The sequence below is a fragment of the Ctenopharyngodon idella genome, chromosome 24 (genome assembly GCF_019924925.1).
Source record: "Ctenopharyngodon idella isolate HZGC_01 chromosome 24, HZGC01, whole genome shotgun sequence".
Taxonomy (NCBI): Eukaryota; Metazoa; Chordata; class Actinopteri; order Cypriniformes; family Xenocyprididae; genus Ctenopharyngodon; species Ctenopharyngodon idella.
Genome location: NC_067243.1, coordinates 3,437,544 through 3,581,722, shown reverse-complemented (window position 1 = coordinate 3,581,722; position 144,179 = coordinate 3,437,544). Strand labels below are relative to the sequence as shown.

At 40.8% G+C, this 144,179-nt stretch overlaps 3 protein-coding genes, 5 long non-coding RNA genes and 2 gene segments (V, D, J or C); 6 read left to right on the top strand and 4 right to left on the bottom strand.

Moving 5' to 3' along the window:
- Positions 1-28,924, bottom strand: part of LOC127507833 (uncharacterized) — a 35,653-nt gene extending 6,729 nt beyond the window's left edge. Inside the window, exon 1 of the long non-coding RNA XR_007928466.1 lies at positions 28,825-28,924. This is a non-coding gene — a long non-coding RNA (uncharacterized LOC127507833). The remainder of the gene's footprint in view (positions 1-28,824) is intronic.
- LOC127507822 (uncharacterized) lies at positions 3,339-9,342 on the top strand. The gene has a single exon (XM_051885273.1). It carries the CDS (start codon positions 4,667-4,669, stop codon positions 5,489-5,491), a length of 825 nt encoding a protein of 274 aa, XP_051741233.1. The 5' UTR covers positions 3,339-4,666; the 3' UTR covers positions 5,492-9,342.
- Positions 28,925-31,387: 2,463 nt separating the features above from the next.
- LOC127507699 (immunoglobulin lambda constant 7-like) lies at positions 31,388-33,988 on the top strand. The segment is given in 3 exon segments: positions 31,388-31,411; positions 32,064-32,112; positions 33,494-33,988. Coding segments are annotated over 3 exon segments (390 nt in total).
- Positions 33,989-53,704: 19,716 nt separating this feature from the next.
- On the top strand, positions 53,705-135,998 carry LOC127507698 (immunoglobulin lambda constant 7-like). The segment is given in 3 exon segments: positions 53,705-53,740; positions 53,848-53,896; positions 135,504-135,998. Coding segments are annotated over 3 exon segments (402 nt in total).
- Positions 69,410-69,864, bottom strand: LOC127507835 (uncharacterized). The gene is made up of 2 exons (XR_007928468.1): positions 69,697-69,864; positions 69,410-69,561 (listed from the first exon to the last, which is right to left on the bottom strand). It is a non-coding gene; the product is annotated as an uncharacterized LOC127507835 (long non-coding RNA).
- LOC127507825 (uncharacterized) lies at positions 71,461-72,950 on the top strand. The gene is made up of 2 exons (XR_007928457.1): positions 71,461-71,684; positions 72,791-72,950. It is a non-coding gene; the product is annotated as an uncharacterized LOC127507825 (long non-coding RNA).
- Positions 73,079-75,078, bottom strand: LOC127507834 (uncharacterized). Its single transcript, XR_007928467.1, has 2 exons — positions 74,369-75,078; positions 73,079-74,282 (listed from the first exon to the last, which is right to left on the bottom strand). It is a non-coding gene; the product is annotated as an uncharacterized LOC127507834 (long non-coding RNA).
- LOC127507823 (uncharacterized) lies at positions 84,973-90,003 on the top strand. Its single transcript, XM_051885274.1, has one exon. The coding sequence runs from the start codon at positions 85,328-85,330 to the stop codon at positions 86,150-86,152; it is 825 nt and encodes a 274-aa protein (XP_051741234.1). The 5' UTR covers positions 84,973-85,327; the 3' UTR covers positions 86,153-90,003.
- On the bottom strand, positions 131,007-134,114 carry LOC127507829 (uncharacterized). Its single transcript, XR_007928460.1, has 2 exons — positions 131,571-134,114; positions 131,007-131,471 (listed from the first exon to the last, which is right to left on the bottom strand). It is a non-coding gene; the product is annotated as an uncharacterized LOC127507829 (long non-coding RNA).
- Positions 135,999-138,799: 2,801 nt separating the features above from the next.
- LOC127507820 (uncharacterized) lies at positions 138,800-143,857 on the top strand. Of its 6 annotated transcripts, none has more exons than XM_051885267.1 (4): positions 138,800-139,311; positions 139,417-139,542; positions 139,874-142,600; positions 142,799-143,857. In XM_051885267.1, the coding sequence occupies exon 3, from the start codon at positions 140,885-140,887 to the stop codon at positions 141,959-141,961; it is 1,077 nt and encodes a 358-aa protein (XP_051741227.1). In that variant the 5' UTR covers positions 138,800-139,311; positions 139,417-139,542; positions 139,874-140,884; the 3' UTR covers positions 141,962-142,600; positions 142,799-143,857. The 6 variants fall into 6 exon arrangements, with proteins under 6 accessions (XP_051741227.1, XP_051741226.1, XP_051741228.1 ...); XM_051885266.1 differs by having other exon boundaries at positions 139,417-140,032; positions 140,272-142,600; XM_051885268.1 differs by having other exon boundaries at positions 139,417-140,537; positions 140,653-142,600.
- The last annotated feature ends 322 nt before the right edge of the window (positions 143,858-144,179 follow it).

The window sequence follows — 144,179 nt, the reverse complement described above, 5'->3', positions numbered from 1 at the left end:
ATCTTTTATAGATTGAGATTTTGGCCAAACGTATTTTACAACAGGAAAAACTGAGCGCTCATAACCTATTGATGATGACTTAGCCTAATGTGATGCCGTCGTTTTAATGACAGACAAATCACACATTTGCACACATTCGATGGTCAAAAACCCGGCGTAACTGCATTTGAGTTTGACACAAAGCGAGTGATCCTCGTCAGCTAGGTAAAATATATTTCTAAGAAATTTCTTATTTGATTTATGATGGCTATCTGCTAATACACTTAATTTATTAACATTTAACCATATTATATATGGTCACACAGTATGGTTAATGTTTAAGATGTTAATATGCATTATTAGGGGGGTGCCCTTTTTCAGTTTCAGCACATGCCCCTTAAAAAGTCTGTGCACGGCCCTGGGGTAAAGCCCATAGACACTTGTTCAGTTGTTCTCAATGAATCTGGGTTCACTTTATCATCGCCCTCTACAGGTGAACCATTGAAATTTCGAACTGTTTTGAAACATTTCAAAACAGTGATGACGTAATGAAGACTCGTTTACTGAAATCACGTGACCTTGGTAGTTTGATACACGCTCCGAATCACTGATTCGAAACAAAAGATTCATAAAGCTTCGGAGCTTCATGAAGCAGTGTTTCGAATTCGCCATCACTACCTGTATCCCATTGTGCTATCGGTGGGTATGACTGCAACAAACTCGTGCCTATAAAGCATTCTATTTGCCGTGATATCCTGATGGATTCTCCCTCTCGTTCTATGCCGTGATTGTTTGCTGCCGTCTTCAAGCTATTAAAAGGAGCTGCTGTTTATACAGCCGCGCAGACTAAATTATCGCCATTTATTAACGGGGACTGCTGGTCTGATTTTTACGTGCCGTTCTAGTGCCCTGCTTCATGTTTTGGTTTGTTTGGGAGGCCTGAATAGCTCTTTCATTTATAGGAAGAGATTAAACTGGCCTCTGTTTCTCTTCTTTTTCTTTTCTGAGTTAAATCATTTAACCTTTTTGTTTTTCTTTGTTAATTTTGTGGAAGTTTTGTTTAATTGAACTGATTTGATTTTCTTTTCTGTAAAAGCATTTAAGTTCTGTGGTTGTATTTGCATGTGCTCAATCTATTAATGCAACTCAAATTGTGTGATCAGCTCCTGATGGAACAATTTCAGGAGATCAACCATCTGATTCTAAGGTTACATTGTTGCTTCTCCTTACTTCTGTCTGTCCTTGATACCATTTACGTGAGGAGTTGCTTCATTAGTGATGTCCATACTGCCGTTTCTGCCAAGTCCATTTTTATAGTTATTTATTTTCTTTTCGATTTATTGCAGGAGCTGAGGTCCCACGGGTGGATTGGTCTCCCTCCTTGTGGTGGTGGTTCTCTTTCATCGTGTGCGGTGTACACTTTGAGGGTTTGATAGTGTGATTAGAGTGCACGGGTGCAGGGACGTGCACAGACATTTTGGGGGGCAGGGGCTCAAGTGGAAAAAAGGGCACTTCTCATAAATATATTAAGACAATTTTGACTTCCTTACCAATTTATTTTAATTCCCTTACACTTACTTACGCAATTGTTTTATACTCCACAGGTTTCTACAAAATAATCAGTTCACACAGAGACCATGGTCTTCTTTAGTATTCACTAGGTTTATCACAAGAGAAGTCAACAGCAACTATTTTCAAGTAGCTATATATTTAGAATAAATGACTGCACCAAGGAGAGGGACATTGTTTCACTAATAATTTGTTTATTTTGCACAAATCGATAAATCGTTTTAATTATTTTGGTGTTATTGGAATACTTCTTTCATGTAGTGGACAATTTTAAGATTGTGGTCCATTTTTGCTTCCATGTCTTTTACTCTAATGGGAAGAAACCTTAACTTTGACCCTACACATTTAGATGGAGTTTGTTTTAAGCCTACTACCCTCCATCTGTTTGCATCTGTAGATTTCTTCTAAATTAACCAAAACAAGCTAATCTGCATATTTAAACACATCAAGAGTTTTTTTTTTTTTTTTTCCCTGAAATGTTTTAAATACATTACATATTATAACAAATGCCTGCAGAGGGCGCCAAACGGCTGCTGATTTTTGTTGTTACACAGCACAGCACGATCAAAGCCAACCACCATAATTAAAAATATATTATTAGTTAAATAATAATATTCGGACACTTTTTTTTTTTTATAGAAATGCTACAGCCGCTGTAATTTCTTCAACAAGAATATGACATCAAACATGCACACTCAGAGTGAGGGTTTAAACTTTTATTGATGTATTATCCTGTGTAAGCGTAGATTTAAGAATAGCATTATGTAATGCGGTATTATGATTTTTAAATAGTTTTAATTGGAATAATGCGGTTCATGGATGCTCGTCCGTGGAATTCTCCTCTTCTGGTATTGACAGCCCTACAGATATAACTTTACCATGGTTCAAAACGCAATGCATAGCACATTAAAATAATTCACATGTTTGAGAACATACATAGGCTACCTGAAAGAAATGCACGGGATGGATCCATCTAGGGCTTTTTTCTTTTTCGCTTCTCATCGCCAGACAGCAGTTGCACTTTCCCGGGCATAGTTGTCACAAGTTTTCAGCCAGCAGCAAACACGAGGTGGGGCGTGGCGCACATGGGTGCGGGAATGAATGGCGTGTCGAGGAGGGAGGGCATCTGAACTCGACAAAGCCGACCTGATATAGTATTTATTTATTTATTTTCAGCAGCCTAAATATATTTGTTTGACATGGAAGCTGTGCGCAAACAGGAATATATGTTCATTTATTTAAAAAAAAAAATCTCTCGAGGAAGAAAAAGGGCAGGGGCTCAAGCCCCTTTTATGTCTATGTGTGCACGTGCCTGCACGGGTGTGTGTGTGTGCGCGTGGAAGTGTGCTCTTGTGAAACCAAACTCTACATTGATTCCTGCCGTTGGGAGCCTCAGCCCTGCTGGTATCATTCCGTTTTGTTTTACATATCCACATATAATTGCTACTTAAGTTGGTTTGTTTGTTTTATCTTTTTCTTTGTGTAATTTGTTTTCTTTTGTTTGAAGTGGGGTTTCAAGTGTTTTTTTTGTGATTCAGTGTTTTAAATTATTCTTGTATTAATAAACATTTTGTATTTTTATACTCTCTTAAAACAAATATTTTGAAAACAACACAACATGTGTTATTTGTTCTGAGTGTGCTCAGGGACAACAAATGTTGAGTTAAACTGTGTGTTACTAAGAAATTGTTTAATATGTGTTAATATTAAATTTATTACAAATGTTAGAACAATAAACAATTTGTGTACATTAATTATGAAATCTCACAGGAAACAATTGTCACATACTGTTTATTTGTTTTCCTTTTTAACATGGAATTAATGCACTCAAATGTTACTGACTATAAACTTGTGAAATAAGCATTTCAAGACATCATACATTATAAAAACAATTTATCAAATATTATAAAACTCATATCTGTTAAGCAGTCAAATAAAACGTCAAATATGTATGAAACAGTTTCCAACATATAAAGTACCACATTTTCTGAACTTATTCTCAAGTGTACCAACATTTCATTTTCATACAGAAAAAATACATTTAATTAACCTAAAAACTGTATTCAAAGAAATAACCATTACACAATTACTGTTTATGTATTCACCTATAGGTGATCATGTTAACAAAACAATTCATTGTCAAATCTGGTCAAAACACAATGTGTTCAACAGTTTCAACCACCAACATGTTTAAAACAAAATTTTGTATTTAGGAGTTACATATTGCTGATCACAAAATGATACAATATTTAAAGGTCTGTAATCTATTAAGTCACCAGGCAGCTTTGCCATGTCAAAATCTTTGGTTCTGATGACATTGAAGGAAAAAAGGTGTTCATCAAAATATTTAACTCTTAAAACTCTCAGGAACATAAGCGCACATTCTCTTTCACTTTGGGGAATAATGTGTATAACTTCACCAAATAATGGTTCTCCCCTTTCATCTGCTTTTAAAGTCAGAACGCATTCTGTCCTGTATGTTGTCCCCAAAAAACTGATAGTATTAGCCACATGGACTGAACTGGTATAAGTGAGAGTCTCAAAATGAGAGTCTGTCCTAAGTTTGTCAAGCAATTTGTCACCTTTATACAAAGATGCAATCACAACTGGGAAAGCATTTGGCACAGTCATTTCAAAATTGAGTGGTGAGCTCAATTTCCAGTGGTACATTTGCTGAATCTGATGTTTATGAGCCAGCGTTTTTGAAATATTTCGAAAGTTGCATACTACTTGGGCATGTCGCTTAAGAGGGTGATGTTTGGCTTCAAACCTCATAAACCACAACTTGGAAAGAGGTCCAAATAAAGTCATAATACTCGAATAATGTGTCATATAATGATGTTTAGGAATTAGATTCCTACCAGGATAAAGAAGCTTGAACTGTGTATGTTGATCTATTATTAGTTATTTAAGATAAGCTGCAAGCCCTTTTGACACAACAGGTGCAAAAATGATGCCACATATTTCACGCAACAACAGGAAAAGATGCCAATGTGGGCTCTTTGGATCAATTAAATCACCCAACAGAAAAGGCAAGACTAGTAGTAAACACCACATCTGTGATGCAGTCTGCAGGTAGCAATCCTCTCCCAGCATTGCTACCTGTTCCATTTGCCACATGTTTACCATAGCTCTCTCTGTCAGCGACGAGGGATTTACATGTCATAAATGTAGGGAAATAGTCAGGCTGACAGAGAGAATCTCAGAATTAGAGACACGCATCCAAACTTTAATCGAGGATAGTAAGAATGCAAGGGCTTCAGATACTGTTTTGGATGCGACTAGCTTAGTGAACTCTGTACATTGTTCGGTTCCGGCTGTAGAGCCCGCGCAGCAGGGCACTTGGGTAACGGTGAGGCGGCCTAGCCGCGGAAAACACCACTCTTCCGTTCCAATAAGAACATCAAACAGGTTCTCCCCACTCAGTGATACACCCACTGAGAATCCTGTTGAAAGTGCCCTAGTTATTGGCGATTCTATTACACGGAACGTGAAAATAGAGACACCAGCCACCATAGTCACATGTTTGCCGGGAGCCAGAGCACCTGACATCAAAGCAAATTTAAAAGTGCTGGCTAATGCTAATCGTAAATACTCTAAGATTATTATTCACGTCGGCACTAATGATGTTCGACTTCGCCAGTCGGAGATCACTAAAATTAACATTAAAGAGGTGTGTGAACTCGCAAGTACAATGTCAGGAGAAGTAATTTGCTCTGGCCCCCTTCCTGTTCGTCGGAGTGATGAGATAGTTAGCAGATTATCATCACTCAATGGCTGGCTGTCTAAGTGGTGTCCGCAAAATAATATAGGTTTCATAGATAATTGGAAAAGTTTTTGGGGCAGACCTGACCTGTTAAAAAGAGATGGTATTCATCCCTCCCGGGATGGTGCTGCTCTTCTCTCTAGTAATATGGCACATAGTCTTAGAACTGAAACATGACAAACTGGGGCCCAGGTCAGAAAGCAGACAGACTGGCTAAACCGACCGTCTGCTAGCTGCCTCACGTTACAGAAGTCAGAAAATTCAGATAACTCTCAACACATAGAAACTCTTACACCTAGATATTTTCAAATAGAGACTGTGTCTGTACCCCGAATTAGTAAAAACAAAAAACTTCCAAACCCATTTAATGGTAAAAATTTAATTGATGTTCAACAAATAAAAAATAGAGATAATAATGCTAAACAAATGATAAAACTCGGGTTGTTAAATATTAGATCCCTTTCTTCAAAATCACTTATTGTTAATGATATTATCAAAGATAATAATCTAGATGTGCTGTGTTTGACAGAAACTTGGCTAAAACCGGACGATTACATTACTTTAAATGAGTCTAGTCCTCAAGGTTATGATTATCGACACAATGCCCGTCAGAAAGGCAAAGGGGGAGGTGTTGCTGTAATCTATAGTAATATTTACAGTATTAGTCAGAAGTCTTTCAAATATAATTCCTTCGAAACTATGGTACTTTACGTAACATTATGTAAGTTGACATTTGTGCTGGCTACTGTATACAGGCCACCAGGACACAATACAGACTTTATCAAAGAATTTGCTGACTTTCTATCAGAGTTAGTACTAGCTGCAGATAAAGTCCTTGTTGTTGGTGATTTTAATATTCATGTAGATAATAAAAAAGACACATTAGGATTGGCATTTGCAGATATTCTAAACTCTATTGGTGTTAGACAACATGTGTCAGGACCCACTCATTGTCGTAATCATACTTTAGATCTAATATTGTCACATGGAATCGATATTGATGCTGTTGAAATTCTGCAGCAGAGTGACGACATCTCAGATCATTATCTAGTCTCGTGTATACTACATTTAGTCAAGGCGGCTAAACTGCCTCCATGCCATAAATATGGTAGAACCATCACTTCTACCACTAAAGATTGCTTTATAAATAATCTTCCTGATCATTTTCATCGCCTTAGCATACCAGACAGCTTAGAAGACCTCGATGTTGCAACAGAAACTATTGCCTCTGTCTTTTCCAGCACATTAGACTCAGTTGCTCCTTTGCGTTTAAAAAAGATTAAGGAAATTAATCCAATGCCATGGTACAATGACCACACTCGGGCCCTAAAGCTAGCAGCCAGAAAAATGGAGCGCAGCTGGAAGAAATCAAAACTAGAAGTATTTCGTATTTCGTGGAGAGAGAGAATGATTGAGTACAGAAAGGCCTTAAAATCTGCTAGATCTGCCTATTTTTCTAAACTCTTAGAAGAAAATAAACACAACCCTAGGTATTTATTTGATACAGTGGCTAAATTAACAAGAAATAAAGCTTCAACTTCTGATGTTTCCAAAGAGCACAGCAGTAATGACTTTATGAACTTCTTTACTTGCAAGATTGATAATATTAGAGAAAAAATAATAACCATGCAACCGTCTACTACAGTATCGTGTCAGATAGTGCATTGTAGTGTCCCTGAGGAAAAATTCAATTCATTTACTGCTTTAGGAGAGGAAGAATTGTCTAAACTTGTTAAATCATCAAAATCAACAACATGTATGTTAGACCCTATACCGACTAAGCTATTGAAAGAAATGCTTCCAGAGGTCATAGACCCTCTTCTCAATATCGTCAATTCATCTTTATCATTAGGATACGTACCAAAAACTTTTAAGCTGGCTATTATTAAACCTCTTATTAAAAAACCACAACTTGATCCTAGAGAATTAGTCAATTACAGGCCGATCTCAAATCTCACTTTTCTGTCAAAAATACTAGAAAAGGCAGTATCATCACAGCTATGTTCCTTTTTAGAAAGAAATGGTATCTGTGAGGATTTCCAGTCAGGATTTAGACCGTACCATAGTACTGAGACTGCTCTCATTAGAGTTACTAATGATTTGCTCTTATCATCAGATCGTGGTTGTATCTCTCTATTAGTGTTACTGGATCTTAGTGCAGCATTTGACACTATTGATCACAATATTCTTTTAAATAGACTCGAAAATTATGTTGGCATTAGTGGAATTGCATTGTCATGGTTCAAATCATACTTATCTGACCGTTATCAGTTTGTAGTAGTAAACGAAGACATGTCATATCGATCACAAGTTCAATATGGAGTACCACAAGGCTCAGTACTAGGACCGTTACTGTTCACTCTGTACATGCTACCCTTGGGAGATATCATTAGGAAGCATGGCGTTAGTTTTCACTGTTACGCTGATGATACTCAGCTCTATATTTCTTCGCGCCCTGGCGAAACTTACCAATTCACAAAATTAACGGAATGCATAGCTGATATAAAAAATTGGATGACCAGTAATTTCCTACTACTAAATTCAGAAAAAACAAAGATTCTAATTTTTGGACCAAAAACTTCTTCACGTAATAACCTAGAATATTGTCTAACACTTGATGGCTGCTCTGTTAAGTCTTCGTCGTCAGTTAGGAACCTGGGTGTGCTCTTTGATACCAATCTTTCATTTGAAGGCCATGTTACTAGCATCTGTAAAACCGCATTCTTCCATCTTAAAAATATATCTAAACTACGACATATGCTCTCAATGAAAAATGCAGAACAGTTAGTTCATGCGTTCATGACCTCAAGGCTAGATTACTGTAACGCTCTACTGGGTGGTTGTTCTGCTCGCCTGATAAATAAACTACAGCTCGTACAAAATGCAGCAGCTAGAGTTCTTACTAGAACCAGGAAGTATGACCATATTAGCCCAGTTCTGTCAACACTGCATTGGCTTCCTGTTAAACATCGTATAGATTTTAAAATCTTGCTAATTACTTACAAAGCACTAAATGGTTTAGCTCCCCAGTACCTGAGCGAGCTCCTAATTCATTATAGTCCTTCACGTCTATTGCGATCTCAGAATTCAGGCCAGCTGATAATACCTAGAATATCAAAATCAACTGCAGGTGGTAGATCCTTCTCCTATTTGGCACCTAAACTCTGGAACAATCTTCCTAGCATTGTTCGGGAAGCAGACACACTCTGTCAGTTTAAATCTAGACTAAAAACGCATCTCTTTAACCTGGCATACACATAACACATTACCAATTTATATTTCCAAATCCGTTAAAGGATTATTAGGCTGCATAAATTAGGTCAGCCGGAACCGGGAACACTTCCTATAACACCTGATGTACTCGTTACATCAGAAGAAGAATGGCATCTACGCTAATATTAGTCTTTCTGTTTATCCCGAGGTTCACCGTAGTCAACCGGATCCGGGCCATATCCAGGTGAGACCAAGGACCTGCACCTTGACACGACCACAACGCAGCCCTGAAGTATCAGCAGAGATTGAGTCAACTAGATCATCCCCTGTGAAGGCCTCATCGACACGACAGCCACGACACAGTTCCTCAACAACCGTCCATACCGGCGTGATGAATACGATCCTCAATTGGATGGAACTGAAATAAATACTTTTAATGTTGCGATCCTATTGGACTTATGATAGCAACCTGAATTGTAACAAAGCACTGTTGGCCAGAGGAGAACTGGCACCCCGACTAAGCCTGGTTTCTCCCAAGGTTTTTTTCTCCATTTTAACACCAATTTGCCACTTGTCTGCCACCTGATGTCACCTGATGGAGTTTGGGTTCCTTGCCGCTGTCGCCTCTGGCTTGCTTAGTTGGGGACACTTGACTTGACATTTGATATTCAACAGTGCTTTTGATCTGCCTGCATTGACACTATTCTTTAAGAGCTGCTGTGCAGCCAAACAATGTACCAGTTATCAATGTAAAGCTGCTTTGACACAATCTACATTGTAAAAAGCGCTATATAAATAAAGGTGACTTGACTTGACTTGACTTAATAGCATTTCAGATGTCCTAAGATTTATAATTGCACTAGGTTTATTTTTTTTGATTTTCATAGCCATAGTCAAACACTGCTATTCTTTAATTTAATAGTTCCAGAGAAAAAACATTTCTCCTCATAAATGAAATGCCGCAGCAACAATTTCACCTCAAGAGGTGCGACTCCTTCAAGCACATCATGCATGATGTCCACGCCAATATTCTCAGTGACATGAAAATACTGTAGGCTATTTAGGCATGAGTTATGCTTGACACCGGTTGCACTTGCATCATTGAGTTGAGATGTAGGTCACATGCAAAAGAAGAATTTAAAACAAAATTTATTTGATCATGAATTAGGCTTGCTACGGTAGTCGGTGTTACCGGTGTTACCTGTGTTTAGTCGCAAAACACTGGAGGTAAGTAAACACAGGTATGTGTCAACGAGACCAGACAGTGACTGAGTGATCTGGCGTGTCTTTTATGTGGCTGTGGTGATGAGTGTGAATGAGCGTCAGGTGTATCTTGTCAGTACTCAGGGGAGGAAGTGCGATGTGATTGGGTGAGTGTAGAGCCTGGCGTGTCTGTGACACGCGGCACCGAGGTAAATTTTTTTTTTTCCACTTTAACGCGTTAAAAATATTTGCATTTAATGCAATTAACGTAGTATCTGTTTTCTGTATTATATAATCAAGCTCTTATTCATGCTAATGCTTTTAAACCATTCAAGCGCGACAAGGCAAAAGAGAACGCGCTGTCTTGTGAATGTTCTGCCTATGTGACACACACACACACGCACACGCGCACACACACACACACACACAACGCGTGCGCGCCAGTATCGAGTTCTCTTCTGCTCTTAATGAACCATAACACACACGAATTATGCCAAAATGTCCGTTTTGTCGAGTGTTTTTCAGTAAGAGTAACCCACCATTCAAGCAATTGCAGTTAATTTGAAAGTAAAAGTCGGCCTTTCCGTAACAAAACATCGAAAGCTGAGCCAAACAGCTGATAATAGCTGCACAGGGCTGATCATAGCTGTACCAGATGGATAGCTGAAAAAAAAAAAATTAAATAAAAGTTGCAGAATTGGCTCTAACACAAACATTGACAAACATAAAAATATATGACACTATATATATATATATATATATAAAACACTGGTACTTTAGACTGTTAAAGTTATTTATTGAATTAACCTTATTACTGTTCTATTTATAACTGTTTTATTAAATGTTTAATTTATTTAAATACAATGTAATTTAAATTTAATTTAATTTAAACAAATACACCTTACATCTTATAAACAACCACATATACTCACAATCCATGTTTCTCAACGAGGTCACTGACAGCATCTTTAACAAGAAACTTTCTAGAGGAAATAGAAAGTGTCTTTGTCTCTTCGCGTTCCCATTCAGTCGGTCACGTTCGACGTATGTCGGACAGACCGACGAATAGGAATCTCGCTAGAGAGGCCAATCTACTTCGAGTGTAACTACAACGAGCCAATGCACATTGGCATGCAATCATATGCATCAGCTGCTCGCCTCGCAGCGCGGGTATATAACGAGCAGGAGGTGCGTTGCATCTTCAGCTTTTCGCTTCGGAGCCGAACAGTGTTTGTTCCTGTTCTCTGCAAGCAAGTGTCTGCTAGAAGACGAGTCAAGCTTTTTGGTTGAACTTCTCTTTTTTTTCGAGTGCGGGCGAACAGCACAGCAGCGGGGTCGAAGTCCTCTCTTTATTTTCTGTTTTTTGTTTCGTTTGCCATTATAGAGCAAATAGCTGTTTTGACAGCGTCAGAAGGCTGTTCTCACGGCCGGTACGGTGCGCTTCGAGCGCTGAAAGCCGTTTTTACGGCTGGTAAGAGTGAGCGCCTTCAAAGAGAGAAAGAGCACACGACAGGCTGCACACAATCCCTGTCTGTGTTGCGGCGGCCGTTCCCCTGCGTGCTTCAGCACTCTAAAAGAGTAAAGTCCCTAAAAGAGCTTACACAAATAGAGCTTGCGTCTTTTTAAAGATGACATTCTATTTGTGTGTTTCTGGATGCGGTCGTTTCCTGTCCTCACTGACGGCCACGATCACTGTTTCACATGTCTGGGCGCGTGCTGAAACGATGTTCGTGGGTGGTTCATGTTTTCGTATGAGAACATGATCACGTCGACACGCCGGTCGTGACTCTTCTTTCTCCGGGAAGCTTGAGTCCCCTCTGTTGTTGGCCAGCTGCCGCTTGTGTGTAAAAGCACAGCCGCGGGTCTGCCCGACACTCTGGGAGACCGCGGAGATCAGCGAGAGCAAACCTCTCGCTCCTCTGCGTGTCGTGTGCCGTCGAGCTGTCGGGCTGCAGCGCGGGTTGTCACGGCAACCCAGCGCTCGCTCGGCGCTCTAGATGCGCGGTCTCCTTGCCTAATCTCCATTGTAGCGCCCTCTCTGGTGCACCAGAAGAGGTCTACTTTGGTGAAATGGCTTGGGTGTCTTGAGGTTGAGGGGTTCCTTCGGGGAACCAACCCCCTAGGGCCCCTCCCACTAGCGCATTACCTGCTGTGCAGCTTCTGGATTGGATTGCTGGTCCTTTTCATAGGGGAACCTAGCATTCCATTTAGGGCTCCAGCTGAGGGTCAGATGTCGATTGCAGCATCGGAGAGAGGGCTGTTATGCTCTGGAAATGAGGGTGACGCTGCCCACTGTAATGGTGTGTGCTTATGCTGACTCAGATTCAGAGTTTACAGCCATGCTTTCCCGGGTGTTCCGGATGTGCATGAAAAACTTGGCAGTATGGAGCTATATTGGTGCCATAAATATGGAATGCCAAAAGTGCCAAAATCTGCATAAGTTTTTACTCTCTCACTACCCTTATGGGTGGGGTGGCTGTTCACAGACCACACCCACCCTGCATGTGAGGCCAAGGCACTCTTTATGCATGAGGGTAGTTCTGAGCCGGGGTTGAGCTGCGCTTGTTGACTAACCGTGATCAAAGTCACGGCGCAGGCCTTCGGCCAGACGATGTCCACCTCAGTGGTCCTGAAGCGCCCCCCTGGCTTACCTTGCTGAGGTGCAAGAGGTCGTCAAGCTAAACGCTTTCTCGACACTCCCATCTCACAAGGTGGCCTTTTCGGTGACACTGTCGGGGACTGAGCCCAGCAGTTCTCCTCAGTTAGTGGCAGACCGGGGAGCCTCCCCCGACAAACCATTGAGTTCCTCGTGGGCCCTCAGTCTGCTCGTCGCCAAGGGTGTCGTCCCCTGCAGAATAAAAAAAAAAAAAAAACTCCGGCCCAGTCTGCTCTACTGTGTCCGCTGCAGGAAGATGACACCTCCCGTCTCTGCTACTGTTTAAGTGGTTAGTGAAAAATCACCCCTGAGACGGGTGACCCAGAGACGGGTGGGGCTGCCCCCCCCCCCCCGGAGGAGGGCCGGGTGGTAAATCCTGTTGGTTGGGTTTGTTTCTGTTCTCCCGCTGGTCCAACAGCCAGCGGTACCCAAATTTTCAAAAAGAGAGCAGTTCCTCCATCTCTGGGTCTGAAGAGGGCTCGGAGAGCAGTGGGAGGAGAAAAGCTTCACCACTCTCATCCCCCTCTTCCTTCGCCAGAGGGCAGCAGCGTGCAGTCGAGAAGGCAGCAAAGCCTCTCCTGCGCCCCCTGCCCAACCGTGGAACCAGGTAGGTGTTGCACAGCACACTCTGACCCCGCTTCGGGCCGCCTCGCAGAGAGAGCCTCCCGAGCTGCGTCCCTGTGTTTCACCTCGCTGCCTCACTGCGGGTACGCCTGCGGTCCCTTTGATCCCGCCTGTACGGTCTCTGTGAGCCTGGTTAGCGCTCCCCAGTCCGTCTCGCTGGCTCATTCCGACCATCGGGTTCGGCTATGCGATTCAGTTCGCCCGGCGTCCCCCCCAAGTTCAGGGGTGTCCACCTCACTGCAGTGAAGGCTGTCGATGCCCGTGTCTTGCGTGCGGAGATCGCGGTCCTACTGGCGAAGGACACGATGGAGCCGGTCCCTCCAGCCGATATGAGGTCAGGGTTCTACAGTCCCTACTTCATTGTACCCAAGAAAAGCGGTGGGTTACGACCGATCCTGGATCTGCGAGTTTTGAATCGGAGCCTTCACAAGCTACCGTTCAAAATGCTCACGCAGAAATGCATTTTCGAGTGCATCCGTCCCCAGGATTGGTTTGCAGCGATCGACCTGAAGGACGCGTACTTTCATGTTCGATTCTTCCGCGACACAGGCCATTCCTGCGTTTTTGCGTTCGAAGGTCGAGCATATCAGTACAGAGTCTTACCCTTCGGGCTGGCCCTGTCTCCCCGCGTCTTCACGAAGGTCGTGGAGGGAGCCCTTGTTCCCATGAGAGAACAGGGTGTTCGCATCCTTAACTATCTCGACGACTGGCTCATTCTGGCACAGTCCCGGGATCAGTGGTGCGAACACAGGGATTTGGTGCTCAGACACCTCAGCCAGTTGGGTCTTCAGGTCAACTGGGAAAAGAGCAAACTCGCCCCGGTGCAGAGGATCTCTTTTCTCGGTATGGAGTTGGATTCGGTCGAACAGATAGCATGCCTCACAGAGGAACGTGCTCAGTCGGTGTTGAACTGCCTGAATACGTTCAACAGCAGGACAGCGGTTCCACTGAAATTTTTTCAGAGGCTCCTGGGGCATATGGCAGCCGCAGCGGCAGTAACCCCGCTCGGTCTGCTTCATATGAGACCGCTTCAACACTGGCTCCACGGCCGGGTCCCGAGATGGGCGTGGCAACGCGGCACGTTCCGGGTGGCAATCACTCAGGAGTGCCGCCAAACCTTCAGCCCTTGGTCGGACCCCTTGTTTCTTCGGGCTGGAGTACCCCTAGAGCAGGTGTCCCGGCATGCTGTGGTATTCACAGATGCCTCTGCCACAGGCTGGGGTGCCACGTACAACGGGCATGCAGTGTCAGGGGTTGGACGGGCCCCCATCTGCATTGGCACATCAACTGCCTCGAGTTGCTAGCGGTACGCCTTGCCCTGAGCCGCCTCAAAGGGCCGCTACGGGGCAAGCATGTACTGGTCCGGACGGACAACACTGCGACCGTTGCGTACATCAACCGTCAAGGTGGTCTACGCTCCCGTCGCATGTCGCAACTCGCCCCCCATCTCCTCCTCTGGAGTCAGAAGCATCTGAGGTCGCTTCGTGCCATTTATATTCCCGGTGTGCTCAACCGTGTGGCCGACGAGCTATCACGAGCTGCGCGGCCAGGAGAGTGGCGACTCCACCCCCAGGTGGTCCAGCTGATTTGGAGAGAGTTCGGAGAGGCTCAGGTAGACCTGTTTGCCTCACCAGAAACCTCCCATTGCCGGTTGTTTTATTCCCTGTCCGGGGAACACTCGGAACAGACGCACTGGCGCTCAGCTGGCCCCGGGGCCTTCGCAAATATGCGTTTCCCCCAGTGAGCCTACTTGCACAGACCCTGTGCAAAGTCAGGGAGGACGAGGAGCAGGTTCTGCTAGTTGCGCCCTATTGGCCCAACCGGACCTGGTTCCCAGAACTCACTCCTCGCGACAGCCCCTCCCTGGCCCATTCCTCTGAGGAAGGACCTTCTTTCTCAGAGACGGGGCACTCTCTGGCACCCGCGTCCAGACCTCTGGAAACTCCCCCTCCACCCTCAAAGTCCATACTGCTGCTATCTCCGCATATCATGACCACATAGATGGCAAATCTGTTGGTCAGCACGACCTGGTCGTCAGGTTCCTTAGGGGGGCGAGGCGGTTAAATCCTCCTCGTCCTCCCTCCATACCCTCTTGGGACCTTGCTCTGGTGCTGAGAGCACTTCAGATTGCTCCCTTTGAGCCCTTGCAATCAGCAGACTTAAAGATTCTGTCTATGAAGACTTTGCTGCTGGTTGCATTGTCCTCCATCAAGAGGGTAGGGGACCTGCAGTCTTTTTCGGTCGACGAATCGTGCCTGGAGTTCGTGCCGGGTGACGGCCATGTGGTACTGAGACCCCGGCCTGGCTATGTGCCCAAGGTTCCTACCACTCCCTTCAGGGACCAGGTAGTGAGCCTGCAAGCGCTGCCCTCGGAGGAGGCAGACCCAGCCCTGGCTTTGCTCTGTCCAGTTCGCGCTTTGCGACTGTACATAGACAGAACTCAAAGCTTCAGGACCTCAGACCAGCTCTTTGTCTGTTACGGAGGCCAGCAGAAGGGAAAGGCTGTCTCCAAGCAGAGGATGGCCCACTGGATAGTGGATGCCATCGCCCTGGCTTACCAAGCTCAGGGCGTGCCCTGCCCGCTCAGGTTGCATGCGCACTCCACGAGAGGCGTCGCATCTTCCTGGGCGCTGGCTCGTGGCGCCTCGCTAACAGACATCTGTAGAGCTGCGGGCTGGGCGACACCTAACACGTTCGCTAGATTCTATAGCCTTCGTGTCGAGCCGGTCTCCTCCCGTGTTCTCACCTCAGGTCAGAGGCACGGAGAGGCCCCGGCTTAGTGTCGGCTTGCTGCGCTTACATGCGCTTTTTTCTCCAGAGAGTCCCTACAAGGCAGACCCTGTTGAGTCCTCCGATCTCCCTTCGGCAGCCGACGTGGCAGAGCGTCTGGCGCTAGGCCTATACTCCGTTGTATCCTTGAGAACCGGGTTCAGGCTGGGTACCATATGTGTGACCCTACTGGGATCCCATATGTCTAGTTCCACGGTTGCTCCTAAACGAAGCCCGTGTCTTTCCCTCTGGGAGAACCCACCTCTCATCGAGTTGGAGTCACCCCAGTTCTTCCATATGTAGTACAGCCTACGGGTTAGTCCATATGTACTTCTCCACTTAACTCCTTCGGGAAGGATGTGGCTTCCGCAGCGTTCCTTTCCCAGCGGAAGGGTACGCTTTCCCAGCGTTATCCAATAGTCTCACTGAATGGGTTTTGGGGAACAGCAGTGATCGACACTCTCTGTGTTAGCCCTGTCCCACCGTCCGTAGGCAAGGGGGTTCAGGTGGCTTACAACAGAGCGCTGGAAGAGGGCAGCCCCTGTGGCGCTTTGGTAGGGATTCCTATTCGTCGGTCTGTCCGACGTACGTCGAACGTGACCGACTGAATGGGAACGTCTCGGTTACAAAGGTAACCCTCGTTCCCTGAAGGAGGGAACGGAGACGTACGTCCCGTCGCCACAGTCGCTGTACCCCGCTGATGCTGCCGCCTATCCGGTTCGGCTCCTCAGCGAAAACCTGAAGATGCAACGCACCTGCTGCTCGTTATATACCCGCGCTGCGAGGCGAGCAGCTGATGCATATGATTGCATGCCAATGTGCATTGGCTCGTTGTAGTTACACTCGAAGTAGATTGGCCTCTCTAGCGAGATTCCTATTCGTCGGTCTGTCCGACGAACGTCTCCGTTCCCTCCTTCAGGGAACGAGGGTTACCTTTGTAACCGAGACGTTCTCTCAGGATTGTAGGGGCTTTTTCTTCAAGCAGTGTTAGCAATCTAGTTGTGGTGCCAGTCCGAGTTACATCTGTTGAATGACACTAAGAAATGACAAAAACATTTATCTAAATGTTTACTTTGACCACTAGTAATATAGAGAGTGAAATACATTAATGGTTTACCTGTAATGGTTGAACACTTCCTTCTAATAAATCCTGGGTGTTGCTTGCAATATAATGTATTTGAAATTTGTCAAGCTCCCGCACTCCTGCATTCACATCAGTGTCAATGAATTCTTGAAAATCTGTGTCAAATCTCAGTATTCGATCAAGAGATACTTGTTGAGACAGCTCAGTTTTGGTTGAGGCAATCGGTTCTCCGACACTTCCAACTGTGAATAGTTTTCTCCATATTTCCTTTCCGTCTATGAAGACAGTTGCAAGCACTCTGTGTAAAATTGTTAGAGTAACTGTAATTTGTTCCTCGACATCCATCATCTAAAAAAAAGAAAAAAAAAGTATCCATATATACACCGCACAATGAGAAAACTAACAGTGTATAACAATAAAAATGTACATTTTAAATAGTCAGTGACTCGTCAGGCAACGTAGCACAAAATGGCGCGCAAGGTTGATTACGTTATGTTTGCGTTGTTGAATATGAAACATTCCAATTGTGAAGGGACGGTAAGGTTCATGAGTTCATACTCAACGTTCAATACAAATATGTCTTTCACTCAATATGTATTATTAACAATTCTGCCAACACAGCTATACAAAAAACGCGCCAAATGCACTAACGTTAACTAGCGGGCCTATAGACGACATTTAGTTAACAGGCGAGCCGTGTATTTGAATTGGGGTACAAAACATGGAGACAACATAATAAAAAATACAACAACTTCTTGGACAGCTAACACAAAACAATCTTAAGCAAGGTGGGGAAAAAGTTACTATTATAGAAGTATTTTAATTATTTTTACTCACTTGAGGCAGAAAGCCGCTTTATCTAACATGGCTGACGGGGCGACAGTCAAAAAAGAACGTCACTGCGCACAGTGCGCAGGTGCGCAGAAGTTCACAGCATGCCGAAATCCAGTATTTTCATCCCGCGCGCCCAAATTCTTATTTTATATTGGCAACATGATAAACTACATACATACAGTAAATATCGATATAAGCAAAAACAAAAAACAAAAAAAAAAAAACATTTTATTTATATGTACTGCTTAAATGTGTTTAACACAATCAGTTAAGCACAATATTTACACACAATGTGTCTGTAGTAACACAAAATGTGTTACGAATTGTTTAACACATATTTTGTGTAAATTTTTAACACATCATTGCAGTTGAAAAAAAAGAGTACAACCAAATTGAGAGTACAACCAAAGCATTTGTACCCAAAGTGCTCACAATTGTACCCCAACCGTACCCTTTTTTCTGACAGTGTAGGAACGAACCCCGATGTTTTTTCAAATGTGTTGGCGCTGACTGCAAACGGACATTTTGTACGTACGCAGCTTTTAAAGCTCATTTCTATCGGGTTCACAATGAGTCTGCACCCCCTGTTACTGCTGGAGAACTTTGTTACAGATTTTAAATGTGCCATTTCGCTGTGTGATCAACAATTTCACACAGTTAAAGAACTTATATGCCACTTAAAAGAGCATATAGTGGAGGGGCGACCTGTGGCATGTCCAGTAACAGGTTGTAAAAATACGTTCACTGTGAAATCATCGTTTACTGCACATATGATCAGGAAGCATCGAGCATGTTCGGTTGATAGCATAAGTGACGTTTACAGGGAAACTATTTCTCCGTCATCTACTGTCATCGCATGTGAAGATGCTTCCCAGAGCTCAAATGATGCAACAACAAATGAAAGCATTGAATTGCCACAGAATTTCAATGAGTCCTTTCTTAGGAATGTATGTTTACTGTACCTAAAATTGCAAGGGCAGCTCCTCCTTCCAGCTTCAACAATACAGACAATTTTTGAAGAGATGCAAAATGTACATGAGTTAGGACAAGATTACACTTTAAGTAAACTGCGGTCACTTTTAAAAAATGATATGTCTCTTACAGATGATGTTGTCAGTAAAGTCTCTTTCTCTTTCTGTCATAAGGGACCAATGAGAATATATTCAAGAGCTCAGACATTCAAAAAAATGTTCCATTACATAGAGCCTCAGAAAGTAACATTAGGAAATGATGAAAATATGCAACAAAGGTTTGCATACTACATACCTGTAAAGCAAACATTAAGTAACTTACTGGAATCAGAATTTTGGAAGAATTCAGTGTCACAACCATCTTGTGAAACAGACTCAGATGATTTTAGTGACATAAGTGATGGCAAAAGCTTCAAGTCCAACCAGTTCTTCATTGAAAATCCAGAATGCCTGAAACTAATTCTCTACCAGGATGCTTTTGAAATTGTAAATCCCCTCTGCTCTGCTAAGAAAAAGCACAAAGTTGTGGCAGTCTATCTTTCTGTAGCTAATTTACCCATTCATGTTCGGTCCAATACTGATCACATGTCCCTTGTCTTATTGTGTTTAGAGAATGACTTGAAACAATTTGGATGTGCTGAGGTTTTCTCTGAGATGTTAGTGGATTTAAAAGATTTGGAGGAAAACGGAATAACTGTAGGTGGTGAAACAGTCAAAGGAGCTTTGTATTGTATTGCCGGTGATAATTTAGGTTCACACAGCATTGGTGGGTTTACTGAAAATTTCAGTCGTTCTAAGTACTTTTGCAGAAATCGCGCGAAACGAGTTTCAAAATGATGACCCAAATGTTTGTGGTCCACAGCGCACCCCTGACAATTACAATTCTGCGGTTTGTGATCTACAAACTGAAGACAACAAAGGCATAAAGGTAAACTCTGTTTTCAATACTCTGAAATCTTTTCATGTTTGCCAGCCTGGTCTCCCACCTTGTTTAGGCCATGACATATTTGAGGGTGTTTTGTCCTATGATGTTGCATTGTACTTGAAGTATTTAATTAAGAGAAAGCAATGGCTTACATATTCAATTTTGAACCGGCGCATCAAGCAGTTCAAGTACAAAGGAGCTGATGCTCTCACAAAGCCATGTGTTGTCAATTTTGAGGTGCCCAAGCTTTCAGGGCAAGCCATTCAGAATTGGAATTTCTTAAGATTGCTTCCTGTATTAATTGGTGACAAAGTGCAAAATCCAGAAGATGATGTGTGGCAGTTAACTCTCCAGCTTAAAGATATTGTTAATATGATTTGTGCGCAAAAGTTTTCATCAGCACAGGTAGCCTATCTTGACATTCTAATCCAAGAATATTTGGAATCAAGAAAGTCTTTATTTCCTGAGAGTCCACTAAAACCAAAACATCATTTTTTGCGTCACTATCCAGCACTAATTTTTAAATTAGGGCCCTTGATTCGATTATGGACGATCCGTTTCGAAAGCAAACACAGCTACTTCAAGAGATGTGCCAGGCATTTGAAAAACTTCAAAAACATCTGCCTAACTTTATCTGAAAACATCAGATGTTTCAGGCATATATTTCAGCTGGGCCAGGATGCAGTCAGCTTCTGCAGGTCAAAGACAGTTGCACTTTTTACCCCAACCTTTACAGTGACGCAATTAAACATGCAGTGAGAGAGTTGAGCTTTTCAGAAATCAATACTAGTGTGTCCACAGACATAGTGTATAAAGGTACATCATATAAAAAGATTAAAAAACATTAAAAAAATTAATGTTCTAAAAACATATTTAAATCAGTTCATGTGAGTACAGTGGTTCAATATTAATATTATAAAGCCACGAGAATATTTTTGGTGTGCCAAAAAAAACAAAATAACGACTTATATAGTGATGGCCGATTTCAAAACACTGCTTCAGGAAGCTTCAGAGCGTTATGAATCAGTGTGTCGAATCTGGAGTTCGGAGCACCAAAGTCACGTGATTTCAGCAGTTTGGCGGTTTGACACGCGATCCGAATCATGATTCCACACGCTGATTCATAACGCTCCGAATCTTCCTGAAGCAGTGTTTTGAAATCGCCCATCACTATATAAGTCCTTATTTTGTTTTTTTTGGCGCACCAAAAATATTCTCGTTGCTTTATAATATTAATATTGAACCACTGTACTCACATGAACTGATTTAAATATGTTTTTAGTACCTTTATGGATCTTGAGAGAGGAAATGTCATTGCTGGCTATGTAGGCCTCACTGAGCCGTTGGATTTCAACAAAAATATCTTAATTTGTGTTCCGAAGATTAACGAAGGTCTTACGGGTGTAAAACGGCACGAGGGTGAGTAATTAATGACAGAATTTTCATTTTTGGGTGAACTAACCCTTTAAAGGTTTAAAGGGTTAGTTCACCCAAAAATTTAAATTCTGTCATTAATTAATCACCCTCATGTTGTTTCAAACCTTAATACTTTCTTTCATCTTCAGAACACATGCTGTATGTATTATTATTATTATTATTATTATTATTATTATTATTATTAAGTAGGCTACATACAAAAATAATAATAATAATAATAAATAAAAATAATGTTATTAACCATTATTTTTTTCCAATCAAACCAGTTTCGGAACGTTTATAATACAAAAGGAACGCTGGAACAGAAACGTTAAAATACCGATTCTGCTCGGAGTGGAACGATTGAAATTTTTTTTTCGTTTTTAAGCCCTGATTGCATCTTTCTCATGGGCATTTAATAATTTTTAACTTTTCAGTCTGAGTTAAATCTCTTTTTTGGCTCATTTTAACTTTAAAATAAAACACACCTAACAATTATGCACACCTGAATGTAAGGCGTTTTTCACTTCCAGCCTTCATGAACAATTATATATCACTTATAAATGATTAAATACAAAATTAATAGTAGTAAAATTTTACTCTTTGTTTTTAAGGCTTTAAATGGACTAGCTCCTTCCTATCTTATGGACCTTTTGAGTACCAAACACTCCAGCTAGACAGCTAAGATCGTCCAATCAGAATCTCTTACTGGTCCCTAGATCTAGGCTGAAGACAAAAGGTGACCGGCCCTAAGCTGTGGAACAGCCTACCGCTCTCTATTAGATTAATCTCTTCAAAATCGCTTTTCAAAGTAAAACTAAAAACCTGTCTCTTTGAGAAGGCATATAATCAATGAGTTCAAATGAGCTTTGCCTAACCATTAATGGCAGTATTTGTCTTTTATCTGTCTTATTGACATTTTATTTTGTTTTTCTTTCTGTTTTTGCTTTTTTATTGATATTGTTCAGCACAATGGTCAACCACCGTTGTTTTATTGTGCTTTATAAATAAATTGAGTTTGAGATAGTTATTAAGATTGATGTGGTTTGGAATGGGTAAAATGTGCTTGGAAAAAATACATGATCAGAAAATCAACTTGCCTAATAATTCTGCACATGGTGTATGTGAATCATTACATATCAGAAATTACTAATTGCAAATTAGGCCTTATAATTAACATGGTTACTTACATGTTGTGTCATTACTGTCCTCTGTTTGCAAAATCTCTGCCCTGAAATTGCGACTGATTTACCAAAGGACAGTGAATTGTACCAAACAAAAACATAATGCTCTACTGAAACATTCACAAAGTTGAAAATAAATAACCATTTTCCTAGCATTAGGATCCTTTGGAAGGTAATGTTATTTTTAGTCCAGTGATCCTGTATCGGTCTTCTTTTGATGTTAGGTGTCGTTGATCAGATACGTCACAATGAGAACAAGTTATTTTCTGAGATTGGATTCAAATGCTTGTTTTTGGACTAACAAGGAATTTTTTAGTTCTGAAGCCTACATGATTTTTTTTTTTTTTTTTTTTTTTAATGGTACAATGACCTCTTACATTTCAAAAGATCAAGAATATTTAGATTTCTCGAATCATGACCCCTTTAATACTTCAAATATTTGATTATTTATAACTTGAATAAAGAAGATTGTGATGTTATTGTTTCTGTTAATGAAGCTATTTTATAATTGATACAGTTGTCTGTTTTTCTTTCCCAAGGTGTTTTTTCTCCATCAACCCAGAGAAGGGCACCAAAGTGGAGAAGACAAACACATCCCGTCTTCACGTGAACCCAAGAGTCCTTACCTTGATTCAGGAACTTTCAGATCATGAGTGGCGTGATGTTTAAAACTCTGGATATGGTCAGTAGGATTTATGATGTAATGATGTGTGCCACACTACCAGCTTAAAGGTTTGTTTCAGCTCCTATGTTAGGTTCTTTAAGATTAGGAGGCAAGATAATTTTTCAGACAAAATTGTAACAGATGAGTTTGTATACAACTGTTAGAGTTTCAAAGAGAAAAGCATTTTCCTCATTCTTGCCCTCTCTTTCTCTTTTTTTTACACTCTCTCATCTGTTTCCTTTCATCTCTTTCCCTCCATCTTTCCTTTTTCAGTTCCAATAAGATGATCATTAATCTGTCATATGCTCTTATTGTATTGTTTGTAAAATAAGTACACTACATATTACAAACTTGTACAGTTTGTTGAGAAATGACGTTTGTTAACTGCTTTGTTTAATAAATTTTTATTTGTTTAATAAAAGTTTTTGAGTCTTTAATTTCAGTTCAGCAGAAAATGGATGTTTTTATGCAGTTTTATTCTAAAATGTAGTGTAAAGTTGTTTACAATTTTAATGTATTTTTTACTGAATTATTCTAGCAACCACAGCTGCCAGATTTTTTCTGTAAAAACAACAGGTTCCCTTTCATGGGAACTGTCGACGCTACGTCATATGACGTTATAGGAACCTTCTGCGTGATTGCGTCGTGAAGCACTCTTGTATCTAACCAATGATGAGACGAGACGTCAGAGGCGGGTGACGTCACGGACCAGGAAACTATAAAGCATACCCAGAACAAAGAACGCTAGCTTCTGTTGTCTTCAGCAAGCGCTCTGTGTTATCGTGTGTCTTATTTGGTGTTGTTTGTCTTATTACATAAACGAGTCACAATCTCTTCGTCTGAGGACACACCAATCCATATATTTATATAAAAAAGACACGTATTATGGCGAAAAACAGCAGCTGAATGGGAGTTGAGCATGCCCAGGCAGCTCTTGAGGGAGCTGTCTGTGCGCATTGTAAAAAACTCACTCTCAGGACACTGTGTTCCTGTGTTCCCCGCGGATCGGGTCCCGCTTCTGCTGAGGCAGAGCGTAGGCTCCATTCGTGGGGTTCACAATTGGATCTGACAGAGGGGTTAGAGACGGGCGCCGCCCTTTCTCTGCCCTTACCTGCCAGGTTCAGTGCCGTCTCCCAGGTGGAAGCACGCTCTGCGGTTTCTTCCCCCGGGTTGAGGCACCGGTATTTCACATGTCCAGCTCTGAGGAGGTGGATATTGTGATATCGATCTGAGGACTCGCCACCTCATACACATATCGTGTTTCAAAATCACACGTTTATAACAAATCAATAGTGAACAGCAGTTTGAGCAGTGAGCAGTGTTCATTCATAAAAATGTCCCGAAGAGAAGCATGCACTAGCGGGAGTTTTTTAGCTCCACTCCTGTTGGCTTTATTCTCGAGGGAATAAAAGTCTAACGCAAGGCTCGGATCTCGCGCTTGCCGAGGCAGCGCGTGGATTGAGTTTTCATTAAAGAATATATAGCTCGGATCTCGCGTTGCCGAGGCAGCGCGTAGATTAAGTCTGCAAGAGAGAATATACGGCTCGGGTCTCGCGTTTGCCGAGGCTGCGCATAGATCACGTGTCCGTAATTTTATATATATATATATGTATTTATATTTGGAGGGAACTGAGTAGACAGGAGTTTCCCTTTCTCTCTTTCCCTAAAATACCTTGCGAATTATTACGAGCTATAATTCTTTTGTATTCTAAATATATTCAGCCTGTTCAAAAAAATCTGGCTGCATTTAATTTGAGGATTAGATGAAATATTGAATACATTAAAATGCATTAAATTCTGAGGAATTTAAAAGAAAATAAAGGAGACCGTTCTGCCAACCCTGCCACCTCGTGTGCTTCAGGGCGCAGTGGTTTCCAGTGTTCCTTCAAGAAAGAGGAGGGTTGTAGAGCGGTCAGTTCAGATGTTCCCTGCCGGCTCGCCGTTTCAGGGCACTGGTCTGACCGTTCATCCAAAGAAAGTGTCGCCACCCGTGCTCCCCCGCAGAAAGCTTGGGGACAGGGACAGGCGACACAGCTGAAGTCTTTGTGGGGTAACACAGATCTGCGGACTGTAATTATCACCAAGAAGGCTTCGAAGAGGTCCTGATGCCAGTGGCGAGGGACATTGGAGGGCAGCCCCCTCCAGAGAGGGTCGGGTATTAAAATACTTGGTACCCATCCCTTTTTGGCGCCCTCAGGGGGCCGTTCTGCTAACCCTGCCACCCAGTGTGCTTCAGGGCGCAGCGGTCTCCACTGACCCTCCGAGGAGGGCCGGTCATCACTTGATTCGGCTGTTCCTTGCCGGTCCGCCGTTTCAGGGCGCCGAATTAAGTGCTCAAAAAACACCAGAGGCCAGTCTCGAGAGACTGGTTCCCTTAGTAAATTTTCTGGCAGAATGGAAACTTCTCCCAAATATTTCAAAATGGGTGCTGCTCACAATAGAAAAGGGTTACAAATTCGGGTCTCGCCCGCCCCAGTTTATTGGGGTCCTTCCCACAGTGGTGGCCCCCGAGCAGTCTCTGGTAATGGAACAGGAGGTTATGACGCTCTTGCAAAAAGGAGCTATAGAAGGGGTTCTCCTCCCAGCAAGCTGTCAGGGTTTTACAACCAGTGCTTCATTGTTCCAAAGAAGGATGGAGGGTTATCCCACAGATCAGGTCCGAGGACTGGTTTGTTGCGATAGACCTGAAAGATGCTTACATTCATGTATCCATCCATCCTCAACACAGGAAGTTCCTCAGGTTTGCTTTCGGGGACAAAGCTTACCTGTACAGGGTTCTTCCCTTTGGCCTTATCACCCCGCACATTTACGAAGTGCGTGGATGCAGCTCTGGCTCCACTGAGACTCCAGGGCATCCGCGTACTGAACTATATCGACGACTGGTTGATTATAGCTCAAACAGAACATCTGGCAGTTCAACATCGAGATGTTGTTCTGTCACACATGAAGAGGCTTGTGCTGAGGCTCAATGCCAAGAAAAGTGTGCTGGTTCCGGCTCAAATTACCAACTACTTAGGGGTAGTTTGGGACTCCACCACGATGCAGGCACATCTGTCTCCTGCTCGTGTGAGTTCCATTCTTAATGCCGTGAATGGGGTGAAACTAGGCCAGTCACTCACTGTTAAACAGTTTCAAAGACTGTTGGGTCTCATGGCAGCTGCGTCCAACGGGATACCTTTTGGCCTGCTGCACATGAGACCCTTGCAGTGGTGGCTCAGGACCAAGGGGAAATCCTTTTTGCACGATCAAAGTCACGCGGCGATGCCTTCGTGCTCTGGTCGTGTGGAAAAAGCCTTGGTTCCTGTCCCAGGTACCTGTGTTGGTGGTTCCTTGTCGTCGCGTAATGCTTACGACGGATGCTTCCCTCACCGGCTGGGGGGCGATCATGAGTGGTCGCTCAGCTCAGGGTCTCTGGGAGGACCATCAGAGTTCCTGGCACATAAATCGGCTGGAAATGATGGCGGTAATTTCTTGCAGTAAAATACTTCCTCCCAGACCTGAGGGCCCATCACATGTTGGTCCACACGGACAACATGTCGGTGGTCTCATATCAACCATCAGGGGGGTCTGCGGTCTCGCCAACTATGCAATTGGCCCGTTGGATCCTCCTGTGGGCCCATGGGAAGCTCCTCTCACTGAGAGCAGCTTATATCCCAGGGCATCAAAGTGGGAGCAGACTGTGGGCCTGGCCTCTGAGGGGGCCAGGCTCATAGATGCTGGTCTCCCAACTGAGGTTGTGGAGACCATACTCCACTCCAGAGCTCCCTCCACGAGGAAGTTGTATGCATATAAATGAAAACTGTTCTCTACTTGGTGTAGACAAAGCAATGTGGACCCTGTCCACTCTTCTATTAGCCTTGTGCTTCAATTTCTCCAAGACAATTTCTCGGATGTTTTTATCCCCTTCAACCTTGAAGGTTTATGTTGCGACCATTTCGGCCATGCTCCTCTGGGGGATTCCTCGGTAGGTCGAGACCCCCCTTTTTTATACGCTTCCTCCGTGGTACTCTGAGGCTGAGGCCTTCAGTACGTACAAGGACTCCGGCCTGGGACTTGGCCGTGGTATTAGAAGGGTTAGCTGAGGCTCCCTTCGAACCACTAGAGGAAGTTTCAGAGAAACTCCTCACCCTAAATACCATATTTCTACTGGCTATTTCATCTCTTAAAAGAATAGGAGATCTTCAAGCACTTTCAGTTGCTCCTTTGTGTTTGGAATTCGCACCTGGAATGGTCAAAGCGTTCCTGCACACTAGACCAGGCTATGTGCTTAGGTCCCCACCAACGTCCCGGGTCCCATCGTACTTCAGGCCTTCTATCCTCCTACATTTACAACTTCGGATCAGGAGAAACTCAATCTGCTCTGCCCAGTGAGGGCTTTAGATGCATATGTCCACAGAGCTGCCCTGTGGAGTAAAAAAGATCAATTGTTTGTGTGTTACGGATCTCCTAAGAAAGGAGGCCCAGCATCTAAGCAGAGAATGAGCAAGTGGGTGGTCGAGGCTATCTCACTTGCTTATGAGGCGACCGGACAGCCATCTCCATTAGCTGTCCGTGTCCACTCTACTAGGGGTATGGCGGCCTCAAAGGCCTTAATGTCAGGAGTATCCATTAATGACACATGTGATTCAGCTGGATGGTCATCCCAGCACACATTTATTAGGTTTTATAACCTGGATATAGGCTCCACTCCGGGGTCGTCAGTTCTGTCTACAAGATAACAGACAGGTACTTGGTTGTACGGCGTAGTTGGGACAGTGTTCCCATAACGTCATATGACGTAGCGTCGACAGTTCCCATGAAAGGGAACGTCTCGGGTTAATTGTGTAACCCTGGTTCCCTGAATAGGGAACGAGACGCTACGTCGCGTTGCCGTATCCCTGGCATACCTGTGAGCGTCTTGCTTCAGCCATAATCCAGAAGCTAGCGTTCTTTGTTCTGGGTATGCTTTATAGTTTCCTGGTCCGTGACGTCACCCGCCTCTGACGTCTCGTCTCATCATTGGTTAGATACAAGAGTGCTTCACGACGCAATCACGCAGAAGGTTCCCATAACGTCATATGACGTAGCGTCTCGTTCCCTATTCAGGGAACCAGGGTTACACAAGTAACCCGAGACGTTTTCATGGCAGCTAACTTTTTCTGCAGCAGTTTGTTTCTGATATAAAGAAGCGATATCGCCATCTAAAGTCATTTAAGGTACTGTCTTGTGCATTTTGCCTTTACTCACCCAAAACTTGTCAACAAGGACATTAGCAGGTAGTTGCTGATCGCAGATGTTTGATTTATTAGATGAGGAAATGACTGCAGCTGGTGATGAGGCTCAAACCAGCACATACAGTAGACTTTGACTATTTAATTTTACATAACATTTTTTTATTTATCCGCTATATTGACAAGACCGTTTTGAAGGATATTGGTTTACTTATGGCCTTTCTGTGCACTTGAGCTCAACTGAGACTTGAGAGTTTGTAGACATTTAAAAGGTTGTTGTGTCGACCTTGATTTATTGCAACATTGAGGTGTTCAGTTTTATTTTGATTTTAGAAAATAAACTTGATTTCTCATCTTACAAATCAATTGTTTCTTATTTTCACTGGCACGTCTCTCAGGACTAGTGCATCTCTGAGCCTACATTCAGCACGAGTAAAATACTTAAATACTGTTAAAATCAGATATTTTAAGACTTTTACTCAAGTCGTATTGGAATTGGTTACTTGTAACTTGTAGTTTTCGAAATAAGGTATCAGTACTTTTACTCAAGTATGGTTTTCAGGTACTCTTTACACCTCTGGTTAAGACTGTCGGAGCCGCCCTGATTGTGAATCGTAAATATTTTATCATTTTGAAAATGTACAATCAGAAATCATGTTGTGTGGGGGAACCCGAGAACAAATGCGCATACGCTCTGTAGATTATCACGTGAAATAAAGCGACACCCAGTCAAAAAGAGAGCTGACGGAAGACTCACCTCCAGCTGTAACATCTAAAGTACATGTTCACACCGTCTCCACGGCTTCATCCAAACATCATCCCCTTTTTTCAGCAAATTTTCTGTAAAAGTCAGTCTAAACCATTATCGGCATTTCTTGTTGCTGGTCGTCCACCATATTTTTTTAGTCTAAAGTCACATTTGATGTGAGAGATTTTGTGAGATTTCCCATGTTCACAGTCAGGACTCCGGTTGTTTGTGAATTTAATCTGTTTTTGTGTGGTTTGTATCCTGCTCACATCGCGGCACTCCACACACTATAGTGTATGTATTAGGGCTGTCAAGTGATTAAAATGTTTAATCTAATTAATTACATGATGTGGCGATTAATTAATCTAATTAATCGCAATTTAATCACACATCAATTTTGGCTGAGAAATTAACCCCAAAAGTCATTATTGTGTAAAGCATCAAATAGACATTACACAAAGTAGCTTCAGAAAGAAATATTTTATTTGATTCAACATAGAATTTTTTACACATGAACTTTTGGACCATGAGGTTGAGTAAATTATAATTAATGTCATTTTTTGGGGGACTATACCTTTATTTATATATTTTTAATTAATATGGAAATATGAAATTATTTTTTTAATAAAATTAGACTCTAAATAAGAAACTAAAACTGCCAGTAGGTGGCGGCAGTGGCGCTGTTAGGGGGGGTGCAGAGTATGCCAGGCATATGGGCCCAGGACGCTAGGGGGCCCCAAATCACGACTTTGGATTTTTTTTTTTTTGTGTGTGTGTGTGTGTGTGTGTGTGATTTTTTTTTTTTTTTTTCTTCTTACATACACGAAAATGTTAACTAATTATATTGTAGTAAAATACAATTTAAATCTGTGAATTATAGAAAGTAAGAAGTGAACGTGAGCACGCTCTCTCGTCACTTTAAAATACAGCGCATGACGTGTTAACTGCATAAAAAAGAATAGGATAGATGGAAAGAAGTGCCTGTCAGGAAGACAAACGTAAATTTCCACCATTTTCCCTGAAATACATGAAATTAGGCTAAGTGGCTGGTGAACTGGGAGAAGAATAGAGTAAACTTTATTGTTTCATACACATCTGTATCTGATATGAATAAAACACTTAGTCAAATTATAATTAAAAGGATACCTATGCAGCTTCCAAAGGCATCAGTGTATGGATTGGAATTTAAAAAACTATAAAAACTACAAAACTAAAAACTACTTTTTTTATTCTTTTTTTTTTTAAGTAGTATGTCATTTTAATGTCTATGTTTGAAAAAATAAGTCTAATTAAAGGGAAACAACTGCACACTCACTGAAGCATATAGGCTTGTTTATTCACCAACGTTTCAGCTAGTAGCCTTTGTCAAGGTGTCCTCAAATAAACATTATGTGTTTGAAAACACTGAAGAGTTGTGATAGCCTATATGAAGAGCACTAAGCGCGTCTTTTTTTTTTTTTTTTCCCGCCAGCCAAAGCCCGAAAGCATGTTTGAATTATCAGTGACGCACTGAACATTCTAATCTCACCGGTGTGATCGTACGTGTCAAAGGGTTTAAAACAATCGTGTTTCGGGCTGGAGGTGGAATGTTGAAATAATATAAATGTTAATATCTTATTAAACGTCAAAAAAAAAAAAAAAAAAAAAAAGAAGAAGAAGACTATTCATGAAAACTCTTCTTAAAACTCTTCATGGCGGCCCTGGGTGGCGGTAAATGTCTTAATGATTAAGTTGTTCATTCATTCATTTGATTCGTTCAAAAGGCTGATTCATTCACAAGTGAAGTAAATGGTTCTCTTCAGGATTGTCAGACGACACAGACTGATCGGTGGACGACATCAAAGTAGAGATCAAATGGCAGAGCCGCTGTAGTTTGATGTCATACACCGATCGGTCTGTGTAGCGCCGCTTCAAGTCCAACAAGTATTTTATGAATGGTCCGCTGAATCATTGGTTTCACTCGGTTCATTCAAAACGCGGAAATGAAACACAGCTGTGTATTGCACGGAGACGAACAGTTCTGCTTTGTTTTTATAGTTTCACTGGCAAAACTGAACAAAACAGACAATATTGTGTCTAATATAAATCAATATTAACTTCTTATTTACTTGTATAAAATCAGTAGGCTATCGCATTTGCACTCGTTATATTTGTGACAGAAGCAGCACTCGTGTAGTGTGGCGCTCTGTTACTCGTGTGATATTACTCAACTCATACGATCTAAATATGAGACAAAAACTCAAACATGGGCATTTTTGCACCAATATCTTGAATTTTAGGGACTTTCTGACTGCATTCTATAGGCTCTGCATCATATTCGTCATCATCTGTATGAAATGTCAGATGACCTACATAGGTCTGGGGCGGGGCAAGTGCGTTAAATGCGTTAAAAATTGTAACACTTATATTAGGGCTGTTGATTTAACTTTAGCGTTAATTAGATTAATTAGTTACGGTAAAAATTAACGTGTTAAATCAACAGCCCTATATATATATATTTTAACAACAACAGTCATTATAAATGGCAACAGGAAATAAACACTAGATGAACCTCCATCACTAAAGTAAGATCATGAATCATGAGTCTGTTCAGAAAGTATCAGGACTGATTGTGAATCTCTAATCAGAGTTCATGGTGTCACTCCATCTATCATGAAGCCTCATGTGTGTCTGAAATCATCAAATGGAGAAGAAACAGGCTGATAAAGATGGAGACATATTAGAGCTTGTTCAAGAGATTCACAATCAGTCCAGATACTTTTATCACAGACCTTATATAATATTATGAAAACATACCTCATTATTTGAACTCATTTTCACTGAAGATTGAAGTCTGAAGCTGCAGGTTTTTCTGTGAATCATGATGATTGAGCTTCATATGAACAACAGAAGATCATTATGAGAAACTCCACAACATCATCCATGATAAAAGAGGTCAAAGGTCACCTCAGAGGTCACAGATCATCAGATATATTTCTTCAAACAGTGTTATATCAGCACACGACAAGAGAACAAATGAGAAATACAGGATAGAAAGTCAAACTGAATGATCTCTGTTGTAGATGAATAAACTCTTCAACTGCTTGTGAAAAAAATTATAATAACATTTTGTCCAAACTGAATGTTTGAGTGTTGAGAAGATCTGAGTTTCTTCTAATATCAGTGTGTTGAAGTGTTGTTTCTCTCTCTCTGCTGGAGTTTGTGTTCACTCGAGTGGAATAGAGGTTTTTGTACGACCGTTTCATTAGATTGTATCACTGTGGTGGACTTTCGGTGGAGGAACTAAACTGGTGCTCGGTAAGTCTGTTTTTTAATTCCTATTTAAGAAAAAAAAGGTAACACTTTATTTTAAGGTGAAGAAGTTACACGTTACTACATGTACTTATTACAGTAATAACAGTAAATTATGCATAAATACAAGTAACTAACCCTGAACCAAACCCTAACTGTAACTCTATAGTAAGTACATGCAGTTAATTAATATTACTCAGTACTTATTTGAGTAGTACAATGTAACTGTCAGCATACAATAAAGTGTAATAAAGAACAATTTAGAGTTAAAATGATTTAAAGTTGAAACAAGAAAAACATTAATGGCGATTATTATTAGATATTGTGGTAACACTTTACTTGAAGCCTTAAAGCTATTCATAATGTACGTTATAATGCCTTATATGTATCTTTTCATAAATAATTGTGCATTAAAATGTGCATTATAAATGCAAAAATGCAATATAATATTTGCAAATTTGTTATTACATCTGAAAATGGTTGTTTGTCATGAGTTTTAATGCATTGTGTAACAATGTAACAATGAATAGATAAGTATTATAATGTGTTATAATTGCGGTTATAATTATTCATGAGATCAAACACACATTATAATGTATAAAAGAAAGATTAATTAATGCATTAAAATACTTTTAAAATACATTGTGTATGAAGGCTTTAAGTAAAGTGTTACTGATATTGTTTTATAATTATTTAATCGAAAACAATGATATTGTCATGTTTATTCATTCAGAAGAACAGCATTATTCCTTTCAAAAAAAAATCTAAATGCATTTCCATAATGAGTCTCACTGTGAGTTTAATCAGTTTATTACAGGTTTAATTTTCCTTTATTTATTTCTATACTGTGTTCATATGTAGTTCATTTTTATTGTAGATATCATACATGGGGAAAAAAATAGATCTGACATCAGAATGTAAATGTTGCTACTTTCTGTATTTCAGTCAATGATACTGAATCTCTTTTGCTCATGTTGTGCTTATAATTCAGTGCTTTATAATTCAAGTACAATTTGCAAATTGTATTGTTTTCTAGTTCTTATCAGTGATATAATCATCATTTGGCCTGAGCTTTAGTCAGACTTTGAACTTGAGTTACATTTTGAGTTGAATATCTCAAGTAAGTAAAAATGTACTTTATATTGGGATACAAAAACTGCTGGAATTAAAGCAGTCAGTGTCTCAGTATATTGTGTTTCATTTCTGGGGTTTGATTTAAATGTATATAGTGATTGTGTAGTTTGTATATTGTATATTATATGAGCTCTAGTGATGTTGAATGACATGAAGGATCAGATTGTCATGATTTTTGCTGCTGTTGAAATGCTGTGAGTGAAACAGTGTGTTTTCTTTGTGTTTGTGAATGTGTTGTGTTTGTCTCCTGCAGCTGGTCCCACAGTGAAGCCCTCAGTGTCTCTGCTGCCGCCCTCTTCTCTGCAGATCTCTGGAGACTCAGCCGCACTGCTCTGCCTGCTCAGCTCTTACTCTCCACAGGGGGCGCTGGTGAGCTGGACACTGGACGGGTCAGAGGTCACCGAGGGGGTCGTGACCAGCGCAGAGAGCCAGCGGGACGGCCGCTACAGCCGCAGTAGCGTCCTGACCCTCAGCAAAGCACGCTGGGAAAAGGGAGAGGTGTACGTCTGCAGAGTAACACATGATGGAGCTCCTCATGAGGTCTCGTTCCACAAGAGCTCTGAGTGCTGATGTTTCTCTCCTGAAGATGAGCCGTATCTGAGTGTCCTGTGTCAGGCAGGATTCACATGAGTCTAGTGCTGCAGCTGTAGTGATTTACAACTCAATACTGAAAGAGAGCTGGCGTGTCAAAGCACTGTGTGATCTTTCAATCTGCTGTAACATTCAATAAAGCTTCTCAACAAGTTCACTTTGTGTCTGACAACATCATTCAACTAACAGATGAAGATGCAGGTGCTTTTCACAAGCTTGATGTAAATGTCAAATAAAGCTCTTGGGGTTTGAACATGGTCTCTGGAGACAGAGCTGCTCTATTCTGAGAGGATCAGAATCACTCCACCCTGACAATGCAAATGGGCTTTTCAGTCTCACTGTTTGATTGGTCACATGATCTGGACTGGAACACACCAGTTTCACTTCTGCTGAAAATGTGGTGATGAAAATATATATGAAAATGTCATGAAAATCAAATGGGAAGCATCACATCCAGACAGCAGAAGTGACTGAATTCAGTCTGTTCAGTTTGATTGACAGGGATCATATATTACACCTAAAACATGATGATCATATTAAACACTGACTCATTCTCTTCATAAACACAAGATTGATGTTGATTTAGATGATCTAGTGTTATTAGTGTTTGTCTGTGATCAGTGTTGTGTGTGATTGTGTTTATGAGCAGCTGCAGCTGAAAGTCATGTTTGTTGGTTGATGAAGAAGAGCTCTTGATCATGTCATGTTCAGTTCATAGAGCTATAAACACATTCAGAGCAGTGAAGCATGAGCCGCTCATGTAAAACACCCTCTGAATGCAAAAGACAGAAGAGAGATCAGGACGATATACATTCAGAGTCCAATAGTTTTACTGACAGGGTTAAAAGAAAGGCTTTACATCAGCAAAGCACAGTAACAGTAAATATACAGAGTCAGACATACACATTTACACATCATTCTCTACAGGACACAACTGAATGATTCCTGCTGTATCAGTAGTCAATGATCTTGCTGCTCAACATTCAAACACTTGTCTATTGTTTGCTGTAGCAGTGCAGTGTACTTTCAGAAACCCTCCACCTCACATTCTGATTGGGGGTCCCTGATAATATATCCATCAGGAAATGTGGATAAACAGAAAAGGCTGCACCCACTTCAGCCCCTCATTTCATTGAACAGATGTGTCATATATAGATCCAGTGTGAAGTCCAAAAACGTTTTATGTTGCCCTGAGGGCGACACCATGCCATAGAGGAATAAAGAAACAATTCTATAATTGAGTTAACTTCAGCAAAACTTGTATGTAATGTTGTATTTTCAGTGGTTTAATCGGGAACAATTACTGGGACACCATAGGAAGATTTATTGTTTCCCCTTTAAGCATTTGCGCTCATGCTGTATGTCGACGGGGAAGCAGAGGTCGTTTTGTTGTTTCACATTTATCCTGTATTTGCTTTATTGTCTATTTATATCATAATCGCTGTATTTATGATGTTAGAACATTGTTAAGGGTTTCTGTCATAATGTGCATCAGTGATTAGTGAATTTTCCTTTAAAGTGCTGCTTTTAACCATTGAATTTTAGCATCTCATGTGTCTTTCTATGCAGGGATGAGAGAGTAGGCCTTCTGATGTGTGTAAACTAATCTTACCTCACAGTTTATGATTATTAATTATTGATGATTATTAATTATTAATAAATCGGTTGACGAGCATAGTTCCTGCATGTGTGCTGGGTCGGGACTATCCTCGTTCATGTCCGTGGCATGTACAGCAGAGATCCAACAGCATTAAGTTCTTGTTATCAGGGACGACGTGAACCGACAGGCTTTAGATGGGAGTTTCAATCGTTCTGTTGGCACAGATGCAATCACTCGACCTGGGTAACATCAGAGTATTATAATTTAGCAGAGGGACTTCTTTTAAGTTATAAAGCATAGCTTTAATTTACCAATTATGTTTTCAAAAAGAATATTAAAGAATATTACAAAACATGCAGTAGAAGAGTAATAATGCAAACAAATGTTAATAAAAAGGCTTAAATACAAACACTTTTCTCTCTTTGCTGTGGAAGTTCAGTATAAGAGGAAACGTCAGGCATCTTAGGGGGGCACTGCAGTATTGATCTGGTGAAGGAGGAGGCCATCGAGTAAAAAAGGTTGAGAAACACTACACTAGTGTCATCACATCGACACAACGTCAAAGTGACTGACAGATAGAGAACTCAGTTATGTAACAGACACGCCATCTAGTGATGAAGCATGGAAGTGCAATTAAAGTGACTGACTTTCCTGCAGTTCGATTACATTGTAGTGGAAAGTTTTGCAGGACCAAACACCACTAACATTTATATAATATAAAGATTATGTTACATGCTTAGTACATCCAAATAAATAAATAATGTTTCTGAAAGGTTTGATACAATATTGTGTTGTTTGTGATCCTCCATCAGCAGCTGCAGTATCTCTCAGCTGTATCAGTGCATCACTGTGACGTCTGACTGACCGAGGTTTTTGTACCACTCTTTATCACTGTGTGAACACACAGCTACTAGGACAGTGTTCACTCTGACAGTAATAATCTCCTGTATCTTCAGTCTGGACTCCACTGATGGTCAGAGTGAAATCACTGTCAGATCCACTGCCACTGAATCTAGATGGAGTTCCAGTATAACGGCTTGTTGCATAAGATATGAGGAGTTTAGGAGCTTCTCCAGGTTTCTGTAAGTACCAGGCTAAATAATTACCACCATACACTCTACTGCTGGTTTTACAGTTTATTCTGACTTCTTGTCCTGGTTGAACTGCTGTCATTGATGGACTCTGAGTTACAGTGTACTGTCCTCTACACTCTGAGAGAAAGAAGAAGAAGAACAAGAAGAAGAAAATAATAATAATATTACAATTATAAATTCTAAAAAAAAAATAATATAAAATTATAAACAATTAATATTTCAAGAGAATAATTGGAGCTGCATTACACAAACCTTGAGCGATCAGAGTGAGAGTCCAGATGAAGAAGGTGATTTTGTTCATTGTTGTTCTTTTGTCTTGTGTGATGATGAAGATTGTGTTCTGTTCTGCTCTCAGTCATGAAGTGTTAAACTCACAGCACTATAAACACTCTCAGAGCACTGAAGCATGTGTGACAATGCAAAGTGACTTTCTCTATTTAAATCATGTACTCTTGTGCTTTGGAGGAATGTAGCAGTTTTCACAACTCATGAAATATATTTCTTTAAACAGTGTTATATCAGCACATGATAAAAGAATGAATGAGAAATATAGGATATTGTCACAGTTAGCATGTATAAACGATCCAAAAAGAGCAGAATGCACAATGAAGATACCTTTAATGAAACAAACATTACTTCAATAGAAGATGAAGAACAGAGGAGAACTCAGGGTTTAAATACACAGAGGAAGTGAATTAACTGAAACAGAACAGAGCCGTATTTATCAAGCCTCTGAGAATTACTCACAAGAACACTGCTAAGAATTGACACATTATATATATATATATATATATATATATATATATATATATATATATATAATTGTTGTTATATAAAAAATACATTTACAAACAAATTACAAACAACAAATACAATAGAGATACAAATCAAATAAACTTGTTTTTCAGATAGAGCAGGGTTTAACATCTTTTGTTGTTTTATTAACATTAATGACAGACAAATATTTAATTAGGCTACTGTCCCTTTAAGACCGAATCCATGGATGTAATATTTAATATACTGACACATATCCTGTTTTCACCCACCTGTTTACGTCCACTTAAGCCATAACCGACTGTATTTACGTGAGATACTCCATACGATGGACATTTTGACAACTATGTGTGCATTTGACCATTCAGGCTCAATGAGAACTGATCGCGCGCTGTCCGAGAGAACTGGGATCGCGCGCAAGTAAAGAGAGACAGCGCGCGCGAGAGAGAGCGCATCTGGTCTGTGTCTTTCAGCGTGATTCCTACTATCTCGCCTTCACTAATCGATAATAAATTGTGATTGGATGGTAATTTTGTTCAATGATGAATTGATTGGGCTGTCTGTGCGTGACAGAACACTACTACTACTGCTACTCATTCTGTGATCACCCAGTTGTAGGGTCATTCTACATGGCAAGATGTCTTAAAATGTATTTCTTTTTTTTCTTTTTTTTTTCTTTTTTTAACATTTAAACTTAGACCAGATTATTAGATTACCCTTTGACTTTATGAATACACATAAATGACAGCTTAATGATTTATTTATTTATTTTATTATTATTATTATTTATTTATTTTTTTTTTTTTTTGTGCATTTATTTAAAGACCGCATGTACCATGTTTTTGTCACTGGTGTTATCTTACTTCTCTGGCAATTTTAAAGTTTTTTATGAAATATTTCTCAATTTTTTTTTCAGCACATGTAGTCAAGAGTTACAGAAAAATAATGATAATGCAAAAAATAATGTAACCCAGACAGTCCATAAAAAAAAAAAAAAAAATCTTTTTGGCATATTTACCCTTCTAGTAAAACTTTTATATGTGATAAAAAAGAGGCAGAGATAAAAAAATTTTTATTAATTATATTAGTATATTAGTATGCAAATTACTGCAGAAAAATATACCTCAATCCATCAGAGTTTAAAAGGAGAAAAGTGATGATAGATAAGAAGTGGATGAGAAGATAAGAAGTTGAAGATCCAAATTCAGTCTGGGGGACTCGCCATCTTTCTTTTCCATCAGCGCGGCTTGATGAATCCACACCATGCACGTAAATCACAGCAGAAAAACTTCTACACGTACAACAAAAACTGGCCTGTACACACAGGATAACATTTTTAGAAAACTCATTTTTAAATATATATATATATATATATATATATACACACACACAGTATCTCACAAAAGTGAGTACACCCCTCACATTTCAGCAACCATTTTATTATATGTTCTCAAGTGAGTAGTCAATGTGCAGCTTGTATAGCAGTACAGATTTACTGTCCTCTGAAAATAACTCAACATACAGCCATTATTGTCTAAATAACTGGCAACAAAAGTAAGTACACTCTAAGTGAACATGTCAAAACTCTGTCCAAAGTGTCAATATTTTGTGTGAGCATCATTGTTATTTAGCACTGCATTAATCCTCTTGGGCATGGAATTCACCAGAGCTGCACAGGTTGTTGCTGGGATCCTCTTCCACTCCACCATAATGACATTATGGAGCTGCTGGATGTTAGACACATGGCACTTCTCCACCTTCCGCTTGAGGATGCCCCACGGGTGCTCAATAGGGTTCTGGAGATATACTTGGCCACCCCATCACCTTCACCTTCAGCTTCCTCCGCAAGGCAGTTGTCGTCTTGGCAGTGTGTTTGGGGTCATTATCATGCCGTTCAGCCCAGTTTCTGAAGGGAGGGCATCATGTTCTGCTTCAGAATGTCACAGCACATGTTGAGATCCATGTTTCCCTCAATGAACTGTAGCTCCCCAGTACCAGCAGCACTCATGCAGCCCCAGACCATGATGCTACCATCACCATGCTTGCCTGTAGGCAAGACACAGTTTTCTTGGTACTCCTTACCAGGGCGTCGCCACACATGCTGGACACCATCGGGCTGTCTTGTGAGCCAGCTTCAGAAGAGGCTTCCTTCTGGGACGACGGCCATGCAAACCGTCTTGTTGCAGTGTGCGGCGTATGGTCACTGACAAGCTGACCTTCCGCTTCTGCAACCTCTAATGCAATGCTGGCAGCACTCATGCATCTGTTTTTTGAAGCCAGCTTCTGCACCTGACGCACAGCACAAGGTCTCAACTTCTTTGATTCAACTTCTGTGGCCTGTTCCAAGTGGAACCCGTCTTGGAAAACTTCTCTCTATGACCCTGGCCGTTGTGCTGTAACTCAGTTTCAGGGTGTTACCGATCTTCTTATAGCCTAGACCATCTTTGTGGAGAGCAACAATTCTAATTCTCAAATCCTCAGAGAGTTCTTTGCCATGAGGTGCCATGTTGAACATCCAGTGATCAGTATGAGAGAATTGTACTCAAAGCACCAATTTTTAACTGCTCTAATACAAGATACACACATTTGTATGGTCCTGTCAAGCAGATAAAAACATGAACATGATGAATAGGACATGTGGCTTTGCATGGTTAAACAACATACAACTGTTATCACTTAGGGTGTACTCACTTTTGTTGCCAGCTATTTAGACAATAATGGCTGTATGTTGAGTTATTTTCAGAGGACAGTAAATCTGTACTCCTATACAAGCAGCACATTGACTACTCTAAAATATATCCAAGTTTCATTTCTATAGTATTGTCTCTTGAGAAGATATACTAAAATGGTTGCTGACATGTGAGGGGTGTACTTAATTTTGTAAGATCCTAAAGAGCCAGAGAATGTGTGCTGCATGAAGCCAGAACAGGTAAAGTTTAGTTTAATTACGGTTATAACTTGTCATGTTATCACCTTGCTTTTATGACATGCTATTTCATTTGTGTTATGTACTGTATTGCAATAACATGGCCTCGCCCCCTTTCTTGTGTGTTCTCAGGGCGGGGTTTATGTAAATTGTAGGGTTAGAGATGTTACCAATCCAGGAAGAAGCTCGTTGTAGTCCCTACCAGCCGTTTGTTGTAGTCCTTAAACAGAATTCTTTAAAAGAAAATATCTCCCTTTGCTTTGAACTTTGAGCATCGTAACTTTGCAGATGTTGTTTATGTTCAAACAGCAACATTACACACTAACTAAAGTAAAAAAGTCAAATCATAATCAACCACTGCTTTAAGAAATGTGCATTGTGCAATAAATAAATACTCCAAATAGAGTTTAATTATAATTTTATATCAGTAAGTTCTAAATGATATGTTAATAAATATGTTAACGGATTTGAAGGATACTTAGTTTGAAATAAATGTATTTTAAATAGATTTTGGTATTGTCACAGACACGCCAGGCTCCACCATCAGCCAATCACAGCGCACTCCCGTCGTTTTGCTGTTTCACATTTATCCTGTATTTGCTTTACTGTCTCTTTATATCATAATTGCTGTATTTATGATGTTAGAACATTGTTAAGGGTTTCTGTCATAATGTGCATCAGTGTGATTAGTGAATTTTCCTTTAAAGTGCTGCTTTTAACCATTGAATTTTAGCATCTCATTTGTACATGTGTCTTTCTATGCAGGGATGAGAGAGTAGGGCTTCTGATGTGTGTAAACTAATCTTACCTCACAGTTTATGATTATTAATTATTGATGATTATTAATTATTTATAAATCGGTTGATGAGCATAGTTCCTGCATGTGTGCTGGGTCGGGACTATCCTCGTTCATGTCCGTGGCATGTACAGCAGAGATCCAACAGCATTAAGTTCTTGTTATCAGGGACGACGTGAACCGACAGGCTTTAGATGGGAGTCTCAATCGTTCTGTTGGCACAGATGCAATCACTCGACCTGGGTAACATCGGAGTATTATAATTTAGCAGAGGGACTTCTTTTAAGTTATAAAGCATAGCTTTAATTTACCAATGCGCTCAATGCACGTCAAAGTTCCGGATTGGCTTATACTGGCTGACACACTTCCGGTTACACTGACCGCGAAATTCTAGCTCACTTGATCGACAGACAGACCGACAACCGGCAAACATGGCTCTCTTTTACACTCGCTGTCTTCAAGACCTACCTCGTCTGACCATCAATGATGTGGACCGACTTGTCAAGAAGTCATGTCCCACCCCCTCCAGCAAACGGGAAAAGGGATTTAAGATGTATATCGCCAGCTACATCGATAATTACGAGGGTAAGTCATTACGTTGAAATGTTATTGTAGCAGCTAACGTTAGTGTTAATGTTAACTGAACGATTAGATGGCTAACGTTAAAGTTAATGTTAGCTGTTTTGTTAGACTATGACTGACAGATTTACTTGCTAACTTTCGATTGTGAGTTTGTGTGAGTTTTCTTTTATAGAGATATTGTGTAAAATCGTGTGTTCGTCGTCCTTCCTCACAGTATCAATGAAAGACAAGGTGACAGGAGAGGTCAGCGTGAGGGCAGTCTGTCATAGATCCATGAAGAAAAGTGAAAAACCACACGACTTGAGAGTAGGGTTATTGTTAGGGCAATGGTTAGGCAAGCTAATAAATTGCCTGTCAGCTTAATAAAAGTAACATCCAAGCAAATTGTTTAAAAATTGTTAAAAATTAATACATTTTCATATTTTGTCTGTGAGCCTCAGAAAACTGCATTATTTTTCTTATGAATGCTTTATCTGTCAAGCAATATCTCATCTAAGCTTCTATTTCTCCCTAGATGGTGTTAAAGCACTCAAAACCTGTTGTTTTGGTGAGCAGCCATTGTTCCTGTGTGGCGGGCTGTGCCTTATGCAATCATTTTTTTTTTGCACTTCTTTATAAGTCTGCCCATTATTCACAGCTAAACATTCCTGCTGTTCCTCCGGTGCACAGCTGCACAGACACAGAGCAGATCTGGCATAAACCAAGGACACTGGTAAGTCATGTAACATGTGAACTGTACTATTACTGTGCATATTGTAGCTATTGTGATGCCATGTTGAATGTGTCTCTGACGTTAGGGTGTTAGGCCAGGCCCAGTTGGAGAAATGGAGTTTCGAAAACCCTGCAATTCAACAACAGACTGTGTAAGGTGAGATTATCTTTACTTTGTATCTCGGTGTGGTTTTTGCATGTAACCCATTTTATGTACACTACCAGTCAAAAGTCTGGACACGGCAAGATTTTTAATGTTTTGAAAAGAAGTCTCTTCTGCTCACCAAGGCTGCATTTATTTAATTAAAAATACAGTAAAAACAGTAACATTGTGAAATATTATTACAATTTAAAATAACTGTGTTCTATTTGAAAATATTTTAAAATGTAATTTATTCTTGTGTTGGCAAAGCTGAATTTTCAGCATCATTACATCATTCTAATATGATGATTTAATGCTCGAGAAACATTTATTGTGTACAATTGTACAAAATATTTGTGTACAATATTTATTTTTCAGGATTCTTTGATGAATAGAAAGTTCAAAAGAACAGCATTTATCTGAAATACAAAGCTTTTGTAACATTATACACTACCGTTCAAAAGTTTGGGGTCAGTAAATTTTTTTATTTTTTTGAAAAGAAATTAAAGAAATTATTTTTTTTCAGAAAGGATGCATTAAATCGTTAAAAAGTGACAGTAAAGACATTTATAATGTTACAAAATAAATTATATTGCAAATAAACACTGTTCTTTTGAACTTTCTATATATATCCAGAGCTATGTGGACTGCCCCTATCTAAAAATGTCCGGTGGTGCTTTGAAACTCAGGAGGCAGCACAAGTACTACTGGCAAGTTCAAGGTCAGATGCTCTTGACAGGGCTAGAGTGGTGTGATTTTGTTGTTTGTGCTCAGGAAGACATGTTAGTCGAGCGACTTTATAAAGATCTTGATGTAATGCACACCATTAGAGACAGAGCAGATCATTTTTTCTTTTACCACTACATACAGAAGTGTTTGCAGTAAGTCACTCCAATGGCCTTGGGCATAGTACCTTTCAATAAGTTTAATCAGTTTCAATCAGTTCATTAACCAGTTTCAATCAGTTCAGTGAGTTCAGGTGTTAGTTTATTTTTACAAATCTATACAGTATCTGAACTGATCTATTGTTCATTTTTGCGAGTCTATACAAAATGGAAATTGTTACTTAGTATACAGTACACATACTGTTGTTTTACTGTTACACTGTATACTGCTGTTTTTCACAGATATTTTTATACTGTTACATAACTGTCAATGTAGACTAGCATACAATAGTACAGCTTTTCTCAGTGCCCATGGACCATCTGTTGGTGGACTCTGAAAGGGATTTTGTGTACATATTTATTTATGTATTTATTTGCTTGCTTTAATAATTGCGAAGGAATGTTGTAGGTAACTATCATAATAAATGTATCATAGACACATATCATAAATATAACTTATGACTCAACATTCAAATAAATAGAAAAGGCACTTGAAAATACTGTATCTTAGTCTTGTCTTTCACCATAGTTGTAAATATTTGAGCAGGTGGCAGAAGATTGACAGAATTAGAACTGTGTTGCAATTGCAGGTTTAACTATGACTGCTCTAACAAAGAAAGGAGGTCAAAAGTTGGATTGTAAAATTCTTTTTTTAATGAACCAACTGGTCAAGAAGAATGTTAATTATCAGGTATCAGTAATGAAAGAATGTTGGTACGAACTATATGTGGTAAGTCAAAAGGCAAGCAAAAAAACAGGCCATCATAGTACGAAAATTAGACAGTTTCCAGAACATATTTACAACAGTATATTTACAACATTTCAATGTGCCAAATAAAGACTTTAAAAGACTTAGTACACAGACAAGAATGACACTGTGTAGACTCACTGGGCCCATGCCTTGACAAGTGGTCCATTCTGATAGTTAATGAGAAGACATGACACTGCAAACAGTTGATTAATGCTACCAGAAATGGACAAGGGGATGACTGCGTCAAACAACTTATGTTCCTTCACCCGCCGGATCAGGCGCTCAACATGCACCCTGAGCCTGGCCACAGACTGAGTGTGTCTCACCTCTCCGGCAGACATTTCTGTGCCCTTGGTCACAAAAGCAGGCCTGTGGATTTTGCATGGTACCAGGTTATCAATTAAGAAGCCCTTGTCCACCATTATGGCCATGTCAGGCGTGAGGACGTCGATGATCCCTGATTGCTTGAACAGCTCCCGGTCACTGATTGACCCCGCATACAGTCCAGAGACAAAAGTTACTGCACCATGAGGTGCCATTCCTATCAAAGCTTTGAAGGTGCAGTGAGATTTGTAGCTGGAAAAGACCTCACTCTGTAATAGCAGAGATGAAGGCGTTTGGCAGCGGAGCTCGGTACAGTCGAGGATAACCTGGGTGTCTCGGAAATTCTCAAATTCCTCTGGCAGGTAGGCTCGTACTCTCTCTTTCGGCAACCAAATTAAAAGAAAATTCACCGGAAAGGAATGAAAACTAGCACAGGAGTTGTAGCGTGAAGACACAGAGCACAGCGGGACACTACAGTGCTCCGACGCTGACTTTATTTGTTTTTGACGTCGGAAAACGGTCTTTTCCATGGTTATGGAGAAGATATAAACTCATATAAAACTTTAAAACCGTATAAAACTACGTCGTTTTCTTTGTTGTTTTAGTGAGGGGCATGTCTCCCACATAGCTGATGGTTTCTCTTGTTTACCTAACAAACCGGAAGCGCCCCTGCCGGTATAAAGTATGAGCGGAAATACATCAGAATTCTCGTTGCTTAGAGCCCATTATGTTTTCAAAAAGAATATTAAAGAATATTACAAAACATGCAGTAGAAGAGTAATAATGCAAACAAATGTTAATAAAAAGGCTTAAATACAAACACTTTTCTCTCTTTGCTGTGGAAGTTCAGTATAAGAGGAAACGTCAGGCATCTTAGGGGGGCACTGCAGTATTGATTTGGAGAAGGAGGAGGCCATCGAGTAAAAAAGGTTGAGAAACACTACACTAGTGTCATCACATCGACACAACGTCAAAGTGACTGACAGATAGAGAACTCAGTTATGTAACAGACACGCCATCTAGTGATGAAGCATGGAAGTGCAATTAAAGTGACGGACTTTCCTGCAGTTAGATAGTACATTGTAGTGGCAAGTTTTGCAGGACCAAGCACCACTAACATTTATATAATATAAAGATGATGTTACATGATTAGTACATCAAAATAAATAAATAAATAAATAAATAAATAATGTTTCTGAAAGGTTGAATACACTATTGTTTGTGATCCTCCATCAGCAGCTGCAGTATCTCTCAGCTGTATCAGTGCATCACTGTGACGTCTGACTGACCGAGGTTTTTGTACCACTCTTTATCACTGTGTGAACACACAGCTACTAGGACAGTGTTCACTCTGACAGTAATAATCTCCTGTATCTTCAGTCTGGACTCCACTGATGGTCAGAGTGAAATCACTGCCAGATCCACTGCCACTGAATCTAGATGGAGTTCCAGTATAACGTCGTGATGTCACATATATGAGGAGTTTAGGAGCTTCTCCAGGTTTCTGTAAGTACCAGGCTAAGTCATTACCATTATGCACTGCACTGCTGGTTTTACAGTTTATTCTGACTTCTTGTCCTGGTTGAACTGTCATTGATGGACTCTGAGTTACAGTGTACTGTCCTCTACACTCTGAGAGAAAGAACAAGAAGAAGAAGAAGAAAATAATAATAATATTACAATTATAAATTGTAAAAAAAAATATCTAAAATTATAAACATTTAATATTTCAAGAGAATAATTGGAGCTGTATTACACAAACCTTGAGCAAACAGTGTGAGAAGCATGTGTGACAATGCAAAGAAGTGGGCAGGATTTACAACAGACAAACTAACATACACTAGAGTTACAGAATGATGATTTACATTTTCACTAATGTTATCTTTAGTTAGTTCAGTAGTTTTATTTTTACTCTGACTACTGAGACACTGATGATGTGCAGATGAACGTCCATCTCACATAGGAGGGGACGTTCTCATGACCTTGCACACCATTCCCTAAAAGTTCTCTAAAGGTGATGAAAATCTTGACCCTTTACAGAACATTAGGGATGTTCTTGAAACATCCTCTTTTGGTTATGAAAGTGCTGCAGTTCAAGTTTCCTTATATGACTTTAGGGGGACGTTCCATATTGGTTATTCTATGGTCACATAAGAACGTTACAAAAAGGACATTTGGGACATTAACAGAACGTTCACATACGGTTCCCTGTTAGTCAGATGGGGACGTTTCATTCGGGACTGTGCTGCTCCTGACCCATTTGGAAACCTTGTTTAAGAAGCACCCATTTCACCTATAGGTGAATTGAATTTATGTTTTATTAACAAAGTTCGGGAGGAGCAGGTTCAGATATTTAACCTAATTAGCTCAGGTGGAGAGGATTCAGTTAATCAACTTAACCAATGACAAGAGGTATAAATACAGCAGACTTACCTCTGTTCGTCTGACAGTTTATCAGCATCCCTCCTCCACCCCGTCTCCTCACTCCAGACTACTTCGGACTACTTTTATCACAATCAGGGGGAATATTCTGGGTTCGGGCTAAAATTACGAGCTCAGAGCCCTCCCCCCAGACAGCACTGCAAATACTCATAACATTTTTGTATTTAATTATATATAAATGTGAACTCGTGAAAATGTTTGTAGTAAATAGTAAATCATTACTGTCTGTCATTTCCCTATATTTGTGGACCATTGGATACCTGGCGTTTCTTTAAACCAATTAAAAAGTTCCTGGGCAGCATATACACCCCGATGGACATGGTCACTTCCACATTTTTACATCAGTGCGGCACCGGAAGTCATTGTTTTTTTTTTATATATATATATATATATATATATATATATATTTGTTTTTTTAATTATTATTTTCAATACTTTGCATTTTAAAATAAACTTCTAAATGTCTGTTCAGTGGTCGCTATGTAACTAACAGAAGACACAATATTAAAATTGTGCTGCTTCTAATTAAGTGATAGACAGCAGTTACAAATGATGTACAAAATACACGTAGCCTACTCATCTTTGCACCAATAAAATGTGCAACACTTTATGTTTTACTACCAATTTTTATGTAATATCTAATTAATTTAACTTTGAATTTAACATTTTCATTGACATCTCACTATTTCAGGGCATGTGAGTTCCCGGACATAATGCATGATGGGATACACTTAGCCTCGGATACCGCTTCGGATAGTGTGGGTTTAGTTTGCGTTAAGGGCACTGCACTTTGGCATTTTTAAGACATGGGACAGTCTTGCGCACTTATTTCCTGTCACGTGCACGAGCTCTCAAGTGGCCAAGACCGCAAGTGGGGGTATTTGGACAAAGCATTGGGGCGCTTCTCAAATGGAAGGCTGCAAACCTCGGCTGTCACCAGTGTTGAGCACGTTACTTTAAAAAACTAATTAGTTATAGTTACTAGTTACTTCTCACAAATAGTAACTGAGTTAGTAACGGAGTTACATCATTATAAAAGTAACTAATTACCAGGGAAGTAAAAAAAAAAAAAAAAAAAAATTCAAATATGTAAAATAACTTGGATGCCCCCAATATTAAATATAAGTCTAAAAATAAATTATGCTTGATCTGACTCGTGACTCATGATTCGTTCTTCCTCACGACATGAAATTTCTCTGTACTGTACTGTGTTGTTAGCCATTAAAGAAAACGTAGTTTCATATTTATGTTTAAATAGGCCTTTGCTATTTTTTAAATTCATCTATTTGATTATGAAAATTGAACAGCATGAGTAAGATATAATACATCATAAGATGCGCAATATATCGGGAGACATGGAGTGAGTCAGACATGATTTTGACCACTTCATTAATTTTTGTTTTGTAGAAAGCCTTTCTTTAAAGGGAATTTCGTTTTGTAGAAATTGTATCTTAATTTTAATCAATGTTTTATCAATCAATTGCCTGGATTTGATAAATAAGAAGCAAATATAGCACAATATAATCATGACATGGAGGCGCCGGCGCGATCACTTGCGCGTGAACTGGAGCGTGTCTTATAGATAAATGAACCGAAACTCAGCGGGTGCTTGCCTCACTGTGGACAAAAAAGTACTGTTTTTTTTTTTTTTTTTTTGCAATGGACACTCATGGACATTTTACCCAATTAAGTGCCACGGATTGGATTCATCTCGCGATCACTATTTCATTATAAAGGTATGGAGTCCCGTTTGATTTTGCGTGTTGTTATTTGCACACCCGACACAAATTAATTACTGGTGTTGGAGCATCTATATGACACCGTAGATTGACAATACACCTTTTAGAACTTTCTAATGATATAACTTGTTATCTTTATTAATATTTTAGATAGATAGCTCATTTAACTGCTAACATGATCAGCAAACAGTCACCTTGGTTCCAACCACGTCCCGCCTCTATGCCCATTTTCAGTTATCCGGGAGTGACGTGCGGTGACGCGCTGCTAAGATGGCGGCGGCCTTATTTTCGCTTCAAAAATGCTCTTCAGAAATCAACGGGTGACGTCACGGACACTACGTCCATATTTTTTTACAGTCTATGGTCCAGCACTACAGCTGAATTAATATGAGTGTTCCTGTCCTTCAGAGATTCTTTGGTCGAGAGGATACAAGGCCTGATTTTCGTCTCAGCAGGGAGGACATCAGTGAACTCCTGACAGTGCTGGAGATGGACAGGCATCATGGGTAGAGGCCGACTCTGGAAACCCTGGTGTTCCTGTTTTGGTTGGCAACTGGGACATCCTACAGCTTAGTTTGCAGGGCCTTTGAATGCCCCTACCAACTGTTCCTATTGTTATATTTATAATGTATGAAAAACTATAAAATCAGCCACTTTTCTTTACATTCACAACACTGGCATACAATCAGAATATGCACATGAATATGGATCTAGAGCTGACTTGATACACCTGATTTACAATATTGCTACACATTCTTTCTTATAACGACCAAATTATTGATCTCATTTTACCTGCAGGTGGTTGCAGCTTGTGCAATATTTACAAATCATACAATTGCTACATTGATCAACTGCATAGCATTTGTTAATTCATGGTTGTTGTTTTGTTTTTTTGTCTGTCCTCAGTCCTGAATCCTGATACAGAGACTTCTTTCTTTTTTTTTTTTCGAGTCAAAGTGACCTTTGACTTTTTTGTGTTCTTCAGTTAATATTAAACTTTACTTGCCTTGACTTGTAATAATTGCTTTAAGAAGCTCATTGATTCGGCCTAAAATAATTCATGTTAGCTAACTGCATGATTTTTATTATCTTAAACTGTACATTTCTGAAATGGACATTACTTTCACAGTCACCTCTGATAACAGATCACTCTAAATTGTGTAGACGTGTATTTTCTGTAAAGCTGCTTTGAAACAATATGTATTGTGAAATAAATGTGAATTTACACTGTTTTAATCTGTTTATTTAATATTGAACATAAAGGTTTATGCAGTAAAGTAAGATGTATATTTTAAAGGCTCAAGGAACAAATGTTTTCATTTGTTATTCAGTAATGTCCATTACAGAATAATATTTCTTCACATTAAAGCATAAAGAAACTAATGGCAACAAATATTATATCAGTCCTGCCTAAATTAGTTGAATATTTAACAGTTTGAGGTAAAAATAAAATATTCAAACTACATTACATCAGTCTGATTAAAATAAGGTCCCATTAGTTAACATTTCTTAATGGATTAACTAACATTACCAATGAACAACACATTTGTTGCACTATTTATGAATCCTAGCTTGTTAACATTAGTTAAAATACAAAACAATAGTTAAAATACAACTGTTCCTTGTTAGGGCATGTTAGCTCAGGTCCATTAAACAATATAAATACAACATTTCATTCTAAAGAAGACAAAAATGGTATTATGTTATGTAATTGCTACACTGTAATATATGGCAACCGTCTGTGGTCTCGTAGTGCTTTATAGCATGTGTAGTTTACCAATTTGTGATTAATTTACAACAAAACATAATTAAAACATTTAACTTACATTTCATAATGAATTCGTGCGTGCTTGACGTCGACTCACTTCCCGCCATGTTTTCTGAAATGCGTGCAGAGAGGATTGTGGGTAATTGAAGGCAGCGAAGGATACGTCTGATCCATCCTTCAGAACAGGCAGAATGAAGGGCGCGAAACAAAGGCTGCCTTCCAGGTCCTTCAGATTGAGATGGCCTTCAGCAGCGCTTGATGACGTTGCAGCCGAGATTTGCAGCCTTTTAATGCTGAGAATACTAGTCTACAAGCCTCAGAAGGACTGGACTATGAAGGACGCAGTCTTCTGTTTGAGAAGCACCCAAAGTTTCTTACGCAGAGCTTTCAAAATGACAGAGGAGAAGATGACTTTTCAGCTTACAAGAACATCGCTGAATTACTGTAAATGATGTAAGTAACAGTGCTCAGTTGAAGGTGGTAGTTCACTATTAGCTAATCAGTAACTACTGTTTTTTCATTCCTCCCAGAGAACTACTAAGAACTACTATTTACAGGTTCATAATTAACATGAATGATGCATAATGTATAATTAATTCTAAAGTGAAGGTCATGGTAACACACTAGTAATGACTGAAGTATTACCAAATCCTTCAGAAGGAGTTACTAATTATTTGGATCAGTATTCTGAAGTGAGAAACATGATAACTCTCTAGTAACTACTGGAGTCATTGTAAACTTTTGAGGTTAATAGTTAATAGTTAATTTTACTAGTTACTAGAGTGTTAATAATGCATTACTCATTTGTTCCTGTGTAGTTATTCATTAATGAAGGATCAGTATTAAACACTCACTCTAGGACTTGTTTGATCGTTTTATGAAAAAAAAAAAAAGAAAAAAAAAAATGTCAATTGTGATTTTTAAAGACCGTACTCACCCCCTTCACTCTGGTTTTGAAATGCTCGCATCTGGGCGAAGACTCAAAAGTCCTTTGGCCAGAAGTAATGCGTATAAAACATTATTTGTCCCAATGGCAGTGATTATTATAAATCACACTATTTTTCTGAAATAATGCAAGAGAACGGTTGGCATTATAGCGCTTTTTAATTGATTGTTTAGATGAATTTTTATTGTTGTGGGATGTTTGGAAATATGTTAGGAATGATGTGGATAGTGTAATTCTGTTTATTTCTGTGTTTGTGTGTCAGTGTGTGTCGTGTTGTTAAGCACTTCTGTGGATGTATTTATGTATATGTATGACACCAGTGTCAAAGACAAATTTCTGCTCCGTGACAAACAGAATGAACAATAAAGTTAACTTGAGCTCAGATCATTTGGCCTTGTATGAATTTAAATGGACTTTTTCAGACTTTGGCAAATCTGAGAAAAGTTTGAGACGATGTTGAGACATATTTGAGGAGAGCAACCCAGTCTCTGACAGTAAATCATTCAGTGGTGTGAGATTTGAAGATGTGGCTTACATTCACTGTTGAAGAGTTGAGCTTGAGAACATGTTTGGATTGAATTCAGATCATTGAATATAATTTACAGAGAAACTCAAGTGAACATCATGTGGAACAGAGAGATGATGAAAAACACTGAGAGTGAAGATGGAGAAGAGACAAACACAACAGAAGAGATCCACAATCTCTATATACAACAAATGAAAACATCACTACAATCATCCTATAAAAAAATATAAAAAATTTAATTAAATTATGACAATCATATTATTAAACTGGTTTTGGCAATCAGTCCTTACTATGAAACACTAATAAAACAATAACAGTCCTTACTGGAATAAAAGCCATGATCACATCAACAAAATATTCATGTTATGTACAAAAATACTGATGAGCTTCAAACAGATTTATGTTGATTTAGATGATCTAGTGTTATTAGTGTTTGTCTGTGATCAGTGTTGTGTGTGATTGTGTTGTATGAGCAGCTGCAGTATCTCTCAGCTGTATCAGTGCATCACTGTGACGTCTGACTGACCGAGGTTTTTGTACCACTCTTTATCACTGTGTGAACACTGGACCACTGTGTAGACTCTGACAGTAATAATCTCCTGTATCTTCAGTCTGGACTCCACTGATGGTCAGAGTGAAATCACTGCCAGATCCACTGCCACTGAATCTAGATGGAGTTCCAGTATAACGGCTTGTTGCTGTATATATGAGGAGTTTAGGAGCTTCTCCAGGTTTCTGTAAGTACCAGGCTAAATAAACACCACTATACACTGCACTGCTGGTTTTACAGTTTATTCTGACTTCTTGTCCTGGTTGAACTGTTAGTATTGCTGGAGTCTGAGTTACAGTGTACTGTCCTCTACACTCTGAGAGAAAACAGAAACAAAAATGAAAATATTTTAATAGAATTAAAAACAAACAAACAACAACAACAACAACTGTATAACACAAACCTTGAGCAAACAGTGTGAGAGTCCAGATGAAGAAGGTGATTTTGTTCATTGTTGTTCTTTTGTCTTGTGTGATGATGAAGATTGTGTTCTGTTCTGCTCTCAGTCATGAAGTGTTAAACTCACAGCACTATAAACACTCTCAGAGCACTGAAGCATGTGTGACAATGCAAAGAAGTGGGCAGGATTTACAACAGCGCATGCTGATAACAAACTAATAAACTCTCTACATATAAGATTTGGTATTTCAGTGGTCTACTTTAGACATTCTACTGACTGTAAGTAACTTTACAACTACATGTCAACTTATTCTACTTAACTGAACCCAAACCTAACAGTCTACTACAGTCTACTAATACACTAATGAGAGTTAGTTGACATGTAGTTGACAAGTTACTTATAGTTAGTAGAATATCAAAAGTGACCCTCGAAGTACAGTGTAAAGTTTTTACATTCAGATTGATGTTGATGAATCATTTTGTAATAACTGTACTGTACATATTGATTAATTGTAAAATATTTTTAATTTTAATTTTTAATTATAAAATGTTTTTTTTTATGTTTTGCAGACTGATAAGACACTAGTCTTTGACTTTATGAACATCTGTCAGTGTGGATGAAGCATTTTCAGCTTTCAGTGCTGCTGTAGAAATAATGTAAAAGCATGTTAATAATGAGAAACAAATCAATTTTACTGTTTTTAGAGTAAACCAGAAATTATGAACATAATGGTGTTTGTGTCCTGATGTCCTGTTATGTTCCTGATGGTGTTCATCAGGACTCATAATCAGGTCATGTGACACTAGATTAAACAATGTGCTTATGAAATGTTCAGAATTATTGATTAATTTATTTGAAGCTGTAGGTTTTTCTGTGAATCATGATGATTGAGCTTCATATGAACAACAGAAGATCATTATGAGAAACTCCACAACATCATCCATGATAAAAGAGGTCAAAGGTCACCTCAGAGGTCACAGATCATCAGATATATTTCTTTACACTGTTACAGTGTTACAGTATATCAGCACACGGCAAGAGAATGAATTCGATTTCATTAGATTGTATCACTGTGGTGGACTTTCAGTGGAGGAACTAAACTGGTGCTCGGTAAGTCTGTCTATTTAATTCCTTTTAAACAAATATAATTTAGATTTTTTAAAAAGAACAACATTTATTAATTATAATTAGTATTAGATATTGTGGTAATGCCTTACTTGAATGCATGTTATAATGCCTGATATCTTGTTATAAAGTATTGAAAGATAAAATGCATTATAATATTTCTAGAGTCCTTGTTAGATCTGAAACTGGTTGTTTGTTTTAATGCATTATACTTTCTAAAGTTGTAACAATGAATAGATTATATTATAATGAGGTATAATGTGGTTACATTATTCACAGTATCAGACATGCATTATGATGTGTATTAAAATACATAATTCATCAAAAATACTTAGTAACATTAATTTAAAGTGCTGATGTATAAAGCATTATAAACATATTCGTAATGTACATTATAATGCATTATATATTTTCATAAATAATTATAACCAAAATTTAAATACAGTGTCATATTTGCAGATTCTGAAATGCTTTTTTTTTTTTTTTTTTTCTAAGACATTATACTTTCTAAAGGTGTGTTCAATGAATAGATAAGTATTATAATGTATTATAAATATGGTTACAATTAATCATGAGATCAAACAGTTCATTATAAGGTGCATTAAAAAAACAAAAAAAATGCATTATATATAAGGGGTTTAAGTAAAGTGTTACAAAGTGTTTTATGATTATATAATGTAAACATTCAGAAATGTCATGAAAATCAAATGGAAAGCATCACGTCCAGACAGCAGAAGTGACTGAATTCAGTCTGTTCAGTTTGATTGACAGGGATCATATATTACACCTAAAACATGATGATCATATTAAACACTGACTCATTCTCTTCATAAACACAAGATTGATGTTGATTTAGATGATCTAGTGTTATTAGTGTTTGTCTGTGATCAGTGTTGTGTGTGATTGTGTTGTATGAGCAGCTGCAGTATCTCTCAGCTGTATCAGTGCATCACTGTGACGTCTGACTGACCGAGGTTTTTGTACCACTCTTTATCACTGTGTGAACACCCTAGTGCTGCCTGGATAGTGGAAACTCTGACAGTAATAATCTCCTGTATCTTCAGTCTGGACTCCACTGATGGTCAGAGTGAAATCACTGCCAGATCCACTGCCACTGAATCTAGATGGAGTTCCAGTATAACGGCTTGTTGCATCATATATGAGGAGTTTAGGAGCTTCTCCAGGTTTCTGTAAGTACCAGTGTAAGTAATTACCACTATACACTGCACTGCTGGTTTTACAGTTTATTCTGACTTCTTGTCCTGGTTGAGCTGTTATTGATGGACTCTGAGTTACAGTGTACTGTCCTCTACACTCTGAGAGAAAGAACAAGAAGAAGAAGAAAATAATAATAATACAATTATAAATACTAAAAAATTATCAAATTATCAAAAAATTATAAACATTTAATATTTCAAGAGAATAATTGTAGAGCTGCGTTACACAAACCTTGAGCGATCAGTGTGAGAGTCCAGATGAAGAAGGTGATTTTGTTCATTGTTGCTCTTTTGTCTTGTGTGATGATGAAGATTGTGTTCTGTTCTGCTCTCAGTCATGAAGTGTTAAACTCACAGCACTATAAACACTCTCAGAGCACTGAAGCATGTGTGACAATGCAAAGAAGTGGGCAGGATTTACAACAGACAAACTAATATACACTAGAGTCACACTATGATCATTTACATTCTCACTAATGTTATTTTTAGTTAGTTCAGTAGTTTTTTTTATTTTTTTTTATTCTGACCACTGAGACACTGAGGATCAGTGTTGGGGGTAACATTAGTAATCAGATTACTTTTTTCATGTAACTAGTAAAGTAACGCATTACTTTTAAATTTACAACAAAATTTTTTAAATAAGTTACTCAAGTTACTTGTTTTCCCATGTATTGACTGACAGCTCTCCTGTCCTCATGCTGAGAGAAATAAAGTGCAGAGGTGTTGTGTGTGAATGATGGTTATTGTATAGACTAAATGTGAATATGCATTTACTCATCTCACTTACACAAAATCAGAGTCAGTATTCCTCAAAATGAATAAAAACAGTGAAATGCAATCTTGAAATGCATTTATTTTTTTATTTTTTTTGCTGAAGTAAGAGTGTTGAACTTTCTTCTCCTGCATCCTATTCTTCTGCAATCCAGAATGGCAGCACAGCCTAAAGGTTTGTTTGAGCTGCGCCCTCTACTGTACAGCTGGGAATTTGCATTTCCTTCAGTCTGAGGCTTATTAATTTCACTTTTGGTGTGAAATGAAACTTTTTTGTAGTTATTAAAAACAAGCAAGCCCAGCCCAGCTGAGAAAAAGTAACACAAAAGTAATGTAATGCATTACTTTCCACAATTAGTTACTTTTTTAGTAACGCAATATTGTAATGCTGAGGATGTGCAGATGAACGTCCATCTCTGTGTCCATATTCAGTCATGTGACCAGTTTGACTGACAGTTTGACTCTGGCTTTAATAACACAACTGTGATTGGTTTATTCATCACCAGCGCTGAGAAATTTACGAGGAATCATGTGACCAGGTCTCTGCTGCATAATGTGAAATTTACATACATACTATTTACTATATCAGAATAATATTGTGACGAGCAGGGCGGGGCGAGAGCCGTGAGAGAACAGCACCAGGCCGCTGGAGTGATTGCTAAGGAGCGTCACCTGTGCATTGCACCGATCTCGTATCTCTCATGGAGGAGCAACGACAGTGAAGGATGAGAGAGGACCAGGCCTGGACTTTATGTTATGTTTTTATTATGTTTGTGTGGGCGGCAGTCGCCCGTGAGGGACTGCCGCCATTTTACTTTCATTTTGTATTTATTTTGTATTAAAGTAATGTTGAACATTTGCCGGTTCCCACCCTCCTTCTTCCCACAACGATGAACTGTGTTACAAATATCTATGAACTTTAAGGGAGTTAACTAGTTAGCTGAGGTTTGGGAGCGGGGCCGCGCCTCAACCAATCACCTGACTTCTCAAATCCTACAGTACTGTTTGTCTTGTTCTCTTGAACCCTCCCTACCCCCTCTCTCTTATCCATTCAACCATCCTTATCATCCCCTCTTCTCTTCCTTTCCAGGTTGTATCGGGGGTCCTAATCACTCGGCCAACATTTAACTGAGACTCTGGGCCGCCAACACCAGACGCCAGATCAACCTGACTATCATCCCTTTCATCTTCCCCTTCATCCTCTCCCTATTTATCCCTAACTTTCTTCAGTAAATAATTCTCCAACATTCATGGATGTGGTGTGGTCCATGATCATGAAATGTCCTTTAAATCGAAAAGGTAAAATATGAGAATCATTATTACTTTGGTCATCTTTATTGACATGTTTTAATTCAATGTTTAAAACAGGATGTTTAAAAAACAATACATCACTATTAAATGTAAATTAGTAGCTTTATTGTAAATAATAATAATAATAATAATAGCTCTTCTGGGCAGTGGATCAGTATGACTTTGTCATCATGCTGTGTGCCAGAGATCTCCAGTGCTTCTGGCACTTTGCTCACTATGGTGAGAGCTTCTACTTACAGTTCATGGAAAGACATTGTTCTGCATTTAAATATTAGTATGAACTTGAATGGTTTGAATGTTTCAGCTCAGTATGTGTGTGTTCAGGTCCAGCTGGTGACTGTGTGGCCCTTGATAGACATCTGTCTGTGATTGTTAATGCTCCGAGCGGATTAATAATCGGCACAGCTGACGATGAAAGTGCTCAGATTGTGTTCAGTGTTGAGGAGACTGGTGAGTCTCACCTTGATACGTGTTTTAGTACATCTGCTGCCCACGTTATGAACAGAAAAATCATCTGTTTCTAGAACTCAAAGAGGATTTCATGTGGACCATGCAGTGAATCCCAGACAGAGAATAATTCACACAGAAATTAAAAATTATTGTTGTTTATAAAAATGAATGTTGTTAATGTGTGTTTCCTTTTTTCATGAAACATTAAAGGAAAAATTATACAAAATTAATTAATATCAAAGTACCATATTAAAAGTCACACTTTCAAACTCCAAAAATTACAAACAGAAAAAGTTGAATGAATGAATGAATGAATGAATGAATGATCATGTGTATCTCAGCAGGTTTTTATCAGATGTGCTTCAGTAATTTCCACAGTCGCTTTGGGATCGTGCAGGTTTTCCTAAACTTTGGTGTGTATTACAAGGGACAAGAGAAGAAAAAGACAAGAGAAGAAAAAGGAAGAAAAGAAGAAAAAGAAAGAAGAGGATATGAAACAGATAAACATTTCATTGTCCTTTATTGGGGTAAAACACAGCTGCATCTAGCAGAAACAAACGCATCCTTACTGTAATGTGGGCGACAAACCCCGCTGTTAACAAACACTAAACCTGCGACTGCTTCATCTCCATTTATAACCTGATCTCCAGTAATTATTTGAGTCATACACGACTGTTTCTTCAACATCAGACTTTTTAAAATGTGAAAAAATGTGAAATGGGTTTATTTATTTATTGTTCCACAATAAATAAACACTTCCACACTTCCACAAATATCATGTCGTGCGACAAAGTAATCTTAATCTGAAATCACATACTCTCTTCAGTAGGCACTTATTTTGAACAAGTAATTACTTCACGATCGCTAAAAAAGTATGTTCTGTATAGTATGAGTGTGTATGAATGTAATCTGGACGTACTACATCTGCCATGTTGTCATTATCTTCAGTATTACTCAGAAGTCTTTCAAATATAATTAATTCAAAGTGATGGTGCTTTATGTAACGTTGTCTAGCGTACGATCCTGTTTGACATTTGTGCTGGCTACTGTTTACAGGCCACCAGGACACCATACAGACTTTATCATAGAAACATTCAGACTGTGAATTCAGACATACTTCTGTTGTAACATACTGTTTTTCGCCTACTATATAGAGAATGTGAAGAATGTGATTTTGCATGCAGTCACAGTCTTAAAGGAAAGGTGTGTAAAACGTCTCGGTTACGTATGTAACCCTCGTTCCCTGAAGGAGGGAACGGAGACGTACGTCAGTAGTGACCGACGAATTGGGATATCGCTAGAGAGCCCTATCAGCTTCGAGTGAACTACAACAGGCCAATGGAGTTGGCGTGCGATATTTGCATAATGCGCACCGCCCCCGCCAGGTGGTATAAATAGGGGAGCAGATGCAATCGCACTCTGTTTTTCGCTGAGGAGACAATCTAGTCCGCACTACAGCGAGGGTACAGCAACTGTGGCGACGGGACGTACGTCTCCGTTCCCTCCTTCAGGGAACGAGGGTTACATACGTAACCGAGACGTTCCCTTTCAGTCGGTCACGTTCGACGTACGTCAGTAGTGACCGACGAATTGGGATCCCAAATAAAGCGCCACAGTATGAACCCCTTCCAGTGCCCAGCGCAAGCTCTAGCCACCCGGCGCACCAGTGGGACGGGGAAGGGGGCGAGCTTACGCCGAGAGAGTCTACTGCTGTTCCGATATACCCACTAAGTAAACTAGACTACACTGGGGAAGCGAACCCGTAGGGGACGCTGCGGAGACCACTACCCACCCGTAGGGGAGGAATTTACGTGGAGAGTACACATATGGACTGGCCGTGGGCAGTACGCATATGGAGTCCCTGGGATGGCTCCACCTGGGTAGGGGGAGACTCATCTGACAGGTGACAGCAGAGCTGGCTCTGCTAGGGAAAGACACGGGCTCGCCGTAGGGAGTTGACCGTGGACAAATACACACATGGGACCGCTCACGTGGAGGGGTCACGACATGTGGAACCCAGCCAAACGTCAACGTCGGTGACGGAGGTTTGGCCTGGCATCAGACACTCCGCAATGTCCGAGCCGAAGGGGGAGGCGGAGGAACTCGACAGGGTTCGCCAAGCGGGGAACTCGACTGGAGTAAAAAGGATGCACGTATCCGGCCCAGGGGGCGGGAGTGGCATTGCAAGCCGACACTAGAACGGGCTCTTCGCGTCTACCGGCTGGTGGAAGCGAGTACACGGGAAGATACCGGTTCTACACAAAGGCTATAGAATCTAGCGAACGTGTTAGGTGTCGCCCAGCCCGCAGCTCTACAGATATCTGTCAGCGAGGCGCCGTGCGCCAGCGCCCAGGAAGAGGCCACTCCTCTGGTGGAGTGGGCTCTCAACCTGAACGGGCAAGGCACGCCCTGGGACTCGTACGCCAGGGCGATGGCGTCCACTATCCAGTGGGCCATCCTCTGCTTGGAGACAGCCTTTCCCTTCTGCTGGCCTCCGTAACAGACAAAGAGCTGATCTGAGGTCCTGAAGCTTCGCGTTCTGTCCACGTACAGGCGCAACGCGCGGACGGGACAGAGCAAAGCTAGGGCTGGGTCTGCCTCCTCCGAAGGCAGCGCTTGCAGGTTCACTACCTGGTCTCGAAAGGGAGTGGTAGGAACCTTGGGCACATATCCAGGCCGGGGTCTCAGGATAACGTGAGAGTCACCGGGCCCGAATTCCAGGCACGATTCGTCAACCGAAAATGCGTGCAGGTCCCCTACCCTCTTGAGCGAGGCCAATGCAACCAGGAGGACGGTCTTTAGGGACAGTACTTTTAACTCGACTGATTGCAAAGGCTCGAAGGGACGACCCCGGAGAGATGTAAGAACCAGGGTCAGATCCCAAGAGGGTACAGAGGGGGGCTGGGGAGGATTCAGTCTCCTCGCCCCCCTCAAGAACCTGACGATCAGATCGTGCTTCCCTAGCGATTTACCATCAACTGCATAGTGATGTGCGGCGATAGCAGCAACATACACCTTGAGGGTGGAGGGAGACAGCCTTCGCTCCAGGCCCTCTTGCAGAAAGGAAAGCACGGTTCTGACCGAACATGATCGGGGGTCCTCTCGCTCTGGTTGAGAGGAACACCATTCGACGAATAGGTTCCACTTCAGCGCATAGAGGTTCCTCGTAGAAGGAGCTCTAGCGGAAGTGATGGTGTCTGCGACCGCTTGCGGGAGATCACTCAGAACCTCCGCGTCCCGTCCAGGGACCACACATGGAGTTTCCACAGGTCGGGACGCGGGTGCCAGAGGGTGCCCCGTCTCTGAGTCAGGAGGTCCTTCCTCAGAGGAATGGGCCAGGGAGGTGCTGTCGCGAGGAGCGTGAGGTCCGAGAACCAGGTCCGAGTGGGCCAATATGGAGCCACTAACAAGACCTGCTCCTCGTCCTCCCTGACTTTGCACAGGAGCTGTGCGAGAAGGCTCACTGGGGGAAACGCATATTTGCGTAGGCCCCGGGGCCAGCTGATTGCCAGGGCATCCGTGCCGAGCGTGCCGCCGGTCAGGGAATAGAACAACTGGCAGTGGGCAGTCTCCGGGGAGGCGAACAGATCTATCTGTGCCTCGCCGAAGCGCTGCCAGATCAGCTGGACCACCTGGGGATGGAGCCGCCATTCGCCCGGAAGCGGAGGCTGCCGTGAGAGCTCGTCGGCTGCACGGTTGAGCACGCCTGGGACGTGAATGGCACGAAGCGACCTCAGATGCTTCTGACTCCATAGCAAGAGATGGCGGGCGAGTTGCGACATACGGCGGGAGCGTAGACCACCCTGATGGTTGATGTACGCAACGGCCGCAGTGCTGTCCGAGCGGACCAGTACGTGCTTGTCTGTCAACAGCTCCTGGAAGCGGCCCAGTGCAAGACGTACTGCTAGCAACTCGAGGCACTGCTAGCAACTGAGGTGAGCTAACACCATGTCCCTGTGTTCGCACAACTGCTCCCGCGAGCTGGCCAGGATGAGCCAGTCGTCGAGGTAGTTGAGGATGCGAACGCCCTGTTCCTTGAGCGGAACAATGGCCGCCTCCGCAACCTTCGTGAAGACGCGGGGCGACAGGGCCAGCCCGAAGGGTAGGACTTTGTACTGATATGCCCGACCCTCGAACGCAAACCGTAGGAAGGGTCTGTGACGAGGCAGAATCGAGACATGAAAGTACGCGTCCTTCAGGTCGATCGCTGCAAACCAATCCTGGGGACGGACGCATTCGAAAATGCGCTTCTGCGTAAGCATCTTGAACGGCAGCCTGTGAAGGGACCGGTTCAGGACACGCAGATCCAGGATTGGCCGTAGCCCACCGCCCTTCTTTGGTACAATGAAGTAGGGGCTGTAGAACCCTGACTTCATATCGGCTGGAGGGACCGGCTCGATTGCATCCTTCGCCAGGAGGACAGCAATCTCCGCCCGGAGAACAGGTGCATTGTCCAGGGACACCTGAGTGTAGTGGACACCCCTGAAGACCGGGGGACGCCGGGCGAACTGAATCGCATAGCCGAGTCTGATAGTGCGAATGAGCCAGCGGGACGGGCTGGGGAGCGCTATCCAGGCTTCCAGACACCGAGCCAGCGGGACCAAAGGCACCACAGACGCACCGGGGGTGGGGCAGCGAAGCAGAGTGCTGGAACCCGACTCGGACGGCGCAGCGGCCCGAAGTGGGGTCAGACTCTGCGAGGTGACAGTGTGAATGGGAGACGGCTGGGGGGCGGCCTCGACCATCACACTGGGACCTGCTGGCGAAGTGAGAGTGGGCTGCGAGTGGCAAGGCGGAGCCTCGCGCGCTGACAGCCACAGTCTCTTGTGACCTGGAGGATTGGGAAACTGCTCTTTTTGTGATGAAGTGGGTACCGCTGGACTCCGGAGAGCCAGCGGCGGGACAGACAATTTCACAAATTCCCCCCGGCCCTCCTCCGGGGGTGGGAGAGACGATGGAGTCCTCTCCCGAAGAGCAGGAACCTTCCCCTCCAGGTCGCCCGTCTCAGGGTCGCGTCTTCCTCGACCTCTTGCCACCTGGCTTGGCCTGAGCGGGCTGGGCGCCGCGTCCGCGACCGGCACCCTGCTGTTTGGCTGGTGTAGGCTGCTGCTTTGCCAACTTAGCAGGGGCGGAGGACGACGCAGGCGGGCGCCCTCGGCGACGAGCGGGCTGAGGCTGTGCTGCCGGCGGCGGGGTGGAGGCAGCAGCGGACCGCCGGGGCAGGACGTGTTTGATAGCCTCAGCCTGCTTCTGGGCGGCAGAGAACTGCTGGGCGAAGCTCTCTACCGCGTCGCCGAAAAGGCCGACCTGTGATATGGGGGAGTCCAGGAACCGATATTTGTCGGTATCCCTCATATCAGCAAGGGTCAGCCAAAGGTGGCGTTGCTGGACCACAAGCGTGGCCATCACCTGACCAACAGAACGTGCCGTCACCTTAGTCGCCCGGAGGGCGAGGTCCGTGGCGGCACGCAGCTCCCCAAGCAGCTGCTGGTCAAGACCTCCCTGGGGCATTTCCATCAACGCTTTTGCCTGATGAACTTGCAAAAGGGCCATGGCATGCAAGGCAGAGGCAGCCTGTCCGCAGGCTCTGTAAGCTTTCTCTGTCAAGCCTGACGAGAATTTACAGGCCCGGGATGGGAGACGCGGCTCACCGCGCCAGCCAGAGGCCGTTGGACACAGTTGCATCGCAACAGACCTCTCGACTGGGGGAATCCGCGTATATCCCCTAGCCTCCCCGCCATCCAGGTTGGTGAAGGCTATAGGGCGTCCGCCAGGACCTGGTCACCTCATCATGCACCTCCGGGAAGAATGGCATCGGGGCGGGGCGCTGGGGACCAGCGCGGGCCGCCCCGAGGTACCAATCATCGAGCCGAGAAGGTTCGGGACACGGTGGAGGGTTCCAGACGAGCCCGACCTTCTCGGCAGCCCGGGAAAGCATAGCCGTCAACTCAGGATCAGGCTCGGACAACGCTACGGTCCCGGAGGGAGGTAACGCAGCCGAGTCTTCATCTCCCGAGGACTCTTGCTCACCTTCCGATGCCGCGATCGACATGCAGTCATCCGCCGGTGCTCCGAAAGAAACGGCTGGTCGCTCCGTAGAGGGACCAGCACGCTCAATCGGCAACACCACCGGTTGCAGTGAGGTAGAGGGGACAGGGGCCCGCGGAGCGGTGCTCGGCGGGGAAGCCCTGACCGTGATCCTCAGATCACCCTGCCTACACGCCGGCGCACCGTCACCCCGGCCGAAGCCAGAGAAAACGGCGGCACGGGGCATAGGGGAGGGGACCCCCGCTTCCTGAGAACCAAGGAACGAGAGTCTCGATCTCAACACTGCAATAGTCATGTTCCCACAGTGAGAACATGAACTATCCACAAAAGCTGCTTCAGCGTGCTGAACGCCCAGGCACGATTGTGGCCGTCAGCGGGGACCAATGAACGACCGCATCCAGTAACGCACAGACGAAATGACATCTTGAAAAAGACGCAGGGTTCGTCTGTGAAGCTCTTTTAGGAGGGGAAAAATTCAGCTCTCTTGTGCTGAAGCACACAGGGAGTGTCACGATGTGTTCGGGTACACCACTCCCCGAACACAACGGAGGAACCAGCCCAAATCGCAACAGACCACAATGCTGGGAAATGGAAATTGAGTGCTGTAAAAACAGCAGTTGAGAGCTTTAAGCTCAGGCTCCTCGGGAAGCTCGCGACCTCGCTGGAGTGCCGTTGCACCAACACAAGAAAAAGAAATTTTCCTTTTTTTTTTAGCTTGAAGAATTCACTGAAGTCTGAAAGCTGGAAACACACTAGATGGCTCCGAAGCGAAAGACAGAGTGCGATTGCATCTGCTCCCCTATTTATACCACCTGGCGGGGGCGGTGCGCATTATGCAAATATCGCACGCCAACTCCATTGGCCTGTTGTAGTTCACTCGAAGCTGATAGGGCTCTCTAGCGATATCCCAATTCGTCGGTCACTACTGACGTACGTCGAACGTGACCGACTGAAAGGGAACTCAGTTATGTTAAAGACATGTGACCCTCTAGTGGTGAAGTATGGAAGAGCAATTAAAGGGATTGACTTTCCTACAGTAAATAATACAGATAATATTGTAGTGTAAAGTTTTGCAGGGACGAGCACCACTCACATTTTCTCCAGATTTTAGTCCAGTTTAGTATAAGGGATATAAGATTCTATGTTACATGTTTACTTAATAAATCATAATAAATAAAGTCTCTGAAAGGTTTGATACACCATTGTGTTGTTTGTGATCCTCCTTCAGCAGCTGCAGTATCTCTCAGCTGTATCAGTGCATCACTGTGACGTCTGACTGACCGAGGTTTTTGTACCACTCTTTATCACTGTGTGAACACATATTGACTGTTGATATAGTGTGCACTCTGACAGTAATAATCTCCTGTATCTTCAGTCTGGACTCCACTGATGGTCAGAGTGAAATCACTGCCAGATCCACTGCCACTGAATCTAGATGGAGTTCCTGACTGGAGGCTGTTGGTCCAATAAATCAGGAGTTTAGGAGCTTCTCCAGGTTTCTGTAAGTACCAGGACAGACAGGGTGGGTTACAGCCTGTTAAAGGAGTGCTGGCGCTGCATCTCATCACAACAGTTTCTCCTGGTGTGACTGTATGAACTACATGAGTTTGAGTAACTGTGATCTGTCCACTGGAGCCTGGAAGAGAAATGAATAGGATTTAAATTAAAAGTACATCAAGACAATAGAAAAATCATGTGTCATATTAGAAATAGATGTCATATTCATAAAATATAAAACTTTAGTATTTTTAGTTTTAACGAGTCAGAGTTTCACTGTATACCTGATATACAGATCAATGTCCAGATGAAGAAGGTGATTTTGTTCATTGTTGTTCTTTTGTCTTGTGTGATGGTGAAGATTGTGTTCTGTTCTGCTCTCAGTCATGAAGTGTTAAACTCACAGCACTATAAACACTCTCAGAGCACTGAAGCATGTGTGACAATGCAAAGTGACTCTCTCTATTTAAATCATTATCCTGAAGACTGCAGCTCACTCTCAAAGACAATTCCCAAAATAAACATTTCATTGCATGGTATTCCAAGGAGAAGCAGGTTTGAAATTCAGTGTCAGTGTGTTTTCTCTCACCCAGCATTCATATGTGAAGTCTATGGACCCCCTAAAGGGAACATGGGACAAACAAATATGAGATGGAAGGAATAACAATGCTTTTGCGTTACCCCGAGAAATTTTGCATTCGCTCACAAAACCTTCTGAGCTGTTTGCAGGCGAATGCAAAAGCATTGACTTATTTTTTTTTTTTTTCTCCCATCATATTTTGTTTCCCTTCACCATGTCCCATTAGGGGCTCCAAAGAATTGACAAGCCTGAAATACAATGTTTATAAAGTCTGATTTAACTTCTTGTTTCTCATTGATAGTCTGTTTAAAGGATTATAACAAAAAGACAAAAGTTGTATCTGTTATATTTTAATAAAATTCAACCCCTGGGATATTAGGTGCCCAAAGTTGATGAAACACTCATAAATAAATGACAAAGAATAAGCATATTGTATCTTCTCTTCCCAAAGCCAAACCTGCTCCTGAAGGGCCTGTAGAGTTCAGCTCCACATCTGCACTATCACTGACTTGTGCTGGAGGGGCGACAGATAAGAAAGTGGGACTCTAATGGTGACAAAGTCCACTTTCTGCTCTGACAATTCACCCATTCCTGAATTATGAGGAAAGTATATTAATATCACCTCCATACTTAATGCACTGGAGGAAGGTGACAGATAAGAGAGTGGGACGATAATGTCAACTCACCCTGCTGAAAAATCCAGCATAAACCAGCATGAAAGCCATGTTGGTCCAGACTGGTTTAGTGCTGGTCTAACTGGTCAAGAAAAACTGTGCTGGTGTAGCTGGTCCACAGCACTCCCACTTCCCATGCTGGCCCTATACCAAAATCTATTTAAAATACATTTATTTCAAACTAAGTATCCTTCAAATCCATTAACATATTTATTGACATATCATTTAGAACTTACTGATATAAAATTATAATTAAACTTTATTTGGAGTATTTATTTATTGCACAATGCACATTTCTTAAAGGGGTGGTTGATTATGATTTGACTTTTTTAACTTTAGTTAGTGTGTAATGTTGCTGTTTGAACATAAACAACATCTGCAAAGTTACGATGCTCAAAGTTCAAAGCAAAGGGAGATATTTTCTTTTAAAGAATTCTGTTTAAGGACTACAACAAACGGCTGGTAGGGACTACAACGAGCTTCTTCCTGGATTGGTGACATCACTAACCCTACAATTTACATAAACCCCGCCCCTGAGAACACACAACAAAGGGGGAGAGGCCATGTTATTGCAATACAGTACATAACACAAATGAAATAGCATGTCATAAAAGCAAGGTGATAACATGACAAGGGTAACATTTTAGAAGTTGCTCTTAATTCATTGAAGAACAAGACCAGGGATAAATGCTTTCTAGCCAAAAATGTGAAGAAACCGAAGAGAGCAGAGGTTAACTTTTGCCCTGCTAATCCAACTGGAGAAACAGTTGAAAGCCTTGAAAATTGATGTGAGCTACTGACTGATTTCGGATCAGTAGTAAAAGAAAAGTTGTCTAAAACGTTCGCCTACACAAGGAGAAATGTGGTACAGAACAGTCCAGTTTTTTGAGGACTGCACTCTTTCAGATTGAAGAGGTAAGGTCATATTTACTCTTCTCTCATTTACTCTTCATTTGTGCTACAGTTGATGCTCTCCTCATCATGTGTTATAGGGATACTCCACACAAAAAGGAAAATTCTCGCATTTACTCATGTCATCCCATATGTAAATGTCTTTCTTTCTTCAGAGGAACACAAACATTTTTAAAGAAATAATTCCTCTCTGTGAGTCCATATAATGCAAGTGGATGGGACCTCTAGAGTTGATAAAGGTCATTTCTGTTGAAAAGGTAGAAACTACTGCTACAACCACACAAAACCAACACAATGGTAATTCCCAGTTAATAAATCAATGTCTTTTGAAGCTAAATCAACTGGGGATCTATAGATTTCCATCATGTTTTTGTGTGGTTGTAGAAGTGTTTCTACCTTTTCAGATAGATGTGGAGGGGGTGGGTTTTAATTGTGCTCTTGTTTGGTGGAATATAAAAGCGTCAGTATTGACATTATGCAGAAGTGCGTCTGCCTAGCGTCAGTGACGGAGTTACAGGATTTCCGGCGCACCGTGTGAATGTCCGAGAGGTAGGAGTATTCAGCCGTGATGTGGGCTGTTTGTTTGTGCCATGCAGGGTCACATTATTTCATTGTAGTGTGGATTGAGGAGCATTTATGGGATGCTTTTAGTGATGGCTGTTTCCATGGAAATGCATTCTATCTACCATGGAGTTCCCTGTGTTATGGGAGTCGCCATTTGACAGACATTTCTACTATGGGTTTGGTTGCTTATTAGTGACCTAGCTAGTGATCCTTACTCTTGGAGTGTGTTGTATTTACACAGTTAATGTGTGAGCCAATGCAAGAGATGTTGCAGCGGTCTTTGGTTTCCCTTTAAACTGCTGCTTGGATGTCTGCCGTTCATGATTGCTTCACCATAGATGACTGCTTGGACATCGAACTGTGTTCTCATGGCCGTTATATTGTTTCTGGGATCAATCTTTGGAGCTGTTTGAGATCAGCCTGTGTGATTGTGCTGCTGGACCGGACCATCAGATCAGCACTTATTACTACTTTACTCCTAATTTTGAACTGTCATATGTATCAACTCAAATCAAAGCCTTGAGGGGGTGTACAACAGGGATTGAAACTGTATTGTGATTTAATCTTTTTTTTTTTTTTTTTTTTTTTTTTTTTTATATATTTAATTATTTTGAATTTGCTTGTGGTTCATTTAGTTTGTAAACCAGGTTGCTCCTGCTGTCGGACGCAGCGCCCCATTGACTGCATAGAACAGGTTCGGTTGTTGTTGTGTTTTTGTTTGCTTTTTGGAGGCACATGTCGAGCTGATTAAAGGCTTTTACAGATATATGTACAAATATTGTGTAAAGTGTGTGTTTGTTTGTGTTTTACTTTGTGTTTAATTTCCCCTTCAGAATTGGAGGGCCAGCGCTGTTGGAGGATCCAATGCCCTGTTTGCCTTGACACGTTCAAGACCTGATTAATCTTTGTGGGTCTAAATGCAGTGAATTTTGGCCTTCACTCTGTAACTGAAGGTATTTTCACATGTAACGTGTCAGTCATGGTCTCATCTGGAAAGAGATTGACGGATCTGAGCGGACGCTCTCAATGTCTTGATGGTGCTTGGGAGTTTCAATGTTTACACATTTAGGGGAAATAAACCTATGAATGGCATACTAAGAGTAGTCAATGAACAATAAACTGGGTTAAGAGAATGTATTTAAATCTTATATATTACCTTTACCTTTAAAGTCTTTAGAAACTTTGCTAAACATTGTCATTGTATTGTTTGTGATCCTCCATCAGCAGCTGCAGTATCTCTCAGCTGTATCAGTGCATCACTGTGACGTCTGACTGACCGAGGTTTTTGTACCACTCTTTATCACTGTGTGAACACAGCTTTACTGTTGATGCTGTGGTAACTCTGGCAGTAATAATCTCCTGTATCTTCAGTCTGGACTCCACTGATGGTCAGAGTAAAATCACTGTCAGATCCACTGCCACTGAATCTAGATGGAGTTCCAGTATAACGGCTTGTTGCATGATATATGAGGAGTTTAGGAGCTTCTCCAGGTTTCTGTAAGTACCAGGCTAAATAATTACCACCATACACTCTACTGCTGGTTTTACAGTTTATTCTGACTTCTTGTCCTGGTTGAACTGCTGTTATTGATGGACTCTGAGTTACAGTGTACTGTCCTCTACACTCTGAGAGAAAGAAGAAGAAGAACAAGAAGAAGAAAATAATAATAATATTAAAATTATAAATTCTAAAAAAAAAATAATATAAAATTATAAACAATTAATATTTCAAGAGAATAATTGGAGCTGCATTACACAAACCTTGAGCGATCAGAGTGAGAGTCCAGATGAAGAAGGTGATTTTGTTCATTGTTGTTCTTTTGTCTTGTGTGATGATGAAGATTGTGTTCTGTTCTGCTCTCAGTCATGAAGTGTTAAACTCACAGCACTATAAACACTCTCAGAGCACTGAAGCATGTGTGACAATGCAAAGAAGTGGGCAGGATTTACAACAGTGTGTGCTGATAACAAACTAATAAACTCTCTACATATAAGATTTGGTATTTCAGTGGTCTACTTTAGACATTCTACTGACTGTAAGTAACTTTACAACTACATGTCAACTTATTCTACTTAACTGAACCCAAACCTAACAGTCTACTACAGTCTACTAATACACTAATGAGAGTTAGTTGACATGTAGTTGACAAGTCACTTATAGTTAGTAGAATATCAAAAGTGACCCTCGAAATAAAGTGCAACCTAAGATTTTACAGATTATGTCGTTTGTAATAATTGTAAATATTGATTATTGTAAATATTTTTTAATTTTAATTATAAAATGTTTTTTTATGTTTTGCAGACTGATAAGACACTAGTCTTTGACTTTATATGAACTTCTGTCAGTGTGGATGAAGCATTTTCAGCTTTCAGTGCCGCTGTACATACTTTAGCAAAAGAGTAGACAAGCTTTGGGACATACTATCACGTCATACAATTGCGTCTTTGCTCTCTGTCGCATCCTGTCACCGTAAACTGGCCTGTCAATCATCTTACATCCTCCACATTTCATTTAGCTAATTTCCTACCGTATCGGAGAGAAATGCAGTAGCACGCTGATCTGCAGTCGCGGGTCTTTCATGTGGAGAACTCTCCTCATATTAATGCATAATGATGCATTTAAAAGTTAATGGCCAATCAGATCTTTATAAAAGTCCACATTGGTATTGCAGATGAAATATAACACGGATAACATTAAATAAATATTTTCTATCAGGTTGAACTGATTATTAGTCACTCAAACCTCTCAGCGTCGGTCGCGCAGATCCACCATGTTTTGTAGTTTTTTAACACTTTTTACTCGTGTTTGTAGTTCTGAACTGAATCCTCATCCAAAGCGCAATGGGTTGTGGGCAATATTAGCCTTTATAGTGTGCACGGATCCACACTTCCAAAATCTACCGGAAATAGTAGACCATCCGGGGACTTTTGGCATACCCTTTCCAACATACTATGCTTTGGGACACACTTATTTTAATCTCACATACTATTTAGGATGGATAATATGGACATTGGGACGCAGGGAAAGTGAGCAGCATTCAGCTGGTCATGTGATCTCAAAATGGTGGCCAACTTAAGGAAGAAAAATAAAAGATTTTTTTTAGGCCCCTAAAATGACTATAGTATCATGAAAGTCGATCATTTTAAACATATTTGTCAAACACAATAATTATTTCTTTGTGAGTACAGTAATGTACTACATCTTTAAAAACACGTTAACAATGAGAAAAAGTTTTACTGTATTTAGAGTAAACAAAACAAAACAAAAAAAAGATACATAATGGTGTTTTGATGAAGGTTGACATGTTCATCAGGACTCATAATCAGGTCATGTGACACTAGATTAAACAATGTGCTTATGAAATGTTCAGAATTATTGATTAATTTATTTGAAGCTGCAGGTTTTTCTGTGAATCATGATGATTGAGCTTCATATGAAGAACAGAAGATCATTATGAGAAACTCACAACATCATCCATGATAAAAGAGGTCAAAGGTCACCTCAGAGGTCACAGATCATCAGATATATTTCCATCAACAGTGTTATATCAGAAAGCATTTTGTCCAAACTGAATGTTTGAGTGTTGAGAAGATCTGAGTTTCTTCTAATATCAGTGTGTTGAAGTGTTGTTTCTCTCTCTCTGCTGGAGTTTGTGTTCACTCGAGTGGAATAGAGGTTTTTGTACGACCGTTTCATTAGATTGTATCACTGTGGTTGACTTTTGGTGGAGGAACTAAACTGGTGCTCGGTAAGTCCTTTTAATTAACAATTAAAAAAAAAAAAAAATACAATTTAGATTCAGAAAGTGTTTTACAGTTGAAACAAAAACATTTTTTTTTAATAATAATAATATTGTGCTGAAACTTTACTTGAAGCATTTATGTATAATGTGTTATGAAGGTATCCATAAATAATGCCTTTTCATAAATAATTGTAACCAAAATTAAAAGCCATTATATTGACAAATTCAATGTTACATCTGAAATTGGTTGTTTGCAATTTGTTTTACCCCATTATACTTTCTAAAGGTGTAACAGTGAATAGATGATATTATAATGTGTTATAACTTAATGCTTAATTAATTATTCATGAGATCATACATGCAGTATAATGTGTATAATGATGCTTAATTAATGCATTAAAATATAATATAAAATACTTTTATAATTCATTGTGTATAAAGGCTTTAAGTAAAGTGTTACTGATATTGTTTTGTAATTATTAAATCTAAAACAATTATATTGTCATGTTTATTCATTCAGAAGAATGACATTATTCCTTTCAAAAAAATCTAAACATTTTTCCATAATGTGTCTCACTGTGAGTTTATTCAGTTTATTACTAGTTTAATTTTCCTTAATTTATTTCTACACTGTGTTCAAATAGTTCATCTTTTATTGTAGATATCATGGGGGAAAAAAGAGATTTGGCATCAGATTGTAAATGTTGATATTTTCTGTAGTTCAGTCAATGATACTGAATCTCTTTTGCTCATGTTAGTGTTTTTTAATCCAAACAAAATATATGTATGATTCAGTTGTTTTAATTCTGTTTGAAATTGAGTTACATTTTGAGCTGAATATCTCAAGTAAAATTTAAGAACTTAATGTTCAGAGTTTAAAACTGCTGGAATTAAAGCAGTCAGTGTGTTACAACATTTAATTTAACTTCTGAGGTTTGATTTAAATGTATATAGTGATTGTGTAGTTTGTATATTGTATATTATATCAGCTCTAGTGATGTTGAATGACATGAAGGATCAGATTGTCGTGATTTTTGCTGCTGTTGAAATGCTGTGAGTGAAACAGTGTGTTTTCTTTGTGTTTGTGAATGTGTTGTGTTTGTCTCCTGCAGCTGGTCCCACAGTGAAGCCCTCAGTGTCTCTGCTGCCGCCCTCTTCTCTGCAGATCTCTGGAGACTCAGCCGCACTGCTCTGCCTGCTCAGCTCTTACTCTCCACAGGGGGCGCTGGTGAGCTGGACACTGGACGGGTCAGAGGTCACCGAGGGGGTCGTGACTAGCGCAGAGAGCCAGCGGGACGGCCGCTACAGCCGCAGTAGCGTCCTGACCCTCAGCAAAGCACGCTGGGAAAAGGGAGAGGTGTACGTCTGCAGAGTAACACATGATGGAGCTCCTCATGAGGTCTCGTTCCACAAGAGCTCTGAGTGCTGATGTTTCTCTCCTGAAGATGAGCCGTATCTGAGTGTCCTGTGTCAGGCAGGATTCACATGAGTCTAGTGCTGCAGCTGTAGTGATTTACAACTCAATACTGAAAGAGAGCTGGCGTGTCAAAGCACTGTGTGATCTTTCAATCTGCTGTAACATTCAATAAAGCTTCTCAACAAGTTCACTTTGTGTCTGACAACATCATTCAACTAACAGATGAAGATGCAGGTGCTTTTCACAAGCTTGATGTAAATGTCAAATAAAGCTCTTGGGGTTTGAACATGGTCTCTGGAGACAGAGCTGCTCTATTCTGAGAGGATCACAATCACTCCACCCTGACAATGCAAATGGGCTTTTCAGTCTCACTGTTTGATTGGTCACATGATCTGGACTGGAACACACCAGTTTCACTTCTGCTGAAAATGTGGTGATGAAAATATATATGAAAATGTCATGAAAAAAAAAAAAAAAAAAAAAAAAAAACATGATCACAGATCAAGAATCAGCCGTTCTGACAGTAATTGTGTAAGAATGTAAATGTTTCTGTGGCTCAAATGGAAAGCATCACGTCCAGACAGCAGAAGTGACTGAATTCAGTCTGTTCAGTTTGATTGACAGGGATCATATATTACACCTAAAACATGATGATCATATTAAACACTGACTAATTCTCTTCATAAACACAAGATTGATGTTGATTTAGATGATCTAGTGTTATTAGTGTTTGTCTGTGATCAGTGTTGTGTGTGATTGTGTTGTATGAGCAGCTGCAGTATCTCTCAGCTGTATCAGTGCATCACTGTGACGTCTGACTGACCGAGGTTTTTGTACCACTCTTTATCACTGTGTGAACACATATTTACTGTTGATAGAGTGTGCACTCTGACAGTAATAATCTCCTGTATCTTCAGTCTGGACTCCACTGATGGTCAGAGTGAAATCAGTTCTGGATCCACTGCCACTGAATCTAGATGGAGTTCCTGTATGATGTCTTGTTGCATAATATATGAGGAGTTTAGGAGTTTCTCCAGGTTTCTGCTGGTACCAGGCCATACAAGTATATGAACCTGGACAGGCATTGCTCACTGCTGTGTTTGTTTTACAGTTTATAGTGACTGATTCACCAATCTGAACCGTTTTTACAGAAGGGGTTTGAGTCACAGTCACCTGTCCGCTGAAACCTGTTAGAAAAAGCAGAATATTTGTATAATATTCACAGTTGATAATATTATTATAATTTAGCATGAAATTTTATTAAAACACTTACCTTGAATACACACAGTCAGAGTCCAGATGAAGAAGGTGATTGTGTTCATTGTTGTTCTTTTGTCTTGTGTGATGATGAAGATTGTGTTCTGTTCTGCTCTCAGTCATGAAGTGTTAAACTCACAGCACTATAAACACTCTCAGAGCACTGAAGCATGTGTGACAATGCAAAGTGACTCTCTCTATTTAAATCATTATCCTGAAGACTGCAGCTCACTCTTAAAGACATTTCAAAGACAATTCCCAAAATAAACATTTCATTGCATGGTATTCCAAGGAGAAGCAGGTTTGAAATTCATTGTCAATGTGTTTTCTCTCACCCAGCATTCATATGTGGAGTCTATGGACCCCCTAAAGGGAACATGGGACAAACAAATATGAGATGGAAGGAATAACAATACTTTTGCGTTACCCCGAGAAATTTTGCGTTCGCTCACAAAACCTTCTGAGCTGTTTGCAGGCGAATGCAAAAGCATTGACTTATTTTTATTTTTTCCTCGCATCATATTTTTTTCCTTCACCATGTCCCTTTAGGGGCTCCAAAGAATTGACAAGCTTGAAATACAATGTTTATAAAGTCTGATTTAACTTCTTGTTTCTCACTGATAGTCTGTTTAAAGGATTATAACAAAAAGACAAAAGTCCCTGGGATATTAGGTGCCCAAAGTTAATGAAACACTCATAAATAAATGACAAATAAATAAATAAATGACAAAGAATAAGCATATTGTATCTTCTCTTCCCAAAGTCTTCAGAAGCGAATGACACCTGAAGCCAGACACATTCAATTTACAAATGGCCGAGCTGCTCTTATGTTAAAAACAAGGTGGATAAAGACTATAATGTTTGTCTCATTCGTTTAGTGTCCAAACCTGCTCCTGAAGGGCCTGTAGAGTTCAGCTCCACGTCTACACTATCACTGACTTGTGCTGGAGGGGCGACAGATAAGAAAGTGGGACTCTAATGGTGACAAAGTCCACTTTCTGCTCTGACAATTCACCCATTCCTGAATTATGAGGGAAGTATATTAATATCACCTCCATACTTAATGCACTGGAGGAAGGTGACAGATAAGAGAGTGGGACGATAATGTCAACTCACCCTGCTGAAAAATCCAGCATAAACCAGCATGAATGCCATGTTGGTCCAGACTGGTTTAGTGCTGGTCTAACTGGTCAAGAAAAACTGTGCTGGTGTAGCTGGTCCACAGCACTCCCACTTCCCATGCTGGCCCTATACCAAAATCTATTTAAAATACATTTATTTCAAACTAAGTATCCTTCGAATCCATTCGCATATTTATTGACATATCATTTAGAACTTACTGATATAAAATTATAATTAAACTTTATTTGGAGTATTTATTTATTGCACATTTCTTAAAGGGGTGGTTGATTATGATTTGACTTTTTTAACTTTAGTTAGTGTGTAATGTTGCTGTTTGAGCATAAACAACATCTGCAAAGTTACGATGCTCAAAGTTCAAAGCAAAGGGAGATATTTTCTTTTAAAGAATTCTGTTTAAGGACTACAACAAACAGCTGGTAGGGACTACAACGAGCTTCTTCCTGGATTGGTGACATCACTAACCCTACAATTTACATAAACCCCGCCCCTGAGAACACACAACAAAGGGGAGAGGCCATGTTATTGCAATACAGTACATAACACAAATGAAATGCTAATCCAACTGGAGAAACAGATGAAAGCCTTGAAAAATGATGTGAGCTACTGACTGATTTCGGATCAGTAGTAAAAGAAAAGTTGTCCAAAACGTTCGCCTACACAAGGAGAAATGTGGTACAGAACAGTCCAGTTTTTTGAGGACTGCACTCTTTCAGATTGAAGAGGTAAGGTCATATTTACTCTTCTCTCATTTACTCTTCATTTGTGCTACAGTTGATGCTCTCCTCATCATGTGTTATAGGGATACTCCACACAAAAAGGAAAATTCTCACATTTACTCACTCATGTCATCCCATATGTAAATGTCTTTCTTTCTTTAGAGGAACACAAACATTTTTAAAGAAATAATTCCTCTCTGTGAGTCCATATAATGCAAGTGGATGGGACCTCTAGAGTTGATAAAGGTCATTTCTGTTGAAAAGGTAGAAACTACTGCTACAACCACACAAAACAAACACAATGGTAATTTCCAGTTAATGAATCAATGTCTTTTGAAGCTAAATCAACTGGGGATCTATAGATTTCCATCATGTTTTTGTGTGGTTGTAGAAGTGTTTCTACCTTTTCAGATAGATGTGGAGGGGGTGGGTTTTAATTGTGCTCTTGTTTGGTGGAATATAAAAGCGTCAGTATTGACATTATGCAGAAGTGCGTCTGCCTAGCGTCAGTGACGGAGTTACAGGATTTCCGTGTGAATGTCCGAGAGGTAGGAGTATTCAGCCGTGATGTGGGCTGTTTGTTTGTGCCATGCAGGGTTACATTATTTCATTGTAGTGTGGATTGAGGAGCATTTGTGGGATGCTTTTAGTGATGGCTGTTTCCATGGAAATGCATTCTATCTACCATGGAGTTCCCTGTGTTATGGGAGTCGCCATTTGACAGACATTTCTACTATGGGTTTGGTTGCTTATTAGTGACCTAGCTAGTGATCCTTACTCTTGGTGTGTGTTGTATTTACACAGTTAATGTCTGAGCCAATGCAAGAGATGTTGCAGCGGTCTTTGGTTTCCCTTTAAACTGCTGCTTGGATGTCTGCCGTTCATGATTGCTTCACCATAGATGACTGCTTGGACATCGAACTGTGTTCTCGTGGCCGTTATATTGTTTCTGGGATCAATCTTTGGAGCTGTGTGAGATCAGCCTGTGTGATTGAGCTGCTGGACCGGACCATCAGATCAGCACTATTAGTTTGACCGCCGTTGTTCATGTGATATCGCACTGTGTTTACTCGTTAATCCTAACCGATTTCTTCCAGCATGCGACACTTGTGGGATCAGCCGGGTCATTAGTCTGGCCTGCTGCCTGGTGCTTTACTCCTAATTTTGAAGTGTCGTATGTATCAACTCAAATCAAAGTCTTGAGGGGGTGTACAACAGGCAGTTATCCACCAGTGAGGTTTTTTTTTTTTTTTCTCTCTTATTCTTTTGGGATTGATTTGTTTTTGCTTGTTCTAACTGTATTGTGATTTACATGATTTGTTAATTTGTGTTCTTTTTTGTATTTAATTATTTTGAATTTGCTTGTGGTTCATTTAGTTTGTAAACCAGGTTGCTCCTGCTGTCGGACGCAGCGCCCCATTGACTGCATAGAACAGGTTCGGTTGTTGTTGTGTTTTTGTTTGCTTTTTGGAGGCACATGTCGAGCTGATTAAAGTCTTTTACAGATATATGTACGAATATTGTGTAAAGTGTGTGTTTGTGTGTGTTTTACTTTGTGTTTAATTTCCCCTTCAGAATTGGAGGGCCAGCGCTGTTGGAGGATCCAATGCCCTGTTTGCCTTGACACGTTCAAGACCTGATTAATCTTTGTGGGTCTAAATGCAGTGAATTTTGGCCTTCACTCTGTAACTGAAGGTATTTTCACATGTAACCTGTCAGTCATGGTCTCATCTGGAAAGAGATTGACGGATCTGAGCGGACGCTCTCAATGTCTTGATGGTGCTTGGGAGTTTCAATGTTTACACATTTAGAGGAAATAAACCTATGAATGGCATACTAAGAGTAGTCAATGAACAATAAACTGGGTTAAGAGAATGTATTTAAATCTTATATATTACATTTACCTTTAAAGTCTTTAGAAACTTTGCTAAACATTGTGATTGTGTTGTTTGTGATCCTCCATCAGCAGCTGCAGTATCTCTCAGCTGTATCAGTGCATCACTGTGACGTCTGACTGACCGAGGTTTTTGTACCACTCTTTATCACTGTGTGAACACATATTGACTGTTGATATAGTGTGCACTCTGACAGTAATAATCTCCTGTATCTTCAGTCTGGACTCCACTGATGGTCAGAGTAAAATCACTGCCATAGTCAGATCCACTGCCACTGAATCTAGATGGAGTTCCTGACTGAAGGCTTCTTATGTAATAAATGAGGAGTTTAGGAGCTTCTCCAGGTTTCTGCTGATACCAAGACACACAGTTACTACAGCCAGAAATCGGCTGACTGGTTTTACAGCTGATTGTAACAGTTTCTCCTTGTTTGATGGATTTTATTGTTGGATTCTGAGTCACTGTCACTTGTCCCCAGCTCTCTGAAAATAACATATTTTAGTCATTAATGGTTATTGGACTGTAAATGAGATGTGGTTGTTTATTTTTCAAGATATTTATAGAGGATATTTACCCTGAATGCAGAGAATCAGAGTCCAGATGAAGAAGGTGATTGTGTTCATTGTTGTTCTTTTGTCTTGTGTGATGATGAAGATTGTGTTCTGTTCTGCTCTCAGTCATGAAGTGTTAAACTCACAGCACTATAAACACTCTCAGAGCACTGAAGCATGTGTGACAATGCAAAGAAGTGGGCAGGATTTACAACAGCGTGTGCTGATAACAAACTAATAAACTCTCTACATATACGATTTGGTATTTCAGTGGTCTACTTTAGACATTCTACTGACTGTAAGTAACTTTGCAATGTCAACATTTACATGTCAACTTATTCTACTTACCCGAACCGAAACCTAACAGTGTACTACAGTCTACTAATACACTAATGAGACTTAGTTGACAAGTTACTTCCCAGATAGCAAGGTGACATTGATTCAATGTTGAAATTCCATCAGAATCATCATTTTGGTTGAGATTGAAAATTCAATGCGAAATAATATTGAATCAAAGTTAAAATTTCAATGCTTTTCAGTGTTGAAAAATATGAACATTGAATCAATGTTGATTTTTGGTCAGCTTCATCACTGGTGGAACTTAGACTAAGCTATGTCAATCCATCTGTCCCCTCCTTCAACACTTTATTCACATTAGCATTCATGCTCCTCATGACCCTTCCTTCTAGTCCCACAAAAAATAAAAAATAAAAAAAATAATTATGTCAACTGAAGTGTGTAGATAAACTCCAACCAGTTGGAAGTCAGTGAGATGAAAAAGCTGGACATTATTATTATAATAACGCTACACTCTTTCAACTTAAACAGTAAATTCACAACTACTTAAAACATCTCACCTGCACTTTAAGGATCCCGCGTCTGGAAATATGTTTTACTTTAATATATTAGATAATGCAGCATTTTAATGTGTGATTTATAGTTCATTAACGTTGTTTGTGGACATGAATCCTAACAGAATCGTAATTAATCGAATTTAAAATGAATTCCTCCTTTACCGTGTAGCAGCGCAAGATATTTGAAATGCTGTAGGTGGGAAGTGCGCGTGGTGCGGGAGAAAACGCCCGAGGCTGTGGGGAATCCTGCATTATAATATTGAGGCAGATCGAGGCTTCGCGAAACACTGAAGCAGTTGAAGCAAATGTGCCATAATGTGTCAAGGCTTCGAAACAATCTGACACCCGTCTCCACGGTGACCCCTAGTGGTCAGAACCGTGTAAATGCAACAAAACTGAGGCCAAACATGCATAAAAGCACCTTTTACAAATGTATTGCAAAAGTGTTATTGAAAGTAAAATCTATGCAATTAACTAATCATCTAATAAGATTAAATATAGAGTGTCTGTATAATATGTGTTCTTTTATCAATTTTCAGGGCTTGTTTCTCTGTTCCATGGCTCAAGCTAAACAGGCAAATAAGAGATTAATAACTACCATTATTCATTTTAATTATTCTAATGTCTAATTACATAATGTCTTAAAACATCTACAAATATATAAAACTGATCAGAGATCAGGTAAAACCATATGGTAAAGCAGGCACGTGCACAGGTAGGGCTGTTTTATTTTATTTATTTATTTTCTTCAATAAATCAATGCTATTGGTCACCCTTTACGTCTGTCTGTCTGATTTACAAATATATTTAGCCAATTAAAGGTATTAAAAAGAGCTTGTGACAAAATCTTTTTGGATCCGCTCAAACTGTCAGTCAAACCTCTTAACTCCGCCCCCTGAGTGCAGATCCACAGCAGAGCAGTTGAACGTCTTGCAACGGTAAATAAATATCTTGTTGTTTGAATAAGTACAACGTTGTCTTTACAGAAGAAACACTAGTATGTCTATAAAGGCTCATTTTTTATGCATTTGAGGCCTGAGACCGGACCAGCGGCTGAGAGAGAGGGAGGGGGCTAGCATTTGCCAGCTAAGTTAGTCATAGCCAATACCCTACAAATAGCCTTAAATAGCCTGTGCATACAGTAGTATTACATCTTTTATAGATTGAGATTTTGGCCAAACGTATTTTACAACAGGAAAAACTGAGCGCTCATAACCTATTGATGATGACTTAGCCTAATGTGATGCCGTCGTTTTAATGACAGACAAATCACACATTTGCACACATTCGATGGTCAAAAACCCGGCGTAACTGCATTTGAGTTTGACACAAAGCGAGTGATCCTCGTCAGCTAGGTAAAATATATTTCTAAGAAATTTCTTATTTGATTTATGATGGCTATCTGCTAATACACTTAATTTATTAACATTTAACCATATTATATATGGTCACACAGTATGGTTAATGTTTAAGATGTTAATATGCATTATTAGGGGGGTGCCCTTTTTCAGTTTCAGCACATGCCCCTTAAAAAGTCTGTGCACGGCCCTGGGGTAAAGCCCATAGACACTTGTTCAGTTGTTCTCAATGAATCTGGGTTCACTTTATCATCGCCCTCTACAGGTGAACCATTGAAATTTCGAACTGTTTTGAAACATTTCAAAACAGTGATGACGTAATGAAGACTCGTTTACTGAAATCACGTGACCTTGGTAGTTTGATACACGCTCCGAATCACTGATTCGAAACAAAAGATTCATAAAGCTTCGGAGCTTCATGAAGCAGTGTTTCGAATTCGCCATCACTACCTGTATCCCATTGTGCTATCGGTGGGTATGACTGCAACAAACTCGTGCCTATAAAGCATTCTATTTGCCGTGATATCCTGATGGATTCTCCCTCTCGTTCTATGCCGTGATTGTTTGCTGCCGTCTTCAAGCTATTAAAAGGAGCTGCTGTTTATACAGCCGCGCAGACTAAATTATCGCCATTTATTAACGGGGACTGCTGGTCTGATTTTTACGTGCCGTTCTAGTGCCCTGCTTCATGTTTTGGTTTGTTTGGGAGGCCTGAATAGCTCTTTCATTTATAGGAAGAGATTAAACTGGCCTCTGTTTCTCTTCTTTTTCTTTTCTGAGTTAAATCATTTAACCTTTTTGTTTTTCTTTGTTAATTTTGTGGAAGTTTTGTTTAATTGAACTGATTTGATTTTCTTTTCTGTAAAAGCATTTAAGTTCTGTGGTTGTATTTGCATGTGCTCAATCTATTAATGCAACTCAAATTGTGTGATCAGCTCCTGATGGAACAATTTCAGGAGATCAACCATCTGATTCTAAGGTTACATTGTTGCTTCTCCTTACTTCTGTCTGTCCTTGATACCATTTACGTGAGGAGTTGCTTCATTAGTGATGTCCATACTGCCGTTTCTGCCAAGTCCATTTTTATAGTTATTTATTTTCTTTTCGATTTATTGCAGGAGCTGAGGTCCCACGGGTGGATTGGTCTCCCTCCTTGTGGTGGTGGTTCTCTTTCATCGTGTGCGGTGTACACTTTGAGGGTTTGATAGTGTGATTAGAGTGCACGGGTGCAGGGACGTGCACAGACATTTTGGGGGGCAGGGGCTCAAGTGGAAAAAAGGGCACTTCTCATAAATATATTAAGACAATTTTGACTTCCTTACCAATTTATTTTAATTCCCTTACACTTACTTACGCAATTGTTTTATACTCCACAGGTTTCTACAAAATAATCAGTTCACACAGAGACCATGGTCTTCTTTAGTATTCACTAGGTTTATCACAAGAGAAGTCAACAGCAACTATTTTCAAGTAGCTATATATTTAGAATAAATGACTGCACCAAGGAGAGGGACATTGTTTCACTAATAATTTGTTTATTTTGCACAAATCGATAAATCGTTTTAATTATTTTGGTGTTATTGGAATACTTCTTTCATGTAGTGGACAATTTTAAGATTGTGGTCCATTTTTGCTTCCATGTCTTTTACTCTAATGGGAAGAAACCTTAACTTTGACCCTACACATTTAGATGGAGTTTGTTTTAAGCCTACTACCCTCCATCTGTTTGCATCTGTAGATTTCTTCTAAATTAACCAAAACAAGCTAATCTGCATATTTAAACACATCAAGAGTTTTTTTTTTTTTTTTTCCCTGAAATGTTTTAAATACATTACATATTATAACAAATGCCTGCAGAGGGCGCCAAACGGCTGCTGATTTTTGTTGTTACACAGCACAGCACGATCAAAGCCAACCACCATAATTAAAAATATATTATTAGTTAAATAATAATATTCGGACACTTTTTTTTTTTTATAGAAATGCTACAGCCGCTGTAATTTCTTCAACAAGAATATGACATCAAACATGCACACTCAGAGTGAGGGTTTAAACTTTTATTGATGTATTATCCTGTGTAAGCGTAGATTTAAGAATAGCATTATGTAATGCGGTATTATGATTTTTAAATAGTTTTAATTGGAATAATGCGGTTCATGGATGCTCGTCCGTGGAATTCTCCTCTTCTGGTATTGACAGCCCTACAGATATAACTTTACCATGGTTCAAAACGCAATGCATAGCACATTAAAATAATTCACATGTTTGAGAACATACATAGGCTACCTGAAAGAAATGCACGGGATGGATCCATCTAGGGCTTTTTTCTTTTTCGCTTCTCATCGCCAGACAGCAGTTGCACTTTCCCGGGCATAGTTGTCACAAGTTTTCAGCCAGCAGCAAACACGAGGTGGGGCGTGGCGCACATGGGTGCGGGAATGAATGGCGTGTCGAGGAGGGAGGGCATCTGAACTCGACAAAGCCGACCTGATATAGTATTTATTTATTTATTTTCAGCAGCCTAAATATATTTGTTTGACATGGAAGCTGTGCGCAAACAGGAATATATGTTCATTTATTAAAAAAAAAAAATCTCTCGAGGAAGAAAAAGGGCAGGGGCTCAAGCCCCTTTTATGTCTATGTGTGCACGTGCCTGCACGGGTGTGTGTGTGTGCGCGTGGAAGTGTGCTCTTGTGAAACCAAACTCTACATTAATTCCTGCCGTTGGGAGCCTCAGCCCTGCTGGTATCATTCCGTTTTGTTTTACATATCCACATATAATTGCTACTTAAGTTGGTTTGTTTGTTTTATCTTTTTCTTTGTGTAATTTGTTTTCTTTTGTTTGAAGTGGGGTTTCAAGTGTTTTTTTGTGATTCAGTGTTTTAAATTATTCTTGTATTAATAAACATTTTGTATTTTTATACTCTCTTAAAACAAATATTTTGAAAACAACACAACATGTGTTATTTGTTCTGAGTGTGCTCAGGGACAACAAATGTTGAGTTAAACTGTGTGTTACTAAGAAATTGTTTAATATGTGTTAATATTAAATTTATTACAAATGTTAGAACAATAAACAATTTGTGTACATTAATTATGAAATCTCACAGGAAACAATTGTCACATACTGTTTATTTGTTTTCCTTTTTAACATGGAATTAATGCACTCAAATGTTACTGACTATAAACTTGTGAAATAAGCATTTCAAGACATCATACATTATAAAAACAATTTATCAAATATTATAAAACTCATATCTGTTAAGCAGTCAAATAAAACGTCAAATATGTATGAAACAGTTTCCAACATATAAAGTACCACATTTTCTGAACTTATTCTCAAGTGTACCAACATTTCATTTTCATACAGAAAAAATACATTTAATTAACCTAAAAACTGTATTCAAAGAAATAACCATTACACAATTACTGTTTATGTATTCACCTATAGGTGATCATGTTAACAAAACAATTCATTGTCAAATCTGGTCAAAACACAATGTGTTCAACAGTTTCAACCACCAACATGTTTAAAACAAAATTTTGTATTTAGGAGTTACATATTGCTGATCACAAAATGATACAATATTTAAAGGTCTGTAATCTATTAAGTCACCAGGCAGCTTTGCCATGTCAAAATCTTTGGTTCTGATGACATTGAAGGAAAAAAGGTGTTCATCAAAATATTTAACTCTTAAAACTCTCAGGAACATAAGCGCACATTCTCTTTCACTTTGGGGAATAATGTGTATAACTTCACCAAATAATGGTTCTCCCCTTTCATCTGCTTTTAAAGTCAGAACGCATTCTGTCCTGTATGTTGTCCCCAAAAAACTGATAGTATTAGCCACATGGACTGAACTGGTATAAGTGAGAGTCTCAAAATGAGAGTCTGTCCTAAGTTTGTCAAGCAATTTGTCACCTTTATACAAAGATGCAATCACAACTGGGAAAGCATTTGGCACAGTCATTTCAAAATTGAGTGGTGAGCTCAATTTCCAGTGGTACATTTGCTGAATCTGATGTTTATGAGCCAGCGTTTTTGAAATATTTCGAAAGTTGCATACTACTTGGGCATGTTGCTTAAGAGGGTGATGTTTGGCTTCAAACCTCATAAACCACAACTTGGAAAGAGGTCCAAATAAAGTCATAATACTCGAATAATGTGTCATATAATGATGTTTAGGAATTAGATTCCTACCAGGATAAAGAAGCTTGAACTGTGTATGTTGATCTATTATTAGTTATTTAAGATAAGCTGCAAGCCCTTTTGACACAACAGGTGCAAAAATGATGCCACATATTTCACGCAACAACAGGAAAAGATGCCAATGTGGGCTCTTTGGATCAATTAAATCACCCAACAGAAAAGGCAAGACTAGTAGTAAACACCACATCTGTGATGCAGTCTGCAGGTAGCAATCCTCTCCCAGCATTGCTACCTGTTCCATTTGCCACATGTTTACCATAGCTCTCTCTGTCAGCGACGAGGGATTTACATGTCATAAATGTAGGGAAATAGTCAGGCTGACAGAGAGAATCTCAGAATTAGAGACACGCATCCAAACTTTAATCGAGGATAGTAAGAATGCAAGGGCTTCAGATACTGTTTTGGATGCGACTAGCTTAGTGAACTCTGTACATTGTTCGGTTCCGGCTGTAGAGCCCGCGCAGCAGGGCACTTGGGTAACGGTGAGGCGGCCTAGCCGCGGAAAACACCACTCTTCCGTTCCAATAAGAACATCAAACAGGTTCTCCCCACTCAGTGATACACCCACTGAGAATCCTGTTGAAAGTGCCCTAGTTATTGGCGATTCTATTACACGGAACGTGAAAATAGAGACACCAGCCACCATAGTCACATGTTTGCCGGGAGCCAGAGCACCTGACATCAAAGCAAATTTAAAAGTGCTGGCTAATGCTAATCGTAAATACTCTAAGATTATTATTCACGTCGGCACTAATGATGTTCGACTTCGCCAGTCGGAGATCACTAAAATTAACATTAAAGAGGTGTGTGAACTCGCAAGTACAATGTCAGGAGAAGTAATTTGCTCTGGCCCCCTTCCTGTTCGTCGGAGTGATGAGATAGTTAGCAGATTATCATCACTCAATGGCTGGCTGTCTAAGTGGTGTCCGCAAAATAATATAGGTTTCATAGATAATTGGAAAAGTTTTTGGGGCAGACCTGACCTGTTAAAAAGAGATGGTATTCATCCCTCCCGGGATGGTGCTGCTCTTCTCTCTAGTAATATGGCACATAGTCTTAGAACTGAAACATGACAAACTGGGGCCCAGGTCAGAAAGCAGACAGACTGGCTAAACCGACCGTCTGCTAGCTGCCTCACGTTACAGAAGTCAGAAAATTCAGATAACTCTCAACACATAGAAACTCTTACACCTAGATATTTTCAAATAGAGACTGTGTCTGTACCCCGAATTAGTAAAAACAAAAAACTTCCAAACCCATTTAATGGTAAAAATTTAATTGATGTTCAACAAATAAAAAATAGAGATAATAATGCTAAACAAATGATAAAACTCGGGTTGTTAAATATTAGATCCCTTTCTTCAAAATCACTTATTGTTAATGATATTATCAAAGATAATAATCTAGATGTGCTGTGTTTGACAGAAACTTGGCTAAAACCGGACGATTACATTACTTTAAATGAGTCTAGTCCTCAAGGTTATGATTATCGACACAATGCCCGTCAGAAAGGCAAAGGGGGAGGTGTTGCTGTAATCTATAGTAATATTTACAGTATTAGTCAGAAGTCTTTCAAATATAATTCCTTCGAAACTATGGTACTTTACGTAACATTATGTAAGTTGACATTTGTGCTGGCTACTGTATACAGGCCACCAGGACACAATACAGACTTTATCAAAGAATTTGCTGACTTTCTATCAGAGTTAGTACTAGCTGCAGATAAAGTCCTTGTTGTTGGTGATTTTAATATTCATGTAGATAATAAAAAAGACACATTAGGATTGGCATTTGCAGATATTCTAAACTCTATTGGTGTTAGACAACATGTGTCAGGACCCACTCATTGTCGTAATCATACTTTAGATCTAATATTGTCACATGGAATCGATATTGATGCTGTTGAAATTCTGCAGCAGAGTGACGACATCTCAGATCATTATCTAGTCTCGTGTATACTACATTTAGTCAAGGCGGCTAAACTGCCTCCATGCCATAAATATGGTAGAACCATCACTTCTACCACTAAAGATTGCTTTATAAATAATCTTCCTGATCATTTTCATCGCCTTAGCATACCAGACAGCTTAGAAGACCTCGATGTTGCAACAGAAACTATTGCCTCTGTCTTTTCCAGCACATTAGACTCAGTTGCTCCTTTGCGTTTAAAAAAGATTAAGGAAATTAATCCAATGCCATGGTACAATGACCACACTCGGGCCCTAAAGCTAGCAGCCAGAAAAATGGAGCGCAGCTGGAAGAAATCAAAACTAGAAGTATTTCGTATTTCGTGGAGAGAGAGAATGATTGAGTACAGAAAGGCCTTAAAATCTGCTAGATCTGCCTATTTTTCTAAACTCTTAGAAGAAAATAAACACAACCCTAGGTATTTATTTGATACAGTGGCTAAATTAACAAGAAATAAAGCTTCAACTTCTGATGTTTCCAAAGAGCACAGCAGTAATGACTTTATGAACTTCTTTACTTGCAAGATTGATAATATTAGAGAAAAAATAATAACCATGCAACCGTCTACTACAGTATCGTGTCAGATAGTGCATTGTAGTGTCCCTGAGGAAAAATTCAATTCATTTACTGCTTTAGGAGAGGAAGAATTGTCTAAACTTGTTAAATCATCAAAATCAACAACATGTATGTTAGACCCTATACCGACTAAGCTATTGAAAGAAATGCTTCCAGAGGTCATAGACCCTCTTCTCAATATCGTCAATTCATCTTTATCATTAGGATACGTACCAAAAACTTTTAAGCTGGCTATTATTAAACCTCTTATTAAAAAACCACAACTTGATCCTAGAGAATTAGTCAATTACAGGCCGATCTCAAATCTCACTTTTCTGTCAAAAATACTAGAAAAGGCAGTATCATCACAGCTATGTTCCTTTTTAGAAAGAAATGGTATCTGTGAGGATTTCCAGTCAGGATTTAGACCGTACCATAGTACTGAGACTGCTCTCATTAGAGTTACTAATGATTTGCTCTTATCATCAGATCGTGGTTGTATCTCTCTATTAGTGTTACTGGATCTTAGTGCAGCATTTGACACTATTGATCACAATATTCTTTTAAATAGACTCGAAAATTATGTTGGCATTAGTGGAATTGCATTGTCATGGTTCAAATCATACTTATCTGACCGTTATCAGTTTGTAGTAGTAAACGAAGACATGTCATATCGATCACAAGTTCAATATGGAGTACCACAAGGCTCAGTACTAGGACCGTTACTGTTCACTCTGTACATGCTACCCTTGGGAGATATCATTAGGAAGCATGGCGTTAGTTTTCACTGTTACGCTGATGATACTCAGCTCTATATTTCTTCGCGCCCTGGCGAAACTTACCAATTCACAAAATTAACGGAATGCATAGCTGATATAAAAAATTGGATGACCAGTAATTTCCTACTACTAAATTCAGAAAAAACAAAGATTCTAATTTTTGGACCAAAAACTTCTTCACGTAATAACCTAGAATATTGTCTAACACTTGATGGCTGCTCTGTTAAGTCTTCGTCGTCAGTTAGGAACCTGGGTGTGCTCTTTGATACCAATCTTTCATTTGAAGGCCATGTTACTAGCATCTGTAAAACCGCATTCTTCCATCTTAAAAATATATCTAAACTACGACATATGCTCTCAATGAAAAATGCAGAACAGTTAGTTCATGCGTTCATGACCTCAAGGCTAGATTACTGTAACGCTCTACTGGGTGGTTGTTCTGCTCGCCTGATAAATAAACTACAGCTCGTACAAAATGCAGCAGCTAGAGTTCTTACTAGAACCAGGAAGTATGACCATATTAGCCCAGTTCTGTCAACACTGCATTGGCTTCCTGTTAAACATCGTATAGATTTTAAAATCTTGCTAATTACTTACAAAGCACTAAATGGTTTAGCTCCCCAGTACCTGAGCGAGCTCCTAATTCATTATAGTCCTTCACGTCTATTGCGATCTCAGAATTCAGGCCAGCTGATAATACCTAGAATATCAAAATCAACTGCAGGTGGTAGATCCTTCTCCTATTTGGCACCTAAACTCTGGAACAATCTTCCTAGCATTGTTCGGGAAGCAGACACACTCTGTCAGTTTAAATCTAGACTAAAAACGCATCTCTTTAACCTGGCATACACATAACACATTACCAATTTATATTTCCAAATCCGTTAAAGGATTATTAGGCTGCATAAATTAGGTCAGCCGGAACCGGGAACACTTCCTATAACACCTGATGTACTCGTTACATCAGAAGAAGAATGGCATCTACGCTAATATTAGTCTTTCTGTTTATCCCGAGGTTCACCGTAGTCAACCGGATCCGGGCCATATCCAGGTGAGACCAAGGACCTGCACCTTGACACGACCACAACGCAGCCCTGAAGTATCAGCAGAGATTGAGTCAACTAGATCATCCCCTGTGAAGGCCTCATCGACACGACAGCCACGACACAGTTCCTCAACAACCGTCCATACCGGCGTGATGAATACGATCCTCAATTGGATGGAACTGAAATAAATACTTTTAATGTTGCGATCCTATTGGACTTATGATAGCAACCTGAATTGTAACAAAGCACTGTTGGCCAGAGGAGAACTGGCACCCCGACTAAGCCTGGTTTCTCCCAAGGTTTTTTTCTCCATTTTAACACCAATTTGCCACTTGTCTGCCACCTGATGTCACCTGATGGAGTTTGGGTTCCTTGCCGCTGTCGCCTCTGGCTTGCTTAGTTGGGGACACTTGACTTGACATTTGATATTCAACAGTGCTTTTGATCTGCCTGCATTGACACTATTCTTTAAGAGCTGCTGTGCAGCCAAACAATGTACCAGTTATCAATGTAAAGCTGCTTTGACACAATCTACATTGTAAAAAGCGCTATATAAATAAAGGTGACTTGACTTGACTTGACTTAATAGCATTTCAGATGTCCTAAGATTTATAATTGCACTAGGTTTATTTTTTTTGATTTTCATAGCCATAGTCAAACACTGCTATTCTTTAATTTAATAGTTCCAGAGAAAAAACATTTCTCCTCATAAATGAAATGCCGCAGCAACAATTTCACCTCAAGAGGTGCGACTCCTTCAAGCACATCATGCATGATGTCCACGCCAATATTCTCAGTGACATGAAAATACTGTAGGCTATTTAGGCATGAGTTATGCTTGACACCGGTTGCACTTGCATCATTGAGTTGAGATGTAGGTCACATGCAAAAGAAGAATTTAAAACAAAATTTATTTGATCATGAATTAGGCTTGCTACGGTAGTCGGTGTTACCGGTGTTACCTGTGTTTAGTCGCAAAACACTGGAGGTAAGTAAACACAGGTATGTGTCAACGAGACCAGACAGTGACTGAGTGATCTGGCGTGTCTTTTATGTGGCTGTGGTGATGAGTGTGAATGAGCGTCAGGTGTATCTTGTCAGTACTCAGGGGAGGAAGTGCGATGTGATTGGGTGAGTGTAGAGCCTGGCGTGTCTGTGACACGCGGCACCGAGGTAAATTTTTTTTTTTCCACTTTAACGCGTTAAAAATATTTGCATTTAATGCAATTAACGTAGTATCTGTTTTCTGTATTATATAATCAAGCTCTTATTCATGCTAATGCTTTTAAACCATTCAAGCGCGACAAGGCAAAAGAGAACGCGCTGTCTTGTGAATGTTCTGCCTATGTGACACACACACACACGCACACGCGCACACACACACACACACACAACGCGTGCGCGCCAGTATCGAGTTCTCTTCTGCTCTTAATGAACCATAACACACACGAATTATGCCAAAATGTCCGTTTTGTCGAGTGTTTTTCAGTAAGAGTAACCCACCATTCAAGCAATTGCAGTTAATTTGAAAGTAAAAGTCGGCCTTTCCGTAACAAAACATCGAAAGCTGAGCCAAACAGCTGATAATAGCTGCACAGGGCTGATCATAGCTGTACCAGATGGATAGCTGAAAAAAAAAAAATTAAATAAAAGTTGCAGAATTGGCTCTAACACAAACATTGACAAACATAAAAATATATGACACTATATATATATATATATATATAAAACACTGGTACTTTAGACTGTTAAAGTTATTTATTGAATTAACCTTATTACTGTTCTATTTATAACTGTTTTATTAAATGTTTAATTTATTTAAATACAATGTAATTTAAATTTAATTTAATTTAAACAAATACACCTTACATCTTATAAACAACCACATATACTCACAATCCATGTTTCTCAACGAGGTCACTGACAGCATCTTTAACAAGAAACTTTCTAGAGGAAATAGAAAGTGTCTTTGTCTCTTCGCGTTCCCATTCAGTCGGTCACGTTCGACGTATGTCGGACAGACCGACGAATAGGAATCTCGCTAGAGAGGCCAATCTACTTCGAGTGTAACTACAACGAGCCAATGCACATTGGCATGCAATCATATGCATCAGCTGCTCGCCTCGCAGCGCGGGTATATAACGAGCAGGAGGTGCGTTGCATCTTCAGCTTTTCGCTTCGGAGCCGAACAGTGTTTGTTCCTGTTCTCTGCAAGCAAGTGTCTGCTAGAAGACGAGTCAAGCTTTTTGGTTGAACTTCTCTTTTTTTTCGAGTGCGGGCGAACAGCACAGCAGCGGGGTCGAAGTCCTCTCTTTATTTTCTGTTTTTTGTTTCGTTTGCCATTATAGAGCAAATAGCTGTTTTGACAGCGTCAGAAGGCTGTTCTCACGGCCGGTACGGTGCGCTTCGAGCGCTGAAAGCCGTTTTTACGGCTGGTAAGAGTGAGCGCCTTCAAAGAGAGAAAGAGCACACGACAGGCTGCACACAATCCCTGTCTGTGTTGCGGCGGCCGTTCCCCTGCGTGCTTCAGCACTCTAAAAGAGTAAAGTCCCTAAAAGAGCTTACACAAATAGAGCTTGCGTCTTTTTAAAGATGACATTCTATTTGTGTGTTTCTGGATGCGGTCGTTTCCTGTCCTCACTGACGGCCACGATCACTGTTTCACATGTCTGGGCGCGTGCTGAAACGATGTTCGTGGGTGGTTCATGTTTTCGTATGAGAACATGATCACGTCGACACGCCGGTCGTGACTCTTCTTTCTCCGGGAAGCTTGAGTCCCCTCTGTTGTTGGCCAGCTGCCGCTTGTGTGTAAAAGCACAGCCGCGGGTCTGCCCGACACTCTGGGAGACCGCGGAGATCAGCGAGAGCAAACCTCTCGCTCCTCTGCGTGTCGTGTGCCGTCGAGCTGTCGGGCTGCAGCGCGGGTTGTCACGGCAACCCAGCGCTCGCTCGGCGCTCTAGATGCGCGGTCTCCTTGCCTAATCTCCATTGTAGCGCCCTCTCTGGTGCACCAGAAGAGGTCTACTTTGGTGAAATGGCTTGGGTGTCTTGAGGTTGAGGGGTTCCTTCGGGGAACCAACCCCCTAGGGCCCCTCCCACTAGCGCATTACCTGCTGTGCAGCTTCTGGATTGGATTGCTGGTCCTTTTCATAGGGGAACCTAGCATTCCATTTAGGGCTCCAGCTGAGGGTCAGATGTCGATTGCAGCATCGGAGAGAGGGCTGTTATGCTCTGGAAATGAGGGTGACGCTGCCCACTGTAATGGTGTGTGCTTATGCTGACTCAGATTCAGAGTTTACAGCCATGCTTTCCCGGGTGTTCCGGATGTGCATGAAAAACTTGGCAGTATGGAGCTATATTGGTGCCATAAATATGGAATGCCAAAAGTGCCAAAATCTGCATAAGTTTTTACTCTCTCACTACCCTTATGGGTGGGGTGGCTGTTCACAGACCACACCCACCCTGCATGTGAGGCCAAGGCACTCTTTATGCATGAGGGTAGTTCTGAGCCGGGGTTGAGCTGCGCTTGTTGACTAACCGTGATCAAAGTCACGGCGCAGGCCTTCGGCCAGACGATGTCCACCTCAGTGGTCCTGAAGCGCCCCCCTGGCTTACCTTGCTGAGGTGCAAGAGGTCGTCAAGCTAAACGCTTTCTCGACACTCCCATCTCACAAGGTGGCCTTTTCGGTGACACTGTCGGGGACTGAGCCCAGCAGTTCTCCTCAGTTAGTGGCAGACCGGGGAGCCTCCCCCGACAAACCATTGAGTTCCTCGTGGGCCCTCAGTCTGCTCGTCGCCAAGGGTGTCGTCCCCTGCAGAATAAAAAAAAAAAAAAAACTCCGGCCCAGTCTGCTCTACTGTGTCCGCTGCAGGAAGATGACACCTCCCGTCTCTGCTACTGTTTAAGTGGTTAGTGAAAAATCACCCCTGAGACGGGTGACCCAGAGACGGGTGGGGCTGCCCCCCCCCCCCCGGAGGAGGGCCGGGTGGTAAATCCTGTTGGTTGGGTTTGTTTCTGTTCTCCCGCTGGTCCAACAGCCAGCGGTACCCAAATTTTCAAAAAGAGAGCAGTTCCTCCATCTCTGGGTCTGAAGAGGGCTCGGAGAGCAGTGGGAGGAGAAAAGCTTCACCACTCTCATCCCCCTCTTCCTTCGCCAGAGGGCAGCAGCGTGCAGTCGAGAAGGCAGCAAAGCCTCTCCTGCGCCCCCTGCCCAACCGTGGAACCAGGTAGGTGTTGCACAGCACACTCTGACCCCGCTTCGGGCCGCCTCGCAGAGAGAGCCTCCCGAGCTGCGTCCCTGTGTTTCACCTCGCTGCCTCACTGCGGGTACGCCTGCGGTCCCTTTGATCCCGCCTGTACGGTCTCTGTGAGCCTGGTTAGCGCTCCCCAGTCCGTCTCGCTGGCTCATTCCGACCATCGGGTTCGGCTATGCGATTCAGTTCGCCCGGCGTCCCCCCCAAGTTCAGGGGTGTCCACCTCACTGCAGTGAAGGCTGTCGATGCCCGTGTCTTGCGTGCGGAGATCGCGGTCCTACTGGCGAAGGACACGATGGAGCCGGTCCCTCCAGCCGATATGAGGTCAGGGTTCTACAGTCCCTACTTCATTGTACCCAAGAAAAGCGGTGGGTTACGACCGATCCTGGATCTGCGAGTTTTGAATCGGAGCCTTCACAAGCTACCGTTCAAAATGCTCACGCAGAAATGCATTTTCGAGTGCATCCGTCCCCAGGATTGGTTTGCAGCGATCGACCTGAAGGACGCGTACTTTCATGTTCGATTCTTCCGCGACACAGGCCATTCCTGCGTTTTTGCGTTCGAAGGTCGAGCATATCAGTACAGAGTCTTACCCTTCGGGCTGGCCCTGTCTCCCCGCGTCTTCACGAAGGTCGTGGAGGGAGCCCTTGTTCCCATGAGAGAACAGGGTGTTCGCATCCTTAACTATCTCGACGACTGGCTCATTCTGGCACAGTCCCGGGATCAGTGGTGCGAACACAGGGATTTGGTGCTCAGACACCTCAGCCAGTTGGGTCTTCAGGTCAACTGGGAAAAGAGCAAACTCGCCCCGGTGCAGAGGATCTCTTTTCTCGGTATGGAGTTGGATTCGGTCGAACAGATAGCATGCCTCACAGAGGAACGTGCTCAGTCGGTGTTGAACTGCCTGAATACGTTCAACAGCAGGACAGCGGTTCCACTGAAATTTTTTCAGAGGCTCCTGGGGCATATGGCAGCCGCAGCGGCAGTAACCCCGCTCGGTCTGCTTCATATGAGACCGCTTCAACACTGGCTCCACGGCCGGGTCCCGAGATGGGCGTGGCAACGCGGCACGTTCCGGGTGGCAATCACTCAGGAGTGCCGCCAAACCTTCAGCCCTTGGTCGGACCCCTTGTTTCTTCGGGCTGGAGTACCCCTAGAGCAGGTGTCCCGGCATGCTGTGGTATTCACAGATGCCTCTGCCACAGGCTGGGGTGCCACGTACAACGGGCATGCAGTGTCAGGGGTTGGACGGGCCCCCATCTGCATTGGCACATCAACTGCCTCGAGTTGCTAGCGGTACGCCTTGCCCTGAGCCGCCTCAAAGGGCCGCTACGGGGCAAGCATGTACTGGTCCGGACGGACAACACTGCGACCGTTGCGTACATCAACCGTCAAGGTGGTCTACGCTCCCGTCGCATGTCGCAACTCGCCCCCCATCTCCTCCTCTGGAGTCAGAAGCATCTGAGGTCGCTTCGTGCCATTTATATTCCCGGTGTGCTCAACCGTGTGGCCGACGAGCTATCACGAGCTGCGCGGCCAGGAGAGTGGCGACTCCACCCCCAGGTGGTCCAGCTGATTTGGAGAGAGTTCGGAGAGGCTCAGGTAGACCTGTTTGCCTCACCAGAAACCTCCCATTGCCGGTTGTTTTACTCCCTGTCCGGGGAACACTCGGAACAGACGCACTGGCGCTCAGCTGGCCCCGGGGCCTTCGCAAATATGCGTTTCCCCCAGTGAGCCTACTTGCACAGACCCTGTGCAAAGTCAGGGAGGACGAGGAGCAGGTTCTGCTAGTTGCGCCCTATTGGCCCAACCGGACCTGGTTCCCAGAACTCACTCCTCGCGACAGCCCCTCCCTGGCCCATTCCTCTGAGGAAGGACCTTCTTTCTCAGAGACGGGGCACTCTCTGGCACCCGCGTCCAGACCTCTGGAAACTCCCCCTCCACCCTCAAAGTCCATACTGCTGCTATCTCCGCATATCATGACCACATAGATGGCAAATCTGTTGGTCAGCACGACCTGGTCGTCAGGTTCCTTAGGGGGGCGAGGCGGTTAAATCCTCCTCGTCCTCCCTCCATACCCTCTTGGGACCTTGCTCTGGTGCTGAGAGCACTTCAGATTGCTCCCTTTGAGCCCTTGCAATCAGCAGACTTAAAGATTCTGTCTATGAAGACTTTGCTGCTGGTTGCATTGTCCTCCATCAAGAGGGTAGGGGACCTGCAGTCTTTTTCGGTCGACGAATCGTGCCTGGAGTTCGTGCCGGGTGACGGCCATGTGGTACTGAGACCCCGGCCTGGCTATGTGCCCAAGGTTCCTACCACTCCCTTCAGGGACCAGGTAGTGAGCCTGCAAGCGCTGCCCTCGGAGGAGGCAGACCCAGCCCTGGCTTTGCTCTGTCCAGTTCGCGCTTTGCGACTGTACATAGACAGAACTCAAAGCTTCAGGACCTCAGACCAGCTCTTTGTCTGTTACGGAGGCCAGCAGAAGGGAAAGGCTGTCTCCAAGCAGAGGATGGCCCACTGGATAGTGGATGCCATCGCCCTGGCTTACCAAGCTCAGGGCGTGCCCTGCCCGCTCAGGTTGCATGCGCACTCCACGAGAGGCGTCGCATCTTCCTGGGCGCTGGCTCGTGGCGCCTCGCTAACAGACATCTGTAGAGCTGCGGGCTGGGCGACACCTAACACGTTCGCTAGATTCTATAGCCTTCGTGTCGAGCCGGTCTCCTCCCGTGTTCTCACCTCAGGTCAGAGGCACGGAGAGGCCCCGGCTTAGTGTCGGCTTGCTGCGCTTACATGCGCTTTTTTCTCCAGAGAGTCCCTACAAGGCAGACCCTGTTGAGTCCTCCGATCTCCCTTCGGCAGCCGACGTGGCAGAGCGTCTGGCGCTAGGCCTATACTCCGTTGTATCCTTGAGAACCGGGTTCAGGCTGGGTACCATATGTGTGACCCTACTGGGATCCCATATGTCTAGTTCCACGGTTGCTCCTAAACGAAGCCTGTGTCTTTCCCTCTGGGAGAACCCACCTCTCATCGAGTTGGAGTCACCCCAGTTCTTCCATATGTAGTACAGCCTACGGGTTAGTCCATATGTACTTCTCCACTTAACTCCTTCGGGAAGGATGTGGCTTCCGCAGCGTTCCTTTCCCAGCGGAAGGGTACGCTTTCCCAGCGTTATCCAATAGTCTCACTGAATGGGTTTTGGGGAACAGCAGTGATCGACACTCTCTGTGTTAGCCCTGTCCCACCGTCCGTAGGCAAGGGGGTTCAGGTGGCTTACAACAGAGCGCTGGAAGAGGGCAGCCCCTGTGGCGCTTTGGTAGGGATTCCTATTCGTCGGTCTGTCCGACGTACGTCGAACGTGACCGACTGAATGGGAACGTCTCGGTTACAAAGGTAACCCTCGTTCCCTGAAGGAGGGAACGGAGACGTACGTCCCGTCGCCACAGTCGCTGTACCCCGCTGATGCTGCCGCCTATCCGGTTCGGCTCCTCAGCGAAAACCTGAAGATGCAACGCACCTGCTGCTCGTTATATACCCGCGCTGCGAGGCGAGCAGCTGATGCATATGATTGCATGCCAATGTGCATTGGCTCGTTGTAGTTACACTCGAAGTAGATTGGCCTCTCTAGCGAGATTCCTATTCGTCGGTCTGTCCGACGAACGTCTCCGTTCCCTCCTTCAGGGAACGAGGGTTACCTTTGTAACCGAGACGTTCTCTCAGGATTGTAGGGGCTTTTTCTTCAAGCAGTGTTAGCAATCTAGTTGTGGTGCCAGTCCGAGTTACATCTGTTGAATGACACTAAGAAATGACAAAAACATTTATCTAAATGTTTACTTTGACCACTAGTAATATAGAGAGTGAAATACATTAATGGTTTACCTGTAATGGTTGAACACTTCCTTCTAATAAATCCTGGGTGTTGCTTGCAATATAATGTATTTGAAATTTGTCAAGCTCCCGCACTCCTGCATTCACATCAGTGTCAATGAATTCTTGAAAATCTGTGTCAAATCTCAGTATTCGATCAAGAGATACTTGTTGAGACAGCTCAGTTTTGGTTGAGGCAATCGGTTCTCCGACACTTCCAACTGTGAATAGTTTTCTCCATATTTCCTTTCCGTCTATGAAGACAGTTGCAAGCACTCTGTGTAAAATTGTTAGAGTAACTGTAATTTGTTCCTCGACATCCATCATCTAAAAAAAAGAAAAAAAAAGTATCCATATATACACCGCACAATGAGAAAACTAACAGTGTATAACAATAAAAATGTACATTTTAAATAGTCAGTGACTCGTCAGGCAACGTAGCACAAAATGGCGCGCAAGGTTGATTACGTTATGTTTGCGTTGTTGAATATGAAACATTCCAATTGTGAAGGGACGGTAAGGTTCATGAGTTCATACTCAACGTTCAATACAAATATGTCTTTCACTCAATATGTATTATTAACAATTCTGCCAACACAGCTTTACAAAAAACGCGCCAAATGCACTAACGTTAGCTAGCGGGCCTATAGACGACATTTAGTTAACAGGCGAGCCGTGTATTTGAATTGGGGTACAAAACATGGAGACAACATAATAAAAAATACAACAACTTCTTGGACAGCTAACACAAAACAATCTTAAGCAAGGTGGGGAAAAAGTTACTATTATAGAAGTATTTTAATTATTTTCACTCACCTGAGGCAGAAAGCCGCATTATCTAACATGGCTGACGGAGCGACAGTCGAAAAAGAACGTCACTGCGCACAGTGCGCAGGCGCGCGGAAGTTCACAGCATGCCGAAATCCAGTATTTTCATCCCGCGCGCCCAAATTCTTATTTTATATTGGCAACATGATAAACTACATACATACAGTAAGTATTGATATAAGCAAAAAAAAAAAAAAAAAAAAAAAATTTGTTTATATGTACTGCTTAAATGTGTTTAACACAATTAGTTAAGCACAATATTTACACACAATGTGTCTGTAGTAACACAAAATGTGTTACGAATTGTTTAACACATATTTTGTGTAAATTTTTAACACATTTTTAAGAGTGCAGTTGAAAAAAAAAGTATCTTTTTTAATGTCACATACTAGCAAAACACTGCAACAATATTTTTAAAGTATAATTCCAAACTGCTATAAGCAATACCATGCAAATGGCTGAGGAGATATAGAGTTTAACAAATCAAAATTACCATTCATCACCTCTAATGCAAACTTTAGCCATTAAAGACATAATAACTAGTTGATAGAGCAAACAAGTGTCTCTGGAACTATTTTATATGTGATAATTTATAAATCAGTGTATAATGGCTTATGGCTATAAAGTGCATTCAAGACTATTTAGCAACTCATGATCGCTTCGCTTCGCACTTAAATGCATCACAATTGTTTTTAATGTTAAACAAATAAAAATTGATTCACATTTGATACTCACACTCTGAATATCGTCCATCATCCAGAAAAACATGCGGTCACTGGTCTTGTAATTTGGTAGGTGGCGTTGTCACTAAACATCTAGGGTCCTAGGACTGCGGTCCTGAAAATGCAGCCTCCGGTTGTGCAGGCAGATGCTACTCTAAATATGACCCATTGAGAGTACAACCAAAGCATTTGTACCCAAAGTGCTCACAATTGTACCCCAACCCTACCCTTTTTTCTGACAGTGTAGGAACGAACCCCAATGTTTTTTCAAATGTGTTGGCGCTGACTGCAAACGGACATTTTGTACGTACGCAGCTTTTAAAGCTCATTTCTATCAGGTTCTCAATGAGTCTGCACCCTGTTACTGCTGGAGAACTTTGTTACAGATTTTAAATGTGCCATTTCGCTGTGTGATCAACAATTTCACACAGTTAAAGAACTTATATGCCACTTAAAAGAGCATATAGTGGAGGGGCGACCTGTGGCATGTCCAGTAACAGGTTGTAAAAATACGTTCACTGTGAAATCATCGTTTACTGCACATATATCCAGGAAGCATCGAGCATGTTCGGTTGATAGCATAAGTGACGTTTACAGGGAAACTATTTCTCCGTCATCTACTGTCATCGCATGTGAAGATGCTTCCCAGAGCTCAAATGATGCAACAACAAATGAAAGCATTGAATTGCCACAGAATTTCAATGAGTCCTTTCTTAGGAATGTATGTTTACTGTACCTAAAATTGCAAGGGCAGCTCCTCCTTCCAGCTTCAACAATACAGACAATTTTTGAAGAGATGCAAAATGTACATGAGTTAGGACAAGATTACACTTTAAGTAAACTGCGGTCACTTTTAAAAAATGATATGTCTCTTACAGATGATGTTGTCAGTAAAGTCTCTTTCTCTTTCTGTCATAAGGGACCACTGAGAATATATTCAAGAGCTCAGACATTCAAAAAAATGTTCCATTACATAGAGCCTCAGAAAGTAACATTAGGAAATGATGAAAATATGCAACAAAGGTTTGCGTACTACATACGTGTAAAGCAAACATTAAGTAACTTACTGGAATCAGAATTTTGGAAGAATTCAGTGTCACAACCATCTTGATGATTTTAGTGACATAAGTGATGGCAAAAGCTTCAAGTCCAACCAGTTCTTCATTGAAAATCCAGAATGCCTGAAACTAATTCTCTACCAGGATGCTTTTGAAATTGTAAATCCCCTCTGCTCTGCTAAGAAAAAGCACAAAGTTGTGGCAGTCTATCTTTCTGTAGCTAATTTACCCATTCATGTTCGGTCCAATACTGATCACATGTCCCTTGTCTTATTGTGTTTAGAGAATGACTTGAAACAATTTGGATGTGCTGAGGTTTTCTCTGAGATGTTAGTGGATTTAAAAGATTTGGAGGAAAACGGAATAACTGTAGGTGGTGAAACAGTCAAAGGAGCTTTGTATTGTATTGCCGGTGATAATTTAGGTTCACACAGCATTGGTGGGTTTACTGAACATTTCAGTCGTTCTAAGTACTTTTGCAGGTACTGTGAAAGCACGCGAAACGAGTTTCAAAATGATGACCCAAATGTTTGTGGTCCACAGCGCACCCCTGACAATTACAATTCTGCGGTTCATGATCTACAAACTGAAGACAACAAAGGCATAAAGGTAAACTCTGTTTTCAATACTCTGAAATCTTTTCATGTTTGCCAGCCTGGTCTCCCACCTTGTTTAGGCCATGACATATTTGAGGGTGTCTTGTCCTATGATGTTGCATTGTACTTGAAGTATTTAATTAAGAGAAAGCAATGGCTTACATATTCCATTTTGAACCGGCGCATCAAGCAGTTCAAGTACAAAGGAGCTGATGCTCTCACAAAGCCATGTGTTGTCAATTCTGAGGTGCCCAAGCTTTCAGGGCCAGCCATTCAGAATTGGAATTTTTTAAGATTGCTTCCTGTATTAATTGGTGACAAAGTGCAAAATCCAGAAGATGATGTGCGGCAGTTAACTCTCCAGCTTAAAGATATTGTTAATATGATTTGTGCGCAAAAGATTTCATCAGCACAGGTAGCCTATCTTGACATTCTAATCCAAGAATATTTGGAATCAAGAAAGTCTTTATTTCCTGAGACTCCACTAAAACCAAAACATCATTTTCAGCTGATGTTTTCAGCTGGGCCAGGATGCAGTCAGCTTCTGCAGGTCAAAGACAGTTGCACTTTTTACCCCAACCTTTACAGTGACGCAATTAAACATGCAGTGAGAGAGTTGAGCTTTTCAGAAATCAATACTAGTGTGTCCACAGACATAGTGTATAAAGGTACATCATATAAAAAGGGTAACTTCCTTGTGTCAAAAAATGATGAGGCCATTGAGTTTGGAGAACTTCTCATTATTTTAATTCAAAATGATGATACTGTGTATTTTGTGATGGAAATGCATAAAGCTGACTATCATTCTGAATACCATCTGTACTCTGTGACAAAACAGAACATCAGGTTGCAATGTCTCAACATAAATGACTTGGTAGATTTTTATCCGTTACCATCATACATTGTTAACGGGCATCAAGTAATTCCGCTGAAACACAGCGTGTTGCCGAAATAAAGAGGTCAGGGCCACATGCTCGAAAGTTACAACATGCAATTTGAAAACGTGAAAGTAACATCAGTTTTTTTTTTTTTTTTTTTTTTTAAGATGCACAGAAAAAAAGAAATCCTCAGACACATAATATACTCAAATATGGCTCCTTTTATATGTACAGTGTTACTTCACTAAATGTCTAATTATGACTTGCTTGATTCCAGAAATGTCTGACTCTGAGAGAACGTTTCTACGCACCGCTATCACTGAGGTCTTGCCTGACCTTCCAGAGGTGACAAAAGACATTTTAGAAGAGACCTTGCAATCTCTTGGTGTGGAGACATATGATGATTTTAATTTTATTGAGGAAGCTGATTTGCTGTCAGCGTTGAGGCCAATTCAAGCCCGAAAAGTCCTTGCTGCATGGAAGCTGAGATGTAAGTCATATATTGCAGTACAGAATGCAACCAGTGCCCAAATTAGCTGGCCTAAAACATCTTAAAGATAATGTAAGGTAATATAAAAACATTCACATTGTGTTAATAATAATTGTGTATGTATGTGTGTGTGTGTGTGTGTGTGTGTGTTTGCAGGCCAGACTCCTGAAAGCAGCAGCAGCAGCTCATCTCTTGATACCTTGCCAAGGCCTTCAACAACCTTAGAGTCTCTTTCACCCAGAAGTTCACAATCAACCTCTTCCAACAACTCCCAAAGCCCTAATCCAGACTGGGTGGACACCTTTATGATACCATAGGAAAAGTTACCAGAGGAACTGATGCAGTTATTAGAGAGAGGAAAACGACCAAGTCCACGACTGAGAAGTTTGTGACATGATGCAAAAAAAATCCTTGCCCAAGTAAAAAGGATTCTACTGAAGTTGCCAAAAAGATGGTGGCGAAATATCCCAAATCATTGCAAGACGTAATAGATGGAGATGTGATTGGGCCAGGGTACCACTCTTTGGTTAAGCAACTGCAATATAGGATTGAAAATGTGAAGCGTTCTACAACCCCAAAAATAAGAAAACGAAAGCATCGCACTGATGAGTCTGACACAGACGAAATCCCTCCAGAACAGAGAGCAGCAATGCAGGACACTTACAGATGCATTAACTGGGATGTAAAATTTCTGCCCCTTGGAGAGACCCCAGAGAGCCAGAGAGAAAAGAAAGAAAAACTGAAGAGGATGTCTCAGCAAACTGACACAAATCTAGAAGAGGTCAAACGTCTAATGAAGTTGACTTTCTACACACAGCGTAAACAAGTGAACCAGGGGGAAAATATTAAAAGTCTTCTGGAAGAGTGGCCATTTTGGTTCAACGAACTAAAATGGCCTTCTGTTTCTTCACTGATTATAATGGGAGTCACTGATAAACTACAGCTGTGTGACAGCTCCAACAGTTGTAAAGGGAGGGTTCTCTAATTGCTTTGTATATAATTTAATTACAATTTAACACTTTAACCCTTTAAGACCGGACGGAGCGCCTGCGCTCCCGTTTGCATCTCCCTTTATAAGAGCCAATAAAAACTGAACCCATATAGGTAGCATAAAAATTCTTTTTGCATACAAAACCAGATACTTTACACGTCCAGATCAAGCCTCTAACACGCTTCTGTGTAATATGCGTTTACAACAAAAACAGCACAGCCGCTAACTGCATACAAATATGTAGATTTTACATGCACATAACTTCATGAAAAATGTACAGATCATAGAAAATTGCACATCATTATTTAAAGCAGAGTCTCACGATTACAATGAACCCAAAATCTTTAAATAATGATGTGCCATTTTCTATGATCTGTGCATTTTTCATGAAGTTATGAGCACGTGAAATTTACATATTTGTATTCAGTTAGCGGCTGTGCTGTTTTTGTTGTAAACACATATTACTCAGACTCATTAGAGGGTGAAAACAATGCAACAGAAGCATGTTGGAGGCTTCATCTGAACGTGTAAAGTCTCTGGTTTTGTATGCAAAAAGATTTTTTGTGCTACCTATATGGGTTCAGTTTTTATTGGCTCTTAAAGAGAGACACGCAAATGGGAGCGCCGACGCTCCATCTGGTCTTAAAGTGTTAGTTCACCCAAAAATGAAAATTCTGTCATTTATTACTCACGCTCATGCCGTTCCAGACCCGTAAGACCTTCGTTAATCTTCAGAACGCAAATTGAGATATTTTTTTTTGAAATCCGATGGCTCCGTGAGGTCTACATAGGGAGCAATGACATTTCCTCTCTCAAGATCCATTAATGTTCTAAAAACATATTTAAATCAGTTCATGTGAGTACAGTGGTTCAATATTAATATTATAAAGCCACGAGAATATTTTTGGTGTGCCAAAAAAAACCAAAATAACGACTTATATAGTGATGGCCGATTTCAAAACACTGCTTCAGGAAGCTTCGGAGCGTTATGAATCAGTGTGTCGAATCCGGAGTTCGGAGCACCAAAGTCACGTGATTTCAGCAGTTTGGCGGTTTGACACGCGATCCGAATCATGATTCCACACGCTGATTTATAACGCTCCGAATCTTCCTATATAAGTATCCGCTATATAGGAATCTTCCTATAAGTATCCACTCCACTATATAAGTCCTTATTTTGTTTTTTTTGGCACACCAAAAATATTCTCGTTGCTTTATAATATTAATATTGAACCACTGTACTCACATGAACTGATTTAAATATGTTTTTAGTACCTTTATGGATCTTGAGAGAGGAAATGTCATTGCTGGCAATAGAGGCCTCACTGAGCCGTCGGATTTCAACAAAAATATCTTAATTTGTGTTCCAAAGATCAACGAAGGTCTTACGGGTGTAAAACGTCACGAGGGTAAGTAATTAATTACAGAATTTTCATTTTTGGGTGAACTAACCCTTTAAAGGTTTAAAGGGTTAGTTCACCCAAAAATTTAAATTCTGTCATTAATTAATCACCCTCATGTTGTTTCAAACCTTAATACTTTCTTTCATCTTCAGAACACATGCTGTATGTATTATTATTATTATTATTATTATTATTATTATTAAGTAGGCTACATACAAAAATAATAATAATAATAAATAAAAATAATGTTATTAACCATTATTTTTTTCCAATCAAACCAGTTTTGGAACGTTTATAATACAAAAGGAACGCTGGAACAGAAACGTTAAAATACCGATTCTGCTCGGAGTGGAACGTTTGAAATTTTTTTTTCGTTTTTAAGCCCTGATTGCATCCTTCTCATGGGCATTTAATAATTTTTAACTTTTCAGTCTGAGTTAAATCTCTTTTTTGGCTCATTTTAACTTTAAAATAAAACACACCTAACAATTATGCACACCTGAATATAAGGCGTTTTTCACTTCCAGCCTTCATGAACAATTATATATCACTTATAAATGATTAAATATAAAATTAATAGTAGTAAAATTTTACTCTTTGTTTTTAAGGCTTTAAATGGACTAGCTCCTTCCTATCTTATGGACTTTTGAGTACCAAACACTCCAGCTAGACAGCTAAGATCATCCAATCAGAATCTCTTACTGGTCCCTAGATCTAGGCTGAAGACAAAAGGTGATTGGCCCTAAGCTGTGGAACAGCCTACCGCTCTCTATTAGATTAATCTCTTCAAAATCGCTTTTCAAAGTAAAACTAAAAACCTGTCTCTTTGAGAAGGCATATAATCAATGAGTTCAAATGAGCTTTGCCTAACCATTAATGGCAGTATTTGTGTTTTATCTGTCTTATTGACATTTTATTTTGTTTTTCTTTCTGTTTTTGCTTTTTTATTGATATTGTTCAGCCACCGTTGTTTTATTGTGCTTTATAAATAAATTGAGTTTGAGATAGTTATTAAGATTGATGTGGTTTGGAATGGGTAAAATGTGCTTGGAAAAAATACATGATCAGAAAATCAACTTGCCTAATAATTCTGCACATGGTGTATGTGAATCATTACATATCAGAAATTACTAATTGCAAATTAGGCCTTATAATTAACATGGTTACTTACATGTTGTGTCATTACTGTCCTCTGTTTGCAAAATCTCTGCCCTGAAATTGCGACTGATTTACCAAAGGACAGTGAATTGTACCAAACAAAAACATAATGCTCTACTGAAACATTCACAAAGTTGAAAATAAATAACCATTTTCCTAGCATTAGGATCCTTTGGAAGGTAATGTTATTTTTAGTCCAGTGATCCTGTATCGGTCTTCTTTCGATGTTAGGTGTCGTTGATCAGATACGTCACAATGAGAACAAGTTATTTTCTGAGATTGGATTCAAATGCTTGTTTTTGGACTAACAAGGAATTTTTTAGTTCTGAAGCCTACATGATTTTTTTTTTTTTTTTAATGGTACAATGAGCTCTTACATTTCAAAAGATCAAGAATATTTAGATTTCTCGAATCATGACCCCTTTAATACTTCAAATATTTGATTATTTATAACTTGAATAAAGAAGATTGTGATGTTATTGTTTCTGTTAATGAAGCTATTTTATAATTGATACAGTTGTCTGTTTTTCTTTCCCAAGGTGTTTTTTCTCCATCAACCCAGAGAAGGGCACCAAAGTGGAGAAGACAAACACATCCCGTCTTCACCTGAACCCAAGAGTCCTTACCTTGATTCAGGAACTTTCAGTTCATGAGTGGCGTGATGTCTAAAACTCTGGATATGGTCAGTAGGATTTATGATGTAATGATGTGTGCCACACTACCAGCTTAAAGGTTTGTTTCAGCTCCTATGTTAGGTTCTTTAAGATTAGGAGGCAAGATAATTTTTCAGACAAAATTGTAACAGATGAGTTTGTATACAACTGTTAGAGTTTCAAAGAGAAAAGCATTTTCCTCTTTCTTGCCCTGTCTTTCTCTATTTTTCTTTTTTACACTCTCATCTGTTTCCTTCCATCTTTTTCCCTCCATCTTTTCTCTTTCAGTTCCAATTAGATGAATCTGCCTCAGCTCCTATGTTCAGTTCTTCAAAGACTAGGAAGCAAGATATTTTTTCAGACGAAATTGTAACAGATGAGTTGGTATACAACTGTTACAGAGTTTAAAAGAGAAAAGCATTTTCCTCTTTCTTGCCCTCTCTTTCTCTCTTTTTTTACACTCTCTCATCTGTTTCCTTTCATCTCTTTCCCTCCATCTTTCCTTTTTCAGTTCCAATAAGATGATCATTAATCTGTCATATGCTCTTATTGTATTGTTTGTAAAATAAGTACACTACATATTACAAACTTGTACAGTATGTTGAGAAATGACGTTTGTTAACTGCTTTGTTTAATACATTTTTATTTGTTTAATAAAAGTTTTTTAGTTTTTAATTTCAGTTCAGCAGAAAATGGATGTTTTATGCAGTTTTATTCTAAAATGTAGTGTAAAGTTGTTTACAATTTTAATGTATTTTTTACTTAATTATTCTGGCAACCACAGCTGCCAGATTTTTTCTGTAAAAACAACAGGATTTTTCTGTATTAATACACTTTAAATGTCTGTTTTTTTGTTTTTTTTTTTACAGTAAATCCCTGTAAATTTTACTGGATTTTCTTTTTACATTGACTGTAATTTTTACAAAATTATTCTGGCAACCACAGCTGCCAAATTTTTTTTGTAAAAACGACAGAATTTTTTTTACAGTGCAGATAAGAGAGTGGGATGATAATGTCAACTCACCCTGCTGAAAAATCCAGCATAAACCAGCATGAATGCCATGTTGGTCCAGACTGGTTTAGTGCTGGTCTAACTGGTCAAGAAAAACTGTGCTGGTGTAGCTGGTCCACAGCACTCCCACTTCCCATGCTGGCCCTATCCACCTTATTCCTGACTAGCCTACTGCGTTTCAAATTATGGGTTGCACTTCCGGTTTGGGGAACTTCTGTTTAAAAAGACTGAAACGAATCGTTTCAAATCATAAGGTTGCCCTACAAATAAAGCTTATCTGTCACTTTGACTGAATGAGCTGTCCATTTTTCTTTCATGTTTTATATTCAGACATCATGAGAATAACGTAACGCTTGGTATTTTAACGTAACATGTTATAACGAATATCTATGGCAAGAGCTCTTTTCAGTCGCTGCTTTCTATCCTCGTGATTATTTTCTTTTGTCCCTTTGCATGCCACTGTAATAGTATGAAAAAGGACAACATATACTGCACATTTGTGGTCTGTTCTCCCGATATAATGTACGATATATTCCAATAATAATTCACTGGAATGAACGAAGAATCTCTCGTTTTTCTCCTCAAAGCCTCACGTCTCTTTCCAGGTTTGTTTTCACAGGTAAATACAATTTATTATCTGTAAAAATGATGGAAATCACTTTGAAATAATATCATGCAATGCTGAAGTTCATGGACACTTTTTATTAAGACAACATATATTACATAATACAGATATATATCACTATAGTTATATTTAACCCATCCGTTATTGCTGTGGAAAGAATCTCGCTTTTTCATGGCCTGTTGAAAGTACCTTGTTGATGCTTTTACACTTTTAAATGTCCTTTTAATGTTCGTTGGTTGAAGGGTGAGTAGAAAAATGTCATCTCATTGTACCCAGTTAAAAAACAACAACAACAACAACAAAAAAAACGTATTATTGCTTTCATAGAGCGAGCCTTTCACTGACTGTTTACAGCTTAACGGAAGTTACACCCATAGTTCGCACAAAGCGTCATGGGGTGTAGGAATAAGGTGGATACCAAAATCTATTTAAAATACATTTATTTCAAACTAAGTATCCTTCAAATCCATTAACATATTTATTGACACATCATTTAGAACTTACTGATATAAAATTATAATTAAACTTTATTTGGAGTATTTATTTATTGCACATTTCTTAAAGGGGTGGTTGATTATGTTTTGAATTTTTTAACTTTAGTTAGTGTGTAATGTTGCTGTTTGAGCATAAACAACATCTGCAAAGTTACGATGCTCAAAGTTCAAAGCAAAGGGAGATATTTTCTTTTAAAGAATTCTGTTTAAGGACTACAACAAACGGCTGGTAGGGACTACAACGAGCTTCTTCCTGGATTGGTGACATCACTAACCCTACAATTTACATAAACCCCGCCCCTGAGAACACACAACAAAGGGGGCGAGGCCATGTTATTGCAATACAGTACATAACACAAATGAAATAGCATGTCATAAAAGCAAGGTGATAACATGACAAGGGTAACACTTTAGAAGTTGCTCTTAATTCATTGAAGAACAAGACCAGGGATAAATGCTTTCTAGCCAAAAATGTGAAGAGACCGAAGAGAGCAGAGGTTTACTTTTGCCCTGCTAATCCAACTGGAGAAACAGATGAAAGCCTTGAAAAATGATGTGAGCTACTGATTGATTTCGGATCAGTAGTAAAAGAAAAGTTGTCCAAAACGTTCGCCTACACAAGGAGAAATGTGGTACAGAACAGTCCAGTTTTTTGAGGACTGCACTCTTTCAGATTGAAGAGGTAAGGTCATATTTACTCTTCTCTCATTTACTCTTCATTTGTGCTACAGTTGATGCTCTCCTCATCATGTGTTATAGGGATACTCCACACAAAAAGGAAAATTCTCACATTTACTCACTCATGTCATCCCATATGTAAATGTCTTTCTTTCTTCAGAGGAACACAAACATTTTTAAAGAAATAATTCCTCTCTGTGAGTCCATATAATGCAAGTGGATGGGACCTCTAGAGTTGATAAAGGTCATTTCTGTTGAAAAGGTAGAAACTACTGCTACAACCACACAAAACAAACACAATGGTAATTCACAGTTAATGAATCAATGTCTTTTGAAGCTAAATCAACTGGGGATCTATAGATTTCCATCATGTTTTTGTGTGGTTGTAGAAGTGTTTCTACCTTTTCAGATAGATGTGGAGGGGGCGGGTTTTAATTGTGCTCTTGTTTGGTGGAATATAAAAGCGTCAGTATTGACATTATGCAGAAGTGCGTCTGCCTAGCGTCAGTGACGGAGTTACAGGATTTCCGGCGCACCGTGTGAATGTCCGAGAGGTAGGAGTATTCAGCCGTGATGTGGGCTGTTTGTTTGTGCCATGCAGGGTTACATTATTTCATTGTAGTGTGGATTGAGGAGCATTTGTGGGATGCTTTTAGTGATGGCTGTTTCCATGGAAATGTATTCTATCTACCATGGAGTTCCCTGTGTTATGAGAGTCGCCATTTGACAGACATTTCTACTATGGGTTTGGTTGCTTATTAGTGACCTAGCTAGTGATCCTTACTCTTGGAGTGTGTTGTATTTACACAGTTAATGTGTGAGTCAATGCAAGAGATGTTGCAGCGGTCTTTGGTTTCCCTTTAAACTGCTGCTTGGATGTCTGCCGTTCATGTTTGCTTCACCATAGATGACTGCTTGGACATCGAACTGTGTTCTCGTGGCCGTTATATTGTTTCTGGGACCAATCTTTGGAGCTGTGTGAGATCAGCCTGTGTGATTGAGCTGCTGGACCGGACCATCAGATCAGCACTATTACTACTTTACTCATAATTTTGAACTGTCATATGTATCAACTCAAATCAAAGCCTTGAGGGAGTGTACAACAGGGATTGAAACTGTATTGTGATTTAACCAATATATATATTTTTTTAATATATTTAATTATTTTGAATTTGCTTGTGGTTCATTTAGTTTGTAAACCAGGTTGCTCCTGCTGTCGGACGCAGCGCCCCATTGACTGCATAGAACAGGTTCGGTTGTTGTTGTGTTTTTGTTTGTTTCTTGGAGGCACATGTCGAGCTGATTAAAGGCTTTTACAGATATATGTACAAATATTGTGTAAAGTGTGTGTTTGTTTGTGTTTTACTTTGCGTTTAATTCCCCCTTCAGAATTGGAGGACCAGCGCTGTAGGAGGATCCAATGCCCTGTTTGCCTTGACACGTTCAAGACCTGATTAATCTTTGTGGGTCTAAATGCAGTGAATTTTGGCCTTCACTCTGTAACTGAAGGTATTTCCACATGTAACGCGTCAGTCATGGTCTCATCTGGAAAGAGATTGACAGATCTGAGCGGACGCTCTCAATGTCTTGATGGTGCTTGGGAGTTTCAATGTTTACACATTTAGGGGAAATAAACCTATGAATGGCATACTAAGAGTAGTCAATGAACAATAAACTGGGTTAAGAGAATGTATTTAAATCTTATATATTACATTACCTTTAAAGTCTTTAGAAACTTTGCTAAACATTGTCATTGTGTTGTTTGTGATCCTCCATCAGCAGCTGCAGTATCTCTCAGCTGTATCAGTGCATCACTGTGACGTCTGACTGACCGAGGTTTTTGTACCACTCTTTATCACTGTGTGAACACAGCTTTACTGTTGATGCTGTGGTAACTCTGACAGTAATAATCTCCTGTATCTTCAGTCTGGACTCCACTGATGGTCAGAGTGAAATCACTGCCATAGTCAGATCCACTGCCACTGAATCTAGATGGAGTTCCAGTATAACGGCTGTTTATATAATAAATCAGGAGTTTAGGAGTTCCTCCAGGTTTCTGCTGATACCAGGCTAAGTCATTAGAGGTTAGTGCTACATCCATACTACACTCTATTGTAGCTGTTTGACCCTGTTGGACAGTTTTAACTTCAGGTTGAGTCAGAGTCACTCCTCTGGATTCTGAAGAGAAAATAAAGTCAGTTTGTAAATGAACTACAGTACATAGCACAATATTGGTATATTAAATGATAAAAACAACAATCACATATTATTCAAATTTAAAAAGTAACAACCTTGAATAAACAGTGTGAGAGTCCAGATGAAGAAGGTGATTGTGTTCATTGTTGTTCTTTTGTCTTGTGTGATGGTGAAGATTGTGTTCTGTTCCGCTCTCAGTCATGAAGTGTTAAACTCACAGCACTATAAACACTCTCAGAGCACTGAAGCATGTGTGACAATGCAAAGTGACTCTCTCTATTTAAATCATGTACTCTTGTGCTTTGGAGGAATGTAGCAGTTTTCACAACTCATGAAATATATTTCTTTAAACAGTGTTATATCAGCACATGATAAAAGAATGAATGAGAAATATAGGATATTGTCACAGTTAGCATGTATAAACGATCCAAAAAGAGCAGAATTCGGTAACACTTTAGAATAATGGTCCGTCATTAATAAGTAACTATGCAGGAAGTAATGCAGGACTAATGAGTAGTACTACTTTAACACTTCAGCTACTACTATTAACTAATATAGAAACAAGCTTAATCAGTAAGTAATATTGAATTTAGTTCTAAGATAGTTCCTTATTAGCTAATCAATAATTAAAGAATGAGATTGGCATCATTAATAACTAATATGTAACTATGACAAATTATAAAGAATTACTAATGAATTACTAATCAACATTAAAGTGTTGTATTAAGCAATTGTCTTTTTTTTTTACTCTCAACGTGATCATGAAATGCATAATTACTCAAGTGTTACCTATAGTTTTAAGAAAATGAAACTGCGATATGTAATAAAGGTTGGTTTATTTTGATGGTGTTGAAGCGATAATGGTTAAAATTAATGTTTTGCATGTAATATTTCAGACTTGTTGCGCTTTGTGTGTTCACTGCTGTGCGAGGATGTGCGATCTTCTCAGCTTCTTCAGAAGAGAGGGAAAGACGATTTATGGTAAGTTTAAAATTCCACGTCGTTATCAGTTGTTTTTTGATAAAACCATGTTTGTTTTTGTAGATCAAGCCAGAGACCTAAGGAGAGCTTCATTCTTTTGAGTTTGTCAGTTTATTTTTAGAAAATGAATGTTTCTGTTGTCTTCTGCCTGTTTAACGTTACTTAAAATGTTTATGCAACAACAGTGTGACTTCTTGACATTTTTTAAAATAACTGATGTCCGTGTTATTCATTGCAGAACTCAAACCAACTGTGGAGAGGAGCCCTTCTCCTTGGTCTTCCTTTCTTAAAGGAATAGTTCACACAAAAATAAAAATTGTCACCATTTACCCAACCTCATGTCTTTCCAAACCCATAAGACTTTTGTCCATCTATGGAACACAAATGAAGATAATTTTAATATTCTCATCTTTTTTATTTATTTATTTTTATCCATTTACAGTCTAGATAATCAGTATTTTTAGGCTTCACAAATGCAAAGTTATTGTAGTAATCCATACCAATATTTATATATGAATAAAATCCTAAATTATATCTGTCCATATCATAAAAAGCAATCATGTCTGTTCAGAAAATTTGAAAATGTGTTACGGTGTATGCTGTATTGATGAGGCGAAATACGGAAATCCACAATATCAGGGTTTTAATATCATCAAAGGACAGAACGACAGCTTTACACACATATGGCAAACAATATAACGGACAAGGAGTGCAGGGAGTGAGTCCAACTTAAAGGGAGTGCTGACGAGGACAACAGGTGCTGGGAATCCGGGGAGATGGCGGGAAGACTGATGAGGGAAGTGCAAACGGGTGCGGAACAGGAGGATTCTGGGAAACGGAGTCCGGGCAGGCGTGGATGTGACATTACCTCCCCCTCCCCGGAAGGCGTGTCCTCACGCCTCAGATGAAACAGCGGGGAGGGGGGGTGGGCACCCTGGAGACCTACAGGCAGGTGCGCGGGGTGCAGGCGGGTGCGGAGGTCTCCAGGGCGGGTCAGGAACCTTGGCAGGCCACGGAGGGTCAGGAGCCCTGGCTGGCCACGGACGGTCAGGAGCCCTGGCTGGCCACGGAGGGTCAGGAGCCCTGGCTGGCCACGGAGGGTCAGGAGCCCTGGCTGGCCACGGAGGGTCAGGAGCCCTGGCAGGCCACGGAGGGACAGGGGCCGTGGGCGGCCCTGGCGGGTCTCCTAGCCCACCCCCATCTTTCCCACCCACAGATACCCTTCCCCCCCCAAAAAAAATATTTTGGGAGACTCAGGGGTTCAAAGGGCTCGTGGGCTACTGCTGGAGCGGCTGGCTCGGCGGCGGCTGGAGCGGCTGGCTTGGCGGCGGCTGGAGCGGCTGGCTCGGCGGCGGCTGGAGCGGGCTCTGGGGCTGCTGGAGCGGGCTCTGGGGCTGCTGGAGCGGGCTCTGAAAGCGGGGTCCAGTCCATCCCCTCATACTCCACCAAAAGACCCACTGACACTGGAACGGGCTGCTTGGAGGCAGAAAACTCAGGAGACTGGGGCTGCACGGAGGCAGAAAACTCAGGGGACTGGGGCTGCACGGAGGCAGAAAACTCAGGAGACTGGGGCTGCACGGAGGCAGAAAACTCAGGAGACTGGGGCTGCTTGGCGGCCTTCTTCCTTTTCTTTGCCGGCTTGGGGTTTGGGTCCGGCAGGACCCCAGGAGAACACCCACTGGAGGGGTAGACAGAGGAAACCGGCGGTTGGCGAACTGGCCAGGCCGCCTGTTTTTCTGTGGGGACTGGACGAGGAATACATGACTTTTCTTGAACCTCTTCAATTACGAAATCAGAACAATTCAGAAAGAGAATCAGATTAATTGTCTCGACTAGGGAAAAAAAACACGCTGGTTCAATAAAACGAATCATGTTCTCGTCCAGCCCCGCTAGAAAACAAGCGTTTAATGGGGCATCTGGCCAGTTCACCAAATAAGCAAGCTCGGTAAATTCCTCCACATACCTCTCCAGCGGGCGACCGTCCTGCCGGCATCCACACAGGCGATCCACAGCTGAAGCTTGCTGGGGAGGCTCGGGAACCAGGAATAATCCCATAATTGTAGACTTCCAAAGGTTGGGTCCGTTATTCTGTTACGGTGTATGCTGTATTGATGAGGCGAAATACGGAAATCCACAATATCAGGGTTTTAATATCATCAAAGGACAGAACGACAGCTTTACACACATATGGCAAACAATATAACGGACAAGGAGTGCAGGGAGTGAGTCCAACTTAAAGGGAGTGCTGACGAGGACAACAGGTGCTGGGAATCCGGGGAGATGGCGGGAAGACTGATGAGGGAAGTGCAAACAGGGGTGCGGAACAGGAGGATTCTGGGAAACGGAGTCCGGGCAGGCGTGGATGTGACAAAATGTTGGACTCCCAGACTTGCAATGGATGGACAAAAAATTGAGAGAATATTAAAAATATCTTCATTTGTGTTTCAAAGATTAGCAAAAGTCTTACGGTTTTGGAATGACATGAGGGAGAGTAAATTATGACAATTTTCTTTTATGGGTGAACTAATACTTTAAAGAGCAGCCCTCCAAGTTCATCAGAATGTGTGAGGTATGTCATGTCTGTTTTAATACTTCAACAAAAAAGTAGTTATTTATATTTTTATTTAAATAATTTTTTGGCATGCTAACTGTTAAGCTTCATAATGACAGAAAAACATCTCACTGGACTCCACACTACATGCTGTGTAGGGAGCCACTGGCCCCTAAATTAAAGGGCTAGTTCACCCAAAAATGAAAATAATGTCATTAATTACTCACCCTCATGTCGTTCTTGTTACATACAGAAGGGGACGGAGACACAGATACGGGTTAACAGGTTTATTGAAGGTAATGCAGAGCGTGATCAGAATGCAGGTAAGATAATGCAGATGAATGGATCGCTGAGCAGATGAGCTGGCACTGATACTTGTCTGGATGTTTCTGTAGGGAGCGTGGATACCAGGAGACGTGGGAACGAAGACACACCGGAGAAGCACAGGAGACGAGGAGATACTGGGAATCACGGGGGACGCTGGAGACAGGTAAGTCGGTAGCAAGGGAGTCCAAGAGGTGAGTAAACACAGGTTAGTGTCAACGAGACCGGACAGTGACTGAGTGAACTGGTGTGTCTTTTATGTGGCAGTAGTGATGAGTGTGGATTGGCGTCAGGTGAGGCTTGTTAGTATTCGGGAGAGGGAGTGCGATGTGATTGGGTGACTGTGGAGCCTGGCGTGTCTGTGACATTACCCCCCCCTCCACGGTCCGCTCCTGAGGACCGTGGACCCCGACGTCGTGGTGGTCGACCTCTACCTCGGGGGGCAGGCTTACTGGGATGTCTGGCGTGGAAGTCGTCGAGGAGGCTGGGGTCTAGAACATCATTTCTCGGGACCCATGAGTGTTCTTCGGGACCATATCCCTCCCAGTCGACTAGGTACTCCAGGGACCCACCACGACGCCGGGAGTCCAAGATGTCTTTCACCTGATAGGCCACTCCGTCTTCTGCGATGAGTGGAGGAGGGGGATCTTCGGAATCGCCAGGCTCTGTGGAGGGAAGGACAGAGGGATGGTGAGGCTTTAAAAGTGATACGTGGAAAACTGGGTGGATGCGATACTCAGGGGGGAGTTGCAGGTGATAGGTGACGGGGTTGATCTGCCGGATGACGGTGAAGGGGCCAACGAACCTAGGACTCAGTTTCCTACAGGGCAGGCGCATCCTGATGTCCCTGGTTGACAGCCAGACCTTCTGCCCTGGTTGGTAGTTGGGTGCGTGGGAGCGTCGAAGGTCGGCTGTCAACCGGCGCCTGCGTAGGGCTCGCTGGAGTTGCAGATGTGCTGAGTCCCAGACCCTCTCGCTCTCCCGGAACCAGTAGTCCACTGCCGGAACGTCTGATGGTTCCCCATCCCAGGGGAAGAGTGGGGGCTGGTAACCGAGTACGCATTGGAAAGGTGTAAGGCCAGTAGTGGGTTGGCGGAGGGAGTTCTGGGCGTACTCGGCCCAGCCCAGGAACTGGTTCCAGGAGTCCTGGTGGCCGTGACAGAAGGTACGTAGGAAACGGCCAATCTCCTGTATCTTCCTCTCCGTCTGCCCGTTTGTCTGGGGATGGTAACCGGAGGAGAGGCTTACGGTCACACCTAGGAGCTTGAAGAAGGCTTTCCAGACTCGGGATGTGAACTGGGTACCACGGTCCGAAACAATGTCCTCAGGTAACCCATAATAACGAAAGACGTGGTTAAATAATAGTTCTGCCGTTTCCATGGCAGTGGGGAGTCCAGGCAGGGGAACTAAGCGACAGGACTTGGAAAAGCGGTCGACAATGACCAGTACACAGGTACATCCATCGGAGACAGGAAGGTCGGTGATGAAGTCCACTCCTAGGTGTGACCAGGGGCGAGTGGGAACGGGCAGAAGTAGGAGTTTTCCGGAGGGAAGATGGCGTGGGCTTTTGGAGATGGCACATTCCCTGCACCCTTGTACGTACCTCCTGACGTTGGATAGCATGCTGGGCCACCAGAAGCGCTGTTTTAACAGCGAGAGGGTTTCGTTGACCCCGGGGTGGCCAGTGCCCAGTGAAGTATGCGTAGAGTGGATGAGGGGTGTGCGTCGTGACCGGGGTACATACTTCAATCCGGGGGGACAACCCGGCGGAACGTTGGTGGAGGCATTGGTCTTGGGGAGCGTTTCTTCCGACCAGGAGATGGGGCTCACGATGAGTCGTTCGGGGATGATGGGCTCTGGATCTTCGTTGTTCTCTTCGAGGCAATGGATACGGGAAAGAGCATCAGCTTTCACGTTCTTAGAACCGGGGCGGTAGGAGATGGTAAAATTGAACCTGGTGAAGAAGAGAGCCCATCTGGCCTGGCGGGGATTGAGTCTCTTGGCATCACGTAGGTATCCTAGGTTTTTATGGTCTGTCAAGACCGTAAAGGGGTGTTTAGCTCCCTCAAGCCAGTGCCTCCACTCCTCTAGGGCGAGTTTGATGGCAAGGAGCTCGCGGTTGCCGATGTCATAGTTTATTTCCGCCGGGTTGAGTTTCCTGGAGAAGAAAGCACATGGATGGAGTTTGCTGGGATTCCCCTGCTGCTGGGATAACACCGCTCCCACTCCGGTGGTTGAGGCGTCTACTTCAACAATGAAGGGGAGTTCTGGGTCAGGGTGAACCAGGAGGGGAGCGGTCGTGAAGGCGATCTTGAGGGTCTCAAAGGCTTGGGTGGCGGCTGGGGTCCAGGACAGAGACTTGGGCTTACCACGGAGGAGGTTGGTGAGTGGACCGGTGATGGAGCTATAGTGCTGGATGAAACGACGGTAGAAGTTGGCAAATCCTAGGAATCTCTGAAGTTCTTTAATTGTGGAGGGAATGGGCCATTCTCTGACTGCGGTGACCTTCCTCTCGTCCATGCGGACGCCACTGTGGTCGATGATGTAGCCGAGAAAGTGCACGGAAGGCTGATGGAAGGTGCACTTCTCGGCTTTCAGGAAGAGGTGGTGGCTTCGTAGGCGTTGGAGGACCTCCGCAACGTGTCGGCGATGTTCGGCCAGGCTCCGGGAGTAGATCAAAATATCATCAATGTAGACCAGGACAGACCGGTGCAGGAACTCCCGGAGCACCTCATGCATGAAGTCTTGGAATACGGAGGGGGCGTTGACCAGTCCATACGGCATGACGAGGTACTCATAATGGCCAGTAGGGGTCACGAAAGCTGTTTTCCACTCGTCCCCCTCACGTATTCTGATGAGGTTGTACGCGCTGCGGAGGTCCAGCTTGGTGAACACAGTGGCGCCGCGCAGATGTTCCAGGGCCGCTGGGACGAGAGGAAGGGGGTAACGGAATTTAACTGTTATTTGGTTGAGTGCTCGATAATCAATGCATGGCCGCAAGCCTCCGTCCTTTTTAGCCACGAAGAAGAAGCTGGAAGCAGCAGGGGAAGTGGACGGACGGATGTAGCCTTGCTTGAGAGCCTCGTCAATGTACTCTTCCATGGCTTTCTCCTCCGGAACGGATAGGGAATATATTTTCCCTCTGGGCACTGGCTCACCTGGGATGAGGTCAATGGCACAGTCCCATGGCCGATGGGGAGGCAGCTTGGAGGCTTGTTTAGGACAGAAGACATCTCTGAAGTGGGAGTAACAGGCTGGGATATCCGTGGAACGGTTCTCGAGAGGGCTTTCCACAGTAGTAGCCCCAACTTGGATTTCCTGGAAATCTGGATAACTGGACGCGGGGAGTTCAGGGAAACAGTCTTGGAAACAGTGGTTACCCCACTTCAGGATCTCTCCTGTCCTCCAGGAGATGGTGGGGTTGTGCTGCTCAAGCCATGGGCGCCCTAGGATCACGTCAGGTGTAGACTCCTCCAGAACCAGCAGCTGAATTTCTTCTGTGTGGAGCACTCCCACCTGGAGACGGAGGGGTCCCACGCTGTAACGCACTTTCCGTAGTGGTTTTCCTGTTATCGCGTGGACTTGGTAGATCTTCGGCGTGGGAGTGGTTTTGAGATGCAGCTGGCGACAGAGGGCTCCGGAGATGAAGTTTCCAGCTGACCCAGAATCGAGGAGCACACAGGCTGAAAAACAAAGTTCGGCGGCAGTAAGTGTTACTTCAATTGTGAGTGGTTTCATTCTATTCAGAGCAGGCAGAATGGCACTCACCAAAGGCCGAGCAGGACGTAGGGGGCATTCGGCGATATAATGCCCGGCACCACCACAATACAGGCAGAGATTCTGGGTCAGCCTCCTCTGTCGCTTAGCTGCTGAAAGACATGAGTGCTCAATTTGCATATTGTCATTAGCTGGTTCTGGAGAGCTGACGGACTCTGGCTGGCGGGAAAAGGAGGGGAATAATGGCTGGCCCTGGTGCTCTTCTAAGCACAGCTGCATACGAGTGGCGAATCTGATGGATAGTTGAATGAATTTCTCGAGCCCGATGGAATCCTCGTATGCAGCGAGATGCAACCGCACACGTGGATCGAGGCCCTGACGATACGTCGTAATCAGAGCCTGCTCATTCCAGCCACTTGCAGCAGCGAGGGTACGAAACTGGAGGGCATAATCAGACACAGTTAGTGCACCTTGTTTTAAATTGCATAATCTCTCACCAATCGACGAGTCCCAGGCGGGTTTGCCAAAAACTTCCTTGAAGTGAGTTGTGAAACTTGACAAGGATGATACTACAGGGTTGTTTAAATTCCAGAGAGGTTCAGCCCATCGCAGTGCTTTTCCGTGGAGTTGAGAGATTATGAAAGCCACCTTAGAACGATCGTCGGGGTACAGGTGCGGTTGCATCTCCAGGACCAGCGAACATTGCAGGAGAAAACCGTTGCAATCCTCTGCCAGACCAGAGAAGGGCGCCGGTTTGGCCATGGGACTGGCGACCACGGGAGGTGAAGGAGCTGCGGCGGTGGATGCGGAAGTGTTCGCTGGTGTTGTTGCCGTGGAGGTGCTGGCGAAGGTGCGACGAAGTGCAGTGACCAACTCTTGAATGGGATCCGGGGTGCTCATGCTGTTACCTGGGCGTTGTAGGTCCGGTCTTCTGTTACATACAGAAGGGGACGGAGACACAGATACGGGTTAACAGGTTTATTGAAGGTAATGCAGAGCGTGATCAGAATGCAGGTAAGAGAATGCAGATGAATGGATCGCTGAGCAGATGAGCTGGCACTGATACTTGTCTGGATGTTTCTGTAGGGAGCGTGGATACCAGGAGACGTGGGAACGAAGACACACCGGAGAAGCACAGGAGACGAGGAGATACTGGGAATCACGGAGGACGCTGGAGACAGGTAAGTCGGTAGCAAGGGAGTCCAAGAGGTGAGTAAACACAGGTTAGTGTCAACGAGACCGGACAGTGACTGAGTGAACTGGTGTGTCTTTTATGTGGCAGTAGTGATGAGTGTGGATTGGCGTCAGGTGAGGCTTGTTAGTATTCGGGAGAGGGAGTGTGATGTGATTGGGTGACTGTGGAGCCTGGCGTGTCTGTGACAGTTCTACACCCGTAAGACCTTCGTTCATCTTCAGAACACAAATTAAGATATTTTGATTAAATCCGATGGCTCAGTGAGGCCTGCATTAAAGCAATGGTACTTCCTCTCTCAAGATCCATAAAGGTACTAAAAACATATTTAAATCAGTTCATGTGAGTTCAGTGGTTCTACCTTAATATTATAAAGCGACGAGAATACCTTTTGTGCGCCAAAAAAACAAAATAACGACTTTTCAATAATATAGTGATGGCCGATTTCAAAACACTGCTTCGGAGCTTTACGAATCGAATCAGTGACTCGGATCTCCTATCAAACGGCTAAACTGCTGAAATCACGTGACTTTGGCGCTCCGAGTCACTGATTCAATTCGTAATCAGCCATCACTATATTGTTGAAAAGTCGTTATTTTGTTTTTTTTTTGGCACACAAAAAGTATTCTCGTCGCTTTATAATATTAAGGTAGAACTACTGAACTCACATGAACTGATTTAAATTTGTTTTTAGTACCTTTATGGATCTTGAGAGAGGAAATGTCATTGCTTTTGAATGCAGGCCTCACTGAGCCATCGGATTTAATCAAAATATCGTAATTTGTGTTCTGAAGATGAATGAAGGTCTTACGGGTGTAGAACGACATGAGGGTGAGTAATTAATGACATTATTGTCATTTTGGGTGAATTAACCCTTTAAATCATAAAACATAGAATCCAGAAAAATATAATGGAAAACAGAATGGGGCCCTAAATTAAAAGGCAACTTACTCTGTGGAGTTTAACTGTAAATAAATTGTTTGCATTTGTTCTCAAGTTCTAACAAATATGTAGAATTTCCTGCCCCATTAATGGTATTTGATTATCGTGATAAATATCGCTATCGTATGATATGGAAAAAAGTATTGTGACAATATTTCTGGCCATATCGCCCAGCTCAATTTTTGAATCATGAATCATTTGTGTCGGTCAATAATAATCAAATTAAATGCACTCACTGGTGCTGCCATTGTAGCATTCTAGTGTGCTGTGGTAGAAGATACATTAAACCACTACATTAAGTGTTTGAAGTGATTAAACAGACTATTGACCTACCCTTACTGATGTGGATGCACCTGTCTGGAAATTACTCAGTTTTAACCATCAAATGTTTTAGGAATTTGTTTTGTGTTCCTTAGTAATTTTCTTTTTCCTCCTTTTAACCCAATGATGAACAGGTGATGACAGGGATGAATACTGGTCAAAAAGGAGAATGACCTTCCCCAATGAAGATCACTGATGTGACTGTGCTTTTAAAGGAGAAGATTGTTCTGGACAATTTAAGGGATGTTGTGTGCCTTTGCTGAGCTGATGGAGCTTCTTCATGACTGGACATCAGTTATACTAAGGAGGTCATGAAAATTGGCAGTGATGCGTGTTCTGTATGTATTCATGGACTCAACGAACTTTTAGCATATAATCTGACAAATGTTCAATGCTTGTTCATTGTTGTTTAGTGGAGGAATTCACACACTCATTCAAACTCACATTCTTTCACATGTATACTTGCCTCAGAGAACTCTATAACTAACAAATGTTATAATGTCAGTGTTAATGTTGTGGTACATTTGTGTTCAGTCATGTTTGAAAAAAAAAAAGAAAAAAAAACTTTAGTCATGTTAACTTGTGTTAGTTAGTAAAACTCTTATAATATAGCTCCATATTTTAGGCAACAATAGAGATTTTAGATAATTATTACCAAGTAGTTTTGTAAACAACTTAAGGTTATGGATTTATAGTTATAAGTTTGAAATTGAGTGAACTTTGGAAGTTAACTTGTTACCTTTGTTTGCTTGAATAAATTATTGCAATATTTAATACAATTACTTAAAGTTGAAACCAGTGAATAATTTTATAGTGTAGTGTTTTCGTTGGCGGTGGATAATATGCAAAAAAAAAAAAAAAAAGTCTTATTTGGTCATTTATATTCATCACTGTTCACTGAAATGTGAAAAACAATTTAATTTATCTTTATAACTGTGTGGCTGTTGATTTGCAATTCTTTTCTGATTTTCATCTCACATGCATGGTGTTACTTTTGACCACGTTTGCCCTTGTTCTTGTTTTTAATACATTTTTACCTTTTGTTAGTCATTCTGTGTGTACAAGTGATTTTATAACGTCTAAGATTTCTGGGTTTAATTAAAAACCCATTTGGGTTAGTTTAAATACTGCAATGTAGACATTTTACACCAAAATTTAGGTTACAAAAAATAACCCAGCGCTGGGTTCGTCCCTTTTTGAATTTGAAATTGTCTATTATCTGATCTTCTGCTTGAGTATTAATACTTAATGTAGCATTCCCGGCTGAACAGATGTGATTTACTCTCAGGAACTGATGTTTATAAAGAATTCAAATTTCCAAAAACAAGAGCTGAATAAAAACAAACAAACAAACAATATTAGACATCTGCCTGCTAATTGTATACAAATATCCATAAACCTATAAACGAATACACATTTGCAATTAACTGGCTTACACCATAAATAATGTGACAATAAATCACATTTTAGTATACAGGCTAATGTAATAACCTATATGATTTCATGAATTGTTTTAATTACAACAATCTCCCTTTAGAGTGCGATGTTAACTACGTTATATGAAACACCTGGGTTAACAATGAATTAATTTTGGTAAAACTGATGATCTCAATTTAGAGAGAAAAACATAAATAAATTATATAAAATTACCAAATAAAGTGCTGATTTACTGTAAACAATCTATTTGGAATGCAAATCAAGAGAAACACTGACGAGGCAATACTACACTGTGCATAACAACATTAGCAAATGAAAGAGATCAATAAAATAAACACTTCAAAGTCCTTCAAAGTTTACCACACAACATAAAATTAAAACGGTACCTTGTGCCCTTCAGCCAGGAGCTAAGATGTAGAAAGAAACCTTTTTAAACAAACATTTGTACAGTGTGTACCCAAAAGTTCATCCTTTCTCTGGTAACATTAAATCAGAATGACGCTTCGCGTAAAAAGTGCGCCAATGTACACACAGGGTGCCGCTGCACTTCCTTTTCCAGACTTCAAAATAAAGGCATGTGTGGTAAAAAATGTAAACACTGAAGTATGCAGTATGCAGTGAGAATTATTAGTCAACCAAAACAAACAAAAGTTTTTTTTTTTTGTTTTTTTTTTGTTTTTTTTTAGTAACATTTTCAATAATAAAGTCCTTTCTTGTGAAAGCCTTTCTCAGGTATTCTATGGCAACACTGCCCTCTATGGTTGGAGGTAAAGATGACAGCCTACTTCAGAGATTGGGAATTTAATGGTCATTTACACTTAATGACATTTTAATGAAAAGTTCAATTTATACCACTGAAAAAAAGTGGTCAGAAAAATATTCGTGTGGGCCATTTTGCAAAAATGAAGCAACAAAAATAAAGCAACAAACAAATAAATAAACCTCACGAGGGAGGAAACCCAAACTCCTCGCAACTGAGGGGGACAACCAGTCCCCCCATCCCAAATGGAAGTGAACAAAATAGAGTAAAACACCTTTTGAAAGTAACTTAATACTTCAAGTCAAGTCACCTTTATTTATATAGTGCTTTTTACAATGCACATTGTGTCAAAGCAGCTTTACAGTGATGACAGGTAAATAATTTTGGCTGCACAGCAGCTCTTAAAGAAAATGGTGTTTTTGTCCAGCTTAAGTAAATTCATTATTGATTCATTCCATTGTAAAAATCAATAGTTATTAATGTAGTTTGCATAGAATGGTGTCAATGCAGGCAGATCAAAAACATTGCTGAATATCAAGTGTCCCCAACTAAGCAAGCCAGAGGTGACAGTGGCAAAGAACCCAAACTCCAACAGGTGACATCCGGTGCCAAACAAAATCTTCCCATCTAGAGTGCCCCCAGTGAATCTCAGCCATTTCCAGCCCTGGTTACAAGTATACCTCTTCTGTGTGTGAGATGTGTTTATTAAGAAAATAGTTTATTAAGAAAGACGCTACAAGTCTGTTGTTTTAAGCATTTATTGAGATCATGCTGGTAGAATAGAGAAAAAAAAAACATGTATTATGAAGAGCTTTGCTAAATAAAGTAGAAAAGCAGGTAATTACCGTTAGATGATGTCTTGCAAGACGAGACATGGGAGACATCTGAGAACAAAGGAGGCAAAAGGCTTTATATAGACGAGTCCTGAAAAAATTCCTGGAGCTCATGACACCTCAAGACTTAAGTTATGAGGGGAAATCCAAAGAAGATGACCTCAAGAGGTCAGATTGTCTAGAAAAGGCTGAAATGTGAAGATTACTGCAGATGCTGCTTCGTGACCACCTGAAGAGCTTCTCCGACACCAGAACTATTGCTGATATTGCCTTGACCGAAGAACTTTTTAATATGTTTACTTTATTTAATACTTGTATAGAGTGTTTGTAGAATATCTGTACTGCTAGAAATGAACAGTCACAAGAACAAAAACTGACGCTCGTGAAATGGCGTCGAAAAATGAAGGTAGGCCTACATATAACAGATCTACGTCATGACTTTACTTTTCTAATCATTATCCAAATTAAAACAAAAACGTAAAAATATTTCCACTGAAGCTATATTAAGGTGATGTAACTTGTCCTCTATGAAATCAGAAGAGAAGGAAATGTTAGGGCTGGGCAATCAAACGACAATTATGATGTTATATAGGTAGGGAAAGAAGCAGGGTCGTTTCCTTAATTTTGTTCAGGAAAAAAGACTGAAAAATGATTTTACTGAAGTTTACTCATGCATATTTTGATGGATTTTTGTATTGTTATAAATGTTCTGAATATTGTACCTCAGATGTGTGAAATGTTCACCTGTTTGCAAGTGTTTGTCATGTTCTGGTTTCTACGACTTTACCTCAGGAGGAGAAATCTGCCTTTATTTGAAAGAAATAAAGATTTGACATTTATCCTGATGATTATCAATATCCACTGATATGAAATATATGTCGCCCAGCTCTAGTTTAATTCATTTAAAGATTCAGTGACTTTGTTGTGTTCAATGATGTTCATGGTAACACTTTACAATAAGGTTCATGGCCGCCGCTGTGTAATTTTTCTTCCGGTAAAAACTATGGCGGAGTCCAGAAGCAAGTCGTTTTGTGTGCCTCAGTGTAGCAATTCAAAACAAAAACAACCTTACATTCAGGGAAGTTGTCGTCTGAAGGTTGGTGTAGTTCCCATTCGTCATTTTCAGTCTAACAATTTTTATGTACCACCTCAAAAGCAGTCTGCATTCAAGAGATCTAGCGCTCGACAAGGAGTAGATGTGCGTGCCCCGAAGACTATGAATGTCAATAGCGTAAATATTTGGGTACTTCAGGAGTCAGAACCTGAAAACATTGTATAATATTCAGTTATCATTATGAACTTGAAAAATATTATGCGAATTTGTATGCTAACGAAGAATAAGACAATAAAATACTTGTTATATTACTTTTCAAATGTATTATATTATATAATACTATTGTGTTTTTTGCAACTGTACACATTATATACACTGTTGGTTTTTTAGAGCTGCTTTGCAGCAGATTTAAAGTGTTTGCATCTCTGAATTCACTGTTTATTCTTGTAAAGGTGCTTTGAAAAAAATCAGTATTGTATAAAGTTCTACAAGTCACTTGAGTAGTTTCATGTTTTTTTCTTTTCATTTCTTTATTTAACCTTGTTTGTCATTTTGTAGGTGCACTGGATGAAGCCTTGGAATACATAGCAGAGCTGGAGGCTAGGCTAAAGAGAATTTCACTGGAGACACCAACTACTTTTTTGTGTGTCTGATCACACAATCTGCTACTACGCCAGGTTTCCTTCACAAGAAGTTTTTTAGATCTTCTGGGAGTCTGTTCGTCCATCTGCCACAAACCTTGTGTATTGGACAAAAGCAGAGGATGGGTAAAGAAGCTTCCCCAACACCAAGTCCTGCACGGAAAATCCAGCTCATGGATGAGCTCTTCATGTACTGCTGCCGTGAAGCTGCTGGCCTTAGGGAGAGAGTAATTGCTGACATCTTTAGTGTAAGCATGGCCACAGTAAGCAGGACAGTCATCACCTGGGCAAATTATCTGTACTTTGTTTTAGGCTCGGTATGGGCTTTTCAGTCTCCCTGTTTGATTGGTCACATGATCTGGACTGGAACACACCAGTTTCACTTCTGCTGAAAATGTCATGATGAAAATATATATGAAAATGTCATGAAAATCATTGAAAAATCCATGATCACAAATCAAGAGTCAGCCTTTCTGACGGTAATTGTGTAAGAATGTAAATCTTCCTGTGGCTCAAATGGAAAGCATCACGTCCAGACAGCAGAAGTGACTGAATTCAGTCTGTTCAGTTTGATTGACAGGGATCATATATTACACCTTAAACATGATGATCATATTAAACACTGACTCATTCTCTTCATAAACACAAGATTGATGTTGATTGTAATGATCTAGTGTTATTAGTGTTTGTCTGTGATCAGTGTTGTGTGTGATTGTGTTTATGAGCAGCTGCAGTATCTCTCAGCTGTATCAGTGCATCACTGTGATGTCTGACTGACCGAGGTTTTTGTACCACTCTTTATCACTGTGTGAACACCCAGTTACTGTTGATATAGTGGTAACTCTGACAGTAATAATCTCCTGTATCTTCAGTCTGGACTCCACTGATGGTCAGAGTGAAATCACTGCCAGATCCACTGCCACTGAATCTAGATGGAGTTCCAGTATTACGGCTTGTTGCATAAGATATGAGGAGTTTAGGAGCTTCTCCAGGTTTCTGTAAGTACCAGTGTAAGTAACTACCACCCCACACTGCACTGCTGGTTTTACAGTTTATTCTGACTTCTTGTCCTGGTTGAACTGCTGTTATTGATGGACTCTGAGTTACAGTGTACTGTCCTCTACACTCTGAAAGAAAACGAATGACAATGATATCTGACATTTTAAAAGAATTAAAAATCATTGTTAAAAAAAAGAAGAAGAAAGAAACTGTATTACACAAACCTTGAGCAAACAGAGTGAGAGTCCAGATGAAGAAGGTGATTTTGTTCATTGTTGTTCTTCTGTCTTGTGTGATGATGAAGATTGTGTTCTGTTCTGCTCTCAGTCATGAAGTGTTAAACTCACAGCACTATAAACACTCTCAGAGCACTGAAGCATGTGTGACAATGCAAAGAAGTGGGCAGGATTTACCACAGCGTGAGCTGCTAAGATTGATCAAATATGTTCAGTGTATCATCACATTTACCTTATTTTACATTCTAATGATTTTATTCTGTTCTGTGTGAGATTTCTTGTAACGTATTCAACTCGTTTCGAGACATTCCATCACTTTACCCAATCCTGAACTTTAAAATGTAAAAAATAAATTAACACTCTGTCACCATTTAATCATCACTTTATCAATTAATTTTTATTTTGTTTCCCATGGGACAGCTGCTCACCATAACAAGGAAATGTTTTACATTACTGAGTCGGCGTTCTGATGTAGAAACTGGAAGCGCTGGAAGTAAACAGCATATGAGAATGACACAGAAGAGAAGATATTGTTGAATAAAGACATTATTTTTGTTTTGTTTTTGAGCACAAAAAGTATTCTCATCTCCTCATAACATCAAGATTGAACCACTGCAGTCACGCTATCTATTTTAACTATGTTTTTAGTACCTTTCTGGACCTTGATTATATTGCTGTCTATGGACGAGTCATTGTCACAGACACGCCAGGCTCCACATTCACCCAATCACATCGCACTCCCTCTCCTGAGTACTGACAAGCCACACCTGACGCCAATCCACACTCATCACCACTGCCACATAAAAGACACGCCAGTTCACTCAGTCACTGTCCGGTCTCGTTAACACTAACCCGTGTTCACTTACCTCCTGGACTCCTTTGCTTCCTACTTACCTGTCTCCAGTGTCTCCCAGTGATTCCCAGTGTCTCCCAGTGATTCCCAGTGTCTCCCAGTGATTCCCAGTGATTCCCAGTGATTCCCAGTGACTCCCAGTGTCTCCCAGTGTCTCCCAGTGTCTCCCAGTGTCTCCTCGTCTCCTGTGCTTCTCCGGTGTGTTATCTGTTCCACGTCTCCTGGCATCCACGCTCCCTAAAGAACATACAGACAAGTATCAGTTCCAGTTCATCTGCTCAGCGATCTATTTATCTGTCATCACTTACCTGCACTCTGTTCATGCTCTGCATTACCTGAAATAAACCTGTTAATCCGTACCTGTGTCTCCACTCCCTTCTGTATGTAACAGTCATATTCCTCTCGGATTTCATCAAAAATATCTTAATTTGTGTTTCTGAAGATGAATGAAGGTCTTACGGGTGTGGAACGACATGAGGGAGAGTAATTAATGACAGAAATTTCATTTTTGGGTGATTTAACCCTTTAAGCCCAGTTTTCTCTAGTTCTGTGTCCGGTATCATCAGTGTTGAAGTGTTTGTGTTTAAGTTATCCCCTGTGATCTGTTTTTGTTATCTGCACATCTTTTAGCACCAATATGTTTAATCTGATTATTATATTACGACAACTCTTTGTTATAGATCTTTGTATTTATGGTTGTATGTATTTATCTTATGTATTTATGATCTTTGTTATAAATACAGTTTACATAATGAGATGCGGGAATAATACAGGATGGTTTCCCAAGTCCCATCCACTTTTGCTGCATTCCCCCTCATCCCACTACAGCTGTTTTCCTCCAGTGAAAAGGCTGTTGGGATCTGGGATTATTATTAGTGGTGCTTGCCTGAAAGACGAAGCACACTGTTACTATCTCACATATTCTTCTTCTTCTTCTTTATTCCATATAAATTTCGGCACGTAACTCGTCCCACACCATTTGTCGTAGAGCCATGAATGAGGTGTCAGATCAAGGATAGCGCTGCTCTTGCTTTTATAAGCGATTGGGCGTACGATGTTCGTACAGCAGGTGAAAAATCGGGCGAAAAATCCCACTGGCTTAACATTGCGACAAACTGTGTGACTGTGTCATATCTCTGTATCTGAATGTCATCGAGACTCATTTTACTCTGGTCAGCAAGCAGCCAATGAATGAACTTCCACTGAAAAAGGTGAGAGGAATATCTGTAGATCAGAACATCGTATAGACAAGCGGATTGCCTCTTTTGACTCAAAATGGCAAGTAGTCTTTAATTATCACAATGGAAACAATCTAGCCACGCCCTAGCAACCATTTACAGCACCCTAGCAACTGATTCCATAGACTGCCATTATGAAAGGTCCTGATGGATATCTTTGCAGCACAGTGTCACTGGAACATGAGGGTGCTCTCATTTGACAGCCAATCATGAATCACCTTCAACACTTCCTAGCCACTCCCTAACAACCATGGTTGAGCACCCTAGCAACCCAAACCCATGTGGAATATCTTCAAATCTGAATGTCATCGAGGCATGGGGGTTGCTTTATATCATTCATACTGACAATCAGCCTTTATAGTATCATTGTTGGCAGCTGACAAGCCACTCCCTAGCAACCAAATAGAGTACCCTAGCAACTGTTTATCAAGACCTATATCTCTGCATCAGAGCATTGTAGAGAAATGCTGGTTGGCTCATTTGACTCATGCTAGCAAACAGGACTTTCAACATGCTAGTCATGCTAGCAGTGAATACCTACATGCTAACAATGATCAGCTGAAGGTTAAAACATATAACAATGCTAAGTAAAACATATTAGCAACATATTAGCTCAAGGCAGTGTAGTTGCTCACAGCAAACACCATTCACATTTTCTTCAAAAAATGTACAAATCTAGTTATTATTGTCATTTTTTAATGCTCACTTCACCTAAATATCATGAGACTTTGTGACTTTCCTACACTTGCTATACTTCATACTTCAGTACAATAAAATTGTTAAAAATTTGTTATAATATTTCATAAGAAATCCAAAATCAAAACAATATGAAAATTGAAACATTGAAATCCTAGAATCGCCGCTGGTCGTCATCTCAGAAATAGTGAGACTGTCACATGTATGTTTAAAGACTGTGACTGTAAATTCACTGTATACAGTACTCTCAAGTGTCACAAAAGTCACAAACATAAGATACAAATGCAAAAGAACAATACAGTACGTCCCAATCTTGAAGATTTTACAACTGCTTTTGAGTAACAAACATATTACTGACACTTTAGATACTCATGCCAGAAGCTGGACAAGAAACATTGGTATATGCATCTTATCGTGATGGTATTTCAGAAGCAATGCTTTTTTATTGTGTAATGAGTTACGAATATTGCTGAATTTGTATTTGAAAATTGAAACCCGCTTGGACCCTCTAGAAAAAATCTGTGCTGTGTATTATAATCTCAGCAATTTACCACCAGATGAAAGTCCCTCACTATCTTCATATATTTGGCACTACTTTACAGATCAGATGACGTTAAGAAAAAAATCCTTGAGCCCTTCCGCGTTACAGAATAATGTGGATACTGAGGTGTGTGTAGCTCTGACTGTGTGTTGAAGGCATGTTGTCTAATTTAAAGTTGTCATGTTGATCTTTTCAGGAGTGTTTTTATGGTCTCATGTGTGATATTTTGTTTGGAAGCCAATTTGAATATTTCTGTCTGTGAAAAAGTGGTCAGTTTGAGGAAAAGTGTCTTCTAAATGAATAAGTAAAGATTGAAGTTTGTTAATTTTGCGGAAGAAAAAACAGAAACAAAAAACAAAAACGTTAAGGTAGTTGTCTTTTATGATAAACCCCTTCCATCACTGATCAGTGTTGTGTGTGATTGTGTTGAATGAGCAGCTGCAGTATCTCTCAGCTGTATCAGTGCATCACTGTGACGTCTGACTGACCGAGGTTTTTGTACCACTCTTTATCACTGTGTAAACACATATTGACTGTTGATATAGTGTGCACTCTGACAGTAATAATCTCCTGTATCTTCAGTCTGGACTCCACTGATGGTCAGAGTGAAATCACTGCCAGATCCACTGCCACTGAATCTAGATGGAGTTCCTGACTGGAGGCTGTTGATCTGATAAATCAGGAGTTTAGGAGCTTCTTCAGGTTTCTGCTGATACCAGGCTAAGTAGCTGCCGTATATTCCTACATCTATATGACACTCTATTGTAGCTGTTTGACCCTGTTGGACAGTTTTAACTTCAGGTTGAGTCAGAGTCACTCCTCTGGATTCTGAAGAAGAGAAAAGAAAAACAATTATTGTTTAAAACTACTACCATCATATACTTTTACAAGAACACCAAAACCAGAGACAGTTTTTATCAGTCTTACCTTGAATAAACAGTGTGAGAGTCCAGATGAAGAAGGTGATTTTGTTCATTGTTGTTCTTTTGTCTTGTGTGATGATGAAGATTGTGTTCTGTTCTGCTCTCAGTCATGAAGTGTTAAACTCACAGCACTATAAACACTCTCAGAGCACTGAAGCATGTGTGACAATGCAAAGAAGTGGGCAGGATTTACAACAGTGTATGCTGCTAACAAACTAATAAACTCTCTACATATAAGATTTGGTATTTCAGTGGTCTACTTTAGACATTCTACTGACTGTAAGTAACTTTACAACTACATGTCAACTTATTCTACTTAACTGAACCCAAACCTAACAGTCTACTACAGTCTACTAATACACTAATGAGAGTTAGTTGACATGTAGTTGACAAGTTACTTATAGTTAGTAGAATATCAAAAGTGGACCATCGAAATAAAGTGCAACCTAAGATTTTACAGATTGATGTTGTTTGTAATAATTGTAAATAATAATTATTGTAAAATATTTTTAATTTTAATTATAAAATGTTTTTTTTTTATGTTTTGCAGACTGATAAGACACTAGTCTTTGACTTTATATGAACATCTGTCAGTGTGGATGAAGCATTTTCAGCTTTCAGTGCCGCTGTAGAAATAATCTATTCACTCTCATTCATGATTCATTTATATAAGGTGAATGTTTCTGATAATATGTGACCAAGATAAAGTGAGCAGCATTCAGCTGGTCATGTGATCTCAACATGGTGGCCACCACAAGGAAGAAAAATAAAAGATTTTTTAAGCCCCTAAAATGACTATAGTATCATGAAAGTAGATATTTTTAAACACATTTGTCAAACACAGTAATTATTTATTTGTGAGTACAGTAATGTACTACATCTTTAACCTCTCTGGTACGGTGTTGCCTCCAGGCAACATGGTCTATTTTAGTTTGTTTTTAATAAAATAAGGCACCAATTGATTGATCAAACGTATCTCAGGACAGAATAACTCAAATACTAATCAATAAAAGTGCAAAAAAGACCAAAACATGACCAACAGGGGTCCATTTTGTGTCCTGTTTCAGCACATGTGCACATGGCTCCATATTTTCTCCAATGAAAAAGCTTTTTTCACTTGTTTGTATCCATTTAATCACCCACAAAAAATACGAGTCACCTTCACTGGCAAGTAAATAAGTATTTTCAAGAACTTTACATTATATATCATCAAATGTTTTAGAGAAAATAACAAAAAATTGTGTGTTGCCTCAAGGCAACGTTGTACCATAATGGAATCACATGAGGCCATACAGGCATAATAGGTGTGAATACAACTGTATTATATTTGCAAGGAAAAGAGTGAGAATTATCTAAATATATTTGCATTTTCACATGATTTTGTAATGCACTTATAAGAATAGTAATTCACATACTATATCTGCATATATTATGACCTGCACATTTTCTATATCACTTCAAGAAGCTATAAAACACAGGTAGCACTGGCAGTTGATGAGGGTGATGATGAGGAGTCATGCTGTGATGAGGAAGATGAAATCACAGTGACAATCCGTCAGGGAGAGAGTGAGGGTGAGAGAGAAGATGGAGATGAGGATGAAGATGATATGATAACTTGATATAATAACATAATAATATGATGGTTTGGTAATACTTGTGTTCCACTATGGTACAATGTAGCCTGAGGGCAACAGCTGGATATAAAATGTTACTTTTTATTAAATATGATACTTTTAATACATTAAAATCTGGATAAATTTGTTTGTTCAAGAGTCTAGTTAAAGAAATTGATGTTTTCAATAAATATATTTCTTTTTTCTACATGAAAATGCCAAATTTTTTGAAATTGGTATACAATGTTGCCTCGAGGCAACAAACTTATAAAAAATAAATACATTAAAAATTTATGAAAATGTTTAATGATTTTGTTAAAGTGTCCAATTTTAAGCAGGAAAAGTAATAAAGTATTTTTTTCCTGATTGATATCATATTGCGTACCATAGAGGGTTAAAAACATGTTAACAATGAGAAAAAAGTTTTACTGTATTTAGAGTAAACAAACAAACAAAAAAGATACATAATGGTGTTTTGATGAAGGTTGACATGTTCATCAGGTCTCATAATCAGGTCATGTGACACTAGATTAAACAATGTGCATATGAAATGTTCAGAATTATTGATTAATTTATTTGAAGCTGCAGGTTTTTCTGTGAAACATGATGATTGAGCTTCATATGAACAACAGAAGATCATTATGAGAAACTCACAACATCATCCATGATAAAAGAGGTCAAAGGTCACCTCAGAGGTCACAGATCATCAGATATATTTCTATAAACAGTGTTATATCAGAAAGCATTTTGTCCAAACTGAATGTTTGAGTGTTGAGAAGATCTGAGTTTCTTCTAATATCAGTGTGTTGAAGTGTTGTTTCTCTCTCTCTGCTGGAGTTTGTGTTCACTCGAGTGGAATAGAGGTTTTTGTACGACCGTTTCATTAGATTGTATCACTGTGGTACACATTCGGTGGAGGAACTAAACTGGTGCTCGGTAAGTCTGTTTTTTAATTCCTATTTAAGAAAAAAAGGTAACACTTTATTTTAAGTTAAAGAAGTTACACGTTACTACATGTACTTATTTAGTAATAACAGTAAATTATGCGTAAATACAAGTAACTAACCCTGAACCAAACCCTAACTGTAACTCTATAGTAAGTACATGCAGTTAATTAATATTACTCAGTACTTATTTGAGTAGTACAATGTAACTGTCAGCATACAATAAAGTGTAATAAAGAACAATTTAGAGTTAAAATGATTTAAAGTTGAAGCAAGAAAAACATTAATGGCGATTATTATTAGATATTGTGGTAACACTTTACTTGAAGCGTTAAAGCTATTCATAATGTACGTTATAATGCCTTATATGTATCTTTTCATAAATAATTGTGCATTAAAATGTGCATTATAAATGCAAAAATGCAATATAATTTTTGCAAATTCATCATTACATCTGAAAATGGTTGTTTGTCATGAGTTTTAATGCATTGTGTAACAATGTAACAATGAATAGATAAGTATTATAATGTGTTATAATTGCAGTTATAATTATTCATGAGATCATACACACATTATAATGTATAAAAGAAAGATTAATTAATGCATTAAAATACTTTTAAAATACATTGTGTATGAAGGCTTTAAGTAAAGTGTTACTGATATTGTTTTATAATTATTTAATCTAAAACAATGATATTGTCATGTTTATACGTTCAGAAGAACAGCATTATTCCTTTCAAAAAAAAAAAAAAAAAATCTAAATGCATTTCCATAATGAGTCTCACTGTGAGTTTAATCAGTTTATTACAGGTTTAATTTTCCTTTATTTATTTCTATACTGTGTTCATATGTAGTTCATTTTTATTGTAGATATCATACATGGCGAAAAAAATAGATCTGACATCAGAATGTAAATGTTGCTACTTTCTGTATTTCAGTCAATGATACTGAATCTCTTTTGCTCATGTTGTGCTTATAATTCAGTACTTTATAATTCAAGTACAATTTACAAATTTTATTGTTTTCTAGTTCTTATCAGTGATATAATCATCATTTGGCCTGAGCTTTAGTCAAACTTTGAAATTGAGTTACATTTTGAGTTGAATATCTCACGTAAGTAAAAATGTGCTTTATATTGGGATGCAAAAACTGCTGGAATTAAAGCAGTCAGTGTCTCAGTATATTGAGTTTCATTTCTGAGGTTTGATTTAAATGTATATAGTGATTGTGTAGTTTGTATATTGTATATTATATCATCTCTAGTGATGTTGAATGACATGAAGGATCAGATTGTCGTGATTTTTGCTGCTGTTGAAATGCTGTGAGTGAAACAGTGTGTTTTCTTTGTGTTTGTGAATGTGTTGTGTTTGTCTCCTGCAGCTGGTCCCACAGTGAAGCCCTCAGTGTCTCTGCTGCCGCCCTCTTCTCTGCAGATCTCTGGAGACTCAGCCGCACTGCTCTGCCTGCTCAGCTCTTACTCTCCACAGGGGGCGCTGGTGAGCTGGACACTGGACGGGTCAGAGGTCACCGAGGGGGTCGTGACCAGTGCAGAGAGCCAGCGGGACGGCCGCTACAGCCGCAGTAGCGTCCTGACCCTCAGCAAAGCACGCTGGGAAAAGGGAGAGGTGTACGTCTGCAGAGTAACACATGATGGAGCTCCTCATGAGGTCTCGTTCCACAAGAGCTCTGAGTGCTGATGTTTCTCTCCTGAAGATGAGCCGTATCTGAGTGTCCTGTGTCAGGCAGGATTCACATGAGTCTAGTGCTGCAGCTGTAGTGATTTACAACTCAATACTGAAAGAGAGCTGGCGTGTCAAAGCACTGTGTGATCTTTCAATCTGCTGTAACATTCAATAAAGCTTCTCAACAAGTTCACTTTGTGTCTGACAACATCATTCAACTAACAGATGAAGATGCAGGTGCTTTTCACCAGCTTGATGTAGCAGTAAATGTCAAATAAAGCTCTTGGGGTTTGAACATGGTCTCTGGAGACAGAGCTGCTCTATTCTGAGAGGATCAGAATCACTCCACCCTGACAATGCAAATGGGCTTTTCAGTCTCACTGTTTGATTGGTCACATAATCTGGACTGGAACACACCAGTTTCACTTCTGCTGAAAATGTGGTGATGAAAATATATATGAAAATGTTATGAAAATCAAATGGAAAGCATCATGTCCAGACAGCAGAAGTGACTGAATTCAGTCTGTTCAGTTTGATTGACAGGGATCATATATTACACCTAAAACATGATGATCATATTAAACACTGACTCATTCTCTTCATAAACACAAGATTGATGTTGATTTAGATGATCTAGTGTTATTAGTGTTTGTCTGTGATCAGTGTTGTGTGTGATTGTGTTTATGAGCAGCTGCAGCTGAAAGTCATGTTTGTTGGTTGATGAAGAAGAGCTCTTGATCATGTCATGTTCAGTTCATAGAGCTATAAACACATTTAGAGCAGTGAAGCATGTGCCGCTCATGTAAAACACCCTCTGAATGCAAAAGACAGAAGAGAGATCAGGACGATATACATTCAGAGTCCAATAGTTTTACTGACAGGGTTAAAAGAAAGGCTTTACATCAGCAAAGCACAGTAACAGTAAATATACAGAGTCAGACATACACATTTACACATCATTCTCTACAGGACACACTGAATGATTCCTGCTGTATCAGTAGTCAATGATCTTGCTGCTCAACATTCAAACACTTGTCTATTGTTTGCTGTAGCAGTGCAGTGTACTTTCAGAAATCCTCCACCTCCCCCAGCTCCACCTGTCCAGATCTGCTATGGGGTGATTCATGTTTGCTCGTACAGCAGCAGCATGTTGTGTGTGTTTTGGCAGTGGAAAGTTCTGTACTCTACAGCAGATATAATCAACAGCAGCAGACCAAACACATTAACATTGTCATATTCATTACCATGACAAACTCTCCAAGAATTGTCATGTCAGAAATCTAGTTCAGTCATGAAACTGAAGATGGCACAGGCTTCGATCGGTCCTTTACATGCAGTCTGTAAGCAATCACATCAATACCAAATGACTCAGGCTGATTGGTCTCTGCTGATCCTGCAGCCAATGAGATCCCTTGCTCAACATTTAATAGTCTGGTTCAGTGGTTCAGTTCCTCAGAAATTCAGACACTTAAGATAAGTCAACAATGTTTTACCATTCCAGATACAAAACAAAATGCAAATGTTTTATTGAAGTTGTAATCTATTAAATGCAACTATCAAATCATCTAATACCATTAAATATGAAGTGTCTTCATAATATGTTATTTTATTAAATTATAGGGCTTGTTTTGTTTGTTTTTATTTAACCTTTGGGGGTCCCCGATAATATATCCATCATGAAATGTGGATAAACAGAAAAGGCTGCACCCACTTCAGCCCCTCATTTCATTGAACAGACGTGTCATATATAGATCCGCTGTGAAGTCCAAAAACCTTTTATGTTGCCTGAGGGCGACACCATGCCATAGAGGAATAAAGCAACAATTCTATAATTGAGTTAATTTCAGCAAAACTTGTATGTAATGGTGTATTTTCAGTGGTTTAATCGGGAACAATTACTGGGACACCATAGGAAGATTTATTGTTTATTGTTTGCGCTCATGCTGTATGTCGACGGGGAAGCAGAGGTCGTTTTGACAAATGTTTTGTTAATAAAAAGGCTTAAATACAAACACTTTTCTCTCTTTTAGGGGGGAACTGCAGTATTGATTTGGTGAAGGAGGAGGCCATCGAGTAAAAAAGGTTGAGAAACACTACACTAGTGTCATCACATCGACACAACGTCAAAGTGACTGACAGATAGGGAACTCAGTTATGTAACAGACACGCCATCTAGTGATGAAGCATGGAAGTGCAATTAAAGAGACTGACTTTCCTGGAGTTAGATTACATTATAGTGGCAAGTTTTGCAGGACCAAGTACCACTAACATTTATACAATATAAAGATTGTTTTACATGCTTAGTACATCTAAATAAATAAATAAATAAATAAATAAATAAATAAAGTCTCTGAAAGGTTTGATACACCATTGTGTTGTTTGTGATCCTCCATCAGCAGCTGCAGTATCTCTCAGCTGTATCAGTGCATCACTGTGACGTCTGACTGACCGAGGTTTTTGTACCACTCTTTATCACTGTGTGAACACAGCTTTACTGTTGATTTCATGATAACTCTGACAGTAATAATCTCCTGTATCTTCAGTCTGGACTCCACTGATGGTCAGAGTGAAATCACTGCCAGATCCACTGCCACTGAATCTAGATGGAGTTCCAGAATAACGGCTTGTTGCATAAGATATGAGGAGTTTAGGAGCTTCTCCAGGTTTCTGTAAGTACCAGTGTAAGTAATTACTATTATACACTGCACTGCTGGTTTTACAGTTTATTCTGACTTCTTGTCCTGGTTGAGCTGCTGTTATTGATGGACTTTGAGTTACAGTGATCTGTCCTCTACACTCTGAAAAAAAAGAACAAGAAGGAAAAAAAATAAAATAAAATTATAATTTCTTAAAATTATTATCTAAAATTATAAACATTTAATATTTCAAGAGAATAATTGTGGAGCTGCATTACACAAACCTTGAGCAAACAGTGTGAGAGTCCAGATGAAGAAGGTGATTTTGTTCATTGTTGTTCTTTTGTCTTGTGTGATGATGAAGATTGTGTTCTGTTCTGCTCTCAGTCATGAAGTGTTAAACTCACAGCACTATAAACACTCTCAGAGCACTGAAGCATGTGTGACAATGCAAAGAAGTGGGCAGGATTTACAACAGACAAACTACAATACACTATGATCATTTACATTCTGACTAATGTTATTTTTAGTAACTATTGTTGAATCCAGTGGCAGTTCAAGGGTCTCAGAGGTTACAAACATAAATGCAGTCTCTTAATTAAAACTCAAAGTTAATCATCATCAGAAACTCAATAGGTCTCTGGTTTCATTTAACTTATTTCCAGTCATATTTCAAATCTGAAATGTTACAGAATGGCATTTATCTTGTTTGGCTTCTGTAAATGTTTGGGTTGAGCAACAGTGGAGGGTTGAAAGACCCTCATCCAGAACTATCTGATCAGGAGCTCTTCTGGACAGTGGATCAGTATGACTTTGTCATCATGCTGTGTGCCGGAGATCTCCAGTGCTTCTGGCACTTTGCTCACTATGGTGAGAGCTTCTACTTACACTTCATGGAAAGACATTGTTCTGCATTTAAATATTAGTATGAACTTGAATGGTTTGAATGTTTCAGCTCAGTATGTGTGTGTTCAGGTCCAGCTGGTGACTGTGTGGCCCTTGATAGACATCTGTCTGTGATTGTTAATGCTCCGAGCGGATTAATAATCGGCACAGCTGACGATGAAAGTGCTCAGATTGTCTTCAGTGTTGAGGAGACTGGTGAGTCTCACCTTGATACGTGTTTTAGTACATCTGCTGCCCACGTTATGAACAGAAAAATCATCTGTTTCTAGAACTCAAAGAGGATTTCATGTGGACCATGCAGTGAATCCCAGACAGAGAATAATTCAGAGAATAAAAGTTTGTTTGTTGTTTATAAAAATTAATGTTGTTAATGTGTGTTTTCTTTCTTCATGAAACATTAAAGGAAAAATTATACTAAATTAATTAATATCAAAGTACCATATTAAAATCACACTTTCAAACTCCAAAAATTACAAACAAAAAAAAGTTGAATGAATGAATGAACGAATGATCATGTGTATCTCAGCAGGTTTTTATCAGATGTGCTTCAGTAATTTCCACAGTCGCTTTGGGATCATGCAGGTTTTCCTGAACTTTGGTGTGTATTACGAGGGACAAGAGAAGAAAAAGGAAGAAAAGAAGAAAAAGAAAGAAGAGGATATGAAACAGATAAACATTCATTGGGGTAAAACACAACTGCATCTAGCAGAAACAAACACATCATTACTGTAATGTGGGCGACAAACCCCGCTGTTAACAAACACTAAACCTGCGACTGCTTCATCTCCATTTATAACCTGATCTCCAGTAATTATTTGAGTCAGACACGACTGTTTCTTCAACATCAAACTTTTTAAAATGTGAAATGGGTTTATTTATTTTTTTCCTTTTAGTAATAACAAGGTCTTATTTGAACTTTCCCAGTGTATCTCCAGAAACAAGAGAAGCAGTGGATTCCAGTAACATGAAGCTCCTGTGAGGACGCTGAACATCTGCTGATGGAGCTGCTCTATTCTGAGAGGAACATAATCACCTGATGATCAAATATGAGTTTCACTGTCCACACTTTATTCTCTGAAATGAGTCAGAAGAGTTGGACTAATGGAGAGATGAGGTTTGTTCATGTTCATCAGAACATTGAGAACATGAACATGAGAGTAGCAGTCAAGCAACAGGAGGATCTACATACTGTAAGTGTTTTTGTGTTATTTCTAGTTTGATTTTAGTGCTGTGTCGTTGCTAGGAAGTTTGTTTACTGTATTCATGTGGCAAGTCGCGTTTGTTTCTTGTTTCGCTCTGAGTCAGTAAGGCGTGGCCTGCTGAACTAATTAACGTTGTATCAAGCGGGTATAAAACTCGTGTGAAGCCCTCCTCGTGTGAAGACCGAAGAGTGTAAAGACCAGCGACTCTACCTGCGCGACTCCACCGAGCAAGGACACCGACAAGGCACTTGAGTATTGCTCTTTTCTTTTTCCTTCTTTCCTTCCTCTTTTATACAGTTTGTTCTTGTTTGTCTATCTTGCGACCTGTTTTAGATATGTGCTTCCAAATTCCCACTATTACTATCATTTGTAAATCGCGTGCCACACGTTGGAGGCAGTGCAATCATAACAACCTGCGTATTTTACTCATGTCATCTAGTACATTACTTTCAATTTCTATTGGTCTCTGGAATTGTCAATCTGCTGTAAACAAAGCAGACTTCATTACATCTATTGCTATTCATTCAGGTCTCCTTCTCATGGCTCTGACTGAGACATGGATCAAACCAGAGGACACTGCCACACCGGCAGCCCTCTCCTCTAATTTCACTTTCTCTCACACCCCACACCAGATTGGGAGGGGTGGTGGTACTGGTCTGCTTATGTCCAATGAATGGAAGTTCAATCCTTTACCAGCTCTCTGTGACTACAGCTCATTTGAATCACATGCAATTACCATCACCTACCCTGCTAAAATCCATGCTGTAGTGCTTTATCGTCCCCCAGGTCAGCTAGGTAACTTCTTGGAGGAGTTAGATGTGTTACTCTCATCCTTCCCTGAGGATGGTACTTCTCTGCTAGTACTTGGAGATTTCAACATCCATCTAGACAAACCTCAGGCTGCTGACTTCCGCACTCTGCTTGCCTCGTTTGATCTCAAGCGAGTGTCTACTACAGCTACCCACAAATCAGGTAACCAATTGGACCTCATCTACACACGCTGCTGCTCCACTGATAATACACTGGTTACTCCACTACACACCTCAGACCATTTCCTCATCACTTTTAATCTCAACCTGACCACTAACTCAACACACACTCCACCACATGTTACTTTTCGGCGAAACCTACGCTCGCTCTCACCCTCCCACCTATCCTCTTTGGTCTCATCCATACTTCCTCCCCCTAAACAGTTCTCATCATTGGACACTAACAATGCTACTGACACTCTTTGCACCATGTTAACATCTTGCTTAGATGACTTCTGCCCTCTCTCATCCAGACCAGCCCGCGCCACCCCTTCTGCCCCCTGGCTATCCACTTTTCAAAACTTTCTCTTCTTTACCCTCCTCCCCTCCCTCCCACATCAGCTCTTACAGCTGACTTTGCCACATTCTTCACACATAAAATAACAACCATCAGCGGCCAATTCTCCACACCACATACTGACAATAACATCTTAACGTAAAACATAAAAATTCTCCCGTCCTTCTCTATGCTTTCTGAGGCAGATGTTTCCAAACTCATCCTTTCCAATCACCCTACTACCTGTCCGCTTGACCCTATCCCCACTCATCTTCTTCAGGCCATCTCCTCCTCAATTGTACCTGCACTCACTCACATTATCAATTCTTCTCTTCACGCTGGTACATTTCCCACAGCTTTTAAGCAGGCTAGGATTACACCACTGCTTAAAAAACTCACTCTGAATCCAGCACTTTTAGAAAACTACAGACTGGTATCCCTTCTTCCATTCATTGCGAAGACACTTGAGAGAGTTGTGTTCAACCAACTGTCTACTTATCTCACACAGAACAGTCTCCTTGACAACAACCAGTCTGGCTTCAAGATTGGCCACTCAACTGAGACTGCCCTGCTCTCAGTTACTGAAGCCCTGAGATTGGCACGAGCAACTTCAAAATCATTGGTACTCATCTTGCTGGATCTGTCTGCTGCTTTTGACACAGTCAACCACCAGATCCTCCTGTCAACCCTCATGTCGAAGGGCATCTCAGGAACCGCACTCCAGTGGTTCGAGTCTTATCTCTCAGGTAGGTCCTTCAGGATATCTTGGAGAGGTGAGGTGTCCAAGTCGCATCATCTTGCTACTGGGGTACCTCAGGGCTCAGTGCTTGGACCACTTCTCTTCTCCATCTACATGTCATCACTAGGCTCTGTCATTCAGGAACATGGTTTTTCCTATCACTGTTATGCTGATGACACACAACTCTACCTCTCATTCCAACCAGATGATCCGACGGTTGCTGGTCGCATCGCAGCCTGCCTGACAGCCATTTCTGCCTGGATGAAGGACCACCACCTTCAACTCAACCTTGCTAAAACGGAACTGCTTGTGGTCGGTGCCAACCCAACACTTCATCACAACCTATCCATTCAACTTGGGTCGTCAACCATAACTCCTTCCAGGATGGCCAGGAACCTTGGAGTGGTGATGGATGATTGTTTAAGCTTCACAGATCATATTGCTACAATGGCCCAGTCCTGCAGATTTGCCCTGTACAACATTAGGAAGATTAGACCCTTCCTATCGGAGCATTCCACACAAATTCTTGTCCAAGCTCTTGTTCTATCTAGACTGGACTATTGTAATGCTCTCTTGGCAGGCCTTCCAGCATGCACTGTCAAGCCTCTACAACTGATCCAGAATGCTGCAGAAGACTGGTCTTTAACGAACCGAAGAGAGCGCATGTCACACCTCTCTTCATCAGTTTGCATTGGCTGCCAGTAGCTGCTCGCATCCAATTCAAGGCTCTAATGTTTGCCTACAGAACATCCACTGGCTCTGCATATCTGTACCTAAACTCACTACTTCAGACTTACGCACCCTCCAGAAGCTTGTGTTCTGCAAGTGAACGGCGTCTTGTGGTGCCATTCCAAAGGGGCACAAAATCACTCTCACGGACCTTCTCCTGGTCTGTTCCTGGTTGGTGGAATGACATACCACGCTCTATCCGAGTTTTTAGCCATTTTCAAAAAACTGCTAAAGACATATCTTTTTCGTCAACACTTGACCCAGCAATATTAGCACTTTTTATTTTACTTTTTTCAATTTTCTATTCTCTTTCTCCATTTATTTGCATATATTAAAAAAAAAAAAAAAAAAAAAACCCTTACTACGAGCACTTTACTGATGAAACTTTGACTTGACACGCCACTTACATACTGTTGTATTCATGTTGATTTGATTGCTTCTACTATTCTCATTTGTAAGTCGCTTTGGAGAAAAGCGTCTGCTAAATTACTAAATGTAAATGTATGTTTATAATGAAACACTGTCAGTGTCTGAAGCCTCTGGACTGCTGAGATCGTCCTTGACTCGGTTAGAGAGTAAGAGCTCCAAGAGTTCAATCCACAAAACTATTAATGATACGCTGGATTCAGAAAACAGGTCACGTCTGTGAGCAGTTGTGTTTGTATGAATGAATGAGGGTGAGTGTGGTGAGTGTGGTGAGTGTGAAATCAAAATGTAAGTTTTTTAGCTTTCAGTATGAATATGTTAGCCTTAAAGTTATGAATAAGCTGGTGTGTTCCAAAACAATGACAAAATTCACATTTAGGAGATATAAGCATTCAAAACTCACAGTCTCTCACTTGTGCTAAAGTGGATCA

Excerpts from the sequence above, each read along its gene's own strand:
- LOC127507822 (XM_051885273.1), top strand. The coding sequence starts at position 4,667 with ATGTTTACCATAGCTCTCTCTGTCAGCGACGAGGGATTTACATGTCAT.
- LOC127507823 (XM_051885274.1), top strand. The coding sequence starts at position 85,328 with ATGTTTACCATAGCTCTCTCTGTCAGCGACGAGGGATTTACATGTCAT.
- LOC127507820 (XM_051885267.1), top strand. The coding sequence starts at position 140,885 with ATGTGCTTCCAAATTCCCACTATTACTATCATTTGTAAATCGCGTGCC.